Genomic DNA, 144179 nt, shown 5'->3' on the forward strand with positions numbered 1-144179 from the left:
ATACAACATTATTCAAAGTCATTACGCATTTTCACTCCGGCCATTTCCTAATTTGCATATTTAATGAACTTTCCTAATCACGGACTTGATTAAAGTTGGCGAAAAATGCTATGTATATTAATGATACTAGGTTAAAACAATATTTAAAGTCATTTCGCACTTGCATGTCCGCTAATTTATAATTTTCATATCTAATGAGTATTCACAATTTGGCATATATAGCTCGAAGGGCTTGCCCAAAGGCAACTACACTTGCTATATAAAGTGGTGATACAGTGACAGCAGTCAAAGAAATTTAGTATTTTTATTTCAGCCAAATACATGATTGTATACTTAATGACCTTTAGAATTAATCTGTGGCGAATATTTTTCATGATGTTGATCATAACGCTTTCAATGAATTCGCAAACATGTGGCGAAAGTTTGAATTTACACACATCTGCAATATGTAATGAAACACGTGGGCATTTTTAGTTTATATCTGGTCCACTGTGTCTTTAACTGCTTTCTTGCTCTGCCTGTTAGCCAAATATAACTCACACAAAACATTAGGGACTGGACATAAATTACAGGGGGGTGGGTGGGCCGGTGTTTTTAGAAACACCGCTGCGCCAAAAATAGTGACCCTTCAAAAGTTCATGCACAAAAATTAGTGATCCTCCCCCTTATCCGTGCATGAAAATAAGTGACCCTCCCCTGTTACTCAATACCCCCAACAAACCCGCAATGTGTTCAAGACCCCCTTCTGACTTGCTATACTTTTGAAGTCCCCCTCCCAAAAGGAAGGCAAAATGTGGCCGATATAATGCTTTGTCCAAAATATATCAAATCATATGTGTGTGATAATTCATGTAAATGTACTTTGCTTGAAGTGGCAGGTAAAAAGTGCATGCGTGTACAAAAAATGTAATTTTTAGATTTCATCGATAATGTTGATTCACTATACATGGTAGTCGACTATAAGAAAACTATGAACGTGTATTTTCCAATATAAAACTAGCAATATCTGTTCATCTATAGATGTTTAATGACTGATATAAATATACTTGATTAGCATGGGTTGTTTACAAGTGCACAGGTGAACAAGATATTTGATTTTGGAATTTCGCTCAAAATGTTGATCCACTATACATGGGAGTCTATGACAAAACTGTAAAAAAATTTTCACAATTAAAAATATGCAGTATTTGTGCATATATAGACCCTGAATAATTGACATAATTGTACTTGATTAGAAGAGGGTGGTAACACGTGCATCTGTGTACAAGAACTTTGTTTTTGGAATTTCGCATAAAATGTTGATCCATTATACATTGTAGTCTATGACGAAACTATGAATAATTTTTTAAAATACAAAACTTGGCAAATCTGTGTATTTATGTATGCTTGATTATTGATATTTATGTTCTTGATTAGACTAAAGTGGTTACAAGTCCATGTATGTGCAAGAAATTTGATTTTGGAATTTCACTGAAATGTCGATTCACTATGCATGGCAGTCTATGATGAAACTATGAATATTTTTTTCCAATACAAAACTAGGTAAATCTGTGCATTTATGTACACCTAATTATTAGTATTAATGTTCATGATTAGACTAGAGTGGTTTCAAGTCTATGGTTGTGCAAGAAATTTGATTTTGCAATTTCACTGAAATGTTGATTCACTATGCATGGCAGTCTATGATGAAACTATGAATATTTTTTTCCAATACAAAACTAGGTAAATCTGTGCATTTATGTACACCTAATTATTAGTATTAATGTTCATGATTAGACTAGAGTGGTTTCAAGTCTATGGTTGTGCAAGACATTTGATTTTGCAATTTTACCGAAATGTTGATTCACTATACATTGTAGGCTATGAGGAAACTACAAATAACTCATAGGTTATCTGATTCTAAATTGTTATTCAAAAGTTGTTAGATCTGAAGCTTCAAGTTGTTATTGATGACATTTCGCACTATTCTGAATAGTTTGAATTCTGAATTCTTAAACTTGCGCCCGAAGGGCGTGCCGAAAATGGAAATGGCAGAAAATGAAAGTGCCAGGAGGTATTTTTTCTTTTTTCAGTATTCCATATCCTTCAATACGTGCACATGCAATTTCAGCTTTGATGCATAAAAAAGGTGACCCTCCCTCATAGGCTTGCACAAAATTTTCTGACCCTTCAAAAATGCTTGCGCGAAAAATGGCGACCCACCCCCGAAAAACACCGCTCCCCTCTGTAATTTGTGTCCAGTCCCTTATCTTTTGAGGGGTCGATTATGTCATCGTGCCAGCTTAAGTCTCGGCGTTTGTTTGCCAGCTCCTTGTGATAGGAAAACGATCGCGTATTCGTCGTACCATAGGAATTCATTCATAGCCACAATACAGAGCGAATAACCGTAAGCGTTCGCTATTGACATCGATAAGAGAGACCGATGGTAAAAGACGGAAGATTAGCGAGTGCCTGAGTAGGAAGACATTGCAAGGAGCACTTGTTCTTGATAATATGGCAAAAAAAACCCCGCATCCATGCACACTAGACCTTGCAGAATATAGCTTTGAATGCGCTATAAATAACGTGTATGTATGTCACAGCACCTGTCAATCACATAGTGCATTGTATGACGGATAATTTCAGTTTCAATAGCAACCCCTCAGTAGTAAACTTTGTACACTTCAGTGCCGTGGAGGTCAATGTTACTTGGCATTTCATCAAAGTCGGTGAAAATCCATGGATTATGAATTTACAAAATCTGCCAAAGCGGGGTTAAGTAGTCAAGTTTCTATTAAAATGCACGGATGCAATGATTTTATAACGTTTTTATTCTTGGGCGCTCGTCGTTTTTCTTCTGGCGTAGGAGAAGATTTCAATCTGCGTGAAAACGCACATGGAATGTTTGACTGGCGATCAACTTTGACTCTACTCCGATATTTTTAATATGCATCCATGTGCTCCGTACATTGTCATCAAGTTCCGATATCAGCAACCATCTCATGAAAAAAATCCCCGAGGAGCGGTCGATATAGCGTCGCCTTCTAAATTGAACCGTTTCCGCTCTCCTCGACTCCAGTCTAATTTTGGTCTACCTTTTCAGAATATCCGATTGAGATTTTTGTTGTGGCCATAGATTAATTACGTTCTGTCGTATTTGTATTACACGATGGTGTTCATACGAATTATGTACCTCGTTTTAATAAGCAAAACAATGAATGAAATGTTAATTAAGGAACAAAAGGCAATCAGTGTGACAGATAATTACATTCTTGAAGACGACTAGGCCAGAATCGAATCTCAGCCAGTACATTTTTTTACTTAATTTTCTTCTTCTGTCTTCCGCAGTCGACCAAACTTCCTTGACGCACAGAGTGAAACACACGGTCCGCGGGGACAATTTCAGAACACCGGTACGGCAGAGAATCGAAGGTTTCAGATAAAATGAATGATATTACGGAAAATTATCCCCGGAAATTATTAAGTCAAGGACAGCGTCCTTAAGTCAGTTAATGAATGTGGGGAGAGCATCTGTAATGCATCTAGATTTGCCAGACTGAGAGCTGTAACACGGGTCAGGGTCACTGCGGTTCTGCTAATATACTGTGCCCGATGGATGGCAGACATCGATTTTTGTAACAAGGTCGATAATTTGTGGCAGCTATGGCGCCACCAAGCGACATCCCTTGACACCAATATCGCAGCATGAGAGGCAGATCTCACTGATACAGTGGAGACGTTTATATGCGTTTGCAAATCAATCGCATCGTTTTACGGTGTAAATAAATGAGAATACACAAATATTGCTTGGCCCTTGACTGTTTCGTTGAAGTCAAGTGAATAGAGCAATACTCCTTTTTTATGAACAACAATTTTAACAATATGGATATGCACGGACACTAATCCAAGTCTATTGTATATATCATAGCGTGGTAATTGAATAGATAAAGTGAATTCAAAGTATATTCTGGGACACTACACATTCGCTGCGCATGCCCCGGCAGCACTTTCTCCCCTGAAAAGCGCCTGCACTTCTAGTGTGGAAGCACAGGTGCATGGAACGTCCTCTGTAGTAGTAAGCGTATGCCCTTTTTACGCTACTGTGCACTGAACACTACAAGCACCTTTGTACCAGGGAACCAAGGACAACGTACACATTGATAGCATTTCCAATCCCCGGGCCCGATATCCAACATATCAATCAGGGGGGTCGCCCTCCGTCGCCTGGCAGTAGAATTTAAAATGATTCGCGTCGCGGCCAAGAGTTCCTTGACCTTACGAATGCATACTTAAGATGTGTATTGTGGAAAGTTCATGTTCCATCATTACTCAACAATGCCCGCCCTTCTCTGAATTTGAGCCTTCGAGTTCAAGAAAATCAATAAGGATGAGTACATCCATTTGTTGAGAAACCACAACATGATAACACTGACTTTATCTCAGGCTTTATCAAACTTGTCCTACTGAATATCTTGCCCCACTGTAAGTCCATTTTCACTTTCTTCCTGCTTCGCTATCTCTTCCCGTTAAGGTTTGCCTTCTAGATTTTGAACAAACATTGATCAGAAGTCGACAAATTTTGAGATGAACACGGTGAGACAATAAAATGCACACATTCTTGGCCAACAGTGACGTATCAAAATGAGTGTCTGTCCTACATCAATTTTTGTAAACAAACAAAGGCGCATTGCATTGCTGTGCAGTGTTTGATAACAGGGCTGAGGTGTCAATTGGACGTATGACAGCAGAGCGGGATAACCTCAGTAAAATGGTCGTCTACGTGGAATCTAGAGCTGCAAAAATGGCTTTTCTAAAATAAAGAATGCCGGGGAGACCCGAACAATGCGTCGGATAAACTGAGTGGTTTCACATGTGATCACTGTGAAATCCAAGGCTTGCACAACACATAGATGATAGGTTTACAGAAATCTGCTATAGTTCTGTTTTTGCGATTACTCGTTCAAAATATTGATTGCTAAGGTAAGGTTAGTAAAGATATTTATTTTAGGACTTACGGCAAAGTATACCGCAAAGTCCTCCGCCTTTTCATTTGTAATCGTGAAAACTTGTAAAGGATACATCTAACCATTTACTGAGTCATCAAATCGACTGATCAACCTTAGCACCACCCACCTCGTGCAAGCCATAAGCTCCTGGAAAACATAACAAATAGGGCCCAAAGTTCATCTCAAAAATATTTGCAACACTTGTACACTTATTTGTTACGCTTCACTGAGAGGGTGCTTTATGAAACATCGTTTACTGGCATCTAATTGCTTGACCCAACACGTTAAAACCACCATCCTTTAATTGGTAATCTGCTTTGTTAATTGATTGGATCATCGATCTCTCAATTTTATACTCAAACGCATCTCAAACATGTGAGTGTCTCCAGGGTAGAAGTGAGTATCCGGATCGATAATTATCCAGTTACCAGATCAAAGTGCCCGTCGATTACCCAATCTACCCGGGGTAGCTCAAGTCCTCATCTTTCCCCCTATGTTGTCTCGTTTCATCCGACAAGCTGCCCCGTTCGAATCTACTTGCTGTAATTTGCTTGTAATAATGCCCCCAGGACGATTTAAGTCTGTATCGGTCCGTCAAACCATGAAAAAGCATTCAATTTCAATTCATTGTTTTGCTTTCTAATTTACGCCGCTACCAATGTATCACGTACGCTCTCCTCGGTACAACTGCACGTTGCCTCGCAGGCAAGAGTGTGTTCCGTTTAAGTGGTAGTTAACTACTTTATCGATGCTCTAATTTATGAGTTATTTCACCCTTGGAGACGCTGAAATCCGAACAGTTCCTGCGGGTCGAAGGTTACGTCTTTTATCAAAAGTTTGTGCCGTTAATAGGCACAATTATCATGAACTTTTTATCGTAATAACTGAGAGTAGTCTATGTAAGTTGGTGTCTTGCCCGAGGTAGAAATTGATTCGAATCGATTATTTCATTTGTCTTCGTGTCATTTTCCAGTGCCATTGCACTGTCTACACGCATCCATTGTGGTGTTGCATTCCCTCGAGAGATGTGTTTTATCGATCACTTCCCTGTTTAAGCTTTCGTTTCTATTGAAGAGGCCATGCAGCAACATTGCATAAGACTGCTCGCTCAGAGTTGTTGGGTGCAGTTAGTCGGCAGAGCAAACCGGACATGCGTCAAAAACAGGTCAAGTCGTTGGTCATTTTTACGCATTCCATGAGCTCTCCACTCAAACTCAACCATGAATTCAAATAAATCTGATACAGCATAATTGCAACGAGCACCTTATGTCATCCCGTTGTACTTAAAAAAGCCAGCGTTGTATTTTGGTATTTACAAGAAGTTTAGCTTATTGGTGGTCGTTTCGACATGTTTGTCTATCTGTGAGCGGAATTGGAGGCATGTCTTTTTGACCGCTATGTTTCGTGGTTGTGGTAAATGTCACTGACTTATCGCATCGTGCAAAACTTACAAAAATAATGCTCTATAATGGAGTGACATCGTTGCTTTCATAAGGATTAATCCTAATACCGTCACGTTTCCACCATTTGTTAAATTAACTTGTTAACGGACTTCGAAACTAGTTTTATAGGACTGGGAGAAAATAGTGAAGTGTATTACCACCGATGTGATTAATTCAACTTTGGAAATCACATGCCAAGATATCCATTAAGGTAGATAGCGCCTTGTAGACAGACATTTGCACTCTCAATTTTAAAGCAATTTTAAAGCTATTGGTGTAACAAAACTTTTCATCGGCTTTGTTTTTCGAAATTCGAAAACTTTATTTTTCTGATTTTTCTCTATAAAGTTAATATTTGATTTTGAAAGAGAATGGTAGAAAGATTCCTTACGGAAAATTTGAGCAAAAGTTGTAGGCTTTCACTTTCGAGGCGCATAGTACCTTAACGCCAACATGCTGCTGCAGTAAATTTCAGCCACAGAAAGAGTTTTTTCCAATGTCTGTCGGAGGAAGCGAATATATCGAGCGTGCGATGATTTATGTCGTATCGAACCGACACGAGCGCTATCCCCCACACACTCCGACGGTCATACATACTTTTCACGATACACGCCATAACTATGTATGCACGCCTCTGTTACGTCAAAAGGGTCATGGCGAAGTGTGTATTGGTGGAGTGTAAGCGACGTAGACATACGATTGATTTATCTCATGACTGCACACACCGTTTACACAGCAATTTTATTGAAAAAGAAACATCGCCTACAAACTTTTCAAAGTACCCGTTGGCTATTACATCACTCGAGTAATGCACTTGGGCCTAATGGGGGCATAAGCTTACATGTAAAATGCTAGCGCTGTGAGAGGCGAATAACAATTTTGGGATTGAGTCACAAGTCACTGAAAAATCATAAACGTTGTCTGGTTATTTATTCAGCAAAAGTTGATAATACTTATACTTTTAACGCCGGTCCCTCCGTGATTAGAGGGACGATGCTTTGAACTACACAAGCTCAAAATGAGCGCGTGTGAACAGTACACGAAGCATTCGCAGCATGCGTTCTGAGAACGCGATTCCACGAGTACGTTATGTTCATTTCTTTGTTCCAGAGAGTGTAAAAACCAGTATCGCGTCTGTAGAACGTAGAACGATCTGTTATTCCTTGTTCTCTTCATTTTAAAATCCTAAAAAAATACATGAAGACGAACGTTTTTGCTCTTTTCTCATACGAAATATCATGAGCGACATCTTTGAACAGCAACTGACTTGCACGGTTTGTCTGGGTCTCTATGAAGACCCGCTGTTGCTACCCTGTTTGCACACGTTTTGTACGTGCTGTCTCCAGCGTTTGGTGGAAAGCAGCACCCGTCACCGCCGGCGGTCACTCTTGCATGCACGAAGTACAAGATTTAATTGTCCAGAATGTCGAGCAGAGGTCAGTTTAGGCCCGAACGGCGTGAATGGGCTGCCGAAGAATTTTCAACTTGCTAATATAGTCGGAAGTTACAAAGCGAACAAGACAGACGACAGCAGCGGCGATGTTTCGGGAGACACCGCCGCGGTGAATTTCAGTCGGCAAACCTGCCACATTTGTCGCGATAACTTTGCGGTCAAGTTATGTCTTGAGTGCATTGCTGCATATTGCCTGACTTGTCTACAAGCATCCCATCCCCAAGAATGGGCTCGACAGCAGTCTACTCGAGCACACGTCGGAACGGAGACGGCCAAAAAGAAGGCCGGCTCGAATGAACGTTCACTTCGCAGTCGAATCCTCAGCCTCAGATTGGGTCGTCACAGCCGTGCAACAAGCCACGCTTCGAATGAAGGACAGCCAGCATCGCAGCAGGATGGCGCTCAAACTGAGTGCCATCAAGAAAGAAGTACATCAGAGCTACCGGAAGCTGACCAACGCAGCGTTACAGGAGAAGACGATCTCACACGAAACGAAGAGATCAAAGATCATCATCCCCTTCTTAACCTTGACATTGTCTGCGGTCATCACAAGGGCGAACACATGGTAGCCTTTTGTTTCCAATGTTTAACCTTGGCTTGCCCAGTAAGCATTTTAAGGCATGAGGGTCACCTTGTACTGCAGTTAGTGGATGCCATTCTCACAGTGAAGGTGAGGAAAAACAAATGTCCTGAACAAATATGATGCTAGGTGGCGCTGTCTTGTGCAAAATACAGTACAATATTCCTTGTCGTGATGTTGACGGCTTCAAAAGAGAGAACTCACAAATCGTTAGTTTTCGAAATTTCCTTGTCTCTCATTCTTGACCGCGGAATGACGTCAGTTGGTGAAATGCACGTGCGCGAGGTGAATGAGAGATAAGACGATAAAGAAGAGCGAATGATACAGAAATTGTCACGGTGTGAAAAAAAGCAGAATTAAAAGCTATGTCATTTATGTATGTTGAAACTTTGAATTTGGTTTGGTGGTTGAAATATCCAAACTTCAATGATTTGTTTTCACCGCGCTGTGACGCAAAGATGACGTAAGAACCAGCAAATACGCGGGTAGCCCGCGGTCGAGAATTGTTTAAATAGACTGAAACTTTCCAGATTCTACATACTTTGGTGTTCTGAAACGAAACTCCGATTTTACCAATACCAAATGTGGTTCATATTCACAGGATGAGCTGACAGCCGGAGCAAGCCACCTCCGCGATGAATCGACTGAACTGAAAATCTCGGCTTTGAACATAATAACCATCGGTGATAAACTAAAGGTGAGCTATTCTTGGTATCCCCCCATTGACCCAATGCGAATATGTAAAGAACGCCATCATTGGAGCCAGAGGTGTGTAATCAACAGTGAGGCTGTATTTGGCAAGACTAAGAAATACTGGGACCATAATACACAGTAGTGCAATTCAACATTGTCATACTGCGTGTGTTTTTATTAATGCTGAACAACCACTGTGAAAGGCATTCGGAGACAGGCAGTAATTCTACTATAATGATGGCGCTGCGATGTGTTCAGGTGTCTTTCTCTATGGTCGATAAGTGAGAACGGTGGCATGGAGTTGGTTTAGCCTCGAAGTCATATGTCTACATTTACTATAACTAGTCTAAACACTTGGTACCACTATCCCTGTATGAGTAACCAAGACCACGTTGTCATTGCATACATCATCATCATCATCATCATCATCATCATCATCATCATCATCATAATCACCATCGCCAGCTTTACTATTAGTGCCAATGTACATTTATTTCACTGCTTTCAATCGCAACACAGAAAGAACTCGAGCTGGTAAAAGATAGAATCCAGCTGGAATGCGACCACTTACGAATCTTAATTAAGGAGAGAGAAGAGATGTTGTTACAGGAGACAGAAAGAGTGCTAGGTCAAGATTTTCTCACAAATCGCAAACTGGCTAACCTCTCTGAAGTCAAGGCTATGAAAATGGATGAACTGGCCAAGGAAATGCAGCAAGCACTGAAACCGATAAATACAGTAGCATTCTTACAGGTAGGCCAAAGGGGGGCGCCATTCACAAGAAAGTAGAGGTGCTACAAAACCAGGCCTCGTAAACGTTTGATTCTATTTCACACTTTACTCATGAAACTTTAAAATACTAGTATTTGCTCTTGCAATCAAGAAAAGTAGTCAGAAATCACACATTTTGGATTGGAGCTGCAAATCACACTAAAGACTGAGTTACTGAAAGCAACTCGTATAGTTGCTTGACGAGTCGCAGTGCCTCGGCTTTGAGGCTGGGCTTATGACATTCAAAACAAGTCACTTTCGCTGCAGTACACTTAGGAAAAGGAATGAAAATTGTGGTTTTCACAAGGATACGGCCGAAAAATTATGCCTTTTGGTCTCATCATAGGTCTCTCATAACTTAGGATGTGGCGACACAATTTAAAAAAAAATGTTTTTTTTTCTTTCTACTCTGAGGAGATAACCAAATCGAACAAGCGAAATCGACATGTAAACAACAAAATATAATTTTTTTTCCATGCATCGGTAAATGTGACACGCAGTTAGATAACAGTATATAACTTCAGTGTTCAGAACTGTATGTCGTGTATTTCATTAAGTGATCAAACAGACATTTTCTACCATGGGTAATGGGTTTATTTATTGTCTTACAGATCGATACGCACGAGAATGAAAAGTTAAACTGAAAGTTTTTCTTTTTTTTGAGTCTGAACCAGTGATAATCATGCAACTTTTCTTCACAGTATTCAAACAAAACCACCATAAGTTATACACTACAGTATAAGATTTTTTGAGTCGTATCATCTGCCCGAGGCACATTCTGTCTTAAATGTACAGAGCATGTTACGACGGGTCAGCGTTTTTAACAATAGTGCATAATAATAGTTATTACGTCTGAACTGTAAAGGAAGCTTTCAAAAGTCATAATTCTATGACGTTTCTCGATTTAATCTTTTTCACTCGGCACATCGCGTCACTCGATAATGTCTCTTTGCATTTAAAACAACGGAAACAATATTAAAATTATGTAATCTTCATCAGTTTTATCATAGACCCCAGAAGCAGTTTCTAGAGTCTCTGGTTTTATCCTGCGAATGATATACAATCGGTGAATGAATGTTATTGTATATGGCACTATAATGCGTGTGTTTGTTTGTTGTTACTTTCAGAGAGGGCTGTCCATGAAGAAAAGGTAATTGTCATGGGGAAATAATGTTCTATTTCTGCCAGTGACATCGCCACACGCTATTCCAACTGTCCATAGTCTGATCATTTAGTTATAGTCAGAAAGTTACAATCTAAAGTTAAATTTCCTCCACACAGTTGACAAAGCAAAAAAAAAACTTCCTAAGCGTCATGATGGAAAAATTGATTTTAACATATCAGCCTAATGATTGGCGTTGACTTTGACATAGACTGGCCCGGCTGTGGTATTTACTTTCTCTTTTGGCGAATGTATTCAAAGTCAAATGTATTCAATACTGGCACGTGACCGATTAAATTAATATGGTCGTTATTGCAGTGAAAACTACCGATGAACTTTGTAGGAACTTAGAATAGACCAAGAGTGACTAGCTTTCGACATAGATTACTAGCTTAAAAAGTTGTAAATGTTAAACGGGCTATTCGCGACCTATACATAATTGCATGCTTTGAAATGGTGCACGCTCTCATAAGTTTGCTTATTTTCCAAGAGATGAAGATGTCCTGATGACAATACTATACTCTTCCTACTTTTACTTTAAGGATACCAAACCTAGAACGCCTGTATTCAATCCCTGGAAAAATCCCAGTGAGGCGCCTACGGTTCGGCGCGGACTGTGAGCATGCGCAGAGTCTGCAGGATCTGGATGTCATCGCTGAGGAATACGAAATCAATGTACGCGGCAATTGGTCAGTTATCGTGAAAGGTGGAATGCCAAGAACAGGTAGGACGGTGATTATACTGAATAGATAAGTAGACTAAAAGACGTTATTTAATGGTTTTCCTGTTTATGAAGTACTTACGCTTTGGGTTAGGTTGTGTTGATAGTTATTTTGCGGAAAAGTAAAATTTTGAAGTGATGCGCGGAAAGATGAAAAAGAGACAAAAGAACAGATCGTACCGGGCAAAACACACATGCAACTTAAAATATTCAATTATTAAAATAACATGATTAACTATTTTGGAATTTAATTGGTTTGTTGAACTCAAACAGACGTTTCTTGTTGTGAGGAAATCCCATTGGCTTTTCGATAATCATGATGTAGGTTCGTCAAGGATTTCATTTTCTCTTGCAGAGCGACTCTCAGAACGCAGGTCCCAACGTGACGCAACCAGTAATCCCGATACGACGCCACGGCAACCAGACGCAATGACTAATCGTGGAAATATAAGGAACCATTACACTCCTGGACACCCCGCATCCTTGGCAACCACAGTGATCTATAATAATCACGTTGCGGCGGGACACGGAAATCCTTCACATCCAGTGTACCACCACAATCCCTTCTACTTGTACCAAAGGCTAGACCATAACAACACCCAGCAATCCTATCCCCCAGTGCCCGGGTCGAATGCATACTACGATGTTATTCAAAGACAGGCGTTTTCCAACGGTCGCCCACAGATGCCGTACAGCTTTCCAACTTTCGCCAACATGCAATCATTTCCGAGGAATCGGGGAAGACACGTGAATCAACATTTTCAGAGGGCTCATGAATCATCAGCTGTAGGTCGGGGGCTAGATAACGTGTGGCAAGCAGCTACATCGGCCAATAGGCTCAGCATTAGGACCAATGGGACTGTGCAATATCCCCCGAACACATCAATGCCCCACCGAGGCATTGATACTGGACGAGATGCGACGCCCGGATTCCGATCCCGAGAGGCAGCTGCGACACGAACTGAGTCCGGTCTTCACCGTAGGGAGAGAGACCCAAGTGCTCAGTCCTCAACACCGTCTGTCGAAGACGGAGACGATGTACCTGATCTTGTCTCATCCTCATCTCCATCTTCGGACGAATCTGCCGATTCTCTGAGGCAGTTTGCGAACGAGGAAGAAGGGGCTGCGGCAGCCCCTTTGACGACTTCGCCTGCCAACGAGGCCCGGCGTCAAGAACCATTGGCGACAGACCGACAAGAACAGTTGCATGACAACCTCTCCCCGGATGCCCAGAGCAACTCCGAAGGTTTAGGACGTGAGCGGAACTCTGGAGGTGTGCGTACCCCTCCTGCAACAGTAGATGATGGACCAGGAGAGGCCACACTCCCCGATTCACGTGACTCACACGTGAGCAACGTTAACAGTCAGCAGGTGCCAAACATTGGAGAATACCAACCTGCGTACGGGGCGACATTAAGGGGTATGTCTCGATTGTTCAACTTTCCACTGCGGAACTTCATCATCTAAGTGTGACCGGTAACTAGCTACTGAGTAAAACTCAAAAGCCGAGTTTTTATGCGAAGCCAATTTCAAGATGACAGTCGAATACCCAGTACCAGCAAGTGTATGACTTCTGATAGTGTTTAATACCGAGTTTGTGCGGACTAGTAAAGATTATCACGTGACAAGTAAAACTACATCATAGTATCATTAACTATTTTCCATTGCTCTGTGAAGCTCTTTCTGACGCTACTTCAGACTACAGAATGTAGTTGTCAAATGTTTTCAATCAATTTACATGTGAGTCCACACATGACTGACACAGACTACTCAGAGTTGACTGTCTACACAACGCATGATCAACATTGCGTTGATATATATATATATATATATATATATATATATATATATATATATATATATATATATATATATATATATATTTGTACAATGTTGAAAGAAAATAGAGTTCCTATACTCCTCATTGGTATTGCAACCATTGTGCTGACAGAACATTCTTCATTCTTTTCCTCTGCAGACCCATCTGCGCAATCCTTTTTCAAGCTAGATCGGAAAACGGCACACAAATCTCTCGAATTTCTCGAGCAAAACAAAGTGCAACGGATCATCACTCCACACAACCATAACGACGTCCACGGCAACAACATTCCCGAGTTACCGTTCAGCCCGACGAAGCACCAACCCGATCGATGCCGGCTTTGTCAGTACACAGATATGTCTTACTCATCCAGCGCGGCACCCCTTCAAGATCCACACCCCATGGCTCCGGCAAAGCCTGAACCGGCTGACAGACAGGGTCAGTACGTTGGCCCTTCCTGCACGGTGCTGGCTGACAGGGCTTTCACGCAAGGACAACACTGGTTGATAGTCATCTGCCAGCTGCCCGACGTCCCACTGACAAGAGATTGGCTTTTCACCTTCGGTGTTAGTAGCGGGCGTGGAAAGCGCGACGAGTTACTGACTGCCGACACTTGTGCGTGGTGTATGGAGGTGAGCGGGGTCGGATACCGATTCGTCCGCCACGGTAACAGGGTAATCAGCCTCCAAGAATCAAACATACCGACTTGTCATAGTGATGCTGGTGCGTCGCAAGAACGTCAGCCAGGCAAGTTGACCATGGGACTGTTACTTGACATGGACAATCGCTCGCTAACATTTTACCGCATCGACACGAGGCGCAGATTGTTCACATTCAACGACGTGCGGGCACAAGTACCCCTTTATCCCGCTTTCTCCATCGGGCTTGAGGGGTTGACTTTGGAGGTCAGAAGTGTGGTCCCTGTACCCGACTACGTTAATCTACCAAGTCAGCGACAACGGACACAGCAGAACCAACGGGGCAGTGGCACAATCACTCCCGTGTAGGATCATTCGGTTCCTCTCAGTTTTTAGTGACATATTTCTAAGCATAAGTACCTCTTAATGCATGTTTAAGTTTTTACCAAGTATAAACCTTGTTAACCAATATTTAACCAATATATATTCAGTACTTGTGACTATTTCCACTTATAATAAAGTTAACCGCACCTGATTTTTATTTCAGGTGATGTGTAAACTTACTTATAACTTATGTTTTTCATCATATTTTTTTTTTTGATTTGCAATCAACTCTGCCATAAAACAGCGTTCTGCGATCGAAGCCATGGTTCTAGTGTATGCTGTGCTTTAAATGGCGATCATTCAACAAAAGTTTTAAGCGCATGCGCAGCTGTATACGGCGACAGATAGGGTGGTGCACATTGGTGAAGCCAAGGAAGCGTATAATAAGGGCGAAAATAACCGCTCTAAAAATAAAATAGTTCGCTGGCTAATTAAACGGAATTTCGAGAGTTAAGTTATTGAAACAAATACACATTGCGTCTTAATTGGTGCTGCCCGTAGCCTTTTGCAAATAGTGCAGTGAATCAGTGAGTATACTAAGCGTACACCTCGCGCTGCAGTTTTTGCCACACCTCCGCTAGCCGAATTCTGCGCCACTGGGTACGTGCGAAAGTTGTTTGACAATACAATGACCATTTAGTTTGCTCATGTTACCCTGTACCCAACCGGAAATGTTTCGCGTTTTATTGGGGTCAGATGTGGACTAAGACTACTTTGCGTCCACCAGTAGACATTGACTGTCTCTTATTGGTGTAGGGATATTTCTTGCACCTTAATCGTATACCCAGAGTGCATATGCTTTCTCATTCAAGTACTGTGACGAATGGCAAGTTCGAATATGGTGGATCAAATAGATTTTATGTCACCTATACCTCGTATATCGAACGTCCTGTGCTCCATAGGATTCAATTGTAACTTGTTGATGACGTCGCGCGCGGGCTGCATAGTCAACATTTGACTGAAAGCGAACCGGAACTACTTTATATTTGACAACTTCGGAATTTAAAATAGTCAAATTACATGTTTCTGATTGGAAATACCTTTTTACAAAATTATGCGTAACAGTCTCGATAAACCGCATAGCAGTGGCTCGGAAGACGACTTCACTTCCTGACAGTACAGGAGAAGAGTTAGATGGCGTGAACTTCTATTTACTGAATAATAATAATATTTCTATCATAAAAAAAAATTTGTACTCCTAAAATTACGCAAACATCCCCCTCCACAGACACTATCAATAAATGTAGTCTGAGACGGGCCACGTACGGTATGGAGGTCGTCGAGGGCTGACCTGTACGAAACCTCGGACTGTTTTTTCTGCAGTGCAGTTAAAAAGTTTTAGACCGCATCTATTGCTGCAATGCTGTCGTTCACTTAAGCAACTGGATGTACTTATTTATCTATTTATTTATTTATTTATTTACTGTATGTGTACTGTAGAATTGTTCAATCTCCGTCCGTTTGCTTATACTCTTCAGTGGCGTAGGTAGCGGGAAGAGGGACATCGGACAGGGGGACATGGCCCCTCCATTTTCAAAAGTGGAAGGGCCTACAACATATGGTTTGGATCCGCACTTTTCATGATAGCATATCTATATTTTGCCATCGTCCCATACAACAAGTCGCATCTCGCATGACATAGTGTCAACATTTTAATATTAGGCCTAAATACTTTCAAAACGCACATATGAGGTTTATAAAATGGTAACATATTAAGCCTACTTTACACAGACTTGCGGATACTTTGTATATACAAGTAGATGTATGGTTGTTGTGGTTGTTTTGTGCCAGCAAGCTTCATTTCATTTGCAAATGTAAAAGGTCGCAAGTATCAGAGTATGTAAGTATAGGGTCAGCCAAAGAACTAGCTGTGGGTCCACAGCTGTCGTGTTTTCAGGCGGGATTTATCCCCTTTCAGGGCTGATGTGATTTTTACGACTTTTAACCCCTCCATCATGGGGGTTAAAAGTCGTAAAACAACACAGCTAAGGACCCACAACTACTAAGGAAGCTGTTTTGCTAAACGCTGTTCATTTGGCAGGCGAGCAGATCAATTTTCATTTTCCCGTTCTATTCAGCGAACGACCAGTAAAGTAGGACAGGGATCTAGGGAGAGGACATAACCACAGGCGCTCGTTAGCTGGGTAGTCTGCTAAATCGATCGATTTGCGGCTCGATCTATCGATCCCGTACTCGATCTGTCCACCACTGCAAGGTTAGGTTGCAGTGGCGGGAAGATCGGGTACGGGATCGATAGATCGAGCCGAAAATCGATCGATTTAGTTGTAGCTAACGAGCTAGCTCTGCGTGGCATACATATGTTGTGGGAGGTCGTATAACCACAGGGGCTCACAAATGGCTATATAAGTCAATATTACAGCGTTTTTCTTTCTTTTTCAATGTTACAAATAAACTAGCTGAGCCTGAAGAGCACAACACTTGTGTAGCTGTCTTTTGTGTAGCTTGTATTGGCATGTATAGTGCGCCCTCAATAGGGAGTGTGATCATATGTAAATGCGACCTTTAGTTCCGTGACCTCTAGCCATTCCTACTTCCTGTCCTCGCTATGCTTACTGTACTAATTTCCCAAGGGGAGCAGCTCTTCGCCAAGCCAAGACCATCAGCGCCGCTAAGTACCTGGTTACTTAAAATGCATCATAAATATTCATATATTTATGTGGGCGAGTCTGCATTAATGAGCGTCAAAAAGCACCAGGGCTACCGGCGACCTCAAGCATGGAGCAACATGTTTGTTACGGCTCTGGCGACTGTTGTTCTTGGCAAAAACGCAGAGGAAAGAAAGTCCGGTAAAGTATTCAGTGCGTTGTACGCGCGATCGAGCAAACATCGTAGAAGCCGTCGACGGCTCACGGGAAAATGGTCGAAAATACGTGTTCTTCTTATCTTCAAGAAAGTTAGCAGGCGTACAGAATGAGTCTCAGCATGGAGGTAGCAGAGACATGGTGTCAGATAGTCAATAATAAAGATGATACAAGTTTATTTATTCAAAGTAGTTCATTATTTTGCAAGAATTTTGGGAAATTAGTACAGTAAACACAGCGACGTCAGTAAACACAGCGACGTCTGTACGCATGGCCGGCCATATGGAGAGGGAAGTAGGCATGGCTAGAGGTCACGGAACTAAAGGTCGCATTTACATATGATCACACTCCCTATTGAGGGCGCACTATACATGCCAATACAAGCTACACAAAAGACAGCTACACAAGTGTTGTGCTCTTCAGGCTCAGCTAGTTTATTTGTAACATTGAAAAAGAAAGAAAAACGCTGTAATATTGACTTATATAGCCATTTGTGAGCCCCTGTGGTATAACGCCGGTAACACACAGCCCTTCCACGCAGCGCCACTAACGAGCGCCCTTGGATATAACTGATACCACTGTTTGCGCTGCCTCTCCTCCGTTTATGGCGAAAGGGAAGATTTATATCAACATGATTGGAACTAATTTGGGAAAATTGGATCTTCATATTTTTCAAATTTCTAAAAAATGCCAGGTGCCCTATAGCTGAATGTTGCAATATCACAAATAACTCATAAAAACAAGTGTATAACTTAAAAAGAAAAGCAGATGAGCTTACATTTGCAGATTAAACAGACATTACTTCACCAACCAATTATCCCAAATTAGTTCTAATCGTGTTTATTGGAGTGAAATACGCAGGGAAGTTCGAATCAGGTCGAGTGAAAGCTGACCCTCTAACTATCACAAACGCATTCTAAGCCTAGAAGGCAAAGATTTACAAAATGTAAGCTTAAATGTCGTCCTGTCGGTCGTATTTTTGTGAGAATTTACTTTTTTATATATCCCCGGGCATATTGCCGTTAAAAGATACTCCCGGATGAGAAATAAATATGAAAACTCGACATCGAAAGTACAGTGTTTTAGTTCATAGTAAAAGGTGTCAGATTGTGCTTTTAGCATAGAGAATCTAGATTTTACAAGGTTTGTTTTTCGGGAAATCAGAATTAGTAACGTATTGTCACAACAAACAAGTCAACAATACTTATTTATTTATTTTATTTATTTATTTGAATCAGGCTCTAGGCCCATAGAAAAATACCATAAAATAAAGAAAAATAACAGATACACACAAAAAATCATCTATACAGAAAAAAAACCAACTTCAGTATAAAATAGTTCTCCAGTGCCTGCACTGTAGTGAGTCAATATATGTACAAGCATAAATAGTCTTAATATAAGAATTCTGAGATCTCTTAATTCTGTTCATAAAGTTAAAAATGTTTTTACGCAGTAACTCGCCAAAAGACAAAACATCATAGACAACAAACATGGTACTAATACTACAACGTCTTGACAGATTAAAAAGTCGTCCCCGGAAACAATTATTATACGCCACTCGAATTTTCGTCAGAGAGCGCTTTGTAAAGGTGGACCAAAGCTGGCAGCAGTATAAATTTGAGCAAAATGATTTAAATAATCTGGTTTTCACCTGTATAGAACAGTAAGCAAACTTCCTGAAAAGAAAGTTACCACGAATATACAATAGCCGCATTTGTCTTTTAATGTCATCGTCATCGTTGAAAGAGCTAATCATAAAAACACCCAAACACTTGTACGAGTGGCAATGTATTCGTTGACAATGTATTCGTTGATTTCTCTGTTATATGAATATCTTGAGTACAGCTTTGTTTTCAAAATGAATCGTACATGTATCTGACACAATTCGCTAGAAACAGCATCGTACGCCTTTTTGATAGTAAAGTAAAGTAAAGTAAGCCTTTATTGAAATCGTATCCCAGTTGGGATCTTGATCATAAAGTACAATAAAGGTTTTGCAAAAACAACAATGAAAGAGTATATATAATAATATAAATATCTATACATGAGGTCAACATATTAAAGGTTCATAAATAGTTTACTTTGTCTTTTTCATTTTGTCTTGTCTGAGTTTAAAACATGTGTGTATGTATTTTCCCAATTCACATAGTGATGCTTTATCTGTCCTTGAAAAGATGCTTACAAGGTCTTGTGTGCCTCTGAATGCGTTTTTACAAATGTTTAGTTTACTGAAAAAAATCATGTCTAATGTCTGTGTATCCTTTGCAATGAAAAAGAAAATGTATCTCGTCTTCTACTTGTTTGTTTTGGCAAATTGGGCATGCTCTGTCTATGACATCAAGGTTTCTATATCTACCTGTTTCTATGTGTAGTATGTGTGCACTAATGCGTAACTTGCACAGGGCTGATCTGTGATCTGGGTTTTTTATAACATGAAGGTAGCTTTCGAGAGAGAAATCTTTTTTCAACTCTCTGTATGTGCGAAGTTTATTTTTATGGTGCCCTTGTTTGGTATCATCATGAATCAATTCAAATGCACATTTTTCAAATAGCTGTTTAACTTTTACATTGAAATTAGTTTTAAAGTGTTTGTCATTTTCTATCTTTACATTCATGGCATCTCCAATATTTACGAGCAGCAACGATTGTTTAATTCCTGACACCCAATTATCTGTATGTGCATTGTCCAGTTGACAACCCAGATCATAAGCCTCACGAGTCAGTGTTGTATCAGATTTCTTACTTATTTTTAACCAATATTTGACCATTTGTGTTATGCTTGAAACAATTAGAGGATATCTACCCAGTTCCATTAGACATGCTATGATATGTACAGAAAAGTAGGGTACAGATTCTTAAACGCAAAGGATCATGGGAAGTAAAGAAAATGGCTGCCGTCATGTCGCCAGGTCTACTCGTAGTTCCGTGTTCTTACTCAAATTATGTAAGTTTACATTCGTATATCATCGACATCTGAAAGTATGTAACTTGTCTCTATAGTCCTATATACATGTATACTGACAACGAATGCGGTATCAGAATCAGGGCCAGGGAAGTGCAACGAAAACTCTAAAAGTTTCATGTTGGGTGGTATCGCTGCTAGCTGCAAAATTGTAGCGCTACTGCCACTGGTGAGCGAAGTCGCAAAAACCAAAATCACTGACCGCCTCACCGTAGCGCTACAATTTTGCAGCTAGTATCGCTGCATGCTGCAGTGATGACCTGATGCAGCTCTGCTTGGAAAGGCTGTGTGTTACCAGTGGTGGGAGGCTGATAGCCGGAAACACACAGCCCTGCCACACAGAGCTAGACATGATGTAGCCTGCGATTTTCCCATTTCTCGATTTTCCCCGACAAATTCACGAATCATTATTGTTGTTAAAGAATGGAGCTAGAAACGGAGCTCCATGGTGTAAGCATTGCAGAAATACTACGGATACACTATGTACATACCGAAAGATGCACATAATCTGTACCTAAATCACACGCTGTTACTTTGCTTCATCACACGTGAACGGGCGTTCGATACACTGCTGCTGTGCTGGTAATGCCTACTAAAATAGTAGGGGTCCATTCTCTTCACACAAAACCAGTTCGCTTCAGAGAACTTCGTCCAAAGACCATTTACTACCAAAACCACCTCGTCCCAAGTACTACCTTATCCCATGCCACTTTGTCTCCCAATTACCATCTCGTACCAAACCCACTCTAGTACCACCATCATACTGAACTCGTGTCGGTTTTACATGCACGCGACTTAGAATTTTGGGTACCATGATCCATTTATTCGTGTACAAAACCATAGACGGTAGAATTAGAAAAAATAAAAATTCAAGCTATTAAAAGTTACCGTGTGCCTTGTGCGGAATTGCACAGTCATATTTTTGAAATGTGTACACTTTCAAGACTTGTTGCAGAATGATAGAAAGGTGATGAAAAGTTCAAGGGCAGTGGTTGGTGATAGTCTGGGGCAAATTGGCATTGTTTTAGGGGGTGAAATGGTTTTGGATGACATGACTATTTGGGGCAAAGAGGTTTTGGCACGAGGTTGTTTGGTATGAAATGGTTATTTTAGTGTAAAGTGGTTTTGCTGTGAAATGGTATGGGACGAGATGGTATGGTGCGATGTGGTTTTGGTTCAAAGTGCCTGGGAACCAAATAGTACTGTCGCATTAATTACAGGGACCGTGTTATGCCACTGAGGCCCTATACTATACTTAATGTCAGATTGGATGGGGCGGGAGGTCCACATATGAAAAGCAGTATGAGCGCCTTTTGGTAGGACATGGTCAAAGGAAGGACCACAGCAGGGAATATCTCTCTGCTTCCTCTGTGATATATTCATGGAAGTAGAAGCAAGACTCTGCCTCCATGACATAACATATAACATTCATTCATTCATCCATTCTGAAAGGGAATTCACTTAATTTTATGTTCCAGATGAATGTCAACCTCAACTGTTGCAATGACATCGCCATCCCAGCAGCAGCTGCCTCTGCAAAATCTTGGGAGTATCTTCGAAGACAGAGCTCTCGCTGATGTCACCCTGGTTGTTTCTGGGGTGGAGTTCCCAGCACACAGGGTAATCCTGGCAGCATGCAGCGACTACTTCAAGGTCATGTTCACCAGCCAGATGCAAGAGCAGCACAAAGAGAGAGTTGAACTGAAGGGCGACCAGCTGACGGCGGAGTCAGTAGAAGCGCTGCTGCAGTTCATCTACACAGCGACGCTGCAGCTGACCACGGAAAACGTGTTTGACATCCTGACTGCAGCAGATCACCTGCAGATCATCCCTGCTGTTGAGAAGTGTTGCCAGTTCATCGTCAGAACGTGTCTGGGAATACACAAAGTCAGAATTGGGGACTGCCTGTCTGTTTCCACCTATGCCGACAAGTACAGCCACCTGGAATACCTGGATGACACTCTGAACAACATGCTGGCTAAGAACTTTGTGAAGCTGATGGAGCAGCAGGAGACGTATGAGATGCTGAGTGTGGACAGACTGGTGGCACTCCTGGATTCCGATGCAATCAGCAGCAGCTCCGAGATGCACATCTTGCAGTCGGTGTTGAAATGGCTGAGAAGCGATCCTGACAAGCGCATGCAGCATGCCGGCCAGGTGCTCAGCAAAGTGAGAATGGGATTGGTGGACAAGTACAAGCTGGCCGAATTGCTTGAGGCAAAGGACATTCAGAGTATTCCAGAATGCCGAGAATTGTACTACAAGGCCATGGTGTACCATGCGTTGCCGGATAGATCAAGTTCTCCAAGTGAAATCAACAGGTCAAGGGGATCATCCATGGTAAGTAGGACAGATTGACACAACATGTATTCAATGCATGATACTTACTACCGGTATGACAAGCAGTTGATTTACCTGTGCTGTGTGTACATCATCGCGTACATAAAGGTTCTTCAGTAAAGCAAAACACAAAGACACAGTTAACAGAAAGTGATTTAGAATCAGGCTAGTAATACTGTAGTATATTTAAGCAATAAAGCACACCCAGTGATGGTATTCCAAGAGATTTGACCAGTTCACGACATATATGCTCGAGCGATAGCGAGTGCATACCGGTATATGAAGTGAAATGGTCAAAATCGAGTGGTATACCATCACTGGGTGTGCTTTATCGCTACTATATCATAACAGTATATTGAAATTCAGGCATGGAACATCAAAAATGACTTTTGCTCTAGCCGAGAGCTCGCATGTGTGCCAGCCATGGTATATCACCAATATATCACGGTTCTTTTCGCGTCTTGACCAATCAGATCGCTGCATTTTCCCCATCTATATACTGGTATGATATAATAGCAATTATTACAGGCATTAGATCTCACTGAGATGACTCAGGGTTGTGACTCTGCCAGGACACAGGTGTGGGTGTAGTATTGTAAATACATGTGTATTGCAAACACGTTGCTGTATTCAGTGCTGTGTGAACAGGTTTGTCGGGCCTGATTTCTGTTCTTGAACTGTTATACTTGTATTATACATGTATGTATCTGGCATACAAATCTGGCTGTGTGCACATTTTTGTGCACTTAGGCAGATGACAGTATCTGGAATATGTGCATTCTTTCATGTAATAATTTAAAGGTAAACGAGAAATCTTTCGTTTCTGAATTCTATTACGTGTAAATCAGAAAGTCGTAGGTCCTGTACACCATGCCATGAAATCCAGCTGGCTACAGCTCTGTGTTTACATCCAATGACCTATGTTTCAAACCTGTAGCTCAATTATTTCTTTTCTTTTTTCTCAGGCATTGCTGGCACTTAACACTGTCATCATGCAGTACTTTGACAGGAACAGCATGACCTGGTCCACCTTGCCAAATTTTGTCAATCACTCCACTGGAAGACAGATCACGGGTTACAATGCGCCAGCAGTGGTTGGTCTCGGCAATTTCATTTATGTGGCTGGCGGCAACATCCAGGGACCAACCAATGCTCTGAGTCGCTATGACATCGGCAGGAATGCATGGGAAAACCTGTCACCGATGAAAGCCTGCCGCTTTGCATTCAGCCTGTGTCTGTTTGATGAGTACATGTATGCTATTGGGGGATACAGCGATTCTGGATACCTGGCCCACAATAACGTTGAGAGGTACTGCTTCAAAAGCGGGCACTGGCAGTTCATAGCACAGCTGGATCTGCCCAGGTTTAATGTGGCTGTGGCACCATACAAAGGCTACCTGTATGCCATTGGTGGACAGAAGGACAAGTTCACAGCTCTCAGAGACGTGCAGAGATTCAACCCGATAAAGAACAAATGGGAAAGGATGAACCCAACCAAGTATGCTCATACCCTGGCAAGCGCTATGGTAGCCAATGGAACCTTGTATGTCGGCGGTGGAAGGACAAACAACCTGGAAAGAAATGGAGATCTTATCAATTGTCAGCACGTAGAGATGTATGATGACAGCACTGATTCATGGTCTCCTGTGCCGCAGCACCTAATTCCACCGGGTAATATTCCAGCGGTCATCGTCGGTGATGAAATCTGTATTATATTGAACGGGTTCTGCTACAGGACGGGAATTAAAACTACAGAAGACCAGGTGTACGCCTTTGACCTGGATGACTGGCAGCATATCACAAAATTCATCAGGGGGTTGTCTGTTACATGTGTTCCAATTAACATAGAGAGGCTTGTTGGTTCCGCAGAGAGTAAAAACAGTGATGTTTAACTCTTGTCTTATCATAGACAGTAGAACAGACTGTCTATAGTCACACCAATGCTCTAGAACAATGTATATATCCAGACAGCTAAGTATGAACCCTCTGATCTGATTGAACTGATCGTTGACCAAAGCTGGAAGGCAACTGGGGTAGGAAGAGATGGCCTACAACAGTTTTGTCTTGAGGTAGCACGCGCCTCAAAATTGAAAGACTTAAACTTTTGCTCAACTTTCTGTAAAGAAATGCTAAACTATTCCTTTTCGAAACCAAGAATAAAATACAAGGGATCACCATGCAAAATTTGGTACTAGAGAAACAATTTACTCAGTATTCACCAATGCTTCAAATTCAAAATGGCTGCCATCCCTGTGTTAAATCAATGGGAAAAATAAATTTCACAAAAGTGAGCCTGTGAAAACCTTTATTTACTTCATGAGCTTCCAAATTAAAGGTATACTGTCACCTGATCCAATTTTGCCACAGTTACCATGGAAAGAGAAAATCTAACCAATCACAGATTTTAAATGGGTGGCCGCTTTTTAAAACAGCGCCCTCAAATGGGCATTTTGAATACCAAGGAACGCCCCTTTGACCATATATGGGCATAATTAGATTACAGGTGACAGTATACCTTTAACCCCCACCAGTGGTTGGTAAAAAGAGTATTGTAAAAGTTTCAGAGTCCAAAACTCTATCCCTGAAGTGCATTCCTCCTTAAAAAGAAGCAAACAACTACATTATGTATTCATACATCTCTAGTTTTAAAGATGATGTAATCTCACATGATAGTCTGTTTGTGACCAGCTTGTCTGTTATTGTAATAATACAACTTTATTGCAAAAAGTCAGAGCAGTCTGATGTGATCTGAGAGATGCCCAATACTATTAACACATGCATTTTGGGTTTGTGCTTCACTGAATTGTGCCAATCCTTCAAAAAAATGAGTACAGGTTTGGAGCAAAGATTTTATATCATGTAGCTTCACAGACTATATGACAATAAGGTGCTTACTAGGTGGGTATTAAACAGATGAAACTCTTACACTGAAAATACATTATGATTATATTAATGCTACAGTGTGCCCAATGCTACTTTACGTGATAGTGCTACAGACATGCTGATAGAATGAAAGGTCCAGTCGTGTATGGATCTCCTCTAACTCCAACCCCCAACTGGAGGCGCAGTGTTGAATATCTGTTCCCTAGTAAATCTTGTTTGAACCAATTATATTGTAAAGAATAGTTTATCAATACAGGCTCAATTCACAACCGTCCGTATTTCAGGAAATACGCCTGGAGAAACAACTATGTGTACACATTTCAGTTTAGAACTTGAAGGGGCAGCATGGGCGAATATTCACTGCTCACACTCACACATATATATATAATTAATTATGGTACATTTTGTTTATATTTAGCTTCATAAAATCATTCCAGTGCATATAAATTGCACATACAATGTTACAGGATATACTCATTCCTGACAGGATCTGTTGAATCACTGATATTGCGAACGTAGTGTGAACTTTGCTTGAACTTTGACCTACAGTATCTGTAGGAGCATCAGATACTTCATAAGATGATTTCTATCTTGCATTTAAAGTACATACTTATGTCATATCAAGCTAATAAAGCTGTGTAATGGAAAATGATATTATTGTATCATTTTGTGTGGTGTTTTGGTGACAAGGTATGTTTAGAATAATTATGAATACAGTGATATTGATCTATTCTATGAAGACAAACCAGTTTTACAGGCCCTCCAGAACAGGAAAAGATACTGCATAGCATTTCAGATTTGTCCATATCAGTGAATTTCCCTGTACTTGTGGCAAAAAAAGTTAATCTATGTTGCAAGATGTGGAAAAGTAGGTCATACATTCATTTTTATTGCATTCATACATGAAATTTCAAAATACTGAATACTTTATTGCAAACACAGGTAGAAAAAAAAATTCAACATCCACATCAAGAAGGGGGATAAATATCTCCAGCCATTGGCCTTCAGTGTTGTTGAGAATGTCCAATTGTAAACGAAAACACAAAATAAAGATAAAATAGGCTATTTTTGCAAAAAACACACCATCTTTCTTAATTTGTGATTCTGTCAAAACAACTTAGTGTGCAAGTGCCCCGCTCATTCCTGCTGTTGATCTTGAACTACTGTAAAATCTTTACATTCAGACAGTGACTCTTGTTCTGTCATGTGATATTCATCTTGTAATGTTAAAGTATTTTTGATGTGGAGTCTGTCATGGAAGAAATGCCGACAGCTATGTACATTTCAACTACAGTATGTGTTTTGTCCTTGCAGTGTTTTTTTTATTTGTCAATTACTGCACAAACACCTCTCCTGACCTACAAGAATATTACAAAGCAAAGTTAATTGCCAAACTCTTTACAATTTCATCAAATGACTGGCTGTTTTGCTTGTCATTTCGCCATATGGCTGGCCTTAAACTTCTTTGTTAATTGGGGATGAACTTTCATATTGTATGTGACACTAAATAGCCATGACATTCAGTTCTGAATACAATCAAACACTACTTTTTGGAACTACATGTATACTGGTACGTTAACCTTATCTCACGTAAACAATCTCATGACCTATGAAAGCATGATATTGTGGCCATGCCATAAAACATGACCTGTTCTCAGACTGAACATACACTACCATATTTTTTTCAGAGGTACTGTAAGATGTACAGCAGTAGATAGCAACCACATCTACAACAAGGCATCATGCTTACTAAAGTTTTTTATTTTCTTTAAGAAAACATTCAGTTCAACAGCAAAAATTTTATACATCATATGTAAGCACTTACAGCATGTGATCAAAAGAAATTGCAAATTTCATCCCACTTTGTTAAAACGGACTTCTGTTTAATAATTCCGTGACATACAAAAATAAAGAATAATTACAAGCATGTAAATGTAAAATTTGATCACTTGTTGGCATGCACCGACACAACCCTTTCATCACCATTAGAATCCAGGACATCCATGCTTTGAAATGTGTGGTAATTTTCTCTAATCAGCTTTGATATTACAGTATATCTGGAACACCATGTAGAGTTGAGAAACCTACATTGACCGATACACATACAGTTCTGCTGGCAATCATGGTCAAAAAGACGACACTGAAATTGCTTCTTGAGTAGATACATCACTTGGTTGAGTGCATTGTCATGGGGAAGTGTTATACATGAATCACATTCAAGCTTTTGGGCTTTGGAGTTTGCTTCCTTGTAATTCAAAAGTGCAGATAAATTGCACTAACTTTCCTCAACTTTATAGTTTGGACATTGAGATATATGACCATCTGGGAAGCTATACACCTGCCTTTTTTCAGTACATTACAAATTTAAAGAGTTACATGTATATTTTGTGTATTGATCACATATGCTTGGTTGGAATGCTGTGTGACTAGCAGTCAGATCATATGCATATATATAATATATGAATGGGAGTTAACACTTATTAAGTGATTTTGTGACAAGCAATCTGAAAACAATATGTTCTAAATGTGTTTTCATCACCTATTGACCAATAGAAGACCGGTTGGCCACGATGCCATTGGCAACAGCATCAAGATGCCATGAAAGCGCACTTTCATTCTTCAATATTTCTAATCCTTAAGTCAGAATGTTACGAGGTGGAAGTCTGTTATCCACCTACAGACTTCAAATGTTACATTTTGTTGCATGTTGGAAGTGGACTTTGTAATGGGACTTAACAGTGGTGAAAGGGTTCACTGTCCTAAATTTGTTGTGATAAATCTACAATGCATCTACCTACCAGCACATCTAACTCTATCTATTGGATCAATCTATCTACACTTTACAGAATAATGAAATATCCACGCACGCTGTGCTCAACACCAAAAATTTGACACAAATTCGAAATAAGTTGTTTGCATTGATTCATTACCTTTTTTGTGTTCAAATTGTTAATTTCATTGAAATACTTTTCAATAGCGCCAATCAAACAGTGCCTTGCATGAAAAAACATCAATTAACACAAGGTATTATGAGGCACACATAACCTAATTATCTTGTCACTGTAATCAATTATGTTATATAAGTGTTTATATTCCCTGTATCTGTAATACTAGCATTAAATACTACAATTTTGGCTGAGAAATATATCATCTGTATTCCCCAAAAAACACATAAGCCCTGAAGTTTCAACCAGAATTACCATACCCTGCAAGAGTTGGCTTGACTGCAGCACTTAAAAAACTTGGCTTCAAAAGATATAGATCAAACAATGCTAACAATACTGACTTGTCGGTTGAATATTGAGAAACACCTTTTACCTGCTTTGCAAAGCATCACGTGGTATCACCTGCCTGTCTGTGAAAAATATGACAGGTGATTATCATTTGGAATCAGGCAGTGTCGTTAGGGGTCGCCTGTACCACTGACAGATCACTGTACGTAAAATTAATTGATTGTCTGGCAAATTATGAATTAACTTTCTGACTGAATGCTGAATAACACAGTAAAACATCCGCTCTGTGAAGCAATCAATTAGATTTAGCAAACATAATTTCTTTTCAGAAATATAACATTCGAACTACGCCTAATGCTTAATACAGCTGCAAGGTCAATGTTATGATAAAGTTACAAAACCATGTTCTGTCAAATTTAAAACATTGTTCTTTCAGTGAGGTACACATATCAATCTGTGTATATATGCAGTAATACAAAACAATTACGGCTGAAATTGGAAGTCATAGTCACACAAAGAAAACGTCTGCACCATAATGATTTGAAGACAAGAGTCGGCTCGTTAACATCAATGTCATCATGTGTAGTTGCATGATGAAATCAAGAAATAAATCTGTGAGTCTTCCAGCCTCCGTCACAGTGAAAGACACTTCATTTGAACTGTGCTTCTAGCTGATCCAGTCGCCTTTTGATTTCTTTGCTGTGAGAAGAAATGTTAAGGAAATTGACTCTATTGAGAATTCTTCTGAACAGCAGCGTATGCATCTACCTTCATTTTGAGTTTTATGGATTGCACACATGTATGCAATCATTTCCTTTGTTGACTGGTCATAGCTTTGCTCTGAAACGGACTAAACTTTACTTTCCATAAATGAAAGATGGCATACATGTACCTTATTGGACAATTGGACATGTATTCCCTGTGATCAAGTTTATTGGCTTATATACAGTCAAACCTGTCATAGTGGTCACCCTTACAGAGCGGTCACCTCTCTATAGTGGTCACTTTGTGGCAGTCCCGTGGCATTTTACATGTTAAAGGCCCTCTACAGAACAGCCACCTCTCTTATGTGGTCAGTGGTCACATGGAATTGCTCCATTTTGGTACAAAACCTGTATATAATGGTCAATATATCTGACTCTCAATGACCTCTATCAAAAAATGCTCAGACTGGCAAGCACGAAATAAGTCTACTTTTACTGATTTTACATCTGCATTACAAGCTTTCAGAAACTAAATAGCTGTTTTATGTTTTTTAACAGATTTATGTTATGGAATTTTATAATTGCCTTTATCTTTCCCTAAATTAACCATTTAGCGCACTATCTGCACAGAAAGTAATGCCACACCCACCCTCTATAGAAAGGCCACCTCCATATAGTGGTCACTTTTTCTTGGTCCCTTGGGTGACCACTATACACAGGTTTGACTGTACATGTAAGTGGTGCCCTCCATAACCAATTCTCAAACTACAATGTAAGTATGTCAGATATACGGTATACGGTAACGAGGCTGCTGAATCAAGGGTTTAATGTTTTAATTCTGTTTCTAAGTGATTTCAGCAGGTGTAATAGACATGAGTGGTTTGACATGGCAGTCTGATTGACAGTGAATCAGTATATCAAATATGTACTGTGTATACTAGTCTGGCAGAGACCCTGCGATTCGCGTTCTTCCCTGTTGGAACACGCGCGCGCCCTTCAGAGACGCGACGCGAATCCCAGGGTCTGGACGTTCTTGCAAGCGACCGGTCGGATTTCTGCCTGATCCGGGTACTTTATAGAACTCCACACATCCGTTAATCAAAACAAAAATGACAGGTAGCATAGCCAAATAAATTAAAATGAAAAATAAAAACATACCGCCTATATAAATGTACCAGCTACTAGTATATATTCTCTCCGCCAGTTAGATAGGTGTTTCTTTTGACATCACTACCCTATGAATATTCATACACTTGCAAGAACCGACAGTCGCTGTGTCTGGCAGCGCGTGCTCACAGCTGCTATGCACAGCCTTCGCATGCAGGCCCATCGCGGCGCGCACAAACTAGGCACAGCGACTGTGGAGAGTCTATGTGTATACCTGACATTAAGCATCTCTTAGAAATTTACTCAGCCAAGTGCTTACAGTAGCCGTACAATTTGAGCAAAACCTGACAAACACTGAACTTACAAATGACTCCTCTGTACATTTTTGTGTACAAAATATATTTCCAGTATTTACATATCACTTTATATCATACTACCTGGAATATCAGTCTGTCTAGTGCTCTACAGCAGTGTTACTTCTTCACGCTATCTTCAAATGTCAAAAGTTCTATTTTGACAGCCAATTGTTACTAAGCTAGCATATCATGGTTTGGATAACACAATCACACATGTTCAGATCAAATGAAAGGATACATTTGTGTTGAAAGATGATATACAGGCTGCATGTTCTTGTTAAGTTCCTCACATTTGGCAATCAGTGAGTACATTGACTGTAAACAAGAAAAAAAAGACATTTGTCACTTGCAAGTACAGCTGCTATACACCTAAAACTAAAATTCCCAACTATTGTTGGTATAACAATCATGGTATTTCACTATGAGACTGACCTTTGAATGGCAAAATTGATGAAAGCATCAGATGGCAGAATTGATGAAAGCATTCACTCGGTCTTTACAATCACAAAAACAACTACAATATCCTACAAAATGACAATGGGGTCTACACAATTTTGCTAAGGATCCATTTCTAAATCACTGCTCAGCAGTTTCCTATCCGACTTGACTATACTTGATGCACTTCAGTTACATTCTTTGAAGACAATTCTGAATGATATGTGAAGAAATAAAATGTACATTTCAAGTGATCCTTTTTACTGCCACAAGATCATTAGACTCTTCTCACTGCTTTCAGAAATCAACGGCTGGTGAAGGAGTTAATGATTTAATAAGAAGTACATGTACATGTATACAAACCTTGACACAACTGTCCACTGTTTCTCCCATCCTGTCGACTGAATCTCTATGAGTCTGCATGTACCCTACACTAATGGCTGACATCTGAAAGGCAATACAGTCACATGTTACAGTACTTAAATCAAGGAAACTTGCATTATCTTGAGCAGTAGGACAATAAACTTATGAGGGATAAATTCATTGTTAACCCTCAAGGGCATTGATGGTACCAGCCATTTGCTATGAACAGTCTTAACAGTTTTCGGTAAATGATGTTACAATTAGACAGTATCCACATTGGTTTTTGTGTGTTGTTTTTTTCCGAGGAGTGTAACACGAGGCCGTGTGTACATAAATGAAGTCAGATGAAAAGGTAATTCTTGAAATTCATGAAATCCCACTTTTGGGGCAAATGAACAGGTTTATAATGAACTAGAAATTCTCTTGAAGAAAACTGAAAATGTGAGAAAACAGAAAAAAAACGTGTGTCACATGTTATCATACATATCATTTACTGAATAAGGAATAAAACAAGGTTGAGAGTTAATTCTGTTGCATTGAATCCATCTAATGCTGTGTAACACATTACCATTCCTTTATGTGTAGTATATTAATGACACTTGTTTAAGAATTTGTTCTGGAGATACATGGCTCATTATTTATGGAGAAAATTCATCGTGCACTACATATCAAACACATTTGCCCACAATCTCTTTAAAATTCAATATATAGCCAGCTGTGATGGACAAATTAATTCTCATACTGAATAATATTTTTTGCAAATACTGCCTATCTTTCTTAGGAGGGCAACATTTTTATGTTTTATTTCTGAAACAACTGATAAGATTACAGATTGTATGAATTAGACATGTAAGAAGGCTCGCATGATATCCAGACATTCTCTTCTGTTTTACATAGCAGTAAAACTACACACATAGCAAAAATGCTATCGGTATTTGAGCCACCAGACAAAATGGGCAAGATGAGCATGTTACAAAATAACCAGGGATCTAATAACAGCATATAAATAGATATCTCATGAAATACCATCGGCATGATTGTATTAGAAGTGTCCCTTTATATTGGATGAAGTTCATGTTACATTTTTTATTATTAAATGTCCTTGGAATATTAATTTGAATTTCTGCCACATTAATTGTACTGTCCTACCCTAGACGAAATTTGTTGAAAAGTAAATTTATGGAAATGTTGGCATCAGAGTCTGCCGATAAATTTTGAGGAGAATCAGGTCAATCAATCACCATGCTATCATCAGGTCAGGGTACTGCTTTTCACGACATTCCAAGAGGTAAGCGAATCTGCCTCATGGCAACCCTGGTTAGCTAATGTATATCATGTAAGAGCAAAACTAACATCAAATCAAGGCTCTCTGTCACAGAATTCTTGCTCAACACAGCATGATGTTATGTAGATGTAATGCAGTCATTTGTAAAAAGCTGAACACATCAAAAGGAGGACTTCAACTTTTGACTGATTAATTTCTGGATATCCAAAATTTCATCGTAGAATTTGTGCTGAAGTTGCTTCTGGCATTTCACAACTCATCAGTAACACCATATAAATCTTTAGACGAAGTAATTATACAGAAAGAAACATCATGGCAAGAAAGAGAACTGCTTTATCTATAACTGGTATAATAATTATGCCAAGGAAGCATTTACTTAAAAATTATGTAAAACAACTGTCATGTTTTCATGAGATGAGGTTCAGAACTTACAGAAAATGCAAATTTGCACTTGTCTCAAGTAAATGGACGATATATTTTCAAGTTCCTTTTTTTTGGCATTACAACTCAAACTCATCAAATGACCTTTGTTATGTTAGTACTATCTTTTTCACATTCTGTGACAGGTACTCTTACTTAGACACTGTAAATATTCTTCCACACCGTGTGGACAAACATCCTGTAAATGTACACTTCTCACTTTCAGACAACATGAGATTTTGTATCCTGATGATATGATCCAAAAGAACACACTCACTGTAAGTGTAAGGAAAATGGGCTGGAAACACATGCTTGCCCTACTCTGCTTATCTCTCATGACAGACACGAATTAAAACACAAAACAGCACATAAAACAGAAAACTCACATTGTGTAACGTTCCTTTTAGATTGCCCAGCATTAAGTCTAAATTGTCTGCCACTCTGGTAGCTTGTTTTTCTAAATCTGAAATGATGGTTGGGTCTATTTTAGGAATTGCACTTTCATCTGGTGTAAATTTTGGCTGCACCGTTGGTTTTGAAGGCTCTTGGGCTGTAAGAAAAAAAGAGAAAAACATTACAAATACATCTGCGATTTAACTTTTCCAATAATGAAGATTTTCACAGAGCTATATTCTCTAATCTTAGACTCTATAATAACTGACAAAGTTAACAGAATACCTCTTCCTTGATGAATTTTTGAGGGAATTTGTAGTCGAAGTCAGAAATGCAAGTCAGATTTAATAAACATAGGCCAAGTCCCTGAAGCTACTATAGACATGGATACAAAATTAAGTATTTCCTGACTGTATGAAATTATCTCACTAAGGTCATCCTAGGGACATGTAAACCAAATATTAAAGCTGTCTGACCAGCGGTTTTGAAAAAACAAGCGACTCAACAGTTGACAGAGCTCTGCTGTGTTAACCTTTTGTGACACATGTATTGATGAAGAAGGTGGATATCTTTGATAGCTCATTTCAGGATGGCCTGACCAAAAATGGAAAAAAATTCCGTAAAAATACAGATTTGCATATTTCATCAGACTATATTAGTCTATAATAGCAAATAAACCAGAGTTAATTACATTCTAATTAAAGTAAACAAGACTTGCTTAAATCAAGATTAAGTCATAAAAAAACAGCATATCTGTCAGGTTATAAAGAATCTTGAGCTGGTTACCTTTATCAGTATTTTCATCCTATTAACCAAGCACATTTTAACTTTCAAATTAACATTGTAAGTAAGTTCTGTTGAATAAGTTGAGACTGTACATACTCAGAGAAAGCACACTGAAGAGACAAATGTTTGAAACTTAAGAAGTTCAAAGTCATCAAAAGCATTATAGGGAATCATGTTACACTTTCATTGCACTGTTTACACAGATTGCATAATTGCTATAAATAGCACATGAGGAATCTTACAGCCAAGCTTTACCATAAAAACCCTATCACTTTGACCACTCTTTTAATTGACCACTCTATTTTTTTCCTCAAAAAGTAATCTTATTTTATCCTTACCAAGTCAACCATAAATGGAAATTAGAACTTTCTCTATCTCTATTTATTTGACCACCCTATCATGACAAACTATTATGAGCAATTTCTTTCAGATAACATAAATGGTGGTTCAGAATATCAAAGTTGGGATTCAGGAAAGTTGCCTTTACATGTTTTAATCCTCCAAGATGGTAAGCATTTCACTATGAACTGTCAAAAAAAGTTGAACTTCTGATAATTCCACACTAAAATTATTTTGGTTTTGATGATTTCCTAATTAATTCAATTATTTAAAATCTTATTAATTATTTTTTTCTGGGTGAATTGATAGGGTTTATACAGTACAAGAATTACATACAATGTAAGTCAAATTTTGACCAAAATGACAAAAAAATTCCTTAAAAATACACATTTGCATATTTCATCACAATTTGAACAAATCTAAGTTGGGTTATCCCTAGGGACCTGTATACCAAATAACAAAGCTGTCTGACCAGCGGTTATGAAGAAGAAGATTTTTTACCAAAAACACCTTTTTTGGCATTAATTTGCCTATTTTCAACAATATCAAAAAATTAAAAAAAATAGTTTCTCAAAATCATATTTTTCATCTACACAACAAATATCAAATCAGTAAGTACTGTGGTTCTCAAGATATTTGAGTGGACGGACGCCTCACAAACGGACATACATACATACATACATACAGACTGACGACGGACACCGGACGGATACCCATCCCAATAGCTTCTATAGACTATAGTCTATAGTAGCTAAAAACAATTCTGCACATAAATTTATTCTGTGGTCCTTCAGTCCACTAGGGATCTTTTATATCATTATTTATAATCATTTCAGTCTAATATCTAGTGCTTAAAAAGAATTGATTTGTATAAATGCAGAGAAATTACAGTCACACTTTCTGTGCAGTATTTCTGTGATGATCTCTGAGGAACCACAGTGGTCTGTGGTTTAATACACATTTTGGGTATCATCTAGTACAACTTTTGGTCACTGTTTACTGCAGTTGTTTTTAAATGTCGTAGCAATTTCCCCTGCCCTTCTCTTAAAAGTACATAAAATTGTGGCATTTAACAAACGCTCTCATAACCCATTGCAAAAAGTTTAAAAATGTGATGACAACTAAATATTTGAATCAATCAAAAGCATTTATACATTAATAATCGGACAAAAACAAGTTATGAATTCTGACTTTTCAGTATTTGAAAAAAACACTATGAATATACAAGAAACACATTTAAATTACTAAATCAGCCAATAGAATTATCGGTGTAAAAAAACGAATGCATTTCTATTATTCTACGGTATGAAGGCTATGAAATGTATGTTTTTTGATATGATGATAACTCAATACAACTGTACATGTCATCTGTCAATATTTCATTTTGAACAGTTGACCTGGACGGAGTCTGTAACATATGAGTGTCTAAGCTGATAACATTAATTAAACATTATCAAAGTAAGGTCTTTAACATTTTTGCACTACATTCTACTGCCTGTTGCTTGTAAACGTTTAAACAATGGACATGAAACATTTGAGTCACAGCACAAAACCATATGTGTCTAACATTTTGATCACTTTTTGAGTACACAATGGAAAAGAGTGATGGCATAGATTTTTGTAAAAAATGCTGTAAAAAGCAGCTTAAACTGTTGCACAAGAGAGAAATAGGGAAATGGCTATGCAGGTAAGCACCTATGGGGAACAAGAATTAATTTAGAAGTCAGTAGAAGACTGCAGGGATACAGTAGTCAGTATTAGTAGCAAGGTATTTTCACTGGAAAGCTGATTACAGTGTGCTGATGGGTATTCTTGAAGACCGTTCACCTTCTTGACAGTGCTGGCTGGATGAGATGCAACAAGCACATACACAAAGAATACAAATACCATTAACCCTTTACCTGCCAGACAGTCCATATTTCACCATCAGGTCAAGATGGTTAAAATTAATTAAACACAACATATTCCATATGGTGTATTTTAACATAATACTGAACATTTGAAGGCTGTTGAAAACATAAATACTGTAAACTTGATTTTTTTGGACTAAAGATGCTATAACATACCAAGCCAAGCGGGTGAAAATACGTCATGTTTTGGCTCAATACCGCTTTTTACTGACTTGGCTGATGGGGAAATAATAGTCTTAATACTGTCTGGCAGGAAAACCATTAACCCTTTACCTGCCAGACAGTATCACTTCCCTATCTGCCAAGTCAGTAAAAAGCGGTATTGAGCCAAAACCATGTGTATTTTCACCCACTTGGCTTTGTATGTGACACAGCAGCTTTTAAACTGTAATAATCATCTTTTACAGTATCTCTGTCTTCAAAGACCTTCAAATCTTAAAAGTCTTTGTTACAATGCAACATATTGGACATGCTTTGCTTCACTATTTTTAACCAACATGACCTGATGGTGAAATATGAACTTGGCAGGAAAAGGGTTAAGACAGGTGCTGACATTCAGCAGATGCCTATGTTGCACACTGTGGCATGGACAACAATGAATTTAGTTATGTGTGAAGATGTTGTCAGCGTATGATATATGTCAGAGGAAGAGTTGATGCCAGCATTACACATGACTCTGAGATTTAGTCAAACGAGATTGTTATTAAGAGACGTCGTCAAGTTAAAACCAGAGATGAGATAATGTGCATAGATACATAGTGAGTATGCTTTTATACTTTTCCCTTTTCATACTCAAAACTCAAAAACCTTTATCATTTCAAATTAAAAGTGAATTTAGAGATAACAACACTTCGTTGTATTAACAAGTATCCAATATGAACAGGTATCCAACATTACATTACTACTTAGTCATACTCGTCTTCAAGTGTACCCATTTGCACCTTTACGTTTGAGAGTCACACTTTATGAGAATGGTATTGCTTGAGGCATTGTGAAAATGTAGAGCTTTTCGGGATGTTCAAAGCTGGGGATGAGTGAGAAGTAGCCAGCCACCAAAACCACTATCCACCCAACTACTAAACTGTATCACATCATGCGAGGCTTACCACTGTACTTCTGAGGGCTAAAACTCTGTCGAATTTTCTCTTCTAAGTTATCTGCTATAAAGGAGACCATGTCGCCCTCCCGTATAACAGTGCCATGCAATGGTAGTGACCCTGCAGCAGACCCGTAGGGGCCTTCTCTATCTCTCCACTCACCACCATTGCTCGCTTCCTCAGTAGCCGACACATTTCTAGACTCGTCATTAGGTATGGTTGCGGACTGACTATCAATAAACGGCTTTTTTTCGTCGCTCGTAACATTGGTACTGTCAACATCAATTGTTTTTCTCGTCTCGGACGAGTCCTCTTGGTGGGACATATTTTGTCCATTATCCTCCTCTTTACATGGATTTGACACGTTAATAGTGACACTTGCGTTAGCTTTTGAAGATGAATCTTTCACACTGACGTTTTGTTTGGCAGTGTCACTGTTTGTAAACACTACCGCATCTGTAGGTGGAGCACATATCGACAGCCCATTTGTTTTCTCCTCTGCGCTTTCACTGCTTCGGTGTTCGGCCTCCTCAAGTTCTTCCATTAACGTTCTCGAATTACGCTCATATGATATTCCGCCATTGTCATCAATATGGTTCCCGTTTTTGACGGGGCCAGATCCGAATCCGTTGTTTGCGGTGGAATATTCGTGAATGTAGTTGGGGCTGTCAACATCGTCATCATCAACATCATTACAGAAGGATCGCCCGTTCATCACATTCGCATTCACAGGTAACGCATCCGCCCCGTTCTGTCCGTTCGGCGGTTTTCCTTCGTTCGCTGCGGTGGCCTCCATGCCAGATAAATATCGTTGATAACCATACAATACTTACATATATGCGCTCTGTCAATTTTAAAATGAGAGGGTAAAAATGAATAAAAAAAGCGGAGAAATTCTAAATCAGTCGACTGAACAACAGTATCGTCGCCATTTTTGGCTAAGTGAACCTGCGCAGTGTGAACCTTCTCACCGCGTAAGAAAAATTTACTTACTGATGAGAGTAATATTTTTCGCTGTACATCAAAATATTATGGCAGTTTATATTTATTACCTGAATATATAATGAAAGTTATTTGATATCATTTAGACACCGGGATTGATAATTCTAATTTCCAAAGACCATCAACGAACGTATTATATTCTTGTTGGCGCAGTTATATCTCTCAAAGGTGTTGCGAGGCACATGGTCGTCTGACCTCTGACCTGTGTCAGAACATGAGTTGGTTTTCGCAAGCGTGGACGAAGCAGCCGGTTAGTGTTGTCTGACAATAGTGTATACGTACTACTACCCCAGCTTTACCTGCTAGGCACCTTGAATCAACATGGCACGGACTCAACGAACAAAAAGAAAGAAGAAACAGAAGCAAGGTCAAAATGAAGGAGCTGGTCCGAGGCAAGTAATCTCCCAATTCCATCCCCATCTCCACTCACCACATTTCCGTCCACTCCACTCGAGTCGAGGCGCCGCTACTGCTATGTACCGAGTACACTTTCACTCTCACTCAGGAGCGCAAGAGTACTACCATCAGTAACATTGACGTCTTCATATCCCGATCTCAAAATCAATTGCCAAAACCATCAGGCCATCAGATGACAATATAAGGATACCATAAAACGAGTACCCATATGCACTTCAGTTCTGAATGGCAGGAGAAAAACCAATGATCATCTATGATCTTAGTAGTTCCCATCATGGAGGTAGTAGGACCTCCATGTTCCCATCAATTGTCAAATAGCCTGCTCGGGGCCACACACCTCCAACAGGGTGAACGTTTATAGCTGTGGGTCCATAACTGTGGTGTTTTCAGGCGGAATTCCTTCCTTTTACGGACTGAGTTTGACTTTTACGATTTTTATGGAGGGTTCAAAGTCTTAAAACCTACAGCTATGGACCCACTGCTAGGTTAACATTTGTATCTTATAAACTCCAAAGTTCACAGAAAATCCAAGAAAAAATAAAAAATGATATGAATTAGTCGATTAACGTTTATAATGTATATCATATAAATATAATTTACTATAGGTAAGCGGACGAGAAGGAGGCGGTTTACGGAATTTAACGGTACAGTTTGCCATAAAACTCCTCGGCCCTGCGGGCCTCGGAGTTTTATGGCAAACTGTACCGTTAAATTCCGTAAACCGCCGACTACGAGTTCGCTGACCGTGTTATACCACGAATTTGCCGAGTTTTAGAGCCTTGTTTGCACGCCGAAAGTTTTTATTTGTAATTTTAGTGCAGTGCAAGTTGAAACTTTGGCAGGAAAACATTGACGCGTTTTGACACCTTGTTGAACGAAAGTATAAAAAAATAACCCATGATTGGATAAAACAAAGTTGACATGTGTTGCTATTGTAGTGCGATGACGTGGTTGAGCACCTGGTTTGATTTGAATTGTATGAATTGTGTTTGATTGATTGGTTGGTTGAATGAATTGTAAAGGTGTTTGCAGATCGACGTAAGAGTCACACTTTGCTCATTTGGGTCGAAACTTTGAGCAGCATACACGCAATTGCCGAGTCGCTCTACGTATATCGTTATGGCGGATGAAGTACAAATGAAAGCTGTATCCGGTGCACTTCGACTACCAAAGCCAACGATGGAATAGAAAAGTCCCCCTGTCATGCCAGTGCTAACGGCCACAATTGGAAGACCTAGCTACACAGCCACGTCAGAGAAAGGCGCAACAGACACTGCAAGTACAAAAAATACGTGTAGATCCACAATGACTGTGGTACTGCGTGTGTGTTTGCCTGTCGCTAGATTTAACTTTACCAACGGCGACTGAAACCTCTTCATTCAGTGTTGATAACTGACTTTGAAGTCTTAAATTTTAGCTTCGAATGATCGTGATAACAATAACCTTAACACAGAAGTGATATTTGCAATCAATACCGTTATTTCACGGTGACCTGTAATTGATTTTGAGATGTACAGTCGTGCAAAATTAATTCAATCCGGTGATTCTTTAAAGTGTCTTTACTCTGTACTTAATGGTGAAATAAATTTCTTCTGGTATAATGTCTCGCAATTGTTTTTTTTTACTCGTCGCCATGTGACTTTTTTTGTTTAAAAAGTGTCCATTTTACAAGTTCTTTTGTTTAAAAGTGTCCGATTTACTAGTAAACCGGACAGTTTTTAACAAAAGAACTGTCCGATTTACTGTAAATCGGACACTTTTAAACAAAAGAACTTGTAAATCGGACACTTTTAAACAAAAGAAAGCCAGGTGGTATATGATAAAATATTCGGTTATGGAAATTAGAGAGCATGGTTAGAACAATGGGCATGAGGCGGAGAGTGGTATAACATTATTTAGTCGCCATTTATTAAAATCTCTCACAAAGCTCCGAAAGTCATCACACTGTTTTTCACTGTCTGATAATGAGTTATACTTGAAGCCAGTGCAAAATTACCTCACTGTGAAATAACACGAGGAATATACAGTTTGATCACATTCACAGTCCCTCGAGGGACAGTGGTTTGATGAAAAATTCTTCGGCAGTCTTCTTTTTTTGATGAGATACAGAAAACGTGAAAGGGTATGGTTTTTAGCACAATGGGCAATTATGACCTGCATAAATCGATGGGGTACCCCTTGATAAATATGTCCCTTTCTCCTTTTCCTCTCTGTAGTGGGGATGCTGGAAATGATGATGGTGCCAGTGATCCCAAGAGACCCAAAACAGATGACAGCAGTGCCAAAACAAAGACTCCTACAGAGGTGGTGGTTGTAGATATGGGAGTTATGAAACAAACTAGTCAACCAACCAACAAACAAGACAGTCAGGAAGATGTGCAAGAGACAGAGATGAGAAAGGAAAAGAAGAGACTGAGACAGCAGGGTTGCAATGAAAGGAAAATGAGGCAGAAAGAGGAGGTGTTAAAGAAAAGCCTGACGGCTGAAAAGAAGATGGAAAAGGCCGGGAAGTTACAACAGAAATCTGAAGATATGTCCCATAATTCAGAGGCAGACTCCAGAGACTCAAAAAATGATCAAAATACCTCTTTCAGGAGAGATCAAACTTTTGACAGCAGAAGTTCACCAAATGTTCGTGACAGCAAAAGTCCGTCATTTGGGAGAGGTCAGAGTTCACAGAGACAAGATTCGGATCATGTACATGGTCATCTTGACCAAGGTCAAAGGTCATCATGGCAACAGTCCACCAGAATATCAGCAGATTTGAGTGGCTTAAGGTAAAATTTAGTTGATGATTAAATGATCTATGTTGGAAAAGCATGTCAAATATAAGCACCATGTCCACAGTTTTAAAATAAATACAACTTTTAGCTCACATTTTGTGTATGTATATATACCAAAGAGAGCTTATATGGTAAGTTGATAGTGTCTGTTTATATCAAGGTATGTATATATGTATGTCCATCCACATAAAAAACTGAAAAACCAGAGCACCTACTATCTTAGTATTTAGTGTACAGGTGTACTGAGGGGGGAGGAGGGTATGTGCATTTGCTCAATGAACATGTCAGTGCAAAAAATATGTAAATGAGGTAAAAAAAGGGAAAATCCTACAAATTGCTAAAACTCTAGTCACAGGTCAAATTTGGGTGAAACTTGGTATCCAGGTTCTTTGACTTTAGTTAGATTCATTCAAATTGTGGTGAAATTTTTATAGTAGGCCAAACCCGGAATTCGAATCGACCACGGTACAAACAAAGCCATGTGCGCAAACGCGCATAGACGTACGTGTATTTCCATACGCGTTAGTACACATTGTATCGGCATCACGTGATTATTTGGGCGTACTGAGTCTGTAGAACGCATCGCGTCCTTTTTATTCCGGAGTAGAACCATTGTTTGTTGGGGACAATTTTCCCCATTTTTGGTCAAAAAATCTTCTCTGAAACTGTTCATCCTATTGCTGTGAAACTTGGTATGCATGATTCTAGGGTTGGCCTCTGTCTGATTTGTACAAATTGTGGTGAAATTTTCATATTTGTATTTCATATTTGTATATTTTTGTATTTTTAGGGTAATTTTTCCTATTTTTTGGCAAAAAATAATTTTCGGCCAAAGTTCTTGTTTTATTGCTTTGAAACTTTATACGCCTGATCCTAGGATTGATCTTTGTCAGATTTGAAAAAAAAATTGTGGTGAAATTTTCATATTTGTATTTTTTGGGCAATTTTCCCCATTTTTGATCAAAAAGTCATTTTCTTTGAAATCACTTGTCCGATTGCTTTGAAACTTGGTATGCATATTACCAGGGGTATGTTCAAATTGTGACAAAAACATACATTGTATTTTTTTGACAATTTTTGCTGTCTGGTCAAAAAAATGCCGAATATCTCACTCTTGAATTCTCTGGTCAAATTGCAAAACCTTGAGAACCCCCTGCCCATTACACTTTTGTATTTTGTATGGAGATGCATGCTAAACTGTAAATGGGAATTTGTTTAAATGAAGTTATCATTGGCAAAAAGCATGTTCATTAAAAATAATGAGCAGCAAAAGTGTAAACTTTATGAAAATGTCAGTAACTGTGGTTCAGAATTTTACATGTTGGTGATGGTTTTACAGAAACCCACCCAAAGACCTGCAAGCCAATAATAAATTATTTTCTTAAATATTACTGCTTGATGAATCATCAGATATTGATTACATTAACATCATGAAGTACAGTATCTGAGAAGACATCTTTACCTTGGTATGGTAGATTGTATCAGTATGTTGATATACCAGCTTGCATGTTGTTTTATATTATGTGTGTCAATTGCAGCAGTTGCTAACCCTTTCATAAAATGCCTTGGTATCTGATGGACTATGCATCAAAATGTGTTCAAATACACTTGACATTATGATTACTACTACAAGCTAAGGCCCATAGACGCTATCTAATGTTGTATGTATACTCACTAAGGCCCGCCACATCAAACCAAATGTGAGCAAAGTGTCATTGACGCTATGTTTACTTTTATTCTGTCATATACCAAGTGTTATTACTAGATTGTTGTTTTACCCCAGGTTTCAATATGTAAGTTACTTCTTGTAAAGAATCCAGTTGAATTTTCGTTACCTTTATTTATCATTTGCTAAATTTTCTTGCTTGTATTTTGTTAAAGGTATACAGTCACCTGTAATCTAAATGTACCCATATATGGTCAAATGGGCATTCCTTGGTATTCAAAATGCCCATGTGAGGGCGCTGTTTTAACAAACGGCCACCCGCTTAAAATCTATGATTGGTTAGACTTTCTCTTTCCATGGTAACTGTGGCAAAATTGGAACAGGTGACAGTATACCTTTAAGGTTTTGTATTTTATTTACAGCTTCTTTGAAACTGGCCAACCCAACCAGTGCCTTGCAGTGCTGCAGTATCCTACTGAATTCCACTTCTTCGGGAAGGTTTCCGTGCAAGTCATCCAGGGCTGCGTGGAAATCTTGGGATATAAGATCTACTCTGGAAAGACTTTTCCAGTGTTCTCTCCTTCCAGTTCCTCATCCCTGTCCATGAAAGCGGCCAAGTCAATTTCAGAGTTGTCTTCTAGGAGTTTGAGAGAAACTTTAAATCCCATCTTCACTTGCGAAGGCTCCAAGGAGAATGAGAACATTGATACAGTGATGAGCAAGTACAGAGAACACACCTCCATTGTGTTATTGCAAAAGATTGACAGCCCACAAATCCAGTACATCTCTAGCTTTGACTTCTACTCTGATGTGTTCAGTAGGGGCACCACACCAATCAAGGTAAGATTGAATAGGATTGATAAAAAATTCATTATGTTTTTAAGTATTTCAAAAATTGCCTCACCAAGGTTTCTAAATTCAGATTTCGTGAGATACTGCTGATGCAGAATAGCATTAGCATGTATACAATTGGTGAATTTCTTGCTTATTGAATTGTGTAGAATACAAAATGATCTTACCATACTCCAAAATTTACAACCCCAAACTGTATGACAATTGACTTAAATCTGTGCTCATGCTGAGATCAGGACTTGGTGATAGATAGTAAACTTGTAATTTTGTCGTAATTGTCAGCGGTTTATAGACAGAGTGCCTTTTTTTTTATCGAAAAATGTGTTTTCCCTGAAAGTAGTATGTGAAATTTATCAGACGTTTACAAAGCACCTCCATTTGATTCTTTCTAGAACGACACTGATACTGACCTTCACCTAGCATCCTCCATAGGCTTGCATGTTGTCCCCGAAGTTGGCTACAGAACCATAGAGGTAGTGCAGGACATGGTCGAAATTACAGAGAGCCTAGTGGAGTATGCGTCTGTGGAACAACAGCCGCCAGTGATACTTGTGTGCGGAGGAAAGGCTGTCGGCAAATCAACGTTTTGCAGATACCTCATCAATTCATTCTTGAGCAAGTAAGTTGTAGAATAGATTTGGTTGTCCAGAACGCAAAAGAGGCACTGTACCATGGCAGATTTAGATTTCTTGCCTCTTTTTCATTATTCTCACAAAATTTGAATGGACATACGAATAAAGCCTATTTGACTGATGTAAACAGGTATCTACATTTGAAAAAAAATTGTCTCAGAAAATGAAGTCATTCTTGAAAGATGCAGAGATAGCTATAAAATGTGGTTTTGCAAAGAAATTTTCAAGAAGATTAGTGTGCTTGCACAGTTTGAGTTTTATATAACATATGTTGCAGTTACTGAAAATATAAATTTTCACTGTTTTGTTTCTGTATTCTGACATTTATTTTTTTATTATTAATAAATCTAAGCTGCAAGGTACAGGTTCAACAACATGAAACATCAAGTTCAAACAATTAGCGGTTGTACAAAGGGTGAACATATTTTTATTAGGCAAAATTTATGAATTCTCCAATGTTGTCAAGTCCCTTCCGCGGTAATTTCATCTATGAAAGAGATGTTTATTTTGTATATCATGAATTATATTTTCATGACAGACATAAAAGCATTGGATTTCTAGAAGGTGATATTGGGCAGACAGAATTCACTCCGGCCAGCGTCATCTCACTGACTAATGTTACAGAGCCGTTACTTGGTAAGAAAATTTTCAACTTAAACCTATCAGAAAGAAGTACCACTTCATAACTTGTTTCTTGGGCATTTCAATAGAAATTGTTATATTGCTGTGAAAGTTGTAAATGTTTTGACTAATGTGTGTATATATTAACCCTTTTCCTGCCAAGTCGGTGAAAATCCGCTTGAAATTCGGTGTAGCTAGAATCTGAGCAGCCACGGCCGTTATCCTGCCAAGGCGGTGGAAATCGGGCTACTTTTTGGTACCCCCTTTCCTGCCTAGTCGACGGAACTACGTGTAGCAAACCCTTGCTTGCGCTAGGGGTCGTTCGAGGACAGGTTTTGGGCGAGGAACGGCGTTTGCTCTCGAAATGGGTTCACAGAGAGTCCAACGACAGGGAAAGGTGCGGAAGCTACCCAGCCAGTCCCCCACCCCAATAGGGGACTGGTTTTTTTTGGGGGGGACGAGTAGCGTACTTGGCAGGTTAGCACGGTGATGTATTCTAGCGGAGTTTGGGCTAACTTGGCTCTGAGGCACTACATAGATTGCGGCCGAAATTGACCGTCTCGGCAACGCTAATCTGTAAGGCAACCGCCTAAGACCGCCTCAGCTGGCGGTGCAATTTTTTGCCAATGGTGCGAGACGAAAATCACGGACTTGGTCCTGATTGACGGGAAGTGCGGAGGATTTGACGGACTCGGCTTGATTAGTCCCTGACATGGAACTGATCCGAACGGACTTGAGCGACATTTGTGAAGGGTAACCACCGCTTTTAACCGACTTGTTACCTTCTCGAAAAGACTACCCACTCAGATGTCAGACGTTGTCGGCTGCACTTGGCTCTAGACGTTCAAGCCGTGCAACGAAACACACCGCCTCAGCCTTGCCATTCAGGAACATGGCCTCAAATTTGATACCATTGTTCACCGACTTGGCGGCTGCGGTTAGGTGCGTGAACCGTTGTTCACCGACTTGTTACGCCTATGTTGTCCCTGTGAAGTTCGGCTAACGGCCGAGTCTAACGGGAGTTGGCAGACCTGTGTTTGGTTATACCGTAGTATGACCGACTCAGGTAGAGGTACCTGTCGGTATATTCCGAGTTTTACGCACTCGGGCGTCAATGACGGGTCGTCATCACCGCTGATGACGTAGACGTGCTGGCCACGTTATTTGAAGGAGCCATGTTTGCCCAACGGACGAGGCTGAGACAGCTGTTGACAATTTTGGCATCCTTCATCTTTGACCGCCTTAGTTGGGTAAGCCGCTCGGCAGGCGACGGTTATGACCTAAACAAGCCGCTGAAGCACTGTTCGTTACCGTACAAGAACGAGACGGCCAGTCCATTACTGCTTAATGGGCGATCTGTCGGGTTGGCTTGTCACCGACTTGGATGACAATACGCCCTGCGCAGGCGTACTTAGATGGGACATGAGGTTAAAGATACGGGTTTCCCACCCGTACTAAACATGGGCTTGGGCCAACGTCCTTGGTGGCAGGTGCGCATGCCACGTACCCAGCTGACGGAATGTCAAGTTGAGATGCTAATGACATTGACTATGTTATGCTAAGTGCTCGAGGGATTTGCATCGCAAATGAGTATTATTAGCATATCAAATGGTGCGGACAGGCAATTTACATGACGGGTAGGAATGTCAGCGCCGGTTGGTGGACTGATTGCCGTAGGTCCATTATAATAACAGGTGGATGCATATATTAACACCCCTGCGTCCAATCATGTCCAGGGCTTTGTTTCCCTGTGGCTTTAAAAGGGAGGGACCTGCTAGTCTGTCGACACTGTTCCAGACATGAGCTTGACGGACCGCAAAAGTTTTCTGAAGGCGAGCAGACGACTGAAGCTCAAAGATGCAGAGTCTCCGGGCGGTAGTGGTAGCGATCGTTGTGATGTCCCTAGTAAACGTTCTAAGAAGTCGGGCAAGAAACGCTCCCGTAAGGCGAAGCCATCTCCGGCTGAAAACCCAGTGGTAAGCGTAAACGTAAGACCGATCGTTCTGCCGATGAGGATGATGACGGGTCACCGGTTGCCAGTGGTTCTCACCCGGCTGCTCCGGGAGAGACTACTTCACCTGCAGAGACTACATCTGCTCTTGTGGGAGATACAGTACCAGAATCACATAACTTGTAGCTTTTACCGCGCTGTTGGCCTACCTGCTGGTGCGGTAACTTCGCGGTAACACCACTTTTGTTAGCTGTTGATTTTCTTTGTCCTCGATTGCCGTAAATGCGGTAAGTGAACAATAGTTCCCGCAGCAGTTGCGACAAGTACAACAAAAGAACGTGCGGTATTGCGGCAATTGACGAGGTGTTAATGACCCCAAGTTGGTTGCCGCACAGACCTTTTGTGAAGGTTTGCTTTTGCCCCGCCCTCTGAGTTTACGATCACGATCACAAGTTTTCACCATAGCGATCTCGGCAAGTTGGGTACCTGAAAGCATTTCTTGCATTTTTTTCCTTTGTACTCTTTGTAAGTGTACGGTAATGTACAGTATACAGCAAAACTTGCATTCAGACTCGGCTGGTTTTTGATAGCATTTAGACGCGTCCAAGACGCATCCGAGACGCGTCCGAGACGCGTCGAAAACACGACCCTTGCAGCTCATCTCACAATGGAAAGATTGTCAAAAGTGCCCTTTGTAATGTACATACAATACTCCTATTACCTCGCGTTTTTGTCACGTTCTTGACGCTCCAATTCCTTTCGTCTACTATCATAAAATGTAGCAACTTTTTGCCCAGTCAATGTTTAATAGTGCAAACATTTGGAGAAAAGAACGATTGATTATATGTTGTTGCTCCAAAACTGCCCAGCTAAACTCATTGCATTATCGATATCGAGTTGACCATGCGTTGTTCACTGTGCATGTCCACGAGAAAATCATTATCGAATGGTCTGGCCCGATGCCACGAAGTAATTGCTAATACCGAAGTAGCATGTACAGTCGTGGTATTGTTGACAAAATGAACAGAAACACTGTTCATTCATGTATCTGCGAGCTTTCAGTTTGACAACAATATGTTTTATTACACTGTATGCATATGTATTATTGCCCGATTACTGTATTACTGTTTCACCCTTGCGTCCTTTTTACATAGGCATAGGATTAAAAAACACCACGAAACGACAGCTCGCATAGGAAATAAAATTTACTACGAATACCAGATCTTTTATTTTTCGTCTTTTCCTTTTTTCATGATGTTCTGAGGTTGCGTCATGCGTTAGATGAACGCTACACAATAAAACAGAGTGATTAGTTGATGAGTACGTTGTTACGAAAAACTCATGTCTACGCAGTTGTAAGTGTTTCTCGTTCGTGGCATAGATGTCAAGCAGATGATGGTCAAGGGGCCGAATCGATACTAAATACGGTCTCACGTTTATCCCGCACCGTTCGGAGAGGTTACTGTATCAGCTATTGTTAAAAACGTAACGATTTAATTCCCATTTGAGTACAATAACCGGACAGGTATAAATGGAATTCATGTTTGAATCCAATCGAAATTTACCTCTGCTCTGGCGGAAATCAACCATAGGCAGGCTTTACCCAGCTTTCCTGCAATTTCGATGAGCATGTCATGTCCGCAAACGACATTTTACGTCTTCTTTATCATTGATTGCAATACCAACGAAATGTTTAAAAGGGAACTTCCAAACATAGAGGGAATGGCTCGGCAATTTCAGAGTTGCGTTGTTAATTCTGAATGAAATCACAAATGCGAGTTCGAAGTCTGGCAACAAACTTTTATTAAATACATTATTATTCGATCACTGTATTATTGTTTTAACCACTTTCGTCCTTTTTACACAGGCATATAATGAAAAGACCAAGAAATAACAGCTATCATGGGAATAAAATCAATTACGAAAACCCAGATCTTGTATTTTTCGTCTTTCCTTTCTTTATAATCATTCCGAAGTTGCGTTATGCCTCAGATAAACACCACACAATAAAACGGAGTGATTAGTTGATGAGTTCGTTTTACGAAAAAAAAACCCATATCTACGCAGTTGTAAGTTGTTACTCGTTCGCGGCTTAATTGTCGAGCAATGATTGTCAAGGGGCCGAATCGATACTAAATACGGTCTCACAGTCACATTTATTCCGCACCATATGGAGAGAGGTAGCACGTAGCGGCTACGGTATTGTTAAAAACCCAACGATTTCATTCTCATTCGAGTAAAATAACGCGATAGTTGTAAATGCAATGCATGTCATATGGTTAGGTCCACGGTCCCTCCACGTGGAGGGACCGTGTTAGGTCGAAAACATTGGCGAGAAGTAAGATAAATAACCCGCGAAATTATCGAGAAAGTGTAGATCGCATCGTCATTGCAAAAGCATGGCCCCCATGACCTTTGGACTCTGCATGACCTTGATCACATAACGTTGTCATAAAAGTGGCAATATCGTCGATTAAAGCACGGTCCCTCAACTTGTGGAGGACCGTGATTAAAGTAATTTCGAAAATAACTGCAGTGATAAATATTTCTTCTAAAATGAATCCGCTAAAAATGACTCACCAAAAGAGGTTTAAATCTTCTTCCTTTTCCCTTGTTTGAGATCATGACAGAAGCATTTCATTGTAATGTGAACGGTAACGAAATTTACCTTTGGCGGAATCAACCATAGGTAGGTTTTACGCCACTTTGCTGTTCGATTTTAACCAAGGCAATTTCGATGGATATGTAATCTCGTGTTGGCTGTCAACAACGCTTTCAGTGGTGACGCAACATACTCTGAATTTTGTAGAGGAATGTATTCTGAAAAGGTTGCCTTGTCAGTTGCTTGACATGTATCATGTCATTGTCACTTTACAGTACGTGACAATGACATAGTGCTCTTACACTCGGACGGAGATAACTTATCCTTGTCACTGTCGGCAAACGTTACAGCGAAGACAATGTCGTAATTCTACTGGTAATGCAGTATTGTACATGCTGTTAAACAATTAGATTGATTGGGGAGGACACCGCGACATTGCACTTTTATATGATATCCTATATTTATGGCTGCTAGACTATACAATATCGAAGTTAGATTGGCTTAGCTAGATCTATAAAGGGCTTAAATCTCCGATATCTATCGGATATTTACTTGCGATTTGACAGAATCTAGTATCGTCTAGTATCGAAGCTAGAGTCCGTCTTTGGAAGTCGGGTTTGGCCAGAACTGTGAGGTGGTGAAATCTCACCGCAGTCCTGAAAACGTCGATATGTCAAACTTTGGTACTAGATTGTAAATATCCGATATTTAAAAATTGTGCAAAGTCGCGCCTTCATGTGATTGGGAGAACAAATGTTCATGTACTTTTATAAGTGCACATTCATGAGCTGCCTCGGACATTCATGACCATGCATATTCCATTCCCGACTTTGATAATTCCCGAAACGAATAACAAAAATCATGTACAACGTAACAATGCACACAACGACGCAATCGTACATACTTCAGGGGCGCAATTAATCTTAGATTTATTTCTGGAGCTTGCTCAGTATAGGTCTTTAAAACATCACTGCACATCGCATCGATATGACTTTCTCACACCAGAATTTCTTTACTTTGAACTAATATTGACATACCGTCCCTTCACGAACACATGAGAGAGACGCAACGGTGCTTCGTAATATAATAGAGGTGTACCTCGATTGTAATATTAAAACTGTCGTATCTCGTGATCTTTCCCCGGTCGGATAGAGTCACCTTACGGCAGCACGATCATACACCTGCCTCCGTTTGCCGAAGCCCATAATTGTATTTTACACTGCTGCGTCTTGCGTAGCGGCAACGAAATACCGGTAGACCCAAGCTAATAAGCTTACTTCTGAGCGTAGCAGCCATGTTTGCTTCTATAAATGCCCGATCTGACAGGTTGCGTAGTTGATGACGGTATCAATACTTCCGCAATATTGCTCATTTTCGGAACTGGATTTTTCAACATAATGACATGTCGGTTGTTAAATTAATTATTTAGTATTTTGTTCCACACAGAGAATGAATATCCAGCGTTTTAGTGACCAGTTTAGTCCCACTGTGTAATACTTCTCTGAACACAGTGCATGCGTGAGCGCTCAGATAATTTTAAAAACGGACACTGGACAGACAAGCTTGGCCTTCGCGCCTCGGTAAGATAGTACGCCAATTCGGCTACCTCGGAAACATCAAGTCAGATCTTTTCACAGACAAATAAAACGGAATTATAAGCAAAATCAGTTCGCCGATGAAATCACTTGCAATTTTCTACAACATTGTTACCGTTGACTTAGCTGGTACGGACTCATATAACCACAGTCCCTCCACCCGTGATATAAGATATAAACTAGCGTACTATCACGTTGACATAGGAGCAAAGTCGTACGTGAAAAAAGTAAAGGAAAACATGCAAGTTCTAGGTTTTCAAACAAATTTTATTGAGATGTAAGTTGATTCTCATTTCCTTGTCGCTGGCGCTCCCGTTCAAGACCTGAGTAGAAAGGACACGTGGTTTAAAATGTAATAAATTGACGGGCACCATCTCTGGATTTATTTGGTGCTCACTGTTTATTTTTTTACCCAAATTTGTAATTTTTCTAACAGAACATAAAACCAATGGAGAGCACAGTGTCTGTTGCTGGTAGTTTTATTTGTTTTGTATTTTAAATTTTACTACATTTGATCTGCGAGGTATAATCATCTCAGAACGAGTTAGTTTTACCCGGGAAGACAACTTTTTCAAGTTACCTGTCCTGGTGGGTGGTTGCAATGCCCACGAATTTCGAACACTGGCTTTTATAAGTTTTCAAAACTAGTAAAATATCCGTGACAGACTCGAAGAGGATGTCTCCTTGTGAATGTCCTTGAACCCATGACCGCGAGCGTCGTTTTTTTCTATGCGTTCTCTTTGTATAATGATCGATACACGTACATATAGCGTTGGATGGGTGATACCATTTTCACGAAGTGGTAAAAAGCAGGAGTATGCAAAAATGTCGTTGCCAAGTCACAAAGAAATTCAACCGCAAATCGCAGTGACAATGCAATTCATAGGATTTTGATCAGTTCTAAACTAAAACTTGAAAAGACCAGACCTTGTCCATATTTTTTCATTCTTTAATTATTATTATGAGATAAAGTGAACGTCCCCTCCTGAAAGATAGTCAGGGCCGGATGCTTTGCAACAAGTCTAGTACGTGAGTTGTTCACTTATGTAACATGTACACAGCGATGTGTAATCGGCGACCCGACCGCTCTGAAACAATTTCGAAAAGACTATGACTGTAAAATCTTGTCTTTCCTTGTTCACTGTAATAAGCAGCGTGGCATGAATGTCCTACGTAGATTTCTAAGTGCCATGCCCACACGATGTTTCCATAAACATGCCAGACTGGGCCTGTAGCTACTTCGTCAAATCGCCATATCCCCATTCTCGCGAGCCACAGCATAATTCTGCTCCGCTGACCTACGCCAAAACGGGTAGCGCTGAGCTACTGCCGTAAAGAGGCACATTTATTACGACGATGAATATCCCCAGCCGGTTCCCTCCTATGTGTGCAAAGACTACTTTTTAGGAAACATGCAAGTCAACTTCCCAGGCGCGTTTTATCGAGCGGCTGGTCGCGATGTGGACATGTCACTTATCGCATGTAATCCCGGCCACTTTGACAGTGATTTTCACATGAGTAAAGTCCGACTTGTTTGAGTATTTTACATGTATTAGTGATATACAGCATTGAACAGCTTAGGAGTGAACTTTTGACGATGTCGGGACCCTAGAAAATTTCACAATCTACCTGTGCTTTGAAGCAGTCTCCAAGCAGCAAACTGTCTCGCGTGAATTGTCTTCCATAAAATCGATCAGTAATTTAGTAAATTATTTTTGCTGTGTTATTTCCTATTAATTCTACGAGGGATAATAAATGGTTTCTACAGAGCTTCCGTTAGGATATTCAAACCTGCGTAAGGCTGTACGCAAATGTTTTTATTATTCGCGTAAAATGTATCAAAAATGCGTACATGTAAGCACTTATAAAACAGCTGTATACGCCATATCGAAAACTAGTTCAAAAGTCAATGAATAAAGTGTTCAATAAACATCAGCAGTGACAATTTTTTGGACGAGTTTTACAATCTTTAATACTCTTCTGTGTATATTCTCTGACGACGGTATTCGTTTCTGACTAATTACATTTAGATTACAACTTCCGACGATCTCTTTGCTGCCTGAACTCTATCGTCGCTGCTCTGAAGTCAAATGCGTAAAGTTTTGGGCCTTCCATGGTTATAACTATCAGATCATTTACGGCATCTTCACTCAGATAATTACGTTTCGATGTTTTTAATCGTGTTTGGGTACTGAACCCCCATTCACACGGGACAGATGAGACTGGAATCACGGCTGACTTTGCAATATTTGGTGAGTTCACGATAATCGTTGTAAAGAAGCGTACAGACCGGCCATTAAACTATTATTTCTAAGTCTGCTTAGCATTAGCTTAAATATTCGACGCAGAGATCTTCAGGGTTTACAAGCCCGAATTCAAAGAACGTATACAATTCTGGGGTGAAGAAAACGTAGTTCTAAGAAATTACAGTTTGAATTTAATCTCGAAAAAAGACAAACAATCCAAAAAAATTCAACTGATGTCGGGTTATTACAAGGAGATAAGGGTCGTGTACACTGTTATTCGGCGAAAGTAACACTAACTTTTTCAATTCTGGCGCCAGATTTTTCACCTGTAATGAATATATTTAGTCTGAAAGACCGTTTCTCAAACTTCCAGTTAGACCGGCTCCAAGTCTGTGGGCATATCAAAACATATAGTAAATTGAAGGATTAAATATCAGTAGACCGTCGGGCTAAGTTGTAGGGCAGTTGGGATTGATCGCGGGATGATCGCCTGGCTTGGCCAGCTATGCAGTTACCATGACTTTTTGGAACTTAGCTTCCGAGAAAAGCCAGGGACTGGGAGCCAGTTTAACTTCCGGTAAAAAGCCTGGAAGTGAAGATACACCTTGCAGCTTGACAAGCGTGAACAAGGGCTGATAATTTATGCAAAACTCGTCAAGTTGACGCTTTGAAGGCTCGTTGTGCGAAAACAAAAGCGATTTTAAAATCCAAGACTGCTTTTTTTGGCTCAGTATGTAGCCAGCTCTCGATTGCCGTTAAGGGAACACCAAGGTCTATTGCATACAGGTAAAAGTCGCCACTTATTCACAGTAAAATTGCAAAATATCTATTTCCAATAGTACAAAGCATAGACTTTAAAAACGGATCCGTTTTTAAGGTCTATGAACAAAGATGGTCTCGATACCGTAAACTGCGAAACCTGTCCGATCGGGCATTTCAAAGCGCAAACATGGGTAACTGCCTATGCCACAGCGCACATCGTTGTGCATAGACTACAATTCTTTCTATACTAGGTTGCGGGGACTTATCTGACCGTACTGTCATAGAGGCGTCTTTGTCCGACCGGGAAACATAAGGAGATACGACAGTTCTAAATATTACCATGGCGGTATATTTCTATAGTATTAGAGCACAGTCTCTCCACAGATTGTTGAATGACAGTGACAAAAGTTAGGACAAACGATGTAAAATAGGAAAGCCATTAGCACTACACTGATGACCAGTTGTATTTACAGACTCCCTGTTAGTTTCACCATGGAGGTAGGAAGCTTCTACCTCCATGGTTTCACGATCGATCAAGCAGATTACGCAGCGCATGGGTGCCTGAGGTTTCACCCGTCCGAAGAGAAATAAATGCGTCTGTAGAATTATTGTTCGCAATTTACTGTCATTGAAGGCTTTATAGCACTAATCCTACATTATCTCCACAAACTTTGACGCGGTCACAAGGGAGTACATGGTCATTTTTCACCTCCTCGCATGATACAAACATGAAGCTATGGAACGGGTGTCATGATCGGTTGACGATAATTTATGAGTGAAAACGAGGAAAGCTTTATTTCAACAAAAATTCTGCATTTTTAGTCGTGGATCGTACTTGTGGAATTTTAAAACTGTATTTGAGCATATACCAACCACTTAAGTTGAAATGATTTGTACAGATCAGTGATCAGTTCCGAGTTCACCGGCATTCACTTCTTGCATTGAAAAATAGAAAACATGTCTTCTGCGATGTGTTGTGGCATCAACTTACCACCGGACCGTGACTCACCTGATGGTCACAATCATCGAATAAATTTCTCTTCGACATCACGTCTCTCTCAGATCAGCGATGTCATCTTTATTTAAGAAATTTATTAAATTATCGATCGGATTCAAACTCGCAACATACCGCACCCGGCCCACCCAGCCAGAGAAATATTTTACAGTGATAGGCTATTTATTGTGTTGTGTACCAAAGAGAAAGACATGATTTATATTTCCCTTTACAATTTGGTGCTCAATTACTGTGAATAGCATGCTAAGTTGCCACCTTTCCTGTCTTGCTGTGTAGGCCTACAGCTGACCACTCCGTGAAGTTCAAATTTGCATTTATATTTGGTTTGCAGTAGGCCTACAGAGTCGCAATTTCTTCAGCTGTGGTTTTGAAGCTGTCAATCATTCAGTTGCCGCACAAGTTTCAACATTTAGAACAATAGAATGCGATCGCAACTAGGTGTTACCGCAGCATTTGAGTTGTCAGTGTGTTGCCGCATGCTGTTGCCGCATGTTTTGAGGCATCAGTGAGTTCCCGCAAACGCGTTGCCGCAGTGTTTGCGGCAATAAAACAATGGGAAGTGGACATGAAACAATAGATACCGCAGACCTTGCGGGAGAGAACAATGCTACCGCACAGTTACCGCATGTTTGCCGCATACCGCAAAATGCGGTTACAAGTTATGTGATTCTGGTACTGTACTTCACCTGCACAGACTACGTCTGCTGCTGCTAGTGAGACAGTGAGTAACGAGACGGCTGATGCCATTGGTTCTCCCCCGGCTGCTCCGGGAGAGACACCACCTGTTGCTACTATGAGCCCTCATCCTGCGTCAGGAGAGGTTCCTGTGCCCAGTGCGAAAGAGCTTGAGTCCTCGTCATCAGCAGAGGCTGCCCAGCCCGCTCCTGCCATAGTTTCGTGTGCTGCGATGTCCCCGCCGAAAAAGATAGTGCGGAGGGTTCGTTATCAGGATAGCCCACCTGATTTTGAGCCAGATATGATCCTTGATGCCGCTACGGGCGAGTTCAGGCCCAGACGCCCAGACGACGGTGATATCACCGCTGAGTCCGACTCGGAGGTTGACGAGGATGCGGCAGAGGACGATGACTTTTATGACAGGCAGTATGTAGGTGAGGCAAGCTCTGACGACGATGATGATGTTGCTGCTGCTGTGTTGGCGGAGGATGACACCCCTCCTGTCTGGCGTATGTCGGAGACTACCGATGCTAATATATTTGAGGAGACCGATTTTGACCATGAGAGAGGACCGACTTTCACCTTGCCCAGCCACTCCCGTGAGCTCGATTACTTTTTTAAGTTTATTCCAGCTACACTGATCAGATTGGCCAAGGACGAGACTAATAAATACGCCAAATTCCACCAGCGATATATCGCTAGGAAAATAGATAAATACTGGCATAACGCTGACTACCGAGAGGTGCAGGCGTTCATTGGCGTCTTAGTCTGTATGGGTATCGACCGTAAATCATCAGTGGAGGATTATTGGTCTAGCGATCCCTTTCTGAGAAACCAGGGTATTTCTACTGTGATTACCCGCAGTCGCTTTCAGCAGCTTATGCGATACTTTCATCTGGCAGACCCAGAGAACGATCCACGTCGTGATCCTGATGAGGCACGCCGCCGACGTCGGTGTCAGGAGGATCCCCTGTATAAAATCAATCCATGGATGGAGCCCATAGTTGACCGGTGCGTAAATAATTATAAGATGGGTAGAGAGATCTCCATCGACGAGGGCATGGTGCGATTTAAGGGCCGTTCTAAATTTAAGCAGAGATTACCGCATAAGCCTGATCGAGACGGTTTCAAGATATGGCAGCTGTGCGACTCCACCACTGCATACATCGCTAACTTTGCACCGTACCTAGGTGTGAAATTTCGGGATCGGACTGATGGAGACGGCAGGAGCGAGGTGTGGTGAAAAGAATTACGATGGAGCTGGTCCAGCCATTCTGTGGATATAATCACAGCCTATTCTGTGATAGCCTGTTTAGCACGGTCGTTACTGCTAGAGAGCTGATGGAGACCGGGATCTACATGGTCGGGAGTTTTAACCGCCGTAATCGTCGCACCATGCCCGCTCAATTAATTCCGCCGGGTAAGAGGAAGCGCCTTCCTCTGTCTGTTGGGGATATGAAAGCCACGACCAGAACGGACTCTCGTCTTAACATCACTGCTTATCAGGATAGTAACGCTCAGGTGCTGATCTTGAATACGGTCTATCCACCCTTGGAGTGCGTGCCAGTGGGGGAGGGAGACGAGCAGCGACAAGTGCCTCTGTCGCTGTATAATTATCGCCGGTACATGGAGGCGTCGACCGAGCCAACCAGAAGCGCAAGTACTTTCACACTGGGCGCAAGAACCACAGATGGTGGACATATCTGGCATGTTACCTGATTGATGTTGCCCTGGTAAATGCATATATATGCTTCAAGCATGTACACCCTGATAGTAAGCTGACCCATAAGATGTTTCATCTGCGTGTCGGGAAACAACTCATTGGCGGTTATTGTGGGCGATCGCAGCCCAGTGTGAGAGAGGTCGAGGCCACCGTTTCTCTTGCCTCGTACATCAATCCACAAAATCAGCCGATGCACGTTGTCAGCCGTTTGGAGGGGCGGCAGAAATGCTGTAAAGTATGCAGCAGAGAGGGTAAGACCACTGCGAGCGGACGACTGTCTGAGACGTCCAAACGTCTGTGCGGGGTTCATCTTCACGAGGGCGAGTGTTTTGCGGCTTTTCATCATCGCATGATGCTACGAGGTAAGAGGAGCATTGGCGTGCAGACCTCTACTCACACAGCCCGATGACACCCATCAGCAAGAGAACCCGACGTAAATAACGGACAGGGGACAGCTTCGCCTAACAGTGGCTTGACTGTATTCTTAACACGGACCATGATCACATTTTGAGCACGGTTGTGCCGTTGTTTGTGCTTTACGATCCCGCTGATTGTAAATTGAAACACGGATTATTTTGTACAATCCCCCGATTGTAATCTTTGTAACACGGACCATGCACTCGGACGTCGAGACAGACTCTGAGATTTATTATTCGGCATAATGTAAATTATTCCCGAATAAAATACTATCTATGGATCGCATATTTTCGTTTGTTTTTGTTAGACGGATTATTTTGTACAATTCCCCCTATTATAATTTTTGAAACACGGATCTGCCACCCCGATTGTAATTTTTGAAACACGGACCATGCACTCGGACGTCGAGACAGACTCCGAGATTTATTGTTCGGCATAATGTAAATTATTCCCGAATAAAATACTATCTATGATCGCATATTTTCGTTTGTTTTGTTTTTACCCCCACTTTCGTTTTTTGGCAGATCCGTAAGGACGCTATAGTAATGGATGAACGTGCGTTGTATCACGTGGGAGGGGCACAGCCCAACGGAGGCTGTGCTCGTGCGACGTAGACGTTGTACCAACCATCTGTCGTTGGGGTTAGTGCATAGAGCAGTTGCACTGTCCAGAGCTAAGGTGGTACAAAACTGCACCTTAGTAACAACTGCACAACTAACGTGTTAGGAAACGGTAACACTAACGAGCTAAGTGTTCACTGAACTGGCCAAACTACGTACACGCCTTCCTTCAATGGCGGAACTATGTCGTTGACACTACGTCAAAGCAGACTGCACTGTGCGACTCTTCCAAGTCGTTCAAAGTACGTGGCCAAGTGACACAACCCAGGGGAAACAGGACAGGTTTGAGGGTGCTGCCGCACCCATAGCACTAACCCCTGGGTCTTCTACTAACCCACGAGAGAGGTGACGTTTCCCCGGTGTGGCCGTGCGTGCCGGCGAACGAGCTTTACTTCCGCGAAAGTAAGCTAGAAAAGGGCATAAAAGTGCACGTCCCCCGGGGCAAACAACGCCCGTGACCTCGTCATTTTCTGGACACAACCTCATCACGGTTGCCCCTCTATACGGGCATGCAAAAATTTTTGAAGTCTAACACGTATATGGTCGGTAATCGTACCCCGAAAATGCGGTATTTTCCCGCCAAATGCCTGGCAGGCTAGCGTGCAGGAGAGCTATCTTCTGTAGACACGGAAAAGGGGGCCGGTTTTGACCGACTTGGCAGGATAACGGACAGGGGCGCTCGGCAGGAAAAGGGTTAAAGGGACAAAGTCGGTCATTTTCTACAATTTTTCGATGACAAAAATCCCCAGTCAATCAATAGGCAACCCAAACGGTGACCATACAGTAGATGGCTTCAAGGATATGTAACAACACCTCGCTCTTTATGGCAAAGTTCAGTGTTTGTCTGGGCATCCTCACCATTTGAACCAACCCCCATGTTTGAATTCCAGCACATAGCAAATTACTATGCATACCACTTTATGTCATCATATGTAAAAGCGCATGACCAGCCTGTGACCTGCAAACTAACCTCAGCACAATAGATAATGAGGAGCACAATCATTAACTACTGTAAAATAGTGAAACTTAAAGGGCATTTGCTAGTGAGTTTGATTTAAGTATTGAATGACACGAACTGTAGAACAGAAATAAAACCCTAGACCCAATGGTTCTACGATAAAACTAAAACAATGTAAGATTGGTGATAGTGAAACCAGAACACAGTAATACATTTTCTTTATAGTGAGCAAATCTTGATATACCTAAATTTTTGTCAACTTTTAAGATTTTGGGGCATTTTCTTGCCATTCCATGGGTTTTTCAAACATGACATAATCACTTGTTGAACTTTGAAACATCGCATGCAGAAGTGCGACTAAACGGTTTAGTGTTGGTGACATCATTGTGACATTGCCCCGGGTACTGTTGATCGATACTGTTCACGATTGTTAGCTACCTCTCACAAAATCTGTTTGAGTGTTATTGAAAGGGAATTTCCCTGTACATCGTGTAATTATTTATATCAGGTGAATACCATTTCAAACCAGGGGGTTGCTGGTGACTTGAGACAGTAGCAGTTGCCCTTGTCTTCCGGTCACTCGTATTGAAGAACAGTATTGATCGTCAAGGTCTGCCTGAAAACTAACCATCAAAATGTAACTGGAGCAAACGACATCTGTAGTAGGGAATCCTGAAAGTGCAACACTGCATTCTTGATCCTAAAGTAATATAACTAAATGCATGACGTTTCACTTTGTGAGTTATTTTCACACGCAGATGCTCTCAGCAGTGAGCAGTCGATTTAATGGTACAGACCGTTTATTCGTTCTGCCGATGGTTTTCTTCATCTTGTCTAAAACCAGGATGGAAGATATGCATGTTCACCCATTCATTATCTTTCAACATGTCAAACAACATAAATAGTGTCTCGTACCAAACAAAAATTCATGAAAAAATTGCGGAAAATGGCCAACTTTGTCCCTGCAATATATTGACTTGTCAAAGGCAGGTCAGCCTTGATCATTATTAGGGATTTTGATAAAGTTGTAGCTTGAGATCTTTGTAAAGAAATAACAAACAAAACTTTCATTGCAGTTGTAGACATGAAGTGCAGAGACAGCGGTATTGATGCAATGATAAACAGAATTGAAATTTATTCTGTATCTCTTGTAGGTCCACCTTTCACCCATGTAACTGAACCCCACATGTAAGTCCATTCCCTTTTATATATCTAAATCACTACTTGTTCCATTTTTAAAAATCTTTTTGGACCATTTGAGAAATATGTATAATGGTATTTCAATTGCATTGTTTCTATGGTTCCAGAATGAGTTTCGTCGGTGACCTGAGTCCAAGAGATGACCCCAAACGATACGTTAAAACTTTCAAGTATGTTCATGGGTTCTATGAGAGAGACGTGAAACAACCATTGATAGTGAATACTATGGGATGGGTCAAAGGTAGGCAGAAGCTCCACAATGTCTTCATTCCATGAATGTCTCTATGAAGAGGAAAAATCCAATCTGTCAGTTTGTATCAGGAAGTTTTTCCTTTCAAACTGGTGCTTATCTTAGTGTGTGCTGAAATTTTGTATTGCATTTACGGTAGAATACATAGTAGGTACAGATATTCAGACTCTCAAAGTTTTATAATATTGTACTTTTTTGTTATATCACTCATGATATATATATATATATATATATATATATATATATATATATATATATATATATATATATATATATATATATGAGATTATATACATTTGTATTTTTAAAGCTTATTAAGTAAGTTTAAGTAAGTAAACTTTTTGGTGGTTTCTTTTGTTGTATAAAAATTGAAAATAATTTGACGTCATAGATTTTATGTTGCCATTTTGAGTTTCACGTGTCAGGGTTTTTGTAGTACCAAAGTTTGCATGTTGACGCTTGACTTTTTTCCTGATTTCAAAAGGAAATGGTTTGATTAAAAAATTTCCTTACGGAAATTTGAAAGTTTGAGCAAAAGTTTGTCGTAATTTCGATGTGGACATTACCTTAATCTGAAAAGTACATGTCCAAATCTTGGTGTACATGAATGTGTGGTTGTAAATAACACATGGAAAATATTGTGGAAAGGTGGGGATATTCTGAAGGGTGGATATAATTGCAAACTTTGTAGTCTTGTGAGTACATACATGTATTTCTCAAGATCCATTCAAACAAAGAAACACACAGAATTTTATCACAACAATGCTGGTTTCCCTCCAATTTCAGCATGTGTGGTGCATGCACAGATTCTTCCAACTCGAGAAGTCATGAACATTTTAGTGTCTCCACTTTCTTATCAGGTACGGGCTTATGTTTGCTGTTGGACGTCATCCGACTTGTCAAACCGACTCACATCGTCCAGTTTGAAACCAGATCACAAGCCAAGAATCTGCCGTTCCTGGACGAGGAATACCTCAGTGAGAATCCTGGATGGTGTCTACCAGTAGAATCTGCATCTGAAAACAAATCTCAACTGATGGTCATCAATGTCAGATCAGACCATAGTTTCTCGTAAGTGTGTGTTCCGACTTCCATCAAATACAATGGCAATTGCTGTGTTTTGGTTTTGTTGGTACAATCTGTGATTGCTCAGACTTATAGAGGTACCTTCTTCATCTTCAAACTGAAAAATGAATGTATGCATTCTAATGGAGTCATAACACTGGATATACAACATTTAATATTGTTGTATGTTGACATGCTCTTTTATGATGCCTTTAGGGCTTATGCCTCAGAATTAATTTGTTGATAGTGTATTTGTATATCAAAAAGCCGATGACGAGAATCACACTCAAAATTTTTTGTAGCCCTATAAAGGAAAGAATAGTTTTAATAATTTAGGCTTGAAGTTACTTTGTAAGATTGACACAATTATCCCATCATCCATACATGAAACGGTAGGAGATTAGACTGTAGTTACTTGAAATAATTTTGTGCAGCAGGTATCTTACCTCTCCCATATATTCATCACCAAAATAGTCTGAGAGTGACTTTTATTCATAAACTAAAACTGCCAGAGAGTTTTAAGGTGGATCTCTGTCTAAAAGACAGTGTATACACTCTCTTTGTACTCTGAGTGACTGGAGTGATTTGATATTTTGTAGTAGTTCAGTCTCAGTGAGAGGGAAGTACCAGTCTCAATCATAATGATTGTATAATACGCTGTAATGCTGTGTTTCATCCCATTAAGGTAGAATGCGCCATCGTGACAGACTTTCATAACTTTTACAATTCTTTTCTGATCTCTCACTTGTAGTGGCTCATTCTAACACTCGTAGAGAATGAAAACTTACCACCATATCAGTTTTTCGAAAATCAAAAATTTATTTTCCCCCATAGAGATAACACAGAGATGGTGACAGAGATGGTGACCATTTTACATTTTAAATATGGGTAAATGTTGGGTATTTTGTTCCTCTAGTACCAAACTCTCCTGGGTGATCTCTGATTTTTAGTTTTTATTTTGTTAGAGAAATGTTTAGTTTCCCTGGGGAAAGTTTGAGCAAAAGTTTAAGTCTTTCATTTTAAAGACGCATTGTTTACTGAATGTTATTCCTGCAACCTAACTGCAGTGTTACTTTCACATGCAATACAGTCACAGAACCTGTGGGCTAAATTTTTCAGAAATACCAGGCACAGGTCAATATACCGGGTAGGGGGTATTATATATTATGGTAAAAAAAACTAGTGAGCTTTTTTAAAACAAATCTGGAAAAAGTGTTAGATCACCTTGATGATCTTATAAGGTATGGTATATGGTAACACTTATCCTTCACACAACTGTGGTCTACTACATGGAGTGATTTCTTTCAAAATTGGTACAAGAATTACTCCCAATGTCATACATATGCATTTGTTTTGTGATACAATCCAATACGACCATAATTTTCGTCAATTGTTTCTAAATTCATATAACAAGTGGGGACTATGTCATTGACGATCACTTGTTTTCCACACAGAGGTAAATTTAGAGCTGCCAATCAGAGAGACATGATACTGTTAGCATACCTGAGCCAGCTTCAACCAGAGATCAGCTGTAATGTAATCAAGCCAATGCATCATTTGACTCCGTACGTGCTGCCATGGAATTCAGTGGCCGTCCATGTTGTACATTGCAAGGTGCCAGAGAGACAGATTATGTACGCCCTCAACGCGTCGATCGTGGCATTGTGTGTGGCCAGTAACTCTCAGGTAGGTGTGGGACTTGTTTATCCTGATTGACAAGGCAAAAAATAAAAGGTAAATTAAAGCTGCAAGCAGCGTTGGCGGGGCCCAAGCGGTTGCCATGGTTGAAAGTACTTGCACTGATGATACTATGTGCAAATTTTGAGCTTCCATGTGTCTCATGTGTAGAGAAATCTTTAGACTAGTTGTTAACACATGTGAAAATACATTTAAAAGCTCACGCATCTCAATTCTCATTTAAAATGATTTTGAAAAGTATGCTTGACAGAGAGAGGCGAACAAGCATTTTAAGTACAATTGATGTATACCATCATAGCTCATTCTGGAAATTTACCATGTGTCCTATGTGTTGACAAATCCTTGGACTAGTTGTTATAAGTGAAAATTTCCTGTCAAAGATCATTTTTCTCATTTCCCATTTACATGATTTTGAAAAGTGTGTCATAGACAAACGGGAAATAGCATTACAATAAATTTCCTACTGATTGTGTGGTCACTTGTCAGCCATACAGACTGATGTGATGACAAGAAAAATAAAAGTTTGTCTCTCATCCTCGTGCGCGTCAATTCAGATCCGCCGCGTCAACCTTTTTTCTGCTCATGGGGAAATAATTTAAAAAAAAATAAACACAAAAAACTCGGCGATAGTATATGTATAAAACAGAAGCTTAAAAAGAATTGACACTTATATTCCATTCAGAAGTGTACTCATATGTAACTCTTATATTGTGCTGTCAAACTGTGCAAATGCTGCGCTTAAGTCAACCAAAAAACTGTTGTTATACACAAATATATCAAGAACACTGCTGTGCATTTATCTCTGCGTGCATTCCTATGATGTTGTCATGTTTAACTGCGTGTTGTTGATTGAAGAATAAAAAAAATTGACAGTAAAAAATTCCTGCCTCACCACATCATTTTTTAGCTACTATAGACTATAGTCTATAGAAGCTATAGGGATGGGTATCCGTCCGGCGTCCGTCGTCAGTCTGTATGTATGTATGTATGTATGTATGTATGTATGTATGTCCGTTTGTGAGGCGTCCGTCCACTCAAATATCTTGAGAACCACAGTACTTACTGATTTGATATTTGTTGTGTAGATGAAAAATATGATTTTGAGAAACTATTTTTTTTAATTTTTTGATATTGTTGAAAATAGGCAAATTAATGCCAAAAAAGGTGTTTTTGGTAAAAAATCTTCTTCTTCATAACCGCTGGTCAAACAGCTTTGTTATTTGGTATACAGGTCCCTAGGGATAACTCAACTTAGATTTATTCAAATTGTGATGAAATATGCAAATGTGTATTTTTAAGGAATTTTTTTGTCATTTTTGGTCAAATTTGACTTACATTGTATGTAATTCTTGTACTGTATAAACCCTATCAATTCACCCAGAAAAAATAATTAATATGATTTTAAATAATTGAATTAATTAGGAAATCATCAAAGCCAAAATAATTTTAGTGTGGAATTATCAGAAAGTTCAACTTTTTTTGACAGTTCATAGTGAAATGCTTACCATCTTGGAGGATTAAAACATGTAAAGGCAACTTTCCTGAATCCCAACTTTGATATATTCTGAACCACCATTTATGTTATCTAAAAGAAATTGCTCATAATAGTTTGTCATGATAGGGTGGTCAAATAAATAGAGATAGAGAAAGTTCTAATTTCCATTTATGGTTGACTTGGTAAGGATAAAATAAGATCACTTTTTGAGGAAAAAAATAGAGTGGTCAATTAAAAGAGTGGTCAAAGTGATAGGGTTTTTATGGTAAAGCTGGGCTGTAAGATTCCTCGTGCTATTTATAGCAATTATGCAATCTGTGTAAACAGTGCAATGAAAGTGTAACATGATTCCTTATAATGCTTTTGATGACCTTGAACTTCTTAAGTTACAAACATTTGTCTCTTCAGTGTGCTTTCTCTGAGTATGTACAGTCTCAACTTATTCAAAGGAACTTACTTACAATGTTAATTTGAAAGTTAAAATGTGCTTGGTTAATAGTCGCGCCAGCGGCTTACTGACTACGCATGCGCTTATTCATAATATACTATGCGAGTAACCGGAAGTGTACCCTTCTTTCATGGGCGCCGCCATGTTTTTTTTTTGAGTACTCGTAAATAAACAAAAACGAAACAAATTACTATTATATAACATGCCTTTTATTAAAGATACCTCTTTTATTAGCCAGTAAATGTTATTATGCACCTTGTCGCCGATACAAAATATCGTTTATGTAGATAAAGGGAGAAAACTGTCGTGCATATGAACGGGGCATACGCATAGAACGCTGGGACTGAATTTTAGAAAAGCGCCCCCTGTGTCAATAATTAGATTCAAAAATTGCCAGTTTTTAGACGGAACGCTGTAGTTTTCAGCACGAGGGACCGTGTTTTCAGCTTGCAAGTGGAAGATGGGCAGTGCGGTTACCATTGCAATGATAATGATTGCATAATACGTCCCTTGTTTAACGCAATAGGCTGTTATCATTGTAAAAATTGCCAATTTTTGTCCAAAATTTTTACACGTTACAGGAAATCTATACCTGCTCTGCTGCAGGGTTTGACGTCGTGTACGTACGTGAACTGCTTTCATCAGAGGGAAACTGGGCATAGTTGTCGTCATATAAACGTTTATGAAGTAACAATTAATTACATTTTATCATGAATCAATACAAATAACATTGCCAATCTTAACCCCTGGCGCGACACCAAGGGCTGAGCCCTATATAATATTAGGATGAAAATACTGATATAAAAGATAACCAGCTCAAGATTCTTTATAACCTGACAGATATGCTGTTTTTTTATGACGTAAATCTTGATTTAAGCAAGTCTTGTTTACTTTAATTAGAATGTAATTAACTCTCGTTTATTTGCTATTATAGACTAATATAGTCTGATGAAATATGTAAATCTGTATTTTTACAGAATTTGTATTTTTGGGTCAATTTTTGCCATTTTTGGTCAAATTATTTGTTTCGCAAAGTTACTCATCTGATAGGTTTGATATTTGGTATACAGGTTCCTGGGTTTTATCTTAATGTAATATATTGAAATTATGATGAAATCGTCAATTTTGTATTTTTTGCAGCTAATTTTGCCATTTTTGGTCAGGCCATCCTGAAATAAGCTATCAAAGATATCCACCTTCTTCATCAATACATGTGTCACAAAAACTTATTCTCTACATAACACAGCAGACCTCTGTCAACTGTTGAGTTGCTTGTTTTTTCAAAACCGCTGGTCAGACAGCTTTAATATTCGGTTTACAAGTCCCTAGGATGACCTTAGTGAGATAATTTCATACAGTCAGGAAATACTTAATTTTGTATCCATGTCTATAGTAGCTTCAGAGACTTTGGCCCTATATTTCTGATATGTCTAGGCGAACCAGCATTTTAAGTCAAATTGATGTATACCATCATAGCTCATTCTGTAAATTTACCATGTGTCCTATGTGTTGATATATCCTTGAACTAGTTGTTAGAGTTGTTATACATGAAAATTTCGTGTCAAAGATCATTTTCCCCATTTCCCATTTACATGACTTTAAAAAGTGTGTGTCATAGACAAATGGGAAATAGCATTACAATAAATTTCCACTGATTGTGTGGTCACTTGTAAGCCATACAGACTGATGTGATGACAAGAAAAATAAAGTTTTTTCTCATCCTCGCGCGTGTCAATTCAGATCTGCTGCGTCCTATTTTCTGCTCCATGAAAAAAACTGCAAAAAATACATCACGATAGTACATGTATAAAACAGAACCGTACAAATAATTGACACTAACATTCCAATCAGAACTGTATACATATTTCACTCTTATATTACTCTGTGAAAACTGTGCAAATGCTGCACTTAAACCGCTGAACTGTTGCTGTACAAAAATAATAAAGCAACACTGCTGTACATTTGTCTCTGCGTGCATTCTTATGATGTTGTCATTTTTTCCCGCGTTGTTGATTGAAGAATGAAAAAAGAAACCCGCGTCACCACATAATTTTTGAAATATGTCTAGGAGAAGAAAGAAACGTTTTATTTTTCTTGCCATAATACTAGTTGTTTTGATGACCTGTACACTATGAATTTAAAATGTTGGGTAGAACAAAAAGGTGTTCTTCAAAACCTGAAAATTCCAAATATTAAAATGCAAAAGTTACTGGCAATAACAAAGTATGGAGTTGTTACTCAGGAAACAAATGCTAAACATCGTTGTAAAAGTTGAAACTACTGTCTCTTTAATAAGATTACAAGTTTTGCAGTAAGAAGAGTGGGTAGCTGAACAAATCATAACAGCCTTGAGTACGAATCCTCCTTTTTAAGTGTCAAATAATACTAGTCCTGAGCACTGTTTCTGTTGAGTGAAATGCTCCCTTAGCTGTAACTTTAACCCTTTTCCTGCCAAGTCCATATTTCACCACCAGGTCAAGATGGTTAAAATTAATGAAACACAACATATTCCATATGATGTATTTTAACATAATACTGTACATTTGAAGGCTGTTGAAAACATAATACTGTAAAGTTGATTTTTTTTGGACAAAAGATGCTATAACATACCAAGCCAAGTGGGTGAAAATACGTCATGTTTTGGCTCAATACCGCTTTTTACTGACTTGGCTGATGGGGAAGTAATACAGTTATTACTGTCTGGCAGGAAAAGGGTTAAAGGCTAGTTATATTTGTCAAAAGTTAGGCGTATGCGATGCAGCTATATTAAATAGTTACAAACCTGTAATTGTTATCAATGCTGTACTGTACATATCGCTATAGAGAACGGCACAAAACCTGCTTCAGCGTACCAGTTTTTCAAACGATAGATATCCATTCTTATAGAAGTTCAAAAGTACTCTTAGACTTGAGAAAAGTGTTCATTTGAGACTTTCGATACATTTGCTTTACGCTTGAATTTAGCATGGAGATTTGGTAGCTCTATGAATTTAACAAGCGATGCTCGGACACTGGAAGCGCACAGCGCATCGATGACACTTGGGTCAGGGGTCATCACCAAAAACGTCAGTGCGTATTCACGGCCAGCTTGAATCATGCCACGGATCGCGAAAATCACGGATCATATATCCAAATGTTCATGTCTAATACGTAAAGAGAACCCTAAAATATAAAACACATAATGATTTGATATGGAGAAACATCATTTTGTTTCAAGTTAAATGCTCAAATATCGCGACAAGACTTGCACATTTGCACAATATGAATGCGGAAGTACGTCGACTGTACTCGGCGGACGAGCGAGCGCCTTCTCTGAAAATCTGTTTACAATATCACGTCACAATACACTGAAAATTCTTGCGAATTCATCTTTAAGGAAGCCAATTCACACAAGTTCCTAACGTCAGTAAAGATATTTTCTTGTTGGCAGCAATATACCACCAACATTTTTGCCGTCCAGGAGTGCCTTAGAAGTTACTCGCTCTACGTTGAAAAAAAAGCCATATGCTTTTAACCATGCCGTTCCTAACTTTGCAAATTCCAGTCGACTTTCCTACTCTGATCATAATCTTTCTTTCCATTTCATAGCTTTACTTGCGCTTAGAACCTGCGTTAGGGGTGGTTTCTCCCCAATATTGGTGGAGCTGCCTAATGTCAAAAATGAAAGTTTGCCGTTTTTGCTTAGTTTTACCGTCACTACGATCCTTCAGTGTTGATGACGACATTCACAGGCGTGCTGTTTACTGGGTATTTGTTAACTCTGCATGGCAGGTGTGTGTTACCGACGTTATACGGCCTCCCACCACATCGTATAACGCCGGCCGGTAACACACAGCCCTGCCATGCAGAGCTAGGTATTTGTATAAGTGTAGTACTATGCTATGTTCTGACGTTCTACGGAAGAGAACGTCGGAACGTAGCATAAACTACACTTATACAAACTACCAAGTAAACATCACGCCTGTGACGACGTTGTACTGCACAGTGCACGGAGCAATCTGTAGGTACATTGTGCGAAGTTGTCCAACCCAAAACTTAGTAACATCTTAGTCAAATAGTCATGGTAAACATATGGGTACTTTTGGTTTGTTAGCTATTTCGTTACAATTTTATTCATTACTGTATGTGTTACAAATACGATCTTCTGACGCATAAGGTCAGGGATGCACAGAGATAAAGTATTACTTCTCAAGTTGAATGCAGGACAGCGCGTGGACAGACAAAGTGATGACGTCATACTGCAATTTTCGATTCGCAAGTTTGGCTAATTTTTGCCTAAATCTTCTCGGCAAACGCTACTTTTTTCTCGCATTTGCGATTTTGCGAGCAGGCAGCGGAAACACTGCCTGCGTCATTGCGAACAAAGGAAGGCCACAACCACGGTCCCTCCTCTTTTGTGGAGGGACCGTGCCACAACACACCTCATTTTCAAGCAGGCGATTTATGTTTGTTTTTCAGATTTCGTCCATTAAAAATCCTAGCCGCACGCGAACGGCAAACAAAGAATTTATTTTATGGCACCTAATGTAGAGTGTTTGGATAACATACACAAGAAAGTTCTAAATTACTCCTGGAGTTGATCGTTGAGACTGAATAATGACAGTAGTGGTACTTGAAGTAAACGTTTCTGGCATTTTTGCTTCTGAACGTTGGTCTCACCACAGTCCCTCTATCCACTCAAGTCCACATGCTTAAATATTCAAACCTTGTAATCGAGGAAGTGCATGTTTACTGAGTGTTTCAACTGCAATAAGCTGCGCAAACAAACATTCTGAACAGCTACACTAACAACGGAGATGGTCGCACCTATTTAGACCTAGAACAATGGCAAGAGCGTCCAGCTCTGATTAACCATTTGACCTGCAGGCTGTGAGTGACGATTTTGCAGTTCGCCGGCATTGAGTCGATAGCCTCTGATTTCAGCAACAGTGACGGCATACATTTTTCTACAATTATTTTACTTCTCACTTTCCGATTTCAAAATGTTTATGACAAACAGCCTATAATGCCAATGAAATACCCTTACTTCATAATATTCTCATTTTAGTTTCAATCAACATCACCACGAATTTCATTACACAAGGTGTTGTTTTAATCGATGTGTATCAGCAATTTTGATGCGGTCTTGTTTACATTTTTAATGAGCTACATGCTCTCAGTTACACAACACACCAGGGCCACTCCATGCATGTCAGATAGAGAAACATAAACAAATCACCACACCTTGCAATGTCATGTATCTTTCTTTTTTACTCGTGATGAACAAGTGAGCGTGCATTCAGACACCTACACACAAAATTACCCGAATAGCTTCATTTATGATCCTTGACACTCACATAACGTAGACCCCAGTAATTGTGCCCTGGTGGGACCTTGTCCCGCTCTTATTCAGTCAATCACAGCAGTCGGCCACCCCTAAAGTTAGTGGCACACTCTTCTAAGTACTTCCGTGGCAGTATATTTGACAACGTCATCATGGCGTACAAAACCTGGGCGCTGAAGTTACTATACACAAGGGGCCGAGATTAGGGTTCGTGCGACTGCTAGCTGAATTTGACAGCGGGCATTGCAGTCTGTTGTTCCATCTTTGACTTTCAAGTGTACGATATAACATACATCACTGATCGATCTTCTGACTGACGAGGTTTTAAACTGCAGCCTTATGAACATTGGGGCGACTTAAAAGATCCAAATACCTTTCGCAAACTTGAAAGTGATTGCACTAAGAAAGATATGAAGTGACATTTCAGTTAAATCTGTGTGTTGGTTTTTGAGAAGAAAATTTTTAAGGAATAAATTGCGATTTTTGCTATATCCACTACAGCGAACAAACCTCCTGACTGACCCAACGGCTTTCGGAAATTAGAAAGAACTACCACTAGGGATTATGAGTGTAAAATTTTAGTTCAATCTGTGTGTTGGTTCTGGAGGAAATATTTTAAAAGATTAAATTACGAGTTTTGCAAAATCAAATATGGCGGCAAAACCATCTGACCTATCCAAATGTCTGTCACAAACCTGAAAGAGATATTACAATAGATGATACATGTAAAATTTCAGTCTACTCGGTGTGTTGGTTCTAGAGAAGAAGAAATTAAAAGAAGAAATTACGATTTTTGCTAAATCCAATATGGCGGCCAAACCACGTGACCGATCAAAACGCCTTTCACAAACTTGAAAGAGATCATGTTAAAGATGATATTTGTGAAATTTTAGTTCTATCGGTGTATTGGTTGAGGAGAAGAAGATTTTTAAAGATAAAATTACGATTTTCACAAAATTCAATATGGCGGCCAAACCACAGGACTGATCAAAATGCCTCTCGCAAATGTGAAAGCGATTGCACTCAAGATCATACTTGTGAAATTTCAATTCAATCAGTGTGTTGGTTCTATAGGAGATGATTTTTAAAGATTAAATGAGTATTTTAGAAAATTCAATATGGCGGCCAAGGTCATGTGACCGCATGTGATTTTATTTGCAAATTCTAAAGACCTTAGGTCATGCTTGCTATACAAAAAATTTCAAATCAACTAGACCCCTAGGTCTTCTGGAGAAGCCGTTTTTAGGTTTTTGGAAAATTCAATATGGCTGCCAGGTCACGAGACCAATCAAAATTTCAAGGGTCAGATGCACGAATACTAATTGACATCTATTAGCCCTGTAAATTTGAGAAGTTTTCGTTCAGCCGTTTAAGAGATCTAGGTCGACAAAGAATCGGCAGAAGAAGAAGAAGAAAAAGAGGAAGAAGAGGAAGAAGAGGAAGTAGTAGAACTTGAGCAATAACAATAGGGTCCCAGCCGGTCGCTTGGGCCCCTAAATACTGGTAGTTTTTTCAGTATGGGTTGTATAATTAGTTTAAAGGTCTTGTGAAATGATCCCGTTCTTGTGACTGAATATCTTCCAGGAGGGCAATATTATTACACTCGCAACAGAATTGCAACCTAAAAGTACGCGCGAGGGTTAATTTTTTTGATATTTCTCTGCGTGGTTTTTAATGGGTCATTTTGCAAGACCCAGGTCACGCGCTCAGCGGGAGTCATGGTTGGCCAACTGTGACGTCACAGTGGTGTTCATTTACATTGAATAGCAGTCCCACGCTGCCTTATCTCTGCCCGGTATCCGCTAACAAAACAAAGTCAGTTTAAGTCTCTTGTGCGATCAGTGCAACCCACCTTGTGTTCACGCTGCCCATTTGCCACTTTTGCCAACGCCAATTGAGATCCAAAGTGGCGAAAAAAAATCGGTCCTAATTCGCCACAGTGGCGAAACTGATTTTTGTCTAAAAAATATGGCAAAATAAAGAAAAAATGTGTTTTTTTTTTTCTTTTGTTGATCTGCGCTTCTCTCTCGGCTATTCGCAAAACACTGTGTCTACTTCCGCCGCGTTCTTTCTGTCGTGTGCATGTGCAATCCAGCCAAGTCTCACGAGAGATTTGACGTCATATAGTCTATTGTACAGCAAGCATAAATGACTCTCACGAGAACTGAAACTTAGACACACGAAATCGAGCCCTCGCGATAAATTTGACGTCATTTTGTCTAGTGTACAGCAGGCATAGGAATGCTCGCTAGCGAGAATTGAAACTTTTGCCATACATAGCAGACATACACATTTTAATCGCAGCCACGACGTTCGGTGTTGCAGTTGATTTGCATTGCTGTCTAGATGTTCGGTGTTGTGCATTTTAATATCGGTCTTAAATGTTCCATGTTGTGGTCGATTTTCATGGCAGGCCTCATGTCCAGTATTCCCCGTTGTTCTTCATTTTAATCGCCGTCCCAACGACATGTTTCGTGTTGCTGTTGATTTGTATCATGGCGGTAGAAATCTACCATGATGATTTGTATGGCGATCCAGGGCCTGAAAATTTAATTTTTATCCACTTGTCCCCGGACAAGTAGCCTCTATTTTTCTACTTGTCCGTAGCAGAAACTCACTTGCCCTGAAAATTTTCAAAAAAAAAAATGATTCTACTCTTACCCAGATCGTGGAACCTCTCCTACAATGGTTTGTGACAAATTGGTGGTATTTACAGTTTTTAATTGTAAAAAAGTACATTACCATATTGAAATTAATTTAATATGCTTCAGTCTTTTATGGGAATTCTTGCCAGTTACCGCATTAGATGTGTTTAACAGAAATAAATACTAGTAAGATGTTTCATCACACTTATGACTACAAAACCAGAAGTGATTGAAGACAATAGTCTAAAGCAGACATTTAATATGGTTTTTTCACTACTGCTGTTTAGTTCACTTCATTTTTATAATTGCCCAAATGATTGATACTTTTCATGGAAATTGCAAAAAATAGGTTGAAAACACTAAAATTCTGAGAGGAACTCCTTTCTCTTCATAATAGCAATAGCAACTCGCCATACCACGGTTTTGACAAGCTAGGTGACTTTTGTTAAGGTCCACTACAATCAAGATAGGGGGTCTTCACCATATAAGGAATTCAGCATGGTGACCTACACAAGCTTGCTGAGTACGATCGAAGAGTGGCATGAGACTCCTTCTGGAGAAATTTCTGACTGCAAAATACTACTCTGAAAGACAGGGATATAGTGCTTCATCAAAATTTTGGAGTTACTGATAGTTTTAGGTAAAGTTGTGAGCTTCCATCACACCACATAGTGCCATTTGATGCTTCGTGCAGTGTGGCTAGAAATTTCATTCTCCGTGCACACTGTGTACTACCATGGTACTACTATAGCTAGCAGGTTAGTTGGGTAGAGTAACGGTGGTTGTCAATAAAGTTTGCTTTACTATTTCACTGTCCAAATTGTTTGGTGAAAAGTTACTTGTTCTTTTTAAAATAATCTAGGCTTCCACTTCAAACATCATTGCTGGTTATTATCTCTTTACATTTTACATGTAAAATGAGTGGAGTGTACGTGGCCCGGCATTTGCCCCAGGGTCCAGTGGCTAGTGGATGCAAATCGCAAACTGTAACAGAGTAACTGATTTTTGGACACCGTGGTGCGAAGCACCAAAGGTGTCCGTTGTCGCCACAATGTCTGTGTGTGTTTCCGTCTGTCCGTCCGTTCGTCTGTCAGATTTTGTTCCACTCATAACTTAAGAACCCTTAGGTCCAATGTCATGCAATTTGGTATTTGGTATTATCATGATGAGACTTAGATCTGATTAGATTTTGGTGGGTGTGGCTTATTAATTAATTGCTCATTTGCATATTTTATGACTTTTTTCGTTCACGCAGATATCTCAGAGACGCCTGGAGCGATTTCGTTCAAACTTGGTAGTAGGATAGTACTCTACCTCATACAGATGCACGTTGATTTGTTTCACAATGCGATCAAATTTGGCCGTGTTAGAGGACTTTTTAGTTTTCACCTCCATAGACTCCCATGTATAAGGCAGTCCATAGACTCCCATGTTTAACCCCTTGACTACCTATGGCGCCGGATATATCCGGCGCCATATTGAATTACCATATACCTTGAGTGCCGGATATATCCGGCACAGTTAAATAGGCATATTTGCTTCGTTTTTGTCCCTAAAAATCCCGTAATTTCGGCGTCGGCATGCAGCGCGACTAAGATTGATGTATTCCGATCTGACCTGAATGTGATTGCGCCCCCGTACGTCCGAGTATGGCCAAAATCAGGAAGCAAATGTCGTGACCCATGACCTCGACCCTGAAAGGTCAGGCTGATCACAGAAGCGTCGCGCTGATTGTTTACAGTTTTCAGAAATACGGACAATCGCGAAGATGTTTATGGTTTGTTTTTTTTTAATGAAATGAAATGTTTATTTATTGAAAACAAACTATTTATATGTAAATATGTTCTATTAACAGCAATATTCTTGAATATAACTAGAAGAAATACAATTTTTTACTATAAGCCAGTGGAATTTTATAGCAGCCATATTATCAATATGACTGGTCACATGACTGGTCATGTGTTTGGTCATGTGATATGTTGTTCCCTAAAATGTATTTTTAAATATTGTGAATTGTTTTTTGATAAATCATAACCATTTTAGATGCATGTTTCTGCAAGGAAGACCTAAAGCAGGCGTTTACAATATAAATGTGTTGATTTTCAAATACAGAATCATGTCAGATGCTGATGTTTGTGGTTCATTTACTCTGCCTTTTGTGAAAAAAATCTTTAATAGGTACATCTATAAATAAAGTAAAGGGTAGTTATTATTACATATATGTAAAGACAATGCCATGAAAATTGCAACTGTATTCAAATTTGCGTCATTTTATGGATTCAAAACACGTCCTGATGCTTCAAATTTTCATATTCTTTGCCAACTCTGGTCACATGGTATGTCATGTGATCAGTCACGTGACCTGGAAATACAAAACTTATGTATGAAAAAGTGGGAAATTTCATGCTGATTCAGAAAATATATGGTTTATTGGTACTTACTTAATTTTTACTCTAAGCAGTGTTGATGCAATGACCACATCCAAGATTTTATCAATATTTACATAAGGGGCCTGGTATATAGGAATACATTGGCCTTGGTAGTCAAGGGGTTAAGGCAGTCCATAGACTCCCATGTATAAGGCAGTCCATAGACTCCCATGTATAAGGAAGTCCATGCACTCCCTGGCATGTATAAGGCAGTCCATAGACTCCCATGTATAAGGCAGTCCATAGACTCCCATGTATAAGGCCAAGAAAAATAAAAATTTAGTTTCTCATTGTATTCATATTGCAAAAAGGATGCAGTGACACAGTTTTTAGTCCCCACAGATAAAGTCCAGGGGCTCATAGATTTGGTCATGTCAGTCGGTTAGTCCATCCATGTGAGTCCATCTGTTCACGCAGATATCTCAGACGCTTTAGCAAAATGTCACCTGACCTTTGACCTTGAATATACATATTTGTCCATAACTCAGTAACCACAAGTGCTAAACCTTTCATATATGGTATGATGGGACACTATGACGCCCCATATTGTACCTCATTAATTATGTGCATATCTAATTTTGAGCGAGCCAATAGAGCCAGAGGTGTGATTTTTGCTTAGCAATGCAATTTTTTTGACAAAATGTCACGTGACCTCAATTACCTTTGACCTCAAATATACATATTTGTGCATAACTCAGTAACCACAAGTGCTACACTCTTCATATTTGGTATGATGGGACACCTTATGACGCCACATATTGTACCTCATTAATTATGCACATATCTAATTTTGAGCGAGCCAATAGAGCTAGAGGTCTGATTTTTGGTATATAGGGATAACTTAGCAATACAATTATTTTGACAAAATGTCACGTGACCTCAATGACCTTTGACCTCAAATATACATATTTGTCCAAAACTCAGTAACCACAAGTGCTACACCCTTCATATTTGGTATGATGGGACACCTTATGACGCCACATATTGAACCTCATTAATTATGTGCATATCTAATTTTGAGCAAGCCAATAGAGCTAGAGGTCTGATTTTTGGTATATAGGGATAACTTAGCAATACAATTTTTTTGACAAAATGTCATGTGACCTCAGTGACCTTTGACCTCAAATATACATATTTGTCGATAACTCAGTAACCACAAGTGCTACACCCTTCATATTTTATATAATAGGACACCTTATGACGCCACATATTGTACCTCATTAATTATGCACATATCTAATTTTGAGTGAGCCAATAGAGCTAGAGGTCTGATTTTTGGTATATAGGGATAACTTAGCAATACAATTATTTTGACAAAATGTCACGTGACCTTGGTGACCTTTGACCTCAAATATACATATTTGTCCAAAACTCAGTAACCACAAGTGCTACACCCTTCATATTTGGTATGATGGGACACCTTATGACGCCACATATTGTTCCTCATTAATTATGCACATATCTAATTTTGAGCGAGCCAATAGAGCTAGAGGTCTGATTTTTGGTATGTAGGGATAACTTAGCAATACAATTTTTTGACAAAATGTCACGTGACCTCGGTGACCTTTGACCTCAAATATACATATTTGTCCATAATTCAGGAACCACAATGCTACACCCTTCATATATGGTATGATGGGACACCTTATGATGCCACATATTGTACCTCATCAGTTATGTGCATATCTAATTTTGAGCAAGCCAATAGAGGTAAATATATGATTTTTAGTATATAGGGATAGACTATAGGATAGAAATTTTTTGACAAAATGTCATGTGACCTCGATAACCTTTTACCTAAAATACACGATTATGTCAATAAATAAGTAACCACAAGTGCTATGTCCTTTATATTTAGTAGGATGGGAGACCTTATGACAACACATGCTTTACCTTGTTAATTATGCCCATATATAATTGTGGGCAAGCCAATAGAGCTAGAGGTCTGAATTTTGGCATATATGGATTAATTAGCAATACAATGTTTTATTTTCAAAATGTCACGTGACCTTGATGACCTTTGACCTTGAATATGCATATATATGCATAACTCAGTAACCACAAGTTCTTTACGCTTCAATTTTGATAGGATAATAGACCTTAAGATGTCACATCTTGTACCTCATTTATTATGCACATATGTATTTCTTGGCTGGCCAATACAGCTAGAGGTCTGATCTTTTTTCCGGATTTAGAACCATAACTTAGACATGCCTCTTGTTTCAAATTGGGAACAATGACATAGACCTATGTGTCCATAGATCTGAACATATACACTCCAGTGATACTTCTTAATGACCTCATTTCCCTGCCCCATCAAGACTAATACTCCTATTACAAGTGGGGACTATGTCATTGTCAATGACTTGTTACCCTATAGCATAACTATGGTAAAAGTTTAGTAAGTTTGGTTAATTAATTCTAATTTGCATATTTAATGAATTTTTGTAATAAGACTACCAGTATACTCAAGAACTTCTTAAGCAAATGTGATGGCCATACTTTTATCAGCTTGTAGAAACATCATAGTTAAGAAACAATTATTTTTAAAATAATGCTACACCATGAATACTGTTTTATGTGTGATTATTTTTTTTCAATAAAATAAAAAATGTGTTCAGTGGGTTTTCTCATAGGAGTGTACGTTAGCAGTAAGGGGTTCGTAAAGTTGTGTTTGCGGCGCCATCTAGTGGTCAGAACCAGTAAGGCCTTTCAACCTCGCTCTCATGCATCGAGCAGCCATACTTTCTGTGTGTCGCTACGAGATTCAGTTTCTGCTACTTCTATCTACAGTCACACCAGTGCAGCCAGTACGACATTTGGTAAGAGGTTTATTTTTGTATCCGTATTTAGAGCATGTGTTAACTTTGCGTGTACCGATAATATCTGTGAGTGAATGAGAGTTGAGAAGCTGTGTGCAGAAAGAAACGGCCTCGAAAGTTATCCAAAGCACGTCACTGATAAGTCGTGTCAAAACATGTGGCAACATCTCACCACACATCGAGTATACAATATGGGCCCTAATTATGGTCTAGTTTAAAAAGAGTATCTAAATTTACGAGGGATCGACTGTAATTGTGTTTTCAATATTCACGGAGTTCATTCAAAAAATGTTAGTCGCGTGATGACGACGCCATTGTTTTACAATTAGGGCTTGGGCGTGCATTAAAAACAACCGTTCCCCTGATTTCTACCACACTTGGGATTCTTATAGTGGAAACTGAAAGTTCAACCCCGATTTGCGAGAATTTTTGGTTGTTTTTGGGCCCCCTGTAAGGTTGTGCCGTCACGGACATAGCGGAGTAAGCGAAATGTGGTGTTTACATGGTTCAAACTAGGATATATTTTCATTTTAGCATACCGAGTCTGAAAACAAATGACCCTCCTGGTTTCACTTTAGTAAATTACTATATCTTGTATTTTCACTGATATCGTGAAACTTGCCAAAATGTTCGGATAGAACTTGTAGACCACGCCGTTTTCCCGTTAAACACAATTCCCCGAATGGCGTCATTTGTTATGCCCAATCAGATTGAGCGTTCTTCTGCACGCTTTCCAATACATTCGACATTACATAGTACAAGATATCGTAAGACGTAATCGTTGCTATGATTGGCGGAAGCGTTTTCATGCCCTTCGGCATGTCGATAGGGCCATTAGGTAAATTTTCTCAGTAAACGCAATATCAAGAGAAATACGAGCGTGCGGAAGTGGGGCAAAGAATATGTAAAGACATTTAACACTTCTAAATAAACAACAATTATCAAACGTTTATAACCCATGTGTTGCAAAATGTAACTGGCGCATTTTTCTTTCCGACCATTGTACGGCGGTGCACGGACAGTGGGCTATCGCCACCGGAAATATTCACAATATAGCTAGGCATTTCTGTGTTCAAGATATGACGGTCGATGAATTTCATTCGGTTGTAAAACGAATTTTAAAATTACCCCTCTGTGTCATAGTGTGGCGTTCAAATTATGGCTAAACATTTCAGTTTGAAATGTTGAAAAATATAGTGTAGTCCACAGTTTGTTTCAACATATGCATATTTATTACTGGTATGTTATTTCATTTCAATAATTTAGCCCATCTTTAGTGTGTATTTTTTTATTTCTTTAGTCCATATTTGTTTAGCAGTGTTCTAAAATTTCTGAACAATTTGCAAATTATTCTGATGATATTTCAGATGCATATATTTGTGGTGATGATAACATAGTTGGTACTTTGTACAAAGATTGTAAATTTTGTGCAGTCCAGCTGCAATTGAAACATCAACTGATAATGGTGTATTAGTTTCCTATTGGATTTATATGTCAGAATTGCACAAATCTGTGCTGAATTAGAATAATGACACTGATCAAGAATCCCATCTGATTTCAGTTTTACAGTGGCTATTGGGAGAATGTTGTTCACAGAGGAAATGCATAATGTGCATTGAATGTAAAATCAAAATATTTAATATGAATTTAAATCATTTTAGTGAATCATAGCTAGACAACCTATCTCTGACATATTTTCTTTCTTTTGCAGTACTGGTATTCACTGTGTCTTTACTGCAGCTGCTAATTAAAAAAAGAGCCAAAATAAATCAGAATACACACACTTAGTACACAGACATTTGACAACAACATCCAACAGTGACATTGACAATACTGTTAGTTCTAGAATATACAGAATATTATCTCACATAGTGAGTGTCTGAATATTATTCTGAATTGTATTCCAAAGCACATTCTGAAAGGACTCTTCTGGAATATACAGAATATTATCTCACATAGTGAGTGTCTGAATGTTATTCTGAATTGTATTCCTAAGCACATTCTGAAAGTAACTCTTCTGAAAATTTCACATTCTTTGCCACTGCACCATCTCCCTAATACATACTGATGACCCACGGTGTCCACTCAAGTCTCACTTTGATTCTTTAGTGTTTCGGTTGAGACGAAAAAAATAAGTTCCGATTTGAGTGCTTCCGAGTGACCCATGTCTGGTACTTTTGGGGGACATTGTTTCTAATTTGCGTCAAAAGACGAAAGAACGCACTCTTGGCAAAACACTGAGTTGGCTCTGAACTTTCTGCCCTCAAGCAAGTGAGGGCTAGTGTTGCGCTAGTCCGTATTAGAAATCAGTTTGTCCTAGGCATCGGGCAAGCGTATTTTTCAGGCCCTGCGATCTCAACATTCCGTGTTGTTGTTCATCTTAATGATAGTCCCAACCACCGTGTCCCAACGTTCAGTGTTGCTGTTCATGCAGCTGATCGCATCGCGGTCCCAACCTTCCGTGTTGTAGTGCATTTTAATCACGGTCCCACTTACGTTTTATGTTACTGTCGATTTGCATTGCGGTCCCGACGTTCCATGTTGTAGACCAGTGCATTTTAATGGCAGTCCCACTGCAACATGGAAGGTTGGGACCGCGATGCAAATCAACTACCTTCAATGTTGTAGTGCATTTTAATTGCGATCCCATTTACGTTCCATGTTGCTGTCGATTTGCATCGCGATCCAGAATCATGTAATTTTCAGTGTTAAAATAAAGACAAGTGGATACAGGGTTGATGTGTTGATAATTTATTCTTGTGCATGCAACCGACAACGTCTTCCCATAGTGAAGGAGGACATTGTACTGATCATGTAAGCGGAAACCCTAGAAGTTACCCCCCTTGGGGAGCTTACGGAGGTGTGAAATAGTTACTTCCAGTTATGAGATACGGCATCGGGCAAACTTCTGAAAGCCGAAAAAAGTCGACTGGAGAGGCTTGGGGGACACGCCGACATTGCATTTTTCTTTTGCCATATTTCATAATCACGCGTGCTAAACGAAAAAAGAAATGAACATATCTGTTTTATAGACCATCAACTGTATTTCTGAGATTTTGCAGCATGGGCGTTTCACCAGACCTTTAACATTCACATATCTTGGAAATTGCTATGTTTATGACTGTATCATCTAAATTGAAACATTGACAATGTTGAAACAATGCCCTCATTCATATTTCCATCCATGTTTATAGCTACAGTTCTATAATGCAGAGGTCTAAGATTGCCTATTTGCCTATTTGTTGAAAGAACTTCTAAAGTTGTGATCATGAAAATAGTGTTGTTTTTTTTTGAGGATTTGACTTGTCAAATTTGCTTTTCATTTACAATCATTTTTTTCTCATTTAGATGGAGGAAGCACACACTTCCACAAATAAAGACTTCCCTGTGTTCTTCTCTGAGACTCCTGTCTGCCAGTGTTTGGGCTTCGGTAAGTGGCACTTCCTGACTTATGAAGTTGTACTGCCCTCATAGTTGATATTGCTTTTTACTTTGTTTTCACATCTCATGCTTCCAATTTTCCCCCACAGGTGTGATTAGAGGTATCGATATGAAGAAGCGATGTTTCTACATTTTGACACCGGTGTCATCAGTCAAGCTGCCAAAAGTGAACACACTTCTCAGAGGTGCCATGCCAATTCCTAACGACATACTACTTCAGGTAGGGCAGATTCTCTGACAGCTTGGATCAAGTGTAGAATCAGGTCTCTGTGTTTGCATGAGCCAACTTGGCAGTTTTAGAGGTGATTCAGTCAACATCAAGGTGATAAACAGTGATGTCGTTTCTGCTGTCAAGGAAGGTTAGATGTGTTCTCATGGATCAGAGGAACATTAAACACTGATTGCCAATGTCAATGTCAATGCTGAAATAAAGATCATTTTATGGGACTTGCTTGGTTGTCCTCTTGTCATTTGCCAGTCAGTTTTGTTTAACGTGCATCAAGCGCTGGATTAAATACCATTAACACTGTGAAATTCACTTCACATACATCAGTTGGGGAGTTAGTCAGGGCATGGTAGTCACTCATCAATGGTTCCGACAGCTAATTGATAAAAATAGTTATTGGAAAACAAAACAAACTGACCGACTGTAAATAGTACTCCCTGTCATGTCCATGTCAGTCCAGTCAGTCAGCATTGCAACTTTTGATGATCATAACAGGCAGGGTTTTTTCCATTTTTCAGGGTGAAGTTGATGACCAGAAGCCGTATCTTACCTCAGAGTTCTCATACACTATCACTGGAGCTGGGGCTGTCAAGATTCGGAAGAATTTACTCAGGAAATGCATTAAACTGAAAGGGAACATAATGTAGAAATTGCCGTACACCGGGACAAATAGAACTAAAATACACTCTCACCCTTTCAGCAAAAAATATTGGTTCAGTGTCATCGCTTTGTGTGGGTGGGTTTCACACAAAACAGCTGTGAAAGTGGCAGATGTGCAAAACAGGGCATGTAACTCTTGTATCAGTCATAAACAGAATCGTAACAGTTTAAAGATATCTTCTCTAACTCATTCAAAATCATATCTCACAAATACTGCTCAGCTGTCATGTCAATGATGACAAAGTGCACAAATAACTGTCTCTGTCATTCAGCTATTTAAAGGGACAGAGTCGCCCATTTTTTCATAAATTTTGTTTGATACAAGATACTAAGGGCGACATTTTTAATTTTTGTGTTTCCCATCTCCCGACCGACCGTAAATTTCAGCTCCGACATGAAAATAACAAAACCTTTTTTACTTGCGCCGCCTCTGAGGCGATCATCCTGGCATGTATTTTTCATCTAGGCTGCACGATTGTACGATTCCCTTCTTTTGTGTGCTGGGCGCCGCCAATTGGAAGGGTGACCCATCGCGCAGTCTGCACTGAGCTGAGCTCAGTAACAGATCCATTATCGGCACCTGTTAATAGTGTGGCAACAGGCATTGGATAATGTAACAAGAACATGTACATGAGGGGAACTAATTGTAGTTTTGTTAGATTTTGCATATGAAAGCCTGTCAGCCAGTTGAGAGTTACGTTCACAAAATTTCATTGCCTTATCTCAATACGATTGAGAAAGGAAGACAACTGAAGTTTTTGTGCATGGTATGAATGTCCACAAAACTATGAAAATAATTCTGGTAGCAAAATTTGACTCAAAAAATTGGACTTAACTGTTACAGAAAAGTACGTTTTCAGTTCAGTACCGGCGGAGTTCAGTGATTGGCATTGGCATTGTGACGGGACTGCATGCGCAAGAAGGCTGTGATGTCAATGTGTCCAGTTTTTGAATTAAATGAACAAGCACTGACTTTATTTTCAGGCAAATAAACCCTAAAGTTAACTTTCGGTGACAACCAGCCTTTCTGTTTTTCATTTTCTCATTCTAAAACGACTGACAAAAAGCAATTGGAGCAAGTCTGACATCGAGAAACTCCGCATTCAAAACATGGCTGAGACCTCCTAAGTTGTTCGTTTTAACTCTACTGAGTCTGCGCACAAGACTACAAGACCAGCTAGGTCACTAGAAAAAGACAGCTACCTGGTTTGTATAGGGCATTGTTGATCCAAACTTTATAGTGGTTAGGGATGATATAAGCACAGTAAAAACATGACAAACAAGAAAATTTTTTTCAGAAGCTACAAAACATTCCTTTATAACTACTAAAGATTTTTTCTTGCTTTGTGTAAGTGCACACAGTTCAATTAAAAATGAAAAAACAATCCCTTGCAGGTACAGTGGAAATGGTTAGCTGTTGTTATTATGCTTGAATTTCCTTCAAGCCTTAAGAAAGCAAACATACAGAATATTTACAAACAAACATACTGAATACTGTAGCATACAAAATAAGGAATATTAATGAGCCATCCGCCACTCTTGGAAGCCCTATAAATTCACAACAGTGATACTCAAATTTGTTGACTTTTGAAAAAATCTTATAGAGGATGGTGTTTGCAGCAAGCAGCTTGGATTGTGTAAGCAAGTGATTTATGGCTTGTAGTATGTGTATCACAAGTGACATCATTGCAACATTAAAACTTACGTGTAAAGTATATGTTTCAGTTAAATCCCCCAAATTTTAAAATCCCCCTCAAAATTCCTGTAGAGGGGGACTTGTTCTGGTGTAGCATCCTAGATAAAACACTGCAATGTACTTACAAATTGTAGAGACTAAAATGAGAGAACACTGACCTGAAAGATAAGAAATTGCACTGATAGAATGGACAGAACTTTGAACTACAACAAATACACATTTTTTGTACTTAAAAATTGTACTGACTGCATGAATGTACAAAACATTGAACTGAAACAAGTAGTTTTTTTTTAGCTCACATTTGGTTTTACCAATGTGAGTTTATCGTATAGGCTGAAGTCGATGGCGTCTGTATGTATGTGTGTATGTACAGTATGTCCGTCAACATCAAAAACACGCAAACCGCTGCACGTTTCAGCTTGGTATTTGGTGTGTGGATGCATCCTGGGCTATAGATGGGATTTTGTTCAAATGAAGTCTGCATTGCCAAAATTATGCAAATGAGCTTACAAAATGTGAAAATGGTTAAGAATTAATAACTCAAGAACCGCTTTTTTGATTGCTTTGAAAATTTGTGTGCAAGTACCTTAGGTGAACCTTATACAGTTTTATGAATATTGTGAAGATATCCTTAATTTTGTATTTTTGCTGAATTTTTTGTGATTTTTCTCATTTTCAGTAAAAATTCTTCTACTCTGAAACCGCCAGCCCAATGGCTCTCAAATTTGAGTTGGATCTTTGCGAGGGTGTTACTCTTCTAATTTGTTGAAATTATGACAAAATTGGGAAAATTACTATTTTTGTGCAATTTTGTCATTTTTGGTCAAAAAATCTTAGACAGTATTTCCTTTTTAAAACCCCTGGACAGACAGCTTTTATATTTGGTACACAGACGTACAGAGATGACAATAGTTAGATATGTGGAAATTGTCCTGAAATATAAAAAATTGTATTTTAAGACAATATTGTCATTTTTGGTCAAGAAAACTTTATCTCAACATTACTTGTTTGATAGCTTTGTAATTTGGTATAAAGTCCCTTGTTTGATAGCTTTGTAATTTGGTATAAAGTCCCGAAAGATGTTATTAGATAAATTTTCTGCTCAAAGTGTTGGGAAACCCCAAAATTTGTATACATGTATTTTAGGTACTTTCTCAGTTTGTGACTTTAAATGACCTACACCAACCCAGGATATGTTGTGAGACAATTTTGAAGGCTGTGAACATAATTTTGTCATATTTAGTACCAATTTGTAGGAAAATTTGATCCAGAAAACAAAGCTGAGGTGATTTTTTTCATTTTGGACCAATTTTTGCAACTTTTCTATGTAAGACATACAAGAACTGATGAGAAATTTGGATCCAGGATAATTCCAGATGTTGTAATCACCGCCCACAGTGGAAGGCATTTCACTATCTGTAACTAACTTAAGTGCTGTTTACATTAGAATGATAACACTCATGGCATTAATTAAAAATCTCTAAGGTTGTAAATGTACTTCCTGTCATTTGGTCTTATGTAATACCAAGGGGTGGAACATTTGATATTCAGGAGGGGGTAGGGTCTAGAAGATCGATGATGCAGCATTACTTTTTTACCAGATCCCTTGTGCATTTTTTGCCCACTCGTACTCCCACCTTTTCTTTTTATCAAGCCTTCTCTGTTTTTCGTTGTTGACATTTGCTTATGTATTTAGGATCTGCTTCTCCCATTGCTATAGAAGTTGATATGCATGTTCCTAAAGATGACCTCCAGTACCTAAGTTGGAGACCTTATTTGCTTTTGTCATTCTTGTTTTTCCTGGTTTAAATATTTCTCGAATGGACCAATTCAAACCGAATGTGAGCACATAGTGTCCTTGACGGTATTTTTATTTTGGTCTTGTTTTTTATTCCGCCCGCCCGACCTGCTTGAGTATTTTTGTGGAGATGAGAAACAAATAAAAAAAAAGATCACCCTTATATTGTTTGACATGTTAAAAGATACTGATTGAACGGATCACCATGTATATATTCGATCCCGATTTTAGACAAATTAAATGAAACCATGGCGAAAATGAATTAATGGTCATGGCCATTAATTCATTTTCGTGATGGTTTCTTGTATCATATCTAAAACCGAGGTCGAATATATGCATGTTCACCCATTTATTCAGTATCTTTCAACATGTCAAACAATATCAGTAGTATCTCGTATCAAACAAAATTCATGAAAAAATGGCCGACTTTGTTCCTTTCATCTGAGCACACTGCTAATAAAAAATTATTCCCAGAAAAAGTGACATGTAAGCTTCCAAGATGCTAAAAATAAAAAGTTGTCCATATTTGTTCAAAATTGTCTACTGTGATTAGCTGTATCAGCATCATTTTGTTTATTTCCCTAGGACGTGAGCTCTCCTTTGGAAAGGATGTCTGATTTCATTGGGGAAGTGAAAGTTATTTGTCCATGTTGAACATCATGCCATCTGCCATCGAATTGCTATTGAAACCCCAAAAAACCGGATTTCCTGTATAACAAAATAAATATAATTTTTTTATTTTATGAAAGTACCAAAAGCTTTATGACCTTTTTCTAATAAATGGGTGGATATGAATGAAGAAATTGTTAAGTCAATGAACTTGGCATTTAGAAGAAAAGCTTGTGTGTCTGTGTTCTGTGGCAGTTCTGGTCTCTGTCAAATAATGTTCCAATGAGCTGTCACAACAGAATCATCATCAGTTGGACTGAAAATATGGCAGTTTGTTTGATAATTATATAAATCTAGACGATTTCTCAGTAGTATAGGCCACTTTCAATATTCCTCTGGTTGTCCCCGTTTTTGAAGTACAAAGTCGCTGGGAAGCCAAGTGTTGTTACCTATCCTGAAATGTTATCAAATGGTGCAGAAAACTATATTGTGAATATTTTACATCGTGAGGCAGAAAAATATTTCAACAATTTATGTTGTACGTTTCTATATTATATGTACAGTGTATTTAATTTGCACCGGCGTGTCATCCTTGTTTTTGATAACTTCTGAACAGAAAAATGAATCTAAAACTTTGAAAAAAAAATAAGCAAAGATGGAATGTTAAATATTTCTATATTTCTATCAAGAAGTTTTGTGTTCATAAATTGCCCTGTCCAACATTATGACAAGGGCATCTGCTTCAGCAAAGACAGTTTGGACAAATGTATATTTGTTCACATTTCAAGTGATTGTCCCTCACTTCCATGGAAGACATTGGAAAAAAAGATCAAGTCACACGACTCAACCAAACATTCTTACAGCTTAAGACAGTGGGTGCTGTTTGCGAACCAAAAGAATAAAACATTTAACATATTTGCCGATGTTTTGCTCAAAGCAAATTGCCTGTTACTTCATGATGTAAAGATACATGAAAATCTTCCCATCCAAGTATAGTCCAGTCAAAATAGGGTTAGACCCACCACAAATTGCAACAGATTTTTTTCTTTAGAATGCATTTTGGAGAGGTACCCAGAACAACATATTAAAAGTTTACTCGAACCTACCTTGGGGAAATATGTCTAATTTGCATAAATCAAATATGGCTGCCAGCCGTCCTACAAAATAACATAATTGGCCATATATCACATGTTAAACAAGCTATTCAGTGATTTCAAAGTCTGACACTACTTATTTGGCACGAAGGATCATTTTCGAGATAAGGTGTTGTGTATGGGTACTTCGTTAATTTGCATAATTCCAATATGGCGGCTAACAATCCTAAAAAAATACATTTTTGGTGCCATAGCACGTATTAAACAAGCTATTTCAGTGATTTTTAAGTGAAAAGTATATTTATTTGGCATGGACAAACAATTTTGGATGTACAATATTCTACACAGGCACTTCGTTAATTTTCATTAACCCAATATGACGGCCAACATTTATACAAAGTACACTTGAGGTCATATACCACGCATTAAATAAGCTATTTCAGTGATTTAAAGTTAAATGTATTTCTTGGACATGAAGAAACACTTTTGGCGTTTCGTTGCTTTGAAAGAGGGTTGACAATTTGCATAAACTAAATATGGCTGCCAAATTAAATAAGGTTCTGGTATAGTTTATAGCACTAGGAACCTATCAAAAAGAAACTTTTAAGTCCTTGGACATTTGTGTTTAATTAAAATGGTGGTTTTTCTATATATATATGACGACTATTAACAAATTTGTTAACCGTCTGAATGATATTTATTCTGAATAACATTGAATTCACCTGTATACGACATTATTTGTAAGTTGTATGGGGGGTTTAACACTATAGAGTGTTAAAACACGTAATCTGATGGCACAAGACCACTAATTCATTTCCCATAGGCCACCACAGTAGCGTTGAGCTCGATTTTCCTATTTTAAAACATTTAGCGGCACGAATCCTCTTAACAGGTGTTAGGTCAATGTCAGCTTGACTACTGATTAATTTTTCGTGTGGGCAAGTCCACGGAAATTTTGAGATAGCGATGAAATAGCGCCTTCAGTGTGTGTTTTTGACAAATTTCAGGCTTATTGTTATGATTTCTATTAGCCCTAGAACTCCTCATATTACCACCAAATGCTTCAGCCATTATTCACAACAGTCTGCATTTTGATTCAGGCAGAAAAATATCTTTACAAAAATTCTTGACGTTAAAGTTCAAACTAAACAAGCATCCATGCAGATATCAAAACTTCAAGGTCTGCACTATTTTCTTCCGAACTATCTTCGTGAATTAGTGATCCTGTGCCTGATATGTTGACTGTAAAGAAAAGACATTTACTAAGTGTTTAGTTTTTAATGTAGACTAAACCTCCTTCTTATGGACGAGTTCATCTGGAAGTACATCTGGCAAATGACACTTTTGTGTATTATGTCACTTAAACAAACGGTCTGATAGTAATTGTGTTTGCTCATTTTATATGAAGTCAGGGCATTCGGTGGGATTGTGAGTTCTTGTGATTTCTGAGTGTATTGTCTGTATTATAATTTGTTGTTTTGGAAATAGATTCTTTAAACGTTTTCTTAATTTCAAACCACTTTTCAGTCAGGGCTTCTTTGATTCTCTCAGTTCTGATGTATGGACTTCATTGTTGTGAAAAATAGACTCTCTTCTTCGGTTCATTTGCTACTATTCGTTCCACTTGCCTTCTTGCTTCACGCACTTTTCCTCCGATGATATGTTCTATTTTCCGTTTTTCGTTGTGTCGGTCTTGTCCGTTTTTCACTACAGTATGTCACGTTCTGTGTAAAGTCATTTTTGTTTTTGCATGTTCTAATGTTCCCCAATGTTTCACTTTTAATGAAGCCCTTCAATGTTGCCGTAGTGTGACATGGCTTTCTGTGTTTTAACTGGATTGTAGCAGTTGCTTTTGTGTATTCCGCTGCTGAAAATTTTCTTTGTTGTGTCGGTGACTTTATAATAGACAATTTGGCCCGAATATGTTATTTCTTGATAAGAGTTTCAACCGAAAATTTAACAGTTGATGCATTTTGTTGAAGATGTTCGATTTAAATTCATTGAGCTTGTGTTGCATTCGAATAAATAAATATTACATCTCAGAATGTCAGCCAAAAGATATTTGTTACCCATGTTGCTGTATTATTCTTATTTCTGTATCGTGAAATGCAATATCAGCTATATCCAGTCAAGCTGGAGACCCCATACAGCAACGTCCCACATATTTGTTTTCAGAATTTATTGTTAAATTCAAACCTGTTGTTTCTATAATTTATTCTAGCATAGCTGGCATATATTTTTTGTGGTTTTCCGATCATGCAATCGTTTCGTAACGTTTCCAGATTTAATGCTTTGTTGACTGAGTCAAATGCTTCATTATGTGATGTACTAGTACTTCCATTTACTCTCTGTCTAATGTTACCAAAGTCGCATTGCTTAGAACTTTGATTTTCTCAATTTTCTGTATAAATATGTTTGTGTATGTTATGTATTTTTGTTGTATTTCCACGTTTGTTTCGAAATGTTAAAAGTTAAGACTTCAGAGTCCACTTATCGAGCGTTGTATGAACTTTATGCTTCGTGATCGAGTTTTGTGTATTTTTGGCAGGAGGTATGAAAGTGGTGTCTGTATTTACTGTTTAATAGATTAAGATATTTATGTGATAATCGATGTGTTTTTTATCGTACATTTTGTTGTTAGGTTGTTTATTTCTTCTGTTCGTTTTGTGCCTTCTGTTGTTAACTTTGTGTAGTATCGCTGTTCTCTCAATTGTTGGTGACATTTCCTTATGTTATCATCAGCATCTAGAGCTATTGTTTGTCAAATGTTTGATTGCTATCTTCTTATTCTTAGATAGAATTTTCAATGCCTTGCATTCTGTAAGCATCATGTGATCCTTGGTTTTTAAAGAGGATTTTCACAAGTGTCAGTAACTTAGCTTTCAAGAAGTTTTCTAAACATTATGTTTTCTGTTGTCCTGTGGTCCATTTTGATTTCAATATGAATGGGAATTTCATGATTTGTTTAAGTCTCATAATATACCGAAGTGTCATCTTTCCAGATGTACATGTTTGCATCGCGTAACAGTTGGATTCTGTTGGGCTGATCAGGTGTTTGAATGAATTTTAAGCCTTTGCTAAGCATATAGTTTTCATTTTTATAAGTTTGTGTATTGATAAGATTTTTATGAGTCTGACATTGTTTGCAACAATGCTAAGTTTAATTTGTGTGTATTGTGGCCTTTGTTATTTTTGATCAAATTATTTTTGTATATGCATTTTTATTAGCGCTATTTTGTTTATTGTAGTTTAGCTATTATATGTGATGACTCCTTGCCTTTCATCTAGGGGGTCTTCTAAAGATGCACTCGTCCATAAGAAGGGAATTCAGTATAAATAAAAAACTAAAGATTTTGTAAACGTCTTTGTAAATAAAAATCCAGTAAACATTATATACAGAGTACATGTTTTGACAAAGTACAATATTAAACATCCATACAAATTACAAATAATGCCGTACACAGATGAATCCAATGTTACTTTCAGTAAGAGAATATATTCGGACGACTAACAACCATGTTTCCATATACAGAAAAATCACAACATTATTATAAAATCGCATGACTTTCTTACCTCTCAATAGTAAAAGCAAATCAGCATATACTTATGTAAATCCATTTTAAGACATAAAAGTAAGTCTGCCTATTCGCTTTCACGTTTTTTTCTTCAAAATACAGTATATTTATGGGGTATTTTAACACATTCAGGTACCACAAAACACCTATTAAAATAAACTTTAATTCTGAAATGGATAGTTACTATAACTTAATTTGTAGCATACTTTTCACATTTCTTAAATATAAATGTCTGAGGACTTAGCAGTTTCTTCTTGATAGATTCGCAGTGCTAAAAATTATACCAGAATATTATTTATATTAAAACCTATTAAAAATGGGACATTAATTTGGCAGCCATATTTAATTTATGCAAATTATCAACGCGCCTTTTTAAAATATTGAACCACCAAAAGTGTTCCTTCATCCTAAAGAAATATATTTAAACTTTAAAATCACTGAAGCAGCTTATTTAATACGTAGTGTATGACCTCAAACATACTTTGTAGGTAGGTTGGCCGCCATATTGGATTTATGCAAATTACCAAAGTGCCTACTCAAACCATTGTATCTCCAAAATTGTTTGTCCGTGCCAAAGAAATATACTTCTAGCCTTAAAATCACTGAAATAGCTTGTTTAATACGTGCTATAGGACCAAAAATGTATTTTTTAGGAATGTTAACCGCCATATTGGAATTATGCAAATTAATGAAGTACCTATACACAACACAATATCTCGAAATTGATCCCCCGTGCCAAATAAGTAGTGTCAGACTTTGAAATCACTGAAATAGCTTGTTTAACATGTGATATATGGCCAATTATGTTATTTTGTAGGACGGCTGGCAGCCATATTTGATTTATGCAAATTAGACATATATCCCCAAGGTAGATTCGAGTAAACTTTTGATATGTTGTTCTGGGTACCTCTCCAAAATGCATTCTGAAGAAAAAAATTCTGTTGCAATTTGTGGTGGGTTGGGTGCCAAAATCTCGTAGATTGACTGGACTAGTATGTGTGTGTGTGTCTGCTCAATGTGAGGCTTTTTCAGCTGTGATGTGAATCATTCAATGTGTGGAGGTCTTCTTCAATTCCATAGTATTTCTTCCAGCTGTTAGGTTTGAAATAAAACTAGCTTGACTCAAAGCACAGTCCTGGCTGCCTGTTTGTAGCGTTCATCATCTTTTTATGAACAAGCCATTACAGCGTGCGAAATTCACGCTAACCCGATGGCCCGAGACCAGCTATTTTCATGCCTGACCAGTAACTCCTGAAAGATGTCCTGCTGTTCCTAAGGACGCGGACCAGTAACTTTCACTATATGGAAAGAAGTTTACCCAAACGTTTTGCTAAGCTAAATACCTGACAAAATTCTTCAAAGAAACGAAATTTATTCTTTCAAGAGATTTGCAAAATGTGAAAATCGCAAAAGCTCAACAGACTGATCGGTACTGCATCTAGGCGAAAGACCTTACCTCATGCTTTCTCGCGAGAGTAGCGGCGCTATTCAATATGCCCCCTTGCTCTCCATGTGTGCGGTTCGAGATCTCGTTGTGGTAATAAAAAAGACATTGTTCAGCGTATCGACCGTCTCGAAGTAAACTGGATTTCCTACTAGACAACTCGGTATCGAAATAAGAATTGTGTGGTCAGGTATGGGAGGTGGACAGTGGGTGGTGAAATCTCCAATATAGGATATTCACCCACAGTTATAGACAAGTCCAGTATAGTCGGACCACGAAAATCGGGCTCTACCAGAGATACCCGGCCCAAAATGAACCAACGATTTTAATGAACACGCTACTGTTTACAGTGGCGAACTTCTGCACAATCAAATATCCGCTGTGTGTCAAAAGAATATGTCTAAACAATACCCGGATGTTGGATTGATTTCGAGGGAAAATAAAATGTATTTAAATTTGCTCAGTTTTCTTTTGATACCCCAAGTGGTACGGTGATACGGAGGATTTTTCGATCAAGGCCGGTCTGATTGTGGGGTCCTGGCGATGCCCATGGAGAGACGAAAAAAGTATTCTTTTAACGTTTTTTCTTCACGACCGGTCGTGGGGATAAACATCGAGAGAAAATAAAGTATTTTTCCGAGTTTTTCGTGACCATATACATGGAGAGAAAATATAAAGTATTTTTCGAAGTTTTTCCTTTACGACCGGTCGTGCAGTCGTTGCGATGCGTGTCGGGAGCCATGATCCACGACCGGTCTTAAGGTCATGGCTCATACGCAGAGATTGTTTGATTTATTGTTGTATTTTTGACACACATATTAAACTTTTCACTTCATGGAGAAAAAGACAAATGTACACGTCGACAAATACGTGTTTTTGTTCCGTGTGTTCACAGTCCCTCTATCATGGCATGAGTAGAGGGACGTCGACTATGGTATGTTGCGTACGTGGCCAGATCTGTAAGGTACAAGTGAAACCCCCGATATATATCGAATATTTACCGCGATTTGACAAGTATAGAATCGTCAAGTATCGAAGTTAGGGTCGGATTGAGGAAGTCGGGCTTGTCAAGATCTGTGAGGTGGTAAAATCTCTGATATACATTGGATATTTACCCGCGATTTAAAAGTCTAGAGTTGACTAGTATCGATATGGGAGTCACTAGCTGTGGGTCAATAGCTGTGGTGTTTTCGGACAGGATTTCTGTCTTTTACGGGCTGGTTTTGGCCTTTACGTTTTTAACCCCGCCACCGGGATTAAAACCCGCCACCACCAGAGACGTGCAAGAGACACAACGAAAGTCATTGTATAGTATCGATATTAGAGTCACAGCCGATAAATATCAAGAACATATCAGTGATTTCACGTATTGAGACAAGTCATTCTAGAATTGTCTAGTATAGTATCGATTATTAGAGTTGCAAAATCGCCGATAGGTATCAGCCTGATGTAAAATATCGGCAATTTCACAAACCGGCGTACCGCAACAGACTTCAAGTCATTCTTGTATGGTCCAGTATCGATATTAGAACGGTATATAGATTGTTATGTATGATAGAAATATTTTTGACGTCAAACTTCGATACTAGAAAGTAAATGTCCGATACTTAAACATTATGCAAAATCGCGCCTTGATTGATGGCCATTTGCCTTGGTCACCTGTAAAGATTACATTTTTGTGATTCGTCTTTTCACGTGGGTTTCGACACTTCAGTATTTTTCTCTCCATCAGTTGCTCTAGCTTTTTGTATTCCTTTCCTTGGATTTAATGATAGTAATCTTCCCTCAAAAAGGAGAAGCCAGAATCGTTTTTGAAAGACGGTTATTTGTGTGTGATCCGGATTTTGTGGCGCCAAAACTTGTACCCATCCCTGATCGGATCCGGAGTTCTGGACGCTTAGCTTTTTCATGCTGGCACATATTTGAAGGACACGTTTGTGCTCGTTTTCTCAAAGTTAGAAATACTTGTTTCAACGGCTGTTTTAAGAAATAGAAAAATTAATGTTTTCTGTGTTTGCGCTAAACCTTTCACTGATTTCATTTTTTTTGCACTGAGATCAGTTGCCCAAACTCTTAGTTTTGATAGTCATCTTCATTTGCTTTCCTTTAAAAAAATTAAAAGGCACAAAATCAGTTTGAGAAGTGGTGTATTTTTATTTTTCGATCAAATTTTCTAGGCCCCTATACTGAGCGCGGGTACAACATCTGCACTATATTTGGATTTGACCTGAGGATCGGACTAGTTAGTTTTCTTTAGGGCCAGTGACTTTCTAAAGTTGCTGGCCCGCATAGCCAGTAGAGATTTTGTTTGAGCTTCACACACTGTGGATGTGAGTAGTTGAAATTTGCACTTTCAGTCTCGTCTGTTTCGAAAACTTTACTTTGACAACATCATATTTATCAAGCTCTTTATATTAAACCTCCATCCTTTTGCGTAAAAAGTGAATATCCTGAAAGTTAATATATTGCCAACCTCTCTGAGGCGAGTACAGGCAACATGAGAGCAGCAAAACCAAACTAGAGGCACGGTTCCTCCTGTGCTGGAGGATACCAGCCAAAGCGATCGTTTTCTGCCTACTGCGCAGACTCCATGCATAACAGTTGCATTGATTGTGAAATCACCAAGTACGTTTCACATATTGGGCTTCACAAATGGCACAGAAGTATAAACATATTTTATCCATTCTCTCTTGATTTTAAAAATGCAATTATAGTTTCCTCTAAATCCCCCGATATATATTTCGAATATTTACCCGCAATTTGACAAGTATAGAATCGTCAAGTATCGAAGTTAGGGTCGGATTGAGGAAGTCGGGCTTGTCAAGATCTTTGAGGTAGTAAAATCTCCGATATACATTGGATATTTACCCGCGATTTAAAAGTCTAGAGTTGACTAGTATCGATATGGAGTCACTAGCTGTGGGTCCATAGCTGTGGTGTTTTCGGACAGGATTTCTGTCTTAAACGGGCTGGTTATGGCCTTTACGTTTTAACCCCGCCACCGGGATTAAAACCCGCCACCGCCAGAGACGTGCAAGAGACACAACGAAAGTCATTGTATAGTATCTGTATTAGAGTCACAGCCGATAAATATCAAGAACATATCAGTGATTTCACGTATTGAGACAAGTCATTCTAGAATTGTCTAGTATAGTATCGATAATTAGAGTCCCAAAATCGCCGATAGGTATCAGCCTGATGTAAAATATCGGCAATATCACAAACCCGGCGTACCGCAACAGACTTCAAGTCATTCTTGTATGGTCCAGTATCGATATTAGAACGGTATATAGATTGTTATGTATGATAGAAATATTTTTTGACGTCAAACTTCGATACTAGAAAGTAAATGCCCGATACTTAAACATTATGCAAAATCGCGCCTTGATTGATGGCCATTTGCCTTGGTCACCTGATGTAAAGATTACATTTTTGTGATTCGTCTTTTCACGTGGGTTTCGACACTTCAGTATTTTTCTCTCCATCAATTGCTCTAGCTTTTTGTATTCCCTTCCTTGGATTTAATGATAGTAATCTTCCCTCAAAAAGGAGAAGCCAGAATCGTTTTTGAAAGAGTCAACTGTTGTAATGACTCCATTTGTGTGTGATCCTGTGTTTGTGGCGCCAAAACGTGTACCCATCCCTGATCGGTGTTCTGGACGCTTAGCTTTTTCGTGCTGGCACATATTTCAAGCCCATGTTTGTGCTCGTTTCTCAAAGTTAGAAATACTTGTTGTAACGGCTGTTTTAAGAAATAGAAAAAATAATGTTTTATGTGTTTGCGCTTAACCTTTCACTGATTTCATTTTTTTTTTTGCACTGAGATCAGTTGCCCAAACTTTTAGTTTTGATAGTCATCTTCATATGCTTTCCTTTGAAAAATTTAAAAGGCACAAAATCAGTTTGAGAAGTGGTGTATTTTTATTTTTCGGTCAAATTTTCTAGGCGCGTATACTGAGCGCGGGTATAACATCTGCACTATATTTGGATTTGACCTGAGGATCGGACTAGTTAGTTTTCTTTAGGGCCATTGATTTTCTAAAGTTGCTGGCCCGCATGGCCAGTAGAGATTTTGTGTGAGCTTCACACACTATTTGCAAATAACAAAATGCATGGTTTTTTTTCACCGGTGGTGGAGTTGCTAGAAAAACTCGCCATATTTATCTAGTATAAAAGATATTTAGGTGACCAGAGTATAATTGGGTTTAATTACATAAATATGTGGATAATCAACCCTTCTCAAAACTATTGCCATATCAGGGTATGTGATCAAACTTACAGCTGAAGAGATACATCTTCATGAGCATTGCTTTCAAACTTTTGACTAATCTTAGACGCACTTACAGTGGTAAGATATCTGTTTATTTTTGAGGTATTTTTACATGGAAACAGGTTTACACCATATGATTTGTCAGATAACAGTGAAATGCGACACGCCCAAAAGCAGGCACTTTAAACCTACAGTTTTTGTTAAGATGGCATATGTCAGCCATCTTCACAGCCAGCAAACCAACAATACACGGAAAGTAAAGTTGTAAATCTAAGAACAGAGTTTGTGCGTACTGTCTAGAGATGCATTTTAGTTGATATTTTTAAGAAATGATGGAATTCGTTATACGTATCTTTATTCTCATGTTTGTGTTCTTACAGCAAAGAAATAACAATGAAACCTTTGATTTACTTCAGCTTTGAAGCAGATGTATTTATCTTTGGTGTAGAGCCCTCGACCATTTGAAAATGAAGACTGAAAAGTTATTATATAAATGTTTACATTTCAGTCTTTAATTGTTTTCTGGTTTGTTTTGAATGTGCAAAATGTAGGATTGTGGGTTTTGCCCACTGTGTTTTGACTCAAAAACCTTGCACGCGACAGCATCGTTTTTGTAGACTTTTCATTTTTCAAATAGTTTTTTTTAAGTTTATTAACCTTGCAGTAATTACTGTCGTATGCAGATAAGAATGGACAGTGAAATTGATCTAAATGTTATCACACTTGTGTAATTGGTTTGTAAAGTTGTTCCAAAATTTACTACAGGATCAGTAACTTTAGTTGAGTTGCGGCAAACTAAAGACAGATGATAGTGTTGTTTCACAGTAGGCTTCTGCTGTAATTGTTGATATAAAGCAATAAAGTAGACACTGATTAGTGTCTGTGTGTGTAGGGTAAAGATGTCCTGACTTTCTATCCCCATACATTTCAACAACTTTCTCACTTACTACTTCTGGTGTATGTACACCTCTTTTCCAGTAGATCATAATTTTTTTGCCAAAGAACTTTATACAATGCAAAGGCAACAAGAGTCTAATGACAACTAGACTCTGACTTGGCTGTGATAAAATGTAACTCAGAGTCTTGGCTGTGATAAAATGTAACTCAAAGCAGCAGTATATAAGGAATGTAATATGAGTCTGTGTATGTGAAGTGCACTTCAAAGTGTACTCCCTGGTGTGTGTTTATTATGGGTCCATAAAAGCTCTTTGATTTTCACCGCAGCTTCTGAGGCAAGTTTTGGAACAACTTTACAAACCAATTACATAAGTGTGGCAACATTTAGATCAATTTCACTGTCCATTCTTATCTGCACACCAGTGTAAAACTAGACAGTAACTTTGGAAACTTAAAGACGTGTCGGTATATTTAAAGTCAAAGAACATACGCAACATACCACAGTCCCTCTACTCATGCCATGATAGAGGGACTGTGAACACACGGAACAAAAACACGTATTTGTCGACGTGTACATTTGTCTTTTTCTCCATGAAGTGAAAAGGTTAATATGTGTGTCAAAAATACAACAATAAATCAAACAATCTCTGCGTATGAGCCATGACCTTAAGACCGGTCGTGGATTAAAATGCCGGAGAAAAATTCAACCCTTTACAGCCACGACCCCACGACCGGTTTCGAAGGAAAAACTTTGAAAATATACTTTATTTTCTCTCAGTCCTCCATGGCCACGACTCCACAACCGGTCCTGAAGAAAAAACTTCGAAAAATACTTTATTTTCTCCCGACACGCATCGCCACGACCGCACGACCGGTCGTAAAGGAAAAACTTCGAAAAATACTTTATATTTTCTCTCCATGTATATGGTCACGACCCCAAGACCAGTCGTGAAGGAAAAACTCGGAAAAATACTTTATTTTCTCTCGATGTTTATCCCCACGACCGGTCGTGAAGAAAAAACGTTAAAAGAATACTTTTTTCGTCTCTCCATGGGCATCGCCAGGACCCCACAATCAGACCGGCCTTGATCGAAAAATCCTCCGTATCACCGTACCACTTGGGGTATCAAAAGAAAACTGAGCAAATTTAAATACATTTTATTTTCCCTCGAAATCAATCCAACATCCGGGTATTGTTTAGACATATTCTTTTGACACACAGCGGACATTTGATTGTGCAGTAGTTCGGGACTGTAAACAGTAGCGTGTTCATTATAATCGTTGGTTCATTTTGGGCCGGGTATCTCTGGCAGAGCCCGATTTTCGTGGTCCGACTATACTGGACTTTGTTTAAAACTGTGGGTAATATCCTATGTTGGAGATTTCCCCACCCACGGTCCACCTCACATACCTGACCACACAATTCTTATTTCGATACCGAGTTGTCTAGTAGGAAATCCAGTTTACTTCGAGACGGTCGATACGCTGAACAATGTCTCTTTTATGACCACAACGAGATCTCGAACCGCACACATGGAGAGCAAGGGGGGCATATTGAATAGCGCCACTACTCTCGCGAGAAAGCATGAGGTAAGGTCTTTCGCCCAGATGCAGTACCGATCAGTCTGTTGAGCTTTGCGATTTTCACATTTTGCAAATCTCTTGAAAGAATAAATTTCGTTTCTTTGAATAATTTTGTCAGGTATTTAGCTTAGCAAAACGTTTGGGTAAACTTCTTTCCATATAGTGAAAGATACTGGCCCGCGTCCTTAGGAACAGCAGGACATCTTGTCCAGTAGGAAGGTCAACAACAACAAAACATAAACAACAACAACAACATCAACCAGATGTGGGGCCAAATAATGGTAGTGTTCTTGTAGCGTTTCTTATGACATCTACGTTACGTTTGAAACATTAACAACAACACAACAGTTATGTTCGTCGAATTTTATTAGTCAACAACAACAACAACAACAACAACAACAACAACAACAACAACAACCAGATGTCTGGGTTCCCTATGGCACAGGCTCAGTTGCTGTGTTTCTCATTAAGATGCTTTGGGAGGTCAGGAAGGGAAATTTTCCTATAAAGACTTCAGTTTTCCAAGAAAGTTTTCATTCACTGCCATCGAATTGTTATTGAAACCCCCAAAAACCGGATTTCCTTTATAACTTTCAGGACACCCGGAAAGTTTTACGCAAGAGGATGGAGGTTATAAAGAGCTTGATAAATATGATGTTGTCAAAGTATACAGTGGAATTTGATTGATTGTCCGTTTTGCCTTGAAGAGGTCGACAAGTCTCTATGTTGCTTATTAGTAAACATTTGCAACAAATTAAGTTTTTGGTGTTAGATTACACGGCGCGGCGAACGTTTCCCACACACTGTCTAGTCTACAATCACGACAGTCGTTTCAGCATGCCACACACAACAAGTTTAACACTGCACTAATTTGGGAACTTTGTGAAGAAACAAGTAAATTCTTTTCAAAATGAGCTTTTCTTCTCCTCTCAATGTCAGCAATCACGACAGTACCTTCAGCATACAGTCATGTCAAGTGCAGTCTACTCTACCAACAAGTTTGACACAATACAACAATAAATATTATCAACCAGGAAATTCTTAAAACTCCTGCATGAACTTTTTTCCTAGTACCTTCTCTTTTGTCTCAGTTAAATGAAACTTTCTTCATTGACAATTCTCTCAAATACATGACACAGCTACAAAATAGACTTGAAGAAAGTGTTGATTTTACACAAGGGAGGGCAATTCTCAATCAACACGGTACATTTTGTGCCATTAAATAATACACCCAGTGTTTCTGAAATAATTCACTGTATTTGGGCACTTAATTTCCCGGACGGCATCATACACGGCAACGGTCAAATTAGCATGGAGGAGACGGCGATATCTCTCTGCCTTCAACATTTTCTTCACCATGCTGAACAAATGTTCAACTGAACGCCCAGAGTCAGTCCGGTTGATGTTGGGGACTTTCTTTGAGATATAGATCCGACACTCGAGACTGAAAGTGCAAATTATAACTACTCACATCCACATGACCCAAGCATTTCGTCCAGAAAATAACATCGAAGGAAATAACTTTGACTCTGATAGGTCAGTTGTGATTCAGAGACGAGTAAGGGACTGGTCAGTTTCTTCAGGGGGGCGGTGGATTCATGGGGGGGGGGGTCACCCTGTTTTTGACTTTGGTGATAGGGGTCACCATGTTTTTGAATGCCCAATAGGGGGGTCAGTGTGTTTTTGAATTTTGAAACAGGCTCATCATTGCCTAAAATGCTAGTGTCAGCCACAAATTTCATCATTCAGTTGTATTTTTCGGCGCGCCCTTTGGGCGCGTAACTTTAATAATCAGTCATATTTTTCAGCACGCCCAACTTTAGCATACCAAGCATACAAGGCATATATATCAGAGATATCAGTATGTTCAATATTTTTCAGCGTGCTCTTCAAGCTCATAACTTAAATATATTAGACATTTTTCAGCATGCCCTTCAGGTGCATGACTTTAATATACAAGGCATATATATCAGAGATATCAGGATGTTTCATATTTTTCGGCGCGCCCTTCGGGCGCCATACTTTAATAAATCAGAGATATCTTGATGTTTGCTGAGTGAAAGTGTACCATTATGAAATCTGCATTTCATATGAAAAGGATGACAAATTCCTGATACTTTTCTGTTCTCTCCATGAGAATTCAGTATGAGAAAACAACATGCACAAATATTTCACAATATATATTTGATATAGTGACTTATTTTAGAGATAGAAAAATGACAAGATATCTTTCCTTCTCATTGATGCAATTATTTTCCTTTGTGTCACAGGTTTTCTGTAGAAAGATGCTTTTTTATGAACAAAATAACAGTTAAAAAGGCAGTTTTTGTCATTATTACCTGTACAGGTGCTTTTATGGTTTTAATGTTACAAGAGAAGGTCACATCAGATTTGGCTAAAAAAGCTCTCCGTTGCTCCTCAGGAGATTTAATTGGATGGTTGGCAAGTCTTAACACCCATCAAAGTTTTTGATTCACTGCTTCTTCCTCTTTGATATTAATGATTGACATCCATTTCTGTACAACAGTTCAGGACATCTGGTTAAGCATAGAAAGTGTGAAATACATTCACAGCTCATTCAAAATACAGCTCATTCAAAATGTACTGTATTAAAACTTTAAGATTGACACTTTGAAATTCATATCTTACAACAGACATGTCAACAATTTCATTAAAATATAGAATGACTATTTAAAATATAAATATCTGTAAAATGTAAAATATAATATATATATACATATATATATATATATATATATTATATATATATATATATAATTTATGTCCACCTTTTGTTTTTCCTATGTCAGCGCCGGGGGGGGGGGTCACCCTGTTTTCGAAATTTGGAATAGGGGGGTCACCCTGTTTTCAAAATTTGGAATGGGGGGTCAGCCACTTTTTGACGTCAGCAAAAAATAGTCCACCGCCCCCCAGGCCGAAGAAACTGACCAGTCCCTAACTTGATAAGAATATCCCTTCAAATATGAAGATGATGAAACGGAACTTTCAAATGGCTGTTAGAGTAGAATGTCAGTGACTGTTACATCGATTTAGATATTATAAGTTAGCCACGGTCACTCCATAAAGACCGTGAGTAAAGCTTGTGGAGGAAACTCTGCTCAAGCGCGATTTTTGCTCAGGGGCCAGTAGCTTAAACTATTGACGATGTTTTCAGTAGTTTTATTTTCAACGTCAGCTACAGTTTCTTGTTCTACAGTCCTTAAAGCATGTTGAAACACCAACTATTACATTTATCTTGTCAACACAGCTTCTATAAGTGTGAAATTACGGTTATTGTTTATAGTCAACACCGGGAATCCACTTGTCAACAATATAACATGTACAGGCTCAGTTGCCGTGTTTCTCATGAAGATGCTTTGGAGTAGAACAAGAAACTGCGGTTGAGATTACAAACAAAATCAGCATAAAGAATATCGAAAGTTCGTAACTACTACTGGCCCTCTAATGCCTCTATGACGTCTGATACACGAAGATGTTTGAAGACGTGCGCTGAGAGGTTGTTACAGAGATATTTTATATCAGACGAAGGTTAATGTACCTAGCGGTCATCGACACCAGTAAAATGGTTAATTAAAACAACAAGATCTCAATTATAAGTCGATATCCATACAAATCATATTTTTAGACAAACGCACGTTTGAATATTAATTGTGACACTGACGTTTATGATTGGATGTATCATTTTATCTTTAATTCATGTCTATCGTATGATCCAAGCCACGCCTTAAAGATAACGTTTAAAATCCCATCCTTAAACATACAAAGAGCAGAGAGAGTTGCTCGAGGAGATTGGAACATAAAGAGAGGAACACAGCGGACCCAAGACATTTAGACTATGGGAGAAGCGTATCTTGGGCGATGGCAACTGTCAAGCTTGTCTACAGAGAAATAAAGTCTATGTAGTACCAATGAACTCCGAATGTCTCGTGTAGCCAATACACTGAAGATCCCCAGGTACCTCTAGGCAAGCCAATGCGAGTTCAACATATAAACTCCCCTTTGAAAGAACGAATAGTAACATGGTGGTCGGAACGTAGCTACTATGAAGAAAAAACTGATAGTAACAGGTTTTCAAATTACGATATAAAGTCAAGTTCAGAGTCTGTTTGCCCGAGTTATTCTGCCAGGATGCTCTTTTACCATCCGTCCTCCAGATCGAGCTCCATGTGGTTTGTCCTCGTGATACGATACGCTAATCTGTTGCAAGAGTTCATGGTTATGTCGACCATGATGGAAATTATTTCGGTCTTCAGATTTCCTTGTTTGGAAACATTGATTTCGTATAGGGACATTGTAGGTTGTTGTCAAAATAGAAAATGAAATTCCTTTCGTTCAAGTTTTGTATCGCTCGAGACTTTCGGTCAACGCAGAATGGTGAAGTCCGAGTTTTCTCTTAGGGACAGTATAGTGTAGGTTACAATACAGATGGCAAGGAAGACCCATTGTGTGTGACCTCAAACCCCTTTATCTCTCCCCAAAACAAGTTTGAAAGTGCGAAAATTGTTTAAAAATTGGGAATCTTACGTCATAATTTGATTTTGACTTCCCCACATCAATAAATTGATCGAAAAAATTGTTGAAAGTTTTGACTGCAGAAAGTTTTTTAGAGAAAAAATTGTAAACAAAATCTGAACGGTGATATCACACCTGACACCTTTTTCGTGGCGTAACCGTTGACTCACTCAGACTCCGAGCTCCATTGTCTACACACTATGCCGCATGCGCATAGCTCGCGGGATAATCGAATATAGGGGAACATCGCACCCCGCCGCGCCATATACAGATATATTGCATCGAGGCTTTGGCGTTTTATTACCCACGGGGCCTTTTAACCAAAGTAGCTGGACTGGAAGAAATAATGTTGTTCAGAACTTTACTGTAATTGCCGGGGTTGAAAGTCGTTCCGTCTTTGCCCCGTCGTGTATTTATAATATATCGAATTCTTAGCCTCGTTGAAGACTGTGTATGATTAGTTTTGGAATATTCTAGTGTAATAGTAATCAGTGCTTCGTTGAGAGAGAGAGAGAGAGAGAGAGAGAGAGAGAGAGAGAGAGAGAGAGAGAGAGAGAGAGAGAAAGGGGGGGAGAGAGAGAGAGCACTATGTCGTGTTGTCAGCTGTTTCAAACGCATCTTTTACTTTATAGGATGACATTTGTGCCCTGCAGTGACCTCGGGTCTGGGTATATTTGGATTTTTTGCTACTGAATAATTGGATCAGACACATGCATCGGGCTCCGATATCTAGTTCAAGTTCGCAGTTGTTATGAGCACACACACGCAATCCTCCACAATCGGCGCGGATGCCAAGTTCACGAAGGTCACATTTGATGTCAAGAATGTAGGTCGTGACCCTCTACGCTATGCTGAGAGTACGAGAGAAGAAACAAATGTAAGTTTGCAAGTGTTCCGTGTAGTTGAGCTGTAAATCAACGTTAATACTGATTGTGATAGCTTACCGATTACCGTGGGTACGCATGTGCGGTACAACTATCCCTAGCCGGTATTTGCATCAACGATAATGGGTTTACCATGTGTCATACCCAATTACGACAAACACAAATCCTACTTTGCTGTCTGATGATGACTTGTATATCTAGACTTTGAGGATACAAGGAACAAAAATGGTCACTTTACAGTTAACACATAAAAATTAAAACACTAAATTTAAGAATGTGTAGTATAGTTAATAAGATATATATATATAGTATATATATCTGTGTGTGTATTTATATCTGTCTGTCTGTCTGTCTGTCTGTATGTATGTATGTATGTATGTATGTATGTATGTATGTATGTATGTATGTATGTATGTGTGTGTGTGTATGTATGTATGTATGTATGTATGTATGTATGTATAGGATGAGGATCATTTTAAATACGCGTAGTTCATCTGTTGAATATAGGAGTGCATCGGAGCGTTTTTTGGATTGCCGCGCCCTGGATAAATTTAGCGTTACTATTTCCGTGATTTGTCTCTGACTTAATTCTTTCCACATCAATAGCATCGCCCGGAGTATGAATTGGTGTTAAAATATTGACAGAAATATAAAGGAGAATCATTTTAATTGGTGGACTCGATACTCTGTAGACTTCATCTGTTGAATTTCAAACATTTTACATGTAATAGGAGAGTGGCAAAGGAGTTTTCGGGCTGCCGCACTCAGGATGAATTTAGATATACTAGTTCCGTGAGCTGTCTCCGGCTTAATTATTTTCAAAGCCAAACAAATAAAGAAGCAGACGAAGCGAAATAGCAATGCCCGTCAAGTTTTTGTTTCATGGCAAGCAACTCAATTATATTCCAGGATGTTGTTTGTAACTTTATCTTGGCACGATCACCAGAAAGTAACAAATGGTGGCAGACCAGCGAGGGTACTCTTACATGTAACTCCTCTGTGACGTTCAAATGACCAGCTGATGAGGACGCAGTTCAGCGCGTTCAGCTTCATTTCGGGCGTGGACCTTCTCGCAGTTCACAGCTGAACGGTGGTGTGGGAGGTTGTACTTTCTAGGGCGGTGCCGAATTTTACGAAGTTCCTTCAGAAAGAGGCCGCGAAAACATCGCTCTGGCAGTTGATTGGTAATTTCTCTGAAGAATACAGCGCGCAAACCATCACACATCATTTCTTCAGCAAAATTGAAAGTGTACAGTATACACATATTGACTGACCACGTGGGCAACACCATACGTCTGTACCCCGAGGGACTGTGAGTCACCCCAAACACAGACTGTTTCCCGGCCTCGGGAAACAGTCTGTTTTGAACTCAAAAGATCCTGCTTCATAAACAATCCCTCTCAATATCCTCTGTCTTCATTGTCAAGGAATTAAAGAAATAGCTATCTTTGTATAACGTTTCTCAACAAATGTGTTTCCAAATTACGATGATTTTCCATGGCCCTTTTCCATGTTCCATTTTCCATTTTCCAAGTTTCCGGGAATTCCACTCAACACGTGACTATCAATTGTCGAATTAGAGCACAGACTGCAGATGAGGTGTGTTATAAAAGCGGATGTCGTTTGCTCCCACCAGATAGCGTGCCCAGCCAACCCACAGAGGAGAACATTGTGGAAGTTCTTTCACTTTTTTAGAGTTGGACATTTTTTACTTAAGCTGACGACAAAATGAAGACTTTGCGAATTTTCCATTTTGTTGCAGGAATGCTACTTTGGGTAGTTACAGGTAAGATATGAGATGTACATGGAAGCATCTTTTAAAAATATGTTATATTCTGCTCAGCTGATATTCCAGTGAACGACAGGGGAGCTTATATCGTGAACATTCCGCGCCGGAAGTATGCAATTCAAAATTTCCTCTGCTATTATTATTGATCTGAATAATAGATCAACTCGCTCTAAATGGACAATATATTTGGCACGAAGATTAGAAAACTCTGCGCGAAACACGTGTAGAAAAAAGTGCATGTGTAAATGGACACTTGGCACAAGAAATACTTTGAATGACGAATCCATTTGAAGTAGCTCGTGTTAGCAAGACGGTAGTACTTATCTACTTTCCGTTTGTTCGTTTTATCATAAAACCATCAAATGTACCCTTGGGGTAGTTTTATTTTCATAGAAAGATCAACACGTACATTTTTATTTACATTTTCGTCAATTATTCAGAGGTCGCGCTAGGATTTTTGGCTGCGCGTATTTTTGACGCGTCCATAAAAAATGTCGGTACTGTATAAGATTAAGAATATTCTTATACAGTACCGAGGTTCGGCCTTCGGCCTCACAGTACAGTGTCAGTCACTTCCCATCCGACGACGATCTAGGAAACATTCCGTACGCCTGTGATTTGAATGATGGGAAAATATCCCCGTACTGAGAACGCGACAGGCATCATCAAAGTTTCCAATGCCGTGTCCCACCAATGATCGCTTTACGGTGGCAAACTGTTCGCGTAATTGATTTCCGTCAAGCAGTGGCGCGATTGCCACACCAGCATCATTGACCTTTGGTGTTCCGAAGTAGTCTGCCAACACTGCGATTTCGGCGATCGCGTACTCGTTCAAGTTTTCATTTGGATAGTGTCGGACATTCAAAACTTTGTCAAGGCAGCTCAATAAATTGAGATCTTCCTCGGGAAAGCGATCCCTCAGACTTGTGGTGAGATGCGCGATAAAATCCACGCGTACTCGGTCGTAGGCTTCAACATTGGTGTCACTGGCATATGTCAGGATGTGCCCTCTGAAGTGGCGATTTGACTCCCGAAATTCCCGGTCAAAATTTCGCTCATTGACAGCTGACATTTGACCACGCTGTAATTCATCAAGCCTGGCGATCGTAGCGTTTACCATGGGTTTCACCAGCCGTAAGTTAACATTTTCCCGCTGAAAGACCAAATTCAGTCGATCCATGATTGGCAGAATATCAGCCAATGTGTGCGTCAAAGCGAATGATGCTATTGATGTGAAAATAATTAAGCCGGAGACAGCTCACGGAACCAGTATATCTATATTTATCCTGAGTGCGGCAGCCCGAAAAACTCTTTGCCACGCTCCTGTTAAAATGTTTGAAATTCAACAGGTGAAGTCTACAGAGTATCGAGTTCACCTATAACCAGATATGAACTGTAAATGCTCACGTGTTTCATTATATATTGAAGTTATGTGTAAATTTGAACCTTTGCCACATGTTTGCAACTTCATTGAAATTATTATGATCAACATAATGAAAAATAATCACCGCCGATTAATTCTAAAAGGTCATGAAGTATACAAATATGTAATTAGCTGAAATAAAAATATTAAAGTTATTTGACCGCTGTTATTGTATCACCACTTTATAAAGCAAGTGTAATTACAGTTGGCCATGTCCTTCTAGCCATATATGCCAAGCTGTGAAAGCTCATTATATATGCAAATTATAAATTAGCTGACATGAAAATGTGAAATGACTTTCGATATTGTTTTAACCTAGTACCTGGTATAATCATCAATGTAGAGAGCATGTTTTGCCAACTTTGATCAAGTAAATCCCGGTATATATCCCTAATAAGCAAAGTTCATTAAATATGTAAATTAGGAATTGGCTTAAGTAAAAATGCTTAATGATTGTCAATAATGTATCATGGTATCTGTAATATGTGTAGCAAATTTTGTCAACTTTGGTCAAGTCAATTCAGATATATATCTCTAATTAGGAAAGATCATTAAATATGCAAATTAGGAATTGACTGAAGAGAAATGCTTAATGACTTTCAATAATGTTGTATTATAGTGTCTTTAATGTACATAGCAAGTTTCATCAATTTTGATCAAGTCAATTCAGATAAATATCCCTAATTATGAAAATTCATTTAATATTCAAATTAGGTTTTGGCTGAAGTAAAAATGTCTTTTGACTTTCAATAATGTTATATCACAGTATCTTTGATGTATATAGCAAGTTTCAACAACTACAATCAAGTTAATTCAGATATATATCCCTAATTGGGAAAGTTCATTAAATATGCAAATTCGGAATTGGCTGAAGTAAAAATGCTTAATGACTTTCAAAAATGTTGTATCATAGTGGCTTCAATACATGTAGCAAGTTTCATCAACTTTGGTCCAGTCATTTCAAATATATATCCCTAATTAACGAAGTTCATGAAATATGCAAATTAGAAATTGGCTGAGGTTAAAATGCTTAATGACTTTTAATAATGTTAAATCATAGTATCTTTAATATACATACCAAGTTTGGTTAATTTTGATCGAGTCAAATCAGACATATATCCCTAGTTAGGAAAGTTCATTAAATATGCAAATTGGTATTTATCTTTCATGTCACCCCTTAATGGTTCCCTCTGCTGATATATCTTGGTGTGATCAACATTTGTAGCAAATCTCATCAAATATTGTGTTTAGGGATGGACCATTAGACCTTGGGAGGGGGGGTGGTCACAATGAAATTGTGAAAATTTTTTTTTTACTATTGTAAATTTCTGAAATTTTTTTTTTTCCAATTGAGATTAGCTGTGCAAATTTTTTTTTTCAGAGTAAATTTTCAGATTTATAATTTTTTTTTAGTTCGTCGCTGTCTGAAGATAAAGAGGGCAAAGATGTGGTGCCAAGCCCCCACAAGCGGCCAGGCAAGCGGTCACGGGGGGGGGGGGGGGGGAGGTCAGGAGAGGGGTGTCCCCCTGCTGCTGTTGGAGCTTTTGAACAAGCGACCTAGCGGCCGATATAGCTCCGCTGTATTTATGTACAGAATAACTATTTTTGACACATGTTGATGAAGAAGGTGGAAATCTTTGATAACTCAATGCAGTGGCCAGAAAACAGTGGCTAAAATAAGCTGCAAAAATACAAAATTGAAGATTTCATCATACTTTGAATATTTTGAATATATCACATCCGATCATCCCTAAGAACATGTCAACCAAAGCTATCTGATGAGTAGTTTTTTGAGAATAAAATATTCTGACCAAAAATGGCAACAATTGCCCCCAAAAATAAAAATTGCAGATTTCATCATAATTTCAAAATATCACACTTAGTTCATATATAGAAACCTGTATACCAAATTTCAAAGCTGTTAGACCAGTACTTTTTGAGAACACATTTTTGACCAAAAATGGGAAAATTGCCCAAAAAATTCAAAATTGCAGATGTCATCATTATTTCTATAAATATCATTTAGTTCATCTAAGGAAACCTGTATACCAAATTTCAAAGCTATCAGATGAGTAGTTTTGGAAATACACATTTTTTGACCAAAAATGGCAAAAATTGCCCAAAAAATACAAAATTACAGATCTCATCAGAAATTCAATATTACTAAGCTTATCTGTAGAAACATGTATACCAAATTTCAAAGCTATCAGACCAGTACTTTTTGAGAAACACATTTTTTGACCAAAATGGCAAAAATTGCCTTAAAAATGCAAATTTGCATATTTCTGCACAATTTGAACAAATCTGAAATAGATCATCCCTAGGGACATATGTACCAAATATAAAAGCTATCTGACCAGTAGTTTTGAAGAAGAATATTTTTAAAGATTTTTTACCAAAAATGACAAAAATTGCCTTAAAAATACAAATATGCAAATTTCACCACCATTTGAACAAATCTGATTTAAGTCACCCTAAGCAAACTGCATATCAAATTTCAAAGCAATTGGACAAGCGGTTTCAGAGAAGAAGATTTTTTTACCAAAAACACCAAAAAATGCCCCAAAAATACAAATATGCAAATTTCACCATGATTTGAACAAACTGAAGTAAGGTCACCCCAAGTGAACTGCATATAAAATTTCAAAGCAATTGGACTTGTGGTTTCAGAGGAGAAGGCAATTGTTGACGGACAACGACGGACGACGGACGACGACGACGGACGACGGACGACGACGGATAATCAACCTATTTGATAAGCTCCGCGTCGCTGACAGCGGAGCTAAAAATAGAGCTTAAAATGGTGTTATTGGTGGCACTTGGGGAGTATTTTTGCGGGGGGATGGTCAGGAGGGGGTGTCCCCCTCCTGCCGTTGGAGCTTTTGAAAAATAGAGCTTAAAATGGTGTTATTTGGTGGCACTTGGGGAGTATTTTTGCGGGGGGTGGTCAGGAGGGGGTGTCCCCCTCCTGCCGTTGGAGCTTTTGAAAAATAGAGATTAAAATGGTGTTATTTGGTGGCACTTGGGGAGTATTTTTGCGGGGGGTGGTCAGGAGGGGGTGTCCCCCTCCTGCCGTTGGAGCTTTTGGAAAATAGAGATTAAAATGGTGTTATTTGGTGGCACTTGGGGAGTATTTTTGCGGGGGGTGGTCAGGAGGGGGTGTCCCCTCCTGCCGTTAGAGCTTTTGGAAAATAGAGATTAAAATGGTGTTATTTGGTGGCACTTGGGGAGTATTTTTGCAGGGGGTGGTCAGGAGGGGGTGTCCCCCTCCTGCTGTTGGAGCTTTTGAAAATAGAGATTAAAATGGTGTTATTTGGTGGGAATTGGGAAGTATTTGTGCGGGGGGAGGTCAGGAGGGGACACCCCCTCCTGCTGTTGGAGCTTTTGAAAAATAGAGATAAAAATGGTGTTATTTGGTGGCACTTTGGGAGCATTTTTTTCGGATTACACATCTTCCTCTGAAACATGGTCTTCTTGCTCCTCAGTAGCTTCCTATAGTTTTGAAAATTGACTATTTTGGTTTCCTGGCTTCCCTTTCTACTGCGTGGTGAAATGCCTACATTCACCCCACCAAACATCATGCATATCTCATGATTTACAATTGATTTTGACAAGCTGAGAAGCTGTTTGCAAAATACAGTGAAATTTGCATATTTGTGTTTTTAGAGCAATTGTTGCCCTTTTTTGATCAAAACATCTATTTCTCTGTAGCAGCATGTCCAAATTGATTGGATGTGTATAGATGTGTTGAAATTTCAATATTTGTCTTTTTAGGACAATTTATGCCATTCATGGTCAAAAAATCTGTATTCTCTGAAAGGGCTTGTCCAATTTCTTTGAAATTTGCAACACAAAAACGATTATTCATGCAGATTTATTCAGTATTTGCTATCGAGAAACTTTCAAAGTTCAACCCTTTTGTGTGTTTTTGTGTTGGGATTTGTTGGATAGATGGCATTCTACGTAGTGTATTGTTGAATGTTAAAACATGTGTTGCTGTTGTTTTTTGAGGCTGTTTTTTGAGAAAAAAGAATTGAAAATGCCTTTTTAAAAGCAAAATAATACATAATGACTTGATATGTTGTTTTATCACTATTGACGCGTTTCTTCTTGTTCACCCATTCTTGCATTCATCATTGCAATAAAATGCTGTGAAAAAATGAAACTGATGTGGCCTGCATCTGTTTACCTTGATCTTAAAGGCAAAAACAACTTTCTGTCCTGACAACCATACCATACCGGTAGTTTCAATTTTTTACCTAGTGTACCTGCTTGGTTTGTACGCAGGAAACAAGTATGAAACAGGCTCTATAATTTCATAATTTTCAAGTGATCAGAATACAAAAGTCCTGAAAAGATAAGGTAATCACAACTTCCAGTATAAGGGATACAGTCACTCTAAATGTATAAATTAAAATTAAAAATGTGCCTGGAGGATGTACTAAAAAATACAGAAAGTTGCTTTCTGTCGGTAAAATCTAAAAAAAATTCAAAATTTTAAAGACTTTTGCAGATTTTTTTTTTACGCCTTTGTCTTCTTATTTATTTTTTTTTATTTTGCAAACTAGTTTGAAGATTTTTTTTTTCCTAACTTTCTGCTCTGAAATTTTTTTTTTCTGTTTTTGACCACCCCCCTCCCAAGATCTAATGGTCCGTCCCTTAGTCGTTTTTTAATGTATATCCGTTTTTTTTCTAAAATTATTAATTATGCAAATGAGCAAAAAGTATGCAAGCCACACCCACCAAAAACTAATCAGTTCTTGCCATTTGCTAACTGAATATATGTACCAGATTTGATTCTGATCTGATAAGCCGTTTTTGAGATAACGGACCAACAGACAGACAGACAGACAGACAGACATCGCTGCGACATATGCTCACGTGTGTAAACACGTGAGCAAAAAATGATTCTCCTTTATATTTCTTTCAATATCTTAACACCAATTCATACTCCGGACGATGCTATTGATGTGGAAAGAATTAAGTCGGAGACAAATCACGGAACAATTAACGCTAAATTTATCCACGGCGCGGTAGTCCAAAAAACGCTCCTCTGCACTCCTATTCAACAGATGAACTACGCGTATTTAAAATGATTCTTATCCTATACATACATACATACATACATACATACATACATACATACATACATACACACATACATACATACATACATACATACATACATACATACATACATACATACTGTGGGGGGAGGTTCTTTAATATCGGATGTCACTGAGAAGACAGCTGGACTCGGAATAGTTAACAATAAACACGTAACTATTTATTGAAAACACTGGAGAGAGGATCCTGAACTCCTCACGTTATGGCAATTCGAAGAGCAACCACGTGGAAAGCCTCGCTTTCATTTCCCAAAACGGCGGGAAAGGCAACACAGAACATTGTATCAAAGTTAGAATAAACATGAACGTCATTGGCTAATTTTCCAATGTCATGCATAGAAACAAATCCTGGTTTTCGATGACGTTTGCACTGTGATGTCAAACAAGTTTAGAATCCTATTTAAACACCAAGCTATAGCACGCAAAATATGCAGCTTATGAAAACACAACAAAATCACTCAACAATCTCAAACTTTCACAACATTCTCCGGCCGGCCAAAGTTATTGTTCGTGGATTTGACGAATAAAGGGCTAGTGAAATCAACTCCGGTTACCGCGAATGGTGGGACCATGTTGATACGATAATCCGGTAATGGTGCAGTTAATGGCTTTTGATAGGGTTTACCATCTACCCGTCGACATGTCACACATTTCGGTATGATACGAGTTCACTGCACGCCGTATTTGTGGTATCCAATAGCGCTGGCGAAGTGACGTGATGATTGTTTGGGCACCACTGTGTTTGAGTCGAACGTGATCATGCGAATGATCAAATTAGTGAAAGGATGGCCATTAGGCAGTAGGATGGGGAACTTGGTATAGAAGATTCAATCGGTGCGTTATGTATTCGTCCCCCGCAGCGAAGAATATCGATGAACAGTACTTTCTGTTGTTTCCGCGAAGTGAAGTTATGGTATCGCGAAATTGGTCGTTCTGAATTTGCTTGATCCACTCAGTTTCGGACTGATTTATCTCATCTGCTGTTACTTGTCCACGCGGTACATTGTCTTTGTGTTTCAATATTGACACAAAACGACGAACAAGCGCAGTAACTCGCAAAAGTTTGTTCAGAGAACTGTAGTTCGATGGGTCAATAGCGTGTTGAATTCCGACGGGAATTTCAATTTGAGCGACAACTTCAGGTGGCGACATTATCAATGGATTGTCACGTGTCAATTCAGTGCCCGAGATGTCCCGATGAATTGTGTCATAACTCTTGACAACAGGTAGAGTAGAGCGAATGTCCGCAGGTGGGAGACTAGCCACGTGATAAGCAGAGGTTTCGTCTAGGTTGAGTTCTGAAGTCTCTTCAACTTTGGTTGTCATGGCATCCGAGCTTGTGTTACTTTGTTCTTCGCACGATAGAGTGTCGAATAGTTCCCAGTTTGGCCAATTGTCTCTGTCCGATAGCCAAACTGGTCCATTCCACCAGAGTGTAGAATTACTCAACTCTCGTGAAGTAATTCCGCGAGTGAGAAGGTCAGCCGGGTTGTATGCTGTAGGGCAGTATTTGAAGGTGTGTTGGAAATTATTTATTTCCTTCACTCTGTTTGCCGTGAAGACAGGCAGCCTTTTCTTGCTGTTTATCCATCGTAGGACGATCTGTGAATCGGACCAAAGCACGCGCTCTGTGAAGTTGTACTTGGATGATAATGCGTTGTGTACAAACTTACTCAGTCGAGTGGCGACAACAGCAGCCATGAGCTCTAATCTGGGCAAAGTTAAAGTTTTGTTGTTGATTGGTGCCACACGTGTTTTAGCCATAACAATTGCTGTTTTGTCGTTTTTCTTGAGGTAAACGACGGCTCCGTAGGCTTTCTTTGAAGCGTCAGCGAAGACGTGTAGCTCGCAATTGTTATCATCGGCGTTATCAGTCTTTCCATCAAAATATCGACGATCGAATGTAGTACGGGTGCTCTGGTTGAGGTCGTCGGCGATTAGAGTACCATGCTTTTGACATAGTTTCGTTTAGAGGTTCATCCCAGTGTATGTCTGACTTCCAAATGTCCTGAATGAGTAGTTTCGCTTTGACATGTACTGGCGATAATAATCCCAACGGATCATACAACGACGCAGTATGACTGACAACTTCTCTTTTAGTAGTCAACAGGTCTGGTGATGTATTGTTGATGTCTTTGTACGTGAGCGTGTCCTTCTCAGAGTCCCATTGCATACCGAGAGTACCGACGCATGGCGTTGACTTTAATTTGTTATCTTTCTCAGCGAGTTTACGAACAGCGTCACTATTTGATGACCAGGAGCGTAAGTTGAAACCACTAGAGTCCATCAGTTTGTTGGCTTCTTCGTAATATTGAACGGCTTCAGATTCAGTAGGGCGTCCACTGATGACATCATCAACATAAATGTCTTGTTTCAAGTCCGCTGCTGTCTGATTTTCGGGCTCAGCTTATCTGTGTTTTAATAACAGCGTTGAGTATGAAAGGGCTGCAGACCGCTCCGAACAATACCGACTTGAATTGATATGTAACGAATTCGCTGTCGATATCATTTGGGTCTGAAAGCCACAAGAACTTAGTGAACTTTCTCTCGTAGGGCTCAAGCCGTATTAAATTTTGAAGGAACGCCTTCTCGATGTCGCTGGTTAGTGCGATCGGATTCGCTCTGAAACGCAGAAGAATTGAAGTTAAATCATTCAGTAATGGCGGTCCCGTCATCAAACAGTCATTCAAGCTTGGAGAAGTGTTATTGCCTTTGCAACTGCAATCGTACACTATTCGGATGGGCGTGGTTGTAGAGTCTTTCTTGACATGTCTGTGAGGCAAGTAGTGACCAAATTCCGTGTTGTCGTTTTCGACGCGTTCAATAAAACCTTGTTTCTCTTGGTCAGTGATTACTTTGTGGTAAATGTTCACAATGTCAGCTGGTAGACGGCGTATCATCGCGCGCGTTCTATTATTAGCAACATGAAAGTTAGTGGGCAACGGATCGTGGTTTGGTTTCCATGGCAACTTGGCGACGAAGTGGTTGTTCTCACGGCGGAGACGAGTATCTCTGTAGGACTCGAATTCTGCTTCTTTGTGTTGCATTGTGTCGTGTCATCCTTTATTCCAATAGACTCCAAGTCCCAATATGTAGTTATCACATTGTCACTCAGAGTGTCAATCATGACGTGTAAAACATTGGCCGCAGCAGTAGATTTACCATTCTGTTTTAGGCCAGAAAGTAAGTATCCAAACGGCGAATCAACGGCAGTGGGTCCCTGTCCGCGGATGATTTCGTTGCCAACGAAACTCCAGTAGTAGTCAGCGCCGATGAGAATATCAATATCGTAGCAGGCATCATTTGAGACAGGGTGTGCTAGACGGAGGCCCTTCAAATAAGACAATGTAAGCAAATGAGAGTCAACGTGATTCTCTAGGCCCGTAGAAATTTCAGGAATCAGAAGTGCTTCAATTTCAGCTTTGTAACCAGAGAGAGTGTGAAGATCGAAAGTTCCTTTTTCATAGAGTGGACACGTGTATGCTTATTTCCGAAGGCGGCAAGATCGACAGTTTCTGAACGCGTGATATTGGCGCGAACGCGATCGGCAAAACTCTCAGTAACAAATGTACGGTTCGCCCCTTCGTCAAATAGTACGGTAGCGGTCACAACAGTTCCATTGTCTGATGAGACTGGTATCTTGGCGGTTTTCAACAATACTGGACCTGTCGGAGTACAACTGCCTGACGAGAAATGTACCTGAGTATTTTCACTAATAAACTTTGAAGTTTGGCTTCCGCTATCAGTTTGAGTTTTCCGTTCAGTTTGACGGTTGTCCTTGCTGGGAGTTGATCCATTTTCGTTACGGTTACTTGATTTATGGCGAGGAACAAATTCACTTTGATGTAGCGAAGTGTGATGTCTACGTTTACACAGTCTGCATGAGAATTTTGAAGCACAATGTCCGACAGTATGTTTTCCCAGACAGTTAGGGACGAACCATTAGATCTTGGGAGGGGGGTGGTCAAAAACAGAAAAAAAAAATTTCAGAGCAGAAAGTTAGGGAAAAAAAAATCTTCAAACTAGTTTGCAAAATAAAAAAAAATAAATAAGAAGACAAAGGCGTAAAAAAAAATCTGCAAAAGTCTTTAAAATTTTGAATTTTTTAGATTTTACCGACAGAAAGCAACTTTCTGTATTTTTTAGTACATCCTCCACGCACATTTTCATTTTAATTTATACATTTAGAGTGACTGTATCCCTTATACTGGAAGTTGTGATTATCTTATCTTTTCAGGACTTTTGTATTCTGATCACTTGAAAATTATGAAATTATAGAGCCTGTTTTCTACTTGTTTCCTGCGTACAAACCAAGCAGGTACACTAGGTAAAACATTGAAACTATGGTATGGTTGTCAAGACAGAAAGTTGTATTTGCCTTTTAAGATCAAGGTAAACAGATGCAGGCCACATCACTTTCATTTTTTCACAGCATTTTATTGCAATGATGAATGCAAGAATGGGTGAACAAGTAGAAACACGTCAATAATGATAAAACAACATATCAAGTCATTATGTATTATTTTGCTTTTAAAAAGGCATTTTCTCAAAAAACAGCCTCAAAAAACAACAGCAACACATGTTTTAACCTTCAACAATACACTACGTAGAATGCCATCTATCCAACAAATCCCAACACAAAAACACACAAAAGGGTTGAACTTTGAAAGTTTTTCGATTGCAAATACTGAATAAATCTGCATGAATAATCGTTTTTGTGTAGCAAATTTCAAAAAAATGCCACAAGCCCTTTCAGAGAATACAGATTTTTTGACCATGAATGGCATAAATTGCCCTAAAAAGACAAATGTTGAAATTTCAACACATCTATACACATCCAATCAATTTGGACATGCTGCTACAGAGAAATAGATGTTTTGATCAAAAGGGCAACAATTGCTCTAAAACACAAATATGCAAATTTAACTATATTATTTAGCTTATTTTAGCTTCTCAGCTTGTCAAAATCAATTGTAAATCGTGAGATATGCATGATGTTTGGTGGGGTGAATGTAGGCATTTCACCACGCAGTAGAAAGGGAAGCCAGGAAACCAAAATAGTCAATTTTCAAAACTATAGGAAGCTACTGAGGAGCAAGAAGACCATGTTTCAGAGGAAGATGTGTAATCCGAAAAAAATGATTCCAAAGTGCCACCAAATAACACCATTTTTATCTCTATTTTTCAAAAGCTCCAACAGCAGGAGGGAGACACCCCCTCCTGACCTCCCCCCGCAAAAATACTTCCCAATTCCCACCAAATAACACCATTTTAATCTCTATTTTTCAAAAGCTCCAACAGCAGCAGGGGGACACCCCTCTCCTGACCCCCCCCCCCCCCCCGTGACCGCTTGCTTGGCCACTTGTGGTGCTTGGCACATCTTTGCCCTCTTTATCTTCAGACAGCGACGAACTAAAAAAAAATTATAAATCTGCTCCATGCGGGACTTTGCATCTGATACAACTGTGCAGTCAGTTGGCGGATGTGATCCACTGCAGTAAAGACACGGGCGTTGTCTAGGTGTGCGTACAGGTCTCTGTCCTCTAGTCGTAGAATTAGAGTAAAAAGTGGCGATGGTTGCCGGTTGGTGCGGCATATCATTATCATTATCAGTGTTATTGTTACCAACAGATCTGACTTTTATTTCGCACAAGATGGCTTTTCGGAGGGCTGGTAGATCCCAGGCATCACCTCCGCGTGTTCTTGCGAGTATTCGTTGTATTTCTGTGGGTAGTTTCTCCAGTATCATGGGTATTAGTAGTTTACCATAGGAGGCTTCGTTTTCTCCCAGAGCGTGTAGACCGCGTACATGGGATTCAAGCGTATCGTAGAAATGGCGCAGACTTGATACATCTGCCGTTGGAGTAGGCAGTTCCCATAGAGATTTCATGTGAGCGCTGATAATCGTTTGGGGTTGGCCATATCTTTCCTTGAGAAGTGTCATGGCGTTGGTATAGTTTGCGTCGGTGAGATCAAGTCCTTCAATTGTACGCGCTGCTTCGTCTGTGAAAAGACGTCGAAGATATGTGAACTTCTGGATATTTGAAAGTGACTTATCATCGTGGATAGAGGCGTTAAATGTGTCGATGAAACTCATCCATTTCAGAGTATTTCCTGCAAATGTTTGAAGCTCGAGTTTAGGTAGTTGGATCGTTTTTCGTTGAGAGATGAGTGGTGTAGATACAGTAGTAGTGTTACTTTCTGCAGCGGCTCTTCGTAGCGTGGCGGGGTCGTGGGATTCGATGAATTGGCCGATCAATTCTTTTCTTTCCGATATTGCTATTTCGTAATCGCCAGAGTCCTCGATATCTTTGTCGGTTTCTGGGTTAGGAGTATTGTTCAATATGAGTTCATCGATAGCTGTAAGTCGTTCATACCTGACTTGGACGAGCTTGTATGTTGCTTTGATAGCAGAGAAGGCTTTCAGCTTCCGCGTTGTATTGATTGATTTCGGTCTCAGCTTTGTTGAACACCTTAGTGAGTAGTGATCGGCAAACCGTTCTTCGTTTCTTGAGTTCAGGAAGCGGAATAGCGTCTTTAGAACTTGAAGGTCCAGCGTCGGTCGACATCGCGATATCCTGGTCTCGGCACCAAAAAATGTGGGGGGGGGGGGGGGGGGGAAGGTTCTTTAATATCGGATGTCACTGAGAAGACAGCTGGACTCGGAATAGTTAACAATAAACACGTAACTATTTATTGAAAACACTGGAGAGAGGATCCTGAACTCCTCACGTTATGGCAATTCGAAGAGCAACCACGTGGAAAGCCTCGCTTTCATTTCCCAAAACGGCGGGAAAGGCAACACAGAACATTGTATCAAAGTTAGAATAAACATGAACGTCATTGGCTAATTTTCCAATGTCATGCGTAGAAACAAATCCTGGTTTTCGATGACGTTCGCACTGTGATGTCAAACAAGTTTAGAATCCTATTTAAACATCAAGCTATAGCACGCAAAATATGCACCTTATGAAAACACAACAAAATCACTCAACAATCTCAAACTTTCACGACACATACATACATACATACATACATACATACATACATACATATAGGCCTATACTACAGACAGACAGACACAGACATACACACACAAATACACACACACACAAGCGTAAATCACGCGTATTTGACGCCGAAAATATTCATTTGACGCGAAAATATGAGTTGACGTGTCAAGCTTGACGCGCATATCGGCCGCATGAGGCGTTCAATTCACGGCTTGCCACACTCACTCAGTTGACCATAGACCACCAATGTGGAGTTATATATCATTAAAATCGGCCCTGTTTGATTGACAAATACATGTGCACGCAGACATTGAATCTGTGAAATTGTATCATATCCGCGACGGCGAGAAAGTCACGACCCGGATTTTGCTTTTTGTCTCAGGAGGGCTGCTTGCGACCTCTTGGCTGGACATGTCAGAGGCTGAGCCAGGTTCGGGTGAATGTGGCGTGTCATTGTCTGGAGCCGGTGCCGCCCGTTCACGGGCTGGGCCGAAATTGAAGGAAAATAAACTGGATTGAATTTTCTTTGACATCGCTTCAATAATTCTCTGTTCACTACTGACAAACAATTTCGTTTGAATCTGTGCCTGTGAGATCCGTTAAACGTCATATGATTGATTCCTTGGTTCTGCATATCTCATCTAGGCAAAATCAAAGCAAGGTACCTTTCATGTCTGCCACACCTGGATTTGAAGAAGGTGAAAAAAGTGAGCGATTAATTAAATGATAAATCATTGTTCACCAAAGATGCAAATTTATTTTTACAGAAAAGTGTTACATTTGCAAATAAATACGATTTTCTTTATTGTATATGGAAATCCATAACTTAATCAGAGTAATAAAAACATGGGGTATCCAGATTTAAATTTCTGTGGATTAAAATTTAAATTTTTGTTCCCTCCAAAACAGAACCAAGTACAGTTGGCATACATTATTTGTGTTGTTCAATCAATTTGCAGCATTGCTGTAGAAATATCAACTCACTGTGGATGTCAACGGAAGTGATACAATCAGCTCTGGATGTTCTTTAGTTTTAGTTTACTGTTGTTTATCAGAGTGAATCTCAATCTCTGGCCAATACTGCGATGATTTACATCTTTGCAGTGGAGCAACGAAATGGCTGAAGAAGAGAAAGTTATATCGTGCATGCAGCTTTTACTATTAAATCATTGTAACTGCCTGTGCTTTTCAACAGTAGACAGGGGTCAGACAAGGGCAAAGAGGAGAATGGCCAGATCAAATTTCATTATTGGCCTCTGAGATGCTAGTTCAGGTCCCCATGCCATCTGTGATACCAATGTTGGGATACATACATCATCTGTGACTTGAATCAGCACTTTCACCATCTTCAATGGTGATGTGTACATTGATAATTGATTAGTTTGTGGTTCTCTTGCAGTGACATGTTTTGATGTACTGGTAAATATAAATTCATTGGCCATTGACCTGCTAGAGTGAAAACTGCAGGAATCCAATGTACATGTACAAGCTACATGACTTCCTTATTTGCTTGTAAGGTAACATGGGAATGATGTGAGTTCATTGCTTGTTCCACAATCATTAACCACTGAGTAAGGAGTTTGTGAGGATCCCAACCAACATGAATCTTTATCAGAATATCTGTGAAGTGTAACTGGCCCGACTCCCAGGCCAGTCATGATTCCTGACCTTTAAGTAGTTGTAACATTTATGTAGTATTATATATTCCCGCATTGTGTGGCTTACACAGTAAATATCATTTTACCCTTGGCTATGGTGTGAATGCATGGAGAACAAAGCGGGCATGATTCTAGTGTTACTAATTGCCACCATGTGAATTCAAACTAGCCAAGTGCTTCAAATTTATTAAAATGGTTATTTTTTCATAATGTATTATAATTGGGTAATTTTGTTGAATGTAGTAAAATGCAACATGCCATCTGTATGGATCATGAAAACAACATTTACCAGCTCTGTAGTACTGCTTTATATCCATGGGAAGTAATTTCAACAGTTACAATGTTCATGATCAAGAATACAATACATCACAGTTTAGTAAAGCCCATAGAGGTCAATACAAAGAAATAACTATCTCTTGCTGTGGCTCAGGAAACGATAGTTACAGGAGGGCATTTCAATTATTCATTTTTTTTTCAATGAAAATTTTAATCATATTAAATAAAAAAAGTGCCACACTTGTTTCACTTCATGTGTGTTAGAAGCTGTAATTGGTGTATTTTCCATCAAAAATGCTTGGTATCATTTCATTAAATGTATCTAATGTTATTTAACAACTTGAAGTAATCGTTGTCAGCAAAGTCTTGCCTTTCGTATTCATTTTTGCAAGATTTTAGGTTTGTAAAAAGTGGTTTATTCTATTATAAAGGAAGTGAAAGGCTGGAAATGACTCCTGTTGGAAAAATTGATTGTTAAAGATGTGTAAGATGTTTGTTTGGATTTATAGACTGCTTAGCATATTCATAATTGAAGATTCAAATTACCAACATGAATTTAATCACCCAACAGACAGTTTTGGCAATGATTTTATCCTTTTATGCCCTTTTGAAAGTAAAATAAAAAACAAAATAAATAAAAATAGTCATTGGGTTCAAGGATCCTAAGTGACTATAAAATTAAACTCAAGTGTGTGCTGAAATTGACGTCATCCAAGGTTGTCCAGTAGGCTATGTTTGAATCCAAAAACACCTTCAAAGTCATTCTCAGCCCTTGAACTCCAGCAGTTCAGAGTGTTTTTCAGATGAATCAGCCAGCTTACACATTTAATCATTTCCTTCAAGACAGGAAAGAAATTTAAAACAAGGGTATATTTCTCATATGATGTCGTCTAATAGTTAACTCATTTTCACTTGGAAACTGACCAGTATCCCTTGATTGTAGATAATTGTGCTTTTGTGAAGTTCATGACCACAATATCTTATCTGAGAAGGACAGTCAAATATGGAGGTTGTGAAAAAAATATTTTTTTTAATGTGAGCATGTTCTCTTTAATGCTCATTTAAAGACTTACAAGATCATAAGGTTAGAAAGTCACACACAATTATCTTGTCACAAATAATGCTATCTTCTTCAGTCCAGAACTGATCATAAACAATAAAACACTTTCAGTTTTCCATAATGACAATACACTGCTGAGTGGGAGTTCAAACAAACTGATTAAGAAATCATCACTTAAAAGTAAATTGTATGGTGTGTTGGCAATAATACAGATAATAGCTGATAGTCTTGCTTGTTCATTTCAACTGAACTATTTGAATAGATAAAAAAGCTGCGATGGTGAAAGAATGTTAAACCATTGTCCTGGAACAACTGTAGAGCATCAAAAACATATGTCAGCTTGGTTACACTATCGGTGAAGCATTCTCAAGTCAAGGAACCTATAGTGTATATTTGCCAGGTTTTCTTTTTAATGGTACCAGTACATTGCATCTGAACTCTTGAATAACAGTGTACTGCTTTTGATTTTTGCTCACAGCATCAACACAGACAGTGCATTGCAGTACCAGTACATTGCATGTGTAGACTTAAATAACTGTGTACTGCTGTTGTATTTTTGCTCACAGCATCAGCACAGACAGTGGCATCAACACAGACAGTGGCATTTACAGATCAATCAGACGGCACTAAAATATCAGACGGAACACTCCTTGTTCCAATAGCCGTTGATGCAAGTAGTGGCCCGACCGTGAAAACGGATAGAACACAGCTTTCAAGCAAGGTGTCTACAACGCAGCAGCAGTTACCAGGTGTTGGAAGTGGACAGTCTACGGGATACCAGAGTGATGCTGCAAGTACAGCGGCAGTCAGAGTTACTACAGCTTCTTTGGCAAAGTCAGAGTCTTCGTCTCCTGGAGTTGTGACGACAGCACAGCCGGCTGTGGGGAGTTCCAGACCATCTTCACAATATGCCACTACAGTAGCCGCCAGTACAGAAAGAACAAAAACAGGAGCTGTGACAACTGCTGCAGGGGCAACCTCGAAATTGCTCAAACAAACTAGTCAGTCTATTTCTGGGTCTACAAGATTCATTCCTAATCAAACATCTCAGCGACAGAGAATAAGCATGGCAAGGGGACAGACCACAGTGCAGGTGACTTCAAAACAAGCCACTACACATGCCATCAGTGCAGATGATGCGTCTGTCAGTACAGCTGTTGAAACAACCGCTGCAAAGTTCCAGACATCTGCAGTACAGGCTTCTACTGAGCCTGTAGATGCTTCAACTATTGCAGCAGCACCAGTGGGGGTCACTCAGAAGCAGACAACAGAGGCAGCTACAACTACGCCTTCAGTTGCAGCAGCAAGTACTGAACAGCCATCAACTGCAGCAAAGGAAATGCAGCAAACAACTCAAAGAACGAAGACACCAACTGAAGTCACAACCAAGAAAGTTCTTCCACCTGTGATTGCAACTGGACAGTCAATTAAACTAGAAACAGATGTTGCAACAACAGCACCAGTTGATCATACGACAACAGTGCCCCCAGCAGTTGTGACAACTGCAGCACCAACTAGTGAACAGACCAGGGCTTCTACACAAGCAACAACAGTGATAGCCTCGACTGAAGAATAAAACTTTCTTCTCAAGTACAAAGTACAGCAGCAGCTGTTGTTAAGACATCAGGTGCTGTGACAACGGCTGCAGCAGGTGTGTCAGCAACCACAAAACTTGCAACAGGTGCAGCATCTAAGACTGCAGTTCCTGGATCAACAGCATTTGTTCCTGGTCAAACAACTCAGCAACAGAAAACAAGTACAGCAGTGGAACAGACTACAATGCAAGCAACTTCACGACAGTCAACAGGAGCTCCCATCGTTGGAGGCGATGTGTCTGTAGGAACAGCTGCCAAAACAACTGCTACAGACGCCCCTGCACAGTCTACAGCACAGGTTTCTAGCGAGCCTACAGATGCTGCAACTACTGCAGCAGCACCTGTGCAGGTCACTCTAAAGCAGACTTCTCAGGCCACAAGAGCATCTACTGCTGCAGCAAGCAGCCGCCAGCCATCAACTGCGGCGAAGGAGACGCAGCAACCGACAACCAGACAACAGACTACAGCTGAACGGGAAACCAGCAGCCAAGCTGTCTCAACTCAGCCTGTGGTGCTGGTGACCTCAGATGCAACAACTGCCAAGGAGGAGGAAAAGACTTCATCTGTAGCCAAACAAACCACTCTGGTGAGAAACGTATCATCCATGGCTGTGACTACTCTAAAAGTAACAACGGAAACACCAGAAACAACTGCTGCTCCTGAAAAGGTAAGTGTTTGTGCACTATTTGCAATTACTGTAATGTGGACTTCCAAAGCATTGTGTAGATTTAAAACATAGCAGATTGTTTATACACACTCAGTCTAACAATTAACACAATTCGTTTTGAGCGCCCACAATTCGTAGGTTATATGGTTGAATAAAGTCTGTATGTGATTTGTCTGTCTATATGTATGTATGAATTTGGGGATGTCTGTCCGTCCAACGCTAAAACTCACAAACCACTGCAGGTATTAAGCTGATTTCTTGTGTTATGATGCCATATATGGACTTCATGTGCCGTTGTTAAAATGAACTTGGTAATCTCATGTACATGCAAATGAGATAGAAAAAAGGACGGAAATGGTCGAAAATCAATAACTGAGGAACTACTCATCTGTTCATTGTCGTATTTTGTTTTTAGGTACCTTTGGCCAACTCAATATTGTCGATATTTGATGCTTCCTATTTTTAATGAATTTTATCTCTTTTTTTGGCATTTTAGTAAATAATCGTTTTCTCGTAAACCAATGGTCGGATCGCTTTAAACTGTGGGGTACAGGTGCCTTGTGATAACTCAAAATAGAATTCATCGAAATTATGGCAAACTTTACATATGGTTGAATTGTACTTTTGGGCAATTTTTGCCATTTTTGGTCAAAAAAATCTTCTTTGAAACTGTGTGTGGTATTACTTTCTAATTGCGTTTGCAGGTTCTTAGGAGTGACCTGAAGATTACTCTGTGAACTAAAGGCAAAATTTGCTAATTTGTAGTACTTTTTGCCATGCTTTCAAATTTGGTACACAGGCGAAATGTAGTAGGTCATTCATTTAAAGTCAACTACTGCCAGTGTGAATGAGCAGATTATGATTGTTCTGTTCCAGGCGTAGGTGTTATTTATAGGTATGATGCAATGTTAGACGGTAATTGATATTTAACTGAATTTGACTTACATTGTATGTAACTCTTGTTCTGTATAAACTCTATCAATTCACTCAGAAAAAAAGAAATTCGTATACTTTTAAATAATTGAATTAATTAGGAAATCAACAAAGTAAAAATAACTTTAGTGTAGAATTATTAGAAAGTTCAACATTTTTGACAGTTCATAGTGAAATGTTCACCATCTTGGATGATTAAAACATGTAAAGGCAACTTTCCTGAACCCCAACTTTGACACATTCTGTACCGTCATGTATTGTTCTCTGTATGTTATCTAAAAGAAATTGCTCATAAAAGTTTGTCATGACGGATTGGCCAAATAAAGAGAGATAGAGAAAGTTGTGATATCAAGTTGTGGTCAACTTGATAAGGATAAAAAAACCAATTACATTTTGAGGAAAAAAATAGAGTGGTCAATATAAAGAGTGGTCAAAGTGATAGGGTTTTCATGGTAAGGCTGGGCTATAAGATTCCTCATGTTCTATTTATATGAATTATGGAATCTGTGTAACAACAGTGCAATGAAATAGTTACATGATTTCTTATAATGCTTTTGATGACCTTGAACTTCTTAAGTTGCAAACATTTGTCTCTTCAGTGTGCTTTCTCTGAGTACGTACAGTCTCAACTTATTCAACACAACTGACTTGCAATGTCAATTTGAGAGTTAAAATGTGCTTGGTTAATAGGCTGAAAATACTGATAAAGATAACCAGAGATGAAGATTCTTTATATCCTTACAGATATGCTGCTTTATACGACATAATCTTGATAAGCAAGGCATGTTTACTTTAATCAGAATATAATTAACTACTTTAATCAGAATATAATTAACCCTTGTCTATATTATTATAAGCAGTAGTATCAAGTTGAACAAGCTGATATTGATAGGTTAGGCGGCTGTTGGAGGTTAAAAGCTGTAAAAATAAATGTATGTATGTATGCATGGCTATCTGTGTCTCCGTCTGTGTGTCTGTGTGTCTGAATGTATGTATGTATGTATGTATGTATGTATGTATGTATGTATGTATGTATGTATGTATGTATGTATGTATGTGCCGATGTATGTCCGTCAACATTAAAAATTCCTAAACCGCAGGACCGCCCATCTTAGTATTTGTTGGACAGTTACACCCAGGGGTGGAGATGTGAGATTTTGTTCAAATGAATATGCCAAAGTCAAAAATATGCAAATGTGGGGGAAAAGGAAATATCCTGCAAATTGCTAAAACTCTGTAACCACTGACCTTATTTTATTAAAATTTGGTAAGCATGCTCTTTATAGTGACTTTCATTACATTTCGTCAAACTGTGGTGAAATGTTAAAAGTTATATTTAGGGCGATTTTCCCGTTTTTGGTCAAAAAATCGTACTTTCTGAAAGTGCTAATCCCATTGCCTTGAAAACTTGTTTGTATGATCCGAGAGTTTGCCTTTGTCAGATTCGTTCAAATTGTGGTGAAATTTTCATATCTGTATTTTTGGGGCAAGTTTTCCCACTTTTTGTCAAAAAATCATTTTCTCCCAAAATATTTGTTGGATTGCTGTAAAATATGATAGTCTTGCTCCTAGGGTTGTTTTCTGTGTGATATGTAAAAATCATTATGAGATGGAGCATTTCATATTGCTGGGGTATAAGATTACTTTGGAATTACAAAGGAATTTTCATAGTAATCAACCTGTGAGAATGCAATGTCATGTGTGTACTAGTACTGAGTATTTCTGTAAAATGGGAGCACAGTGTCATTGACACTATTTTTATGCTACACTGACCCTTTATTTGAAGGTACTTTCAACTGGATCAACAATATTTACTCCTGGCCAAACAACTCAGCAAGAGAAAACAAGTACAGCAGTGGAACAGACTACAATGCAAGCAACTTCACGACAGTCAACAGGAGCTCCCATCTTTGGAGGCGATGTGTCTGTAGGAACAGCAGCCAAAACAACTGCTAGAGAATCCCCTATACCATCAACAGCACAGGTTTCTAGCGAGCCTACAGATGCTGCAACTACTGCAGCAGCGCCAGTGCAGGTCACTATAAAGCAGACTACTCAGGCCACAAGAGCATCTTCTGCTGCAGCAAGCATCAGCCAGCCATCAACTGCGGCGAAGGAGACGCAACAACCGACAACCAGACAACAGACTACAGCTGAAAGGGAAACCAGCAGCCACGCTGTCTCAACTAAGCCTGTGGTGCTGGTGACGTCAGGTGAAACAACTGCCAAGGAGGAGGAAAAGAATACATCTGTAGCCAAACAAACCACTCTGCTGAGAAACGTATCATCCGTGGCTGTGACTACTGTGAAAGTAACAACGGAAACACCAGAAACAACTGCTGATCCCGAAAAGGTTAGTGTGTGTGCACTATTTCCAATTACTGTAATGTGGACTTCCAAAGCATTGTGTAGATGTAAAACACATAATGGCAGATTGTTTATACACACAGCAGTCTAACAATTAACACAATTCGTTTTGAGTTTCCATTTGCCATACATATATCGCAATTGGTATGTTATATGGTTAAATAAAGTCTGTATGTGAGTTGTCTGTCTGTATGTATGTACATGGGGATGTCTGTCCCTCCAACGCAAAAACTCACAAACCGCTGCACGTATAAAGCTGATCTTTGGTGTAGTGATGCCATATATGGTCTTGATGTGTCGTTGTTAAAATGAACTTGTTAGTCTCATGGATATACAAATGAGATAGAAAAAAAGGCGAAAATGGTCAAAAATCAATAACTGAGGAACTACGTATCTGATCATTGTCATATTTGGTTTTGGTACCTTTGGCCAACTCATTTTAACCTATAGATTTGATGTCAATATTTGATGCTTTCTATTTTTAATGAATTTAATTCCTTTTTTTGCCATTTTAGTAAAACATCTTTTTCTCGTAAAGCAATGGTCGGATCGTGCAGGTGCCTTGTGATAACTCAAAATAGAATTCATCGAAATTATGGCAAACTTTGCATATTTGTACTTTTGGGGCAATTTTTGCCATTTTTGGTCAAAAAATCTTCTTTGACATTGTGTATGGTATTACTTTCTAATTAGGTGTCCAGGTTCTTAGGAGTGACCTGAAGATGACTCTGTGAACTAAAGGCAAAATTTTCAAATTTGTAGTACTTTTTGCCATGCTTTCAAATTTGGTACACAGGTGAAATGTAGTAGGTCATTCATTTAAAGTCAAGTATTGCCAGTGTGAATGAGCAGATTATGATTGTTCTGTTCCAGGCTTAGGTGTTATTTATAGGTATGATGCAATGTTAGACGGTAATTGATATTTAACTGAATTTGACTTACATTGTATGTAACTCTTGTACTGTATAAAACCTATCAATTCACCAAGAAAAAAATAATTCATATAATTTTAAATAATTAAATTAATAAGGAAATCAACAAAGCCAAAATAATTTTAGTGTAGAATTATGAGAAAGTTCAACATTTTTCTGATTTTTGGGAGTTCATCGTGATATGTTTACCGTATTGGATGATTAAAACATATAAAGTCAACTTTCCTGAATCCCAACTTTGACATATTCTGCTTGGTTAATAGGCTGAAAGTACTGATAAAGACAACCAGCTGAAGATTCTTTAGAACCTGACAGATATGCTGTTTTTTATGACATGATCTTGATAAGAAAGGCATGTTTACTTCAATTAGAATGTAATTAACTCTTGTATTATTATAAGCAGTAGTATCAAATTGAACAAGCTGATATTGATAGGTTGGGCGGCTGTTGGAGGTTAAAAGCTGTAAAAGTAAATGTATGTATCAATGCATGTCTATCTGTCTGTCTGTCTGTTTGTCTGTCTGTCTGTCTGTCTATGTGTCTGTCTGTCTGTCTGTCTGTCTGTCTGTGTCTGTCTCTCTGTCTGTATGTGTATGTATGTATGTATGTATGTATGTATGTATGTATGTATGTATGTATGTATGTTAGTATGTGCGGATGTATGTCCGTCCACATTAAAAAATTCCTAAACTGCAGGACCTACCATCTTAGTATTTGTTGGACAGGTACCCGCAGGGGTGGAGATGTAAGATTTGTTCAAATGAATATGCCAAAGTCAAAATATGCAAATGTAGGGAAAACAAGGACAAATCCTGCAAATTGCTAAAACTCTGTAACTACTGACCAGATTTGGTTGAAATTTGGTAAGCATGCTCTTTATAGTGACCTCCGTTACATTTCTTCAAACTGTGGTGAAATGTTGAAAGTTGTATTTTTCGGGCGATTTCCCCTTTTTTGGTTAAAAATCTTTTTTTCTGAAAGTGCTCATCCCATTGCCTTGAAAACTTGTATGTATGATCCGAGGGTTTGCCTTTGTCAGATTCGTTCAAATTGTGGTGAAATTTTCATATTTGTATTTTTGTGGCAAGTTTTCCCGCTTTTTGTCAACAAATCGTTATCTCCCAAAGTATTTGTTGGATTGCTTTAAAACATGATGGTCTTGATCCTAGGGTGGTTTTCTGTCGGATATTTAAAGTCATTATAAGATGGAGCATTTCATATTGCTGGGGTATAAGATTAATTTGGACTTATGATGGAATTTTCTTAGTAATCAACCTGCTAAAATGCAATGTCATGTGTGTTCTAGTACTGAGTATTTCTGTAAAATGGGAGCGCAGTGACATTGACACTATTTTTATATTACACTGACCCTTTATTTGATAGGTTTTATACAGTACAAGAGTTACATACAATGTAAGTCAAATTCAGTTTAATATCAATTACCGTCTACCATTGCATCATTCCTATAAATACACCTCAGCCTGGAATAGCACAATTTTGGGGAAACTACTATGTGGTAATGAAGAATGGGAAATGGGCAATGAAATGAGCAGACAGCGGGTGATTTAAGATTAAATGTTACATCTTCACTGCAAATAAAACCATAAGTGTGTCATAAATAATACAAACAAAACAAAATCATGTTTATTTGTTTGTTGTATGTGAGCCACGTCTAAGACACACAACAAAAGTACTGTTTCAGTCTCAGCTAAATGTCACCTCAGGTGCCACCAGAGAACACCATTTCCACTCCAAAATTTCATTTTTCGCCTTGCGAGAGGGGGGACACCCCCCTCACGCGCTCTTCCCCCCTCGTTTGCTACGCTCACTCGCCGCTCAGTCGCTTCGCTTCCTCGCAGTCCACCCATCTACTTCTTAAATTACCTGGCTACTTTCAATGTAAGGACAACACTGACAAGTAAATGCCATAAAATGCCATAAATGTACATGATTTTACAAATATGTTTTTGTAAAGTGAATCAAAAATGTACATGTATTTACATATCTTTATTTAGTTTCTTGAATATAGTCTGTGTGCGATAGAACAGCATCTTGTTACTGGGTGTGAAAAACCAAGCAAACAAACATTGCACCGATATTTGGTAAAAAAAAAATATATTTCGAAGAAGGAAAGTGAAAAAAAAAGTTGCAAGCATATGCCCTGTAGAAAAAAAATAATTCATGGTGAAGCACGTGGGAAAAAAAATAATGGCTCTCCACCAATCTTCCAAGCCCCCCCCCCCCAGGATATCAAATGGTCCACCCCTAAGGCTGGGCTATAAGATTCCTCATGTTCTATTTAAAGAAATTATGGAATCTGTGTAAACAGTGCAATGAAAGAGTTACATGATTCCTTGTAATGCTTTTGATGACCTTGAACTTTTAACGTTGCAAACATTTGTCTCTTCAGTGTGCTTTCTCTGAGTACGTACAGTCTCAACTTATTCAACAGAACTTACTTGCAATGTTTAATTTGAGAGTTAAAATGTGCTTGGTTAATAGGCTGAATAGTACTGATAAAGATAACAGCTGAAGATTCTTTATAACCTGACAGATATGCTGGGGTTTTTTTTGACATAATCTTGATAATGAAGGCATTTTTACTTTAATTAGAATGTAATTAACTCTTGTTAATATTATTATAAGCAGTAGCATCAAGTTCAACAAGCTGGTATTGATAGGTTGGGCGGCTGTTGGAGGTTAAAAGCTGTAACAATAAATGTATGTATGCATGCATGTCTGTCTGTCTGTCTGTCTGTCTGTCTGTCTGTCTGTATGTATGTATGTACGTATGTATGTATGTATGTATGTATGTATGTATGTATGTATGTATGTATGTATGTATGTATGTATGTATGTTAGTATATGCGGATGTATGACCGTCCATATAAAGAACTCCTAAACCGCAGGACCTGCCATCTTAGTATTTGTCTGACAGGTGCACCCAGGGATGGAGATTGTGAGATTTTGTTCAAATGAATATGCCAAGGTTAAAAATATGAAAATGTTTGGAAAAAAGGAAAAGTCCTGCAAATTGCTAAAACTCTGTAACCACTGACCACATTTGGTTGAAATTTGGTAAGCATGTTGGTAACACAATTCGTTTTGAGCGCCCACAATTCATAGGTTATATGGTTGAATAAAGTCTGTATGTGAGTTGTCTATCTGTATGTATGTATATAGGGATGTCCGTCCGTCTATGTATGTATGTATGGATGTATGTTTGCATGCATGCATGCATGCATGGATATATTTATGTATGTATGTTGTATGTTAGTATGTGCGGATGTATGTACACATTAAAAACTCCTTAACCGCAGGACCTACCATCTTAGTATTTGTTGGACAGGTGCACCCAGGGGTGTAGATGTGAGATTTATTTCAATGAATATGCCAAAGTAAAAAATGTGACAATGTTTGGAAAAAAAGGAAAAATCCTGCAAATTGCTAAAACTCTGTAACCACTGACCAGATTTGGTTGAAATTTAGTAAGCATGCTCTTTAGAGTGACTTTCGTTACATTTCTTCAAACTGTTGTAAAATATTGAAAGTTGTATTTTTGGGGTGATTTTCCCGTTTTTGGTCAAACATCGTATTTTCTAAAAGCGCTCATCCCATTGCTTTGAAAACCTGTATATATGATCCAAGGGTTTGCCTTTGTCAGATTCGTTCAAATTGTGGTGAAATTTTCGTATTTGTATTTTTGTGGCAAGTTTTCCCACTTTTTGTCAAAAAATCGTTATCTCCCAAAGTATTTGTTGGATTGCTTTAAAACATGATGGTCTTGATCCTAGGGTTGTTTTCTGTCGGATATTGTAAAGTCATTATAAGATGGAGCATTTCATATTGCTGGGGTATAAGATTAATTTGGACTTATGATGGAATTTTCTTAGTAATCAACCTGCTAAAATGCAATGTCATGTGTGTTCTAGAACTGAGTATTTCTGTAAAATGGGAGCGCAGTGACATTGACACTATTTTTATATTACACTGACCCTTTATTTGAAGGTAATTTCAACTGCATCAACAACATTTGTTCCTGGTCAAACAACTCAGCAAGAGAAAACAAGTACAGCAGTGGAACAGACTACAATGCAAGCAACTTCACAACAGTCAACAGGAGCTCCCATCGTTGGAGGCGATGTGTCTGTAGGAACAGCAGCCAAAACAACTGCTACAGAATTCCCTATACCATCAACAGCACAGGTTTCTAGCGAGCCTACAGATGCTGCAACTACTGCAGCAGCACCAGTGCAGGTCACTCTAAAGCAGACTACTCAGGCCACAAGAGCATCTACTGCTGCAGCAAGCAGCCGCCAGCCATCAACTGCGGCGAAGGAGACGCAACAACCGACAACCAGACAACAGACTACAGCTGAAAGGGAAACCAGCAGCCAAGCTGTCTCAACTCAGCCTGTGGTGCTGGTGACCTCAGATGCAACAACTGCCAAGGAGGAGGAAAAGACTTCATCTGTTGCCAAAGAAACAACTCAGGTGAGAAATGTATCATCCGTGGCTGTGACTACTGTGAAAGTAACAACGGAAACACCAGAACCAACTCATGCTCCTGAAAAGGTAAGTGTTTGTGCACTATTTGCAATTACTGTAATGTGGACTTCCAAAGTATTGTGTAGATTTATAACACATAATGGCAGATTGTTTATACACACAGCAGTCTAACAATTAACACAATTAGTTTATAGCTCCCATTTGCAATACATATATGACAATTGGGAGTTTATGTGGTTGGAAAAAGTCTGTATGTGAGTTGTCTGTCTGTATGTCTGTACATGGGGATGTCTGTCTGTCCAATGCAAAAACTCACAAACCGCTGCACGTGTTAAGCTGATTTTTGGTGTAGTGATGCCGTATATGGTCTTGATGTGCCGTTGTTAAAAATGAACTTGTTAGTCTCATGTATATGCAAATGAGATAGAAAAAAGGGCGAAAATGGTCAAAAATCAATAACTGAGGAACTACGTATCTGATCATTGTCATATTTGGTTTCTAGGTACCTTTGGCCAACTCATTTTAACCTATAGATTTGATGTCAATATTTGATGCTTTCTATTTTTAATGAATTTAATTCCTTTTTTTGCCATTTTAGTAAAACATCTTTTTCTCGTAAAGCAATGGTCGGATCGTGCAGGTGCCTTGTGATAACTCAAAATAGAATTCATCGAAATTATGGCAAACTTTGCATATTTGTACTTTTGGGGCAATTTTTGCCATTTTTGGTCAAAAAATCTTCTTTGACATTGTGTATGGTATTACTTTCTAATTAGGTGTCCAGGTTCTTAGGAGTGACCTGAAGATGACTCTGTGAACTAAAGGCAAAATTTTCAAATTTGTAGTACTTTTTGCCATGCTTTCAAATTTGGTACACAGGTGAAATGTAGTAGGTCATTCATTTAAAGTCAAGTATTGCCAGTGTGAATGAGCAGATTATGATTGTTCTGTTCCAGGCTGAGGTGTTATTTATAGGTATGATGCAATGTTAGACGGTAATTGATATTTAACTGAATTTGACTTACATTGTATGTAACTCTTGTACTGTATAAAAACCTATCAATTCACCCAGAAAAAAATAATTCATATAATTTTAAATAATTAAATTAATAAGGAAATCAACAAAGCCAAAATAATTTTAGTGTAGAATTATGAGAAAGTTCAACATTTTTGGGAGTTCATCGTGATATGTTTACCGTATTGGATGATTAAAACATATAAAGTCAACTTTCCTGAATCCCAACTTTGACATATTCTGCTTGGTTAATAGGCTGAAAGTACTGATAAAGACAACCAGCTGAAGTTCTTTAGAACCTGACAGATATGCTGTTTTTTATGACATAATCTTGATAAGAAAGGCATGTTTACTTCAATTAGAATGTAATTAACTCTTGTATTATTATAAGTAGTAGTATCAAATTGAACAAGCTGATATTGATAGGTTGGGCGGCTGTTGGAGGTTAAAAGCTGTAAAAGTAAATGTATGTATCAATGCATGTCTATCTGTCTGTCTGTCTGTCTGTCGGTCGGTCGGTCGGTCGGTCTGTCTGTCTGTCTGTCTGTCTGTCTGTCTGTCTGTCTGTCTGTATGTGTATGTATGTATGTATGTATGTATGTATGTATGTATGTATGTATGTATGTATGTATGTATGTTAGTATGTGCGGATGTATGTCCGTCCACATAAAAAATTCCTAAACTGCAGGACCTACCATCTTAGTATTTGTTGGACAGGTACCCGCAGGGGTGGAGATGTAAGATTTTGTTCAAATGAATATGCCAAAGTCAAAAGTATGCAAATGTAGGCAAAACAAGGACAAATCCTGCAAATTGCTAAAACTCTGTAACTACTGACCAGATTTAGTTGAAATTTGGTAAGCATGCTCTTTATAGTGACCTCCGTTACATTCTTCAAACTGTGGTGAAATGTTGAAAGTTGTATTTTTCGGGCGATTTCCCCTTTTTTTGTTAAAAATCTTATTTTCTGAAAGCGCTCATCCCATTGCCTTGAAAACTTGTATGTATGATCCGAGGGTTTGCCTTTGTCAGATTCGTTCAAATTGTGGTGAAATTTTCGTATTTGTATTTTTGTGGCAAGTTTTCCCACTTTTTGTCAAACAATCGTTATCTCCCAAAGTATTTGTTGGATTGCTTTAAAACATGATGGTCTTGATCCTAGGGTGGTTTTCTGTCGGATATTTTAAAGTCATTATAAGATGGAGCATTTCATATTGCTGGGGTATAAGATTAATTTGGACTTATGATGGAATTTTCTTAGTAATCAACCTGCTAAAATGCAATGTCATGTGTGTTCTAGTACTGAGTATTTCTGTAAAATGGGAGCGCAGTGACATTGACACTATTTTTATATTACACTGACCCTTTATTTGATAGGTTTTATACAGTACAAGAGTTACATACAATGTAAGTCAAATTCAGTTTAATATCAATTACCGTCTACCATTGCATCATTCCTATAAATAACACCTCAGCCTGGAATAGCACAATTTTGGGGAAACTACTATGTGGTAATGAAGAATGGGAAATGGGCAATGAAATGAGCACGACAGCGGGTGATTTTAGATTAAATGTTACATCTTCACTGCAATAAAACCATAAGTGTGTCATAAATAATACAAATAAAACAAAATCATGTTTATTTGTTTTGTTGTATGTGAGCCACGTCTAAGACACACAACAAAAGTACTGTTTCAGTCTCAGCTAAATGTCACCTCAGGTGCCACCAGAGAACACCATTTCCACTCCAAAATTTAATTTTTCGCCTTGCGAGAGGGGGGACACCCCCTCTCGCGCTCTCCCCCCCTCGTTCGCTACGCTCACTCGCCGCTCAGTCGCTTCGCTTCCTCGCAGTCCACCCATCTACTTCTTAAATTACCTGGCTACTTTCAATGTAAGGACAACACTGACAAGTAAATGCCATAAAATGCCATAAATGTACATGATTTTACAAATATGTTTTTGTAAAGTTAATCAAAAATGTACATGTATTTACATATCTTTATTTAGTTTCTTGAATATAGTCTGTGTGCGATAGAACAGCATCTTGTTACTGGGTGTGAAAAACCAAGCAAACAAACATTGCACCGAAATTTGGTAAAAAAAAATATATTTCGAAGAAGGAAAGTGAAAAAAAAAGTTGCAAGCATATGCCCTGTAGAAAAAAAATAATTCATGGTGAAGCACGTGGGAAAAAAATAATGGCTCTCCACCAATCTTCCAAGCCCCCCCCCCCCCAGGATATCAAATGGTCCACCCCTAAGGCTGGGCTATAAGATTCCTCATGTTCTATTTAAAGAAATTATGGAATCTGTGTAAACAGAGCAATGAAAGAGTTACATGATTCCTTGTAATGCTTTTGATGACCTTGAACTTTTAACGTTGCAAACATTTGTCTCTTCAGTGTGCTTTCTCTGAGTACGTAGAGTCTCAACTTATTCAACAGAACTTACTTGCAATGTTAATTTGAGAGTTAAAATGTGCTTGGTTAATAGGCTGAATAGTACTGATAAAGATAACAGCTGAAGATTCTTTATAACCTGACAGATATGCTGGGGTTTTTTTTGACATAATCTTGATAATGAAGGCATTTTTACTTTAATTAGAATGTAATTAACTCTTGTTAATATTATTATAAGCAGTAGCATCAAGTTCAACAAGCTGGTATTGATAGGTTGGGCGGCTGTTGGAGGTTAAAAGCTGTAACAATAAATGTATGTATGTATGTATGTATGTATGTATGTATGTATGTATGTATGTATGTATGTATGTATGTATGTATGTATGTATGTATGTATGTATGCATGCATGCATGTATGCATGCATGTTTTTATGTATGTATGTTTGTATGTTAGTATATGCGGATGTATGACCGTCCATATAAAGAACTCCTAAACCGCAGGACCTGCCATCTTAGTATTTGTCTGACAGGTGCACCCAGGGATGGAGATTGTGAGATTTTGTTCAAATGAATATGCCAAGGTTAAAAATATGAAAATGTTTGGAAAAAAGGAAAAGTCCTGCAAATTGCTAAAACTCTGTAACCACTGACCACATTTGGTTGAAATTTGGTAAGCATGTTGGTAACACAATTCGTTTTGAGCGCCCACAATTCATAGGTTATATGGTTGAATAAAGTCTGTATGTGAGTTGTCTATCTGTATGTATGTATGTATATAGGGATGTCCGTCCGTCTATGTATGTATGTATGGATGTATGTTTGCATGCATGCATGCATGCATGGATATATTTATGTATGCATGTTTGTATGTTAGTATGTGCGGATATATGTACACATTAAAAACTCCTTAACCGCAGGACATACCATCTTAGTATTTGTTGGACAGGTGCACCCAGGGGTGTAGATGTGAGATTTATTTCAAATGAATATGCCAAAGTAAAAAATGTGACAATGTTTGGAAAAAAAGGAAAAATCCTGCAAATTGCTAAAACTCTGTAACCACTGACCAGATTTGGTTGAAATTTAGTAAGCATGCTCTTTAGAGTGACTTTCGTTACATTTCTTCAAACTGTTGTAAAATGTTGAAAGTTGTATTTTTGGGGTGATTTTCCCGTTTTTGGTCAAACATCATATTTTCTAAAAGCGCTCATCCCATTGCTTTGAAAACCTGTATATATGATCCAAGGGTTTGCCTTTGTCAGATTCGTTTCAAATTGTGGTGAAATTTTCGTATTTGTATTTTTGTGGCAAGTTTTCCCACTTTTTGTCAAAAAATCGTTATCTCCCAAAGTATTTGTTGGATTGCTTTAAAACATGATGGTCTTGATCCTAGGGTGGTTTTCTGTCGGATATTTTAAAGTCATTATAAGATGGAGCATTTCATATTGCTGGGGTATAAGATTAATTTGGACTTATGATGGAATTTTCTTAGTAATCAACCTGCTAAAATGCAATGTCATGTGTGTTCTAGTACTGAGTATTTCTGTAAAATGGGAGCGCAGTGACATTGACACTATTTTTATATTACACTGACCCTTTATTTGAAGGTAATTTCAACTGGATCAACAACATTTGTTCCTGGTCAAACAACTCAGCAAGAGAAAACAAGTACAGCAGTGGAACAGACTACAATGCAAGCAACTTCACAACAGTCAACAGGAGCTCCCATCGTTGGAGGCGATGTGTCTGTAGGAAAAGCAGCCAAAACAACTGCTAGAGAATCCCCTATACCATCAACAGCACAGGTTTCTAGCGAGCCTACAGATGCTGCAACTACTGCAGCAGCACCTGTGCAGGTCACTATAAAGCAGACTACTCAGGCCACAAGAGCATCTTCTGCTGCAGCAAGCATCAGCCAGCCATCAACTGCGGCGAAGGAGACGCAACAACCGACAACTAGACAACAGACTACAGCTGAAAGGAGACTAGCAGCCACGCTGTCTCAACTAAGCCTGTGGTGCTGGTGACGTCAGGTGAAACAACTGCCAAGGAGGAGGAAAAGAATACATCTGTAGCCAAACAAACCACTCTGCTGAGAAACGTATCATCCGTGGCTGTGACTACTGTGAAAGTAACAACGGAAACACCAGAAACAACTGCTGTTCCTGGAAAAGTAAGTGTTTGTGCACTATTTGCAATTACTGTAATGTGGACTTCCAAAGCATTGTGTAGATTTAAAACACATAATGGCAGATTGTTTATACACACAGCAGTCTAACAATTAACACAATTAGTTTTTAGCTCCCATTTGCCATACATATATCGCAATTGGGAGGTTATATGGTTGAATAAAGTCTGTATGTGAGTTGTCTGTCTGTCTGTCTGTCTGTCTGTCTGTCTGTCTGTCCAATGCAAAAACTCACAAACCGCTGCACGTGTTAAGCTGATTTTTGGTGTAGTGATGCCGTATATGGTCTTGATGTGCCGTTGTTAAAAATGAACTTGTTAGTCTCATGGATATACAAATGAGATAGAAAAAGGGCGAAAATGGTCAAAAATCAATAACTGAGGAACTACGTATCTGATCATTGTCATATTTGGTTTTTAGGTACCTTTGGCCAACTCATTTTAACTATAGATTTGATGTCAATATTTGATGCTTTCTATTTTTAATGAATTTAATTCCTTTTTTTGCCATTTTAGTAAAACATCTTTTTCTCGTAAAGCAATGGTCGGATCGTGCAGGTGCCTTGTGATAACTCAAAATAGAATTCATCGAAATTATGGCAAACTTTGCATATTTGTACTTTTGGGGCAATTTTTGCCATTTTTGGTCAAAAAATCTTCTTTGACATTGTGTATGGTATTACTTTCTAATTAGGTGTCCAGGTTCTAGGAGTGACCTGAAGATGACTTGGTGAACTAAAGGCAAAATTTGCTAATTCGGAGTACTTTTTGCCATGCTTTCAAATTTGGTACACAGGTGAAATGTAGTAGGTCATTCATTTAAAGTCAAGTACTGCCAGTGTGAATGAGCAGATTATGATTGTTCTGTTCCAGGCTGAGGTGTTATTTATAGGAATGATGCAATGGTAGACGGTAATTGATATTTAACTTAATTTGACTTACATTGTATGTAACTCTTGTACTGTATAAAACCTATCAATTCACCCAGAAAAAATAATTCATATAATTTTAAATAATTAAATTAATAAGGAAATCAACAAAGCCAAATAATTTTAGTGTAGAATTATGAGAAAGTTCAACATTTTTGGGAGTTCATCGTGATATGTTTACCGTATTGGATGATTAAAACATATAAAGTCAACTTTCCTGAATCCCAACTTTGACATATTCTGCTTGGTTAATAGGCTGAAAGTACTGATAAAGACAACCAGCTGAAGATTCTTTAGAACCTGACAGATATGCTGTTTTTTATGATATGATCTTGATAAGAAAGGCATGTTTACTTCAATTAGAATGTAATTAACTCTTGTATTATTATAAGCAGTAGTATCAAATTGAACAAGCTGATATTGATAGGTTGGGCGGCTGTTGAAGGTTAAAAGCTGTAAAAATAAATGTATGTATATATGCATGTCTATCTGTCTGTCTGTCTGTCTGTCTGTCTGTCTGTCTGTCTGTGTCTGTCTGTCTGTCTGAATGTGTGTGTGTATGTATGTATGTATGTATGTATGTATGTATGTATGTATGTATGTATGTATGTATGTATGTATGTATGTATGTATGTATGTATGTATGTATGTTAGTATGTGCGGATGTATGTCCGTCCACATAAAAAATTCCTAAACTGCAGGACCTACCATCTTAGTATTTGTTGGACAGGTACCCGCAGGGGTGGAGATGTAAGATTTTGTTCAAATGAATATGCCAAAGTCAAAAGTATGCAAATGTAGGCAAAACAAGGACAAATCCTGCAAATTGCTAAAACTCTGTAACTACTGACCACATTTGGTTGAAATTTGGTAAGCATGCTCTTTATAGTGACCTCCGTTACATTTCTTCAAACTGTGGTGAAATGTTGAAAGTTGTATTTTTCGGGCGATTTCCCCTTTTTTGGTTAAAAATCTTATTTTCTGAAAGCGCTCATCCCATTGCCTTGAAAACTTGTATGTATGATCCGAGGGTTTGCCTTTGTCAGATTCGTTCAAATTGTGGTGAAATTTTCGTATTTGTATTTTTGTGGCAAGTTTTCCCACTTTTGTCAAACAATCGTTATCTCCCAAAGTATTTGTTGGATTGCTTTAAAACATGATGGTCTTGATCCTAGGGTGGTTTTCTGTCGGATATTTTAAAGTCATTATAAGATGGAGCATTTCATATTGCTGGGGTATAAGATTAATTTGGACTTATGATGGAATTTTCTTAGTAATCAACCTGCTAAAATGCAATGTCATGTGTGTTCTAGTACTGAGTATTTCTGTAAAATGGGAGCGCAGTGACATTGACACTATTTTTATATTACACTGACCCTTTATTTGATAGGTTTTATACAGTACAAGAGTTACATACAATGTAAGTCAAATTCAGTTTAATATCAATTACCGTCTACCATTGCATCATTCCTATAAATAACACCTCAGCCTGGAATAGCACAATTTTGGGGAAACTACTATGTGGTAATGAAGAATGGGAAATGGGCAATGAAATGAGCAGACAGCGGGTGATTTTAGATTAAATGTTACATC

At 38.9% G+C, this 144179-nt stretch overlaps 6 protein-coding genes and 1 long non-coding RNA gene across 9 annotated transcripts; 6 read left to right on the forward strand and 1 right to left on the reverse strand.

The window, feature by feature from the left end:
- The first annotated feature begins 8469 nt into the window (after nucleotides 1-8469).
- Nucleotides 8470-9157, forward strand: LOC139135094 (uncharacterized). The gene is made up of 2 exons (XR_011552931.1): nucleotides 8470-8550; nucleotides 9062-9157. It is a non-coding gene; the product is annotated as an uncharacterized lncRNA (long non-coding RNA).
- A 3008-nt stretch (nucleotides 9158-12165) lies between these two features.
- LOC139135086 (uncharacterized) lies at nucleotides 12166-14766 on the forward strand. Its single transcript, XM_070702316.1, has 2 exons — nucleotides 12166-13227; nucleotides 13786-14766. Exons 1-2 carry the CDS (start codon nucleotides 12237-12239, stop codon nucleotides 14631-14633), a joined length of 1839 nt encoding a protein of 612 aa, XP_070558417.1. The 5' UTR covers nucleotides 12166-12236; the 3' UTR covers nucleotides 14634-14766.
- A 5565-nt stretch (nucleotides 14767-20331) lies between these two features.
- On the forward strand, nucleotides 20332-25045 carry LOC139135088 (kelch-like protein 26). Of its 2 annotated transcripts, none has more exons than XM_070702319.1 (3): nucleotides 20332-20414; nucleotides 21911-22772; nucleotides 23738-25045. In XM_070702319.1, exons 2-3 carry the CDS (start codon nucleotides 21915-21917, stop codon nucleotides 24662-24664), a joined length of 1785 nt encoding a protein of 594 aa, XP_070558420.1. In that variant the 5' UTR covers nucleotides 20332-20414; nucleotides 21911-21914; the 3' UTR covers nucleotides 24665-25045. The 2 variants fall into 2 exon arrangements, with proteins under 2 accessions (XP_070558420.1, XP_070558421.1); XM_070702320.1 differs by having other exon boundaries at nucleotides 20351-20449.
- Nucleotides 25046-27395: 2350 nt separating this feature from the next.
- LOC139135092 (BLOC-1-related complex subunit 6-like) lies at nucleotides 27396-39043 on the reverse strand. 2 transcript variants are annotated; one of them, XM_070702322.1, is made up of 5 exons: nucleotides 38093-39043; nucleotides 33945-34108; nucleotides 31854-31937; nucleotides 31294-31370; nucleotides 27396-29587 (listed from the first exon to the last, which is right to left on the reverse strand). In XM_070702322.1, the coding sequence occupies exons 1-5, from the start codon at nucleotides 38877-38879 to the stop codon at nucleotides 29539-29541; spliced, it is 1161 nt and encodes a 386-aa protein (XP_070558423.1). In that variant the 5' UTR covers nucleotides 38880-39043; the 3' UTR covers nucleotides 27396-29538. The 2 variants fall into 2 exon arrangements, with proteins under 2 accessions (XP_070558423.1, XP_070558424.1); XM_070702323.1 differs by having other exon boundaries at nucleotides 38246-39042.
- Nucleotides 39044-39277: 234 nt separating this feature from the next.
- Nucleotides 39278-89968, forward strand: LOC139135085 (polynucleotide 5'-hydroxyl-kinase NOL9-like). Its single transcript, XM_070702315.1, has 12 exons — nucleotides 39278-39477; nucleotides 41719-42279; nucleotides 44374-44791; nucleotides 45196-45422; nucleotides 45974-46071; nucleotides 61775-61808; nucleotides 61928-62061; nucleotides 62931-63141; nucleotides 64590-64821; nucleotides 83344-83425; nucleotides 83526-83656; nucleotides 84181-89968. Exons 1-12 carry the CDS (start codon nucleotides 39407-39409, stop codon nucleotides 84307-84309), a joined length of 2328 nt encoding a protein of 775 aa, XP_070558416.1. The 5' UTR covers nucleotides 39278-39406; the 3' UTR covers nucleotides 84310-89968.
- An 18355-nt stretch (nucleotides 89969-108323) lies between these two features.
- On the forward strand, nucleotides 108324-126629 carry LOC139135093 (mucin-22-like). Its single transcript, XM_070702324.1, has 2 exons — nucleotides 108324-108492; nucleotides 125618-126629. The coding sequence occupies exons 1-2, from the start codon at nucleotides 108435-108437 to the stop codon at nucleotides 126625-126627; spliced, it is 1068 nt and encodes a 355-aa protein (XP_070558425.1). The 5' UTR covers nucleotides 108324-108434; the 3' UTR covers nucleotides 126628-126629.
- A 201-nt stretch (nucleotides 126630-126830) lies between these two features.
- Nucleotides 126831-141497, forward strand: LOC139134375 (mucin-22-like). The gene is made up of 4 exons (XM_070701236.1): nucleotides 126831-127313; nucleotides 130033-130599; nucleotides 135554-136120; nucleotides 141078-141497. The coding sequence occupies exons 1-4, from the start codon at nucleotides 126831-126833 to the stop codon at nucleotides 141495-141497; spliced, it is 2037 nt and encodes a 678-aa protein (XP_070557337.1).
- Nucleotides 141498-144179: the final 2682 nt, after the last annotated feature.

This window comes from Ptychodera flava, chromosome 6 (genome assembly GCF_041260155.1).
Source record: "Ptychodera flava strain L36383 chromosome 6, AS_Pfla_20210202, whole genome shotgun sequence".
Taxonomy (NCBI): Eukaryota; Metazoa; Hemichordata; class Enteropneusta; family Ptychoderidae; genus Ptychodera; species Ptychodera flava.

What these genes read in the sequence shown, in the direction of transcription:
- LOC139135086 (XM_070702316.1), top strand. Translation starts at nt 12,237, where the DNA reads ATGACTAATCGTGGAAATATAAGGAACCATTACACTCCTGGACACCCC. An exon ending in GTACGGGGCGACATTAAGGG is followed by an intron (nt 13,228 to 13,785) that starts GTATGTCTCGAT and finishes TTTCCTCTGCAG; the next exon opens with ACCCATCTGCGCAATCCTTT.
- LOC139135088 (XM_070702319.1), top strand. Translation starts at nt 21,915, where the DNA reads ATGTCAACCTCAACTGTTGCAATGACATCGCCATCCCAGCAGCAGCTG. An exon ending in GGTCAAGGGGATCATCCATG is followed by an intron (nt 22,773 to 23,737) that starts GTAAGTAGGACA and finishes CTTTTTTCTCAG; the next exon opens with GCATTGCTGGCACTTAACAC.
- LOC139135092 (XM_070702322.1), bottom strand. Translation starts at nt 38,879, where the DNA reads ATGGAGGCCACCGCAGCGAACGAAGGAAAACCGCCGAACGGACAGAAC. An exon ending in TAGCCCTCAGAAGTACAGTG is followed by an intron (nt 34,109 to 38,092) that starts GTAAGCCTCGCA and finishes TTTTTCTTACAG; the next exon opens with CCCAAGAGCCTTCAAAACCA. An exon ending in TATCATCTTTCAACACAAAT is followed by an intron (nt 29,588 to 31,293) that starts GTATCCTTTCAT and finishes TTCTTCTCACAG; the next exon opens with CAAAGAAATCAAAAGGCGAC.
- LOC139135085 (XM_070702315.1), top strand. Translation starts at nt 39,407, where the DNA reads ATGGCACGGACTCAACGAACAAAAAGAAAGAAGAAACAGAAGCAAGGT. An exon ending in GCAGATTTGAGTGGCTTAAG is followed by an intron (nt 42,280 to 44,373) that starts GTAAAATTTAGT and finishes TTTTATTTACAG; the next exon opens with CTTCTTTGAAACTGGCCAAC. An exon ending in TGTTACAGAGCCGTTACTTG is followed by an intron (nt 46,072 to 61,774) that starts GTAAGAAAATTT and finishes TATCTCTTGTAG; the next exon opens with GTCCACCTTTCACCCATGTA.
- LOC139135093 (XM_070702324.1), top strand. Translation starts at nt 108,435, where the DNA reads ATGAAGACTTTGCGAATTTTCCATTTTGTTGCAGGAATGCTACTTTGG. An exon ending in GCTACTTTGGGTAGTTACAG is followed by an intron (nt 108,493 to 125,617) that starts GTAAGATATGAG and finishes TTTTGCTCACAG; the next exon opens with CATCAGCACAGACAGTGGCA.
- LOC139134375 (XM_070701236.1), top strand. Translation starts at nt 126,831, where the DNA reads ATGCAAGCAACTTCACGACAGTCAACAGGAGCTCCCATCGTTGGAGGC. An exon ending in CAACTGCTGCTCCTGAAAAG is followed by an intron (nt 127,314 to 130,032) that starts GTAAGTGTTTGT and finishes CTTTATTTGAAG; the next exon opens with GTACTTTCAACTGGATCAAC. An exon ending in CAACTCATGCTCCTGAAAAG is followed by an intron (nt 136,121 to 141,077) that starts GTAAGTGTTTGT and finishes CTTTATTTGAAG; the next exon opens with GTAATTTCAACTGGATCAAC.